Source organism: Lissotriton helveticus, chromosome 12 (genome assembly GCF_964261635.1).
Source record: "Lissotriton helveticus chromosome 12, aLisHel1.1, whole genome shotgun sequence".
NCBI lineage: Eukaryota > Metazoa > Chordata > Amphibia > Caudata > Salamandridae > Lissotriton > Lissotriton helveticus.
Window position 1 is genome coordinate 321806793 of NC_136073.1, and position 144179 is coordinate 321950971.

Here is a 144179-nt window from a genome sequence, read left to right on the forward strand (position 1 = left end):
TTATGTTTTTAGTAATTATCAATGGGGATTTGCAAATGATGTAGTTATTTAAAAATTACAAATTTAATTATTTTATTTACAACAATTATTTATCAGTATGTTATATTTAACTTCTACACTATCCAATGCTTTCCCTACTATTGGACTCTCTGGAGTGGGAATAGTAATTTTTACCCCTACGCTATCCAATGTTTTCCCTACTGTTGCACTCTCTGGAGTGGGAATAGTAATTTTGACCCCTACGCTATCCAACGCTTTCCCTACTGTTGCACTCTCTGGAGTGGGAATAGTAATTTTTACCCCTACGCTATCCAACGCTTTCCCTACTGTTGCACTCTCTGGAGTTGGAATAATAATTTTTACCCTTACGCTATCCAACGCTTTCCCTACTGTTGCACTCTCTGGAGTGGGAATATACATTTTTACCCCTACGCTATCCAACGTTTTCCTTACTGTTGCATTCTCTGGAGTGGGAATAGTAATTTTTACCCCTACGCTATCCAACGCTTTTCCTACTATTGCACTCTCTGAAGTGGGAATAGTCATTTTTACCCCTACACTATCCACCGTTTTCCCTACTGTTGCACTCTCTGGAGTCGGAATAGTAATGTTTACCCCTACGCTATCCAACGCTTTCCCTATTGTTGCACTCTCTGGAGTGGGAATAGTAATTTTTACCCCTACGCTATCCAACGCTTTCCCTACTGTTGCACTCTCTGGAGTGGGAATAGTAATTTTTACCCCTACGCTATCCAACGCTTTCCCTACTGTTGCACTCTCTGGAGTGGGAATAGTAATTTGTACCCCTACGCTATCCAACGTTTTCCCTACTGTTGCACTCTCTGGAGTGGGAATAGTAATTTTTACCCCTACGCTATCCAACGCTTTCCTTACTGTTGCATTCTCTGGAGTGGGAATAGTAATTTTTACCCCTACGCTATCCAACACTTTCCCTACTGTTGCACTCTCAGGAGTGGGAATAGTAATTTTTACCCCTACGCTATCCACCGTTTTCCCTACTGTTGCACTCTCTGGAGTGGGAATAGTAATTTTTACCCCTACGCTATCCAACGCTTTCCCTACTGTTGCACTCTCAGGAGTGGGAATAGTAATTTTTACCCCTACGCTATCCACCGTTTTCCCTACTGTTGCACTCTCTGGAGTGGGAATAGTAATTTTTACCCCTACGCTATCCAATGCTTTCCCTACTGTTGCACTCTCTGGAGTGGGAATAGTAATTTTTACCCCTACGCTACCCAACGCTTTCCTTACTGTTGCACTCTCTGGAGTGGGAATAGTAATTTTTACCCCTACGCTATCCAATGCTTTCCCTACTGTTGCACTCTCTGGAGTGGGAATAGTAATTTTTACCCCTACGCTATCCAACGCTTTCCTTACTGTTGCACTCTCTGGAGTGGGAATAGTAATTTTTACCCCTACGCTATCCAACGTTTTATATAATTAATTTAAAAAATATTAAAAGTATATTTGATTTTTTAAATTTATTAAACATAATTCTTTACTTTTTATTGATGTTTTTGTTTTATGTTTGTAAATGTATTTGTAATTTATAATATTTTTTTATTAATTTATAAATTATTAAAATAATTATTACAACTTTTAACATCTATATTTTATTTTCGGTATTTTTGTACTTCCCATGTTGTAGATAGGATGTCGATATTCTTACCTTCGATATTTTTGCTTCGACATTCCTGTAGGTCGATATTTTGTAGGTCGATATTTTGTCAGTGATTCGCAGCAGGCACTGCATCATGAGAGGTGAGAGTAGCCCGTTAGGCAGGGAAAATTCACTGTGCCAGTTCCCCTCCTGGGAGCACCCCAAAAAAGGCCAGGCCCGCTGACCATGCAGTTCACCGGGGGTCTCAGAGAAGGCCACTGAAAACTTGTGTGGGCGACTGGGGTGGTGAGGGCATGAAGTGCTGCAGAATGTGGGATGATGCCACCCAGAGGACACAGCAGGGTCTCCGGTATCCATGGCAGGCAAGAACCTTGGCTTTAGGTGGCCATCTTTGTCGGCATCCTAGCTCCGCCCCCATAGTTTACCCTTCCAACTGCTGAATGTAGAAAATTCTGATTGTGAGTAAGATTTATTTATTTTATTTATTTTTGGTTTTTGTATAGCGCGTAGTCACCCTTGAGTATCCCAGCGCTGAAACCTCGAACTCCTAACGGGGGGCACAGGAAAAGAAAAAAAGAAAGAAAATTCGGAGAGAATCAGGGAAAAAGGAGGGTTTTGAGGGACTTTCTGAATCGAAGGAGGTTTGGCTCAGCTCTGAGGTTTGGGGGGAGAGCGTTCCATTTTCTGGCTGTGTTCACCGAAAATCTGCGGCCGCTTATGCGGGTTTTCTTCACCCTGGGGACGACAATAAGGTTTCCTTGTTCGGACCGAAGCGCTCTCGAGGGTCTGTATGGAGTGATCCAGGCGCTCAGAATGGGGGGACCTGTATTGTTCAGGACCTTGTGTGCCAGACAAAGGGCCTTGAAAGCGACTCTTTCCCTTACGGGGAGCCAATGAAGTTTTTTCAAGGCGGGTTTGGCCGAAGTTCTTGCAGGGGTGTTTGTAAGCAGGCGGGCTGCGGCATTTTGAGTTTTTTGTAGTGTTTGCAAGGTGGCTTCCGGCGCCCCGAGGTAGATTGCGTTACTGTAATCCAGCCTTGCTAGCACTAAGCCTTGAATTAGTAGCAGGCGGGACTGGAATGGGAGTAGGGGGAGTACTTTCCTACATGATCTCAGGAGCCCGTAGCAGATGCCGGCTGTTTTCCTGGCCTGTGTCCGGAAAGTAAGATCTGTCTCTAGCCACACTCCCAGACTCTTGACCTCTGTCTTAGGGGAGGGGGGGTCACCCATACATGCGGGCCAGATGTTCGGAGGGAGACTCGGGGTTTTGTGTCCGAGAAGCAAGATCTCTGTCTTTGACCCGTTCAATTTTAGGTCGGAGTCGCCCATCCATTGATGAACCGTGGACAGGCAGTCTTGCAGGTTGGAAGGCTGTAGCTTGGGGTGGGAGAGGGTCACCACCAATTGAGTGTCGTCAGCGTAGCTGACGATCGTGACTCCAAAAGGGGCGACCAACTCCTCCAGAGGGGCCATATATACGTTAAAAAGTGTGGGGCTTAATGAGGAGCCCTGGGGCACTCCACATCGGAGGGGGATAGAGGGAGACCGGCTTTCTCCTTCCCAGACTTGGAAGGAGCGTCGGGAGAGAAAGGATGTGAGCCATCTCAGCGCACTGTCTTGTACGCCAGTGCTCTCTAGGCGCTGGGCTAGGACCTGATGGCTGACAGTGTCGAATGCTGCGCTGAGGTCCAGGAGGACCACTGCCACTGATCCTCCTGTATCCATGATTTCCCTCGCTTTTTCTACGGCCGCCAGGAGGGCGGTGTCTGTGCCCTGACCTGGTCTAAAACCCGTTTGAGAGTTCTTTAAGCAGTGGTTTGATTCCAGGAAGTGGGACAATTTTTTGTTTGCGAGCTTCTCCGCGACCTTACCTATCCAGGGGAGGAGCGAGATGGGTCGGTAATTAGATAGGTCTGTGGGGTCTAGTGACGGTTTCTTCAGCAGACCTTTGACAACGGCCTCCTTCCAGCTTTGTGGGACTATTCCTTGGGAAAAGGAGATGTTAATGAGGGCCGTGAGTCTGGCTGTGATGGTTCGTGCTATGTCTTTCGTGAACCGTACGGGAACTGAATCGCTGGGGGCTCCGCTTTTCGTGGCTGCTAGAGTGGTTGACACTTCTTCTTCTGAAACTGGTCCGAGTGCGGTTAAACAAGGGGATACCGGATTGTCCATGGGGTTTCCAGACGTAGGGGTGCAGTCCTTAGCGATTCCCGGAGTGGTCTGGTTAGTAGCAGGTAGAGAGGAAAGGATTTTCCTGATTTTACTATCAAAGAAATTGGCCAGGTTGACACATTTCTCCTCGGCTGCTTTGGGGTCCAGGGGTGTCTGCGGGGGGGCTGGGACATGGAGAAGCTCCTTAAGTATGGAGAAAGTCTCTTTTGCAGAGCACGAGGAATTTTGTATTCTTACCTCAAAGAAAGAGCTTTTAGCGCTGAGGAGGGCTTGTTTATACGCCTTCATGGCAGATTGATAGGCGTTTTTGTCCGTTGCTGTTTTATTTTTCCTCCATGTTCGTTCCGTCTTTTTACACTCTTTTCTAAGAATGTTCAGGGCTGGGGTGTACCAGGGAGCGTGATTGATCCTCTTTACATGTTTAAGTGAGCGTGTTAATGGGATAAGGCTGTCTAGGGGGTTGGTGAGCCAGCTGTTAAATTCCCTATCAGCGATGTTAGGGTCAGCTGCAAGGGGGCCATCGGAATCCCTGAGCTTCTCTTCCCATTTTTCTGGATTTAACTTGTGCCAGCGTCGGGTTAAAATCCTGGTTTTCTGTTTGGGGACACAAGCGGGTTGATAGGACCAGTGCATTGGGACCAGAAAGTGGTCTGTCCATGGAAGGGGGGAGGGGTCTTGGGTTTGGAAATTCTTGATATTGGTGAAGACTGGGTCTAGGAGATGACCTTTCTCGTGGGTGGGTTTCGCGTTCAGGAGCTGGAGGTCAGCTGACGCGAGATCTGCTAGAAGATTCGCGGCGGTGTGGTCTGCCGGGTCTAGGAAGTGAAGGTTCAAATCTCCTAGAAGAAGAAAGTTAGGCGTTGATATTGTTTTTAAAAGGATGTGGTCCATCAGAGTGTTTGAGAAATCCCCTATTGAGCCTGGTGGTCTGTATACCAGAAGGCCCGATAGTGAAGTGGTAGGCGAGATCTGAAGGGTGAAATTACAATTTTCACAGTCCTTGACCGTACCTTCGGTGATCCTGCAGCTAAAATGGTCTTTATGGAGAATGGCGAGCCCGCCACCTCTTCCGACTGGTCTGTTAAGACAGCAGATTTGGTAGCCTGGGGGGGTTGCATTGACCAAATCTGAGCCGTTAGGGTGAGGAGGTTTACCTCATGTGAGTGCTTTACTAGTGACCTGCAGTTCAATAGGCCCAGTTGAAGCGTGCTGCTAGGTTTCGTGGTTTCAGGGGTATTGCAGAGGGGACATCCTGTGAACGGGGTGTCAACCTTCAGGATGAAATCACACTGCGGGTTTTTCTTTGTATTCCAGAGACGGAGGGTGTCTGGGGGGTAGGATAGGAGGGGCAGTGAGTCGGGCATAGTGACTGGTCCTAGGGCCGTCTGGGCCCGGACGGGCCCAGACGGGCTTGCCTTTGGCGCGCCTTCGGCGCGCTGACGGCGCGCCCGCTGCGCCCGTCCGCTGCGCCCGTCCGCTGCGCCCGTCCGCTGCGCCCGTCCGCTGCGCGTCCGGTAGTTGCACATCTTTGAGGAGTGGGAAATGGGCGGGTGGGCGTGGCCTCAAAGTCGGCGTGGCCTCTCTCCCTCGCTGTGAATGGGGCAGAAATGTTTGTTGCTGGTTTTAAAGTTGCAGCGAAGGGGTCGCTGTTTCGGCGCTTCTGGGCCCGCTCCAGTGGTGGAAGACGGGTGAGTGCTGGTTTAAAATGCAGAGAAATAAGCGTGACACAGAAATGCAATGAAAATTTTAAAAAAGTGCTTGCTAGTCTCCCGGCTTTCCGCCTCAGGAGTTTTGAGATTCTAGTGAGGGGCGCTGAGGGCAGCGTTTATATACCGTGGGCGGCGGGTGGGCGTGGCCTCAAAGTCGGCGTGGCCTCTCTCCCTCGCCGTGAATGGCGGCAGAAATGTTTGTTGCTGGTTTTAAAGTTGCAGCGAAGGGGTCGCTGTTTCGGCGCTTCTGGGCCCGCTCCAGTGGTGGAAGACGGGTGAGTGCTGGTTTAAAATGCAGAGAAATAAGCGTGACACAGAAATGCAATGAAAATTTTAAAAAAGTGCTTGCTAGTCTCCCGGCTTTCCGCCTCAGGAGATTTGAGATTCTAGTGAGGGGCGCTGAAGGCAGCGTTTATATACCGTGGGCGGCGGGTGGGCGTGGCCTCAAAGTCGGCGTGGCCTCTCTCCCTCGCCGTGAATGGCGGCAGAAATGTTTGTTGCTGGTTTTAAAGTTGCAGCGAAGGGGTCGCTGTTTCGGCGCTTCTGGGCCCGCTCCAGTGGTGGAAGACGGGTGAGTGCTGGTTTAAAATGCAGAGAAATAAGCGTGACACAGAAATGCAATGAAAATTTTAAAAAAGTGCTTGCTAGTCTCCCGGCTTTCCGCCTCAGGAGTTTTGAGATTCTAGTGAGGGGCGCTGAAGGCAGCGTTTATATACCGTGGGCGGCGGGTGGGCGTGGCCTCAAAGTCGGCGTGGCCTCTCTCCCTCGCCGTGAATGGCGGCAGAAATGTTTGTTGCTGGTTTTAAAGTTGCAGCGAAGGGGTCGCTGTTTCGGCGCTTCTGGGCCCGCTCCAGTGGTGGAAGACGGGTGAGTGCTGGTTTAAAATGCAGAGAAATAAGCGTGACACAGAAATGCAATGAAAATTTTAAAAAAGTGCTTGCTAGTCTCCCGGCTTTCCGCCTCAGGAGTTTTGAGATTCTAGTGAGGGGCGCTGAAGGCAGCGTTTATATACCGTGGGCGGCGGGTGGGCGTGGCCTCAAAGTCGGCGTGGCCTCTCTCCCTCGCCGTGAATGGCGGCAGAAATGTTTGTTGCTGGTTTTAAAGTTGCAGCGAAGGGGTCGCTGTTTCGGCGCTTCTGGGCCCGCTCCAGTGGTGGAAGACGGGTGAGTGCTGGTTTAAAATGCAGAGAAATAAGCGTGACACAGAAATGCAATGAAAATTTTAAAAAAGTGCTTGCTAGTCTCCCGGCTTTCCGCCTCAGGAGTTTTGAGATTCTAGTGAGGGGCGCTGAAGGCAGCGTTTATATACCGTGGGCGGCGGGTGGGCGTGGCCTCAAAGTCGGCGTGGCCTCTCTCCCTCGCCGTGAATGGCGGCAGAAATGTTTGTTGCTGGTTTTAAAGTTGCAGCGAAGGGGTCGCTGTTTCGGCGCTTCTGGGCCCGCTCCAGTGGTGGAAGACGGGTGAGTGCTGGTTTAAAATGCAGAGAAATAAGCGTGACACAGAAATGCAATGAAAATTTTAAAAAAGTGCTTGCTAGTCTCCCGGCTTTCCGCCTCAGGAGTTTTGAGATTCTTGTTTAATCTTGTCTAATGTATTCAGTTCTGAGACTGCTGAATGTAGAAAATTCTGATTGTGAGTAAGAGCTTGTTTAATCTTTTCTAATGTATTCAATTTTCATAAATCATCACTGTTTTTGGGGTATATTTACCCCAAAATATCTAACCATATCCATTATTGGAATATCATAAGACATATGTTTTATATTCCAGGTCAATAGTTATAATTTTGAATAGCCAAGAAACCACTAATGTCTAATGGATATCCACTGTATTTTTTGACATTTCCTTTAGACTTGCAAGTAATTCCGAAAGTTCATGTGAATAGAGTATCCCATTATATGACTTGTTCCTTAATTGATACCCAGGAATTGATTCACAGGCCCATAATGAAGCTGTGAAAGGTTCAAAGAAAAGGGATAAAGTAAATTGGACAGAAGATATTCTTGTCTTGTACCTGAATTTATTAGTACCTCCTTGCTTAGTCACCCATTTACCCACCCAGAAGACTACGAACAACGTGGAACAGCTCCAATGCATTTTGCTCAATGCCCGATCACTATGCAAATACACCACAGAAATCTGAGACACCGTCACTACCCTCTCCCTCGATGTTGCCTTCATCACGAAATATGTCTCAGTCCCTCCTCCAACCCTGAAATCACACTGTAACACCTGCCGGCTACAAGATGATACACTGAGACAACAAACATGGTAGAGGCATCGCCATCATCTTCCAAGAAACCATCTGATGCATCACCACGAAAGATGACTATACACCTCTCATGGAACAACTCAACTTCCAACATTAGACCCATGCCAAAATTACCTCCTTCTTGGCAACCTAATTTTCCACATCAACAACCCAAACGATGTCAACTCCACCTCCCGCCTGCAGAACCTGAACAACATCGGCCTCACCCAACTGGTCACTGAACCTACACACAAAGTCAGCCACACGTTTGATCCAATTTTTACCTCCAGCAACAGAGTCAAATTCATTCACGACACAGAACTCACCTGGTCTGACCACGCCATTATCCTCAGAACACCAGCATGGAGAATTGCAGCTCCTCCCTCTGCAGCTGGGACAGGGTAACAGAGACACAGTGGACTCAGGCCCTAAGCACTACAGAACCAGATGTCTCTTCAGATCTAGAACAAGCCATCCAGAACTTCCCCACCAGGGTTACCAAGGGCGCCAACAGAGCCAATAAAACCACAAAACATGCTAGCTCATATACCCCAGTGCTCAGAACCACCAAGCTCAACTGCTACTGACTTGAGAAACGATGGAGCTCCAGAAGGGATCCCTCCGACAGAGCGCTCACAAAGCAGCCATCAGCAATTACCACAGGCACATCAAGGAAAACAAGAGAGCAGTCATCGCAGCGCGCATCAATTTAGCAAACAACCACACTAAAAAAATATTCACAATTGACAAGGAATTCTCCACCCCGGCAGCCAAAGTGGATATGTTTCACCCCTCCCAAGAACCCACTCTGCTACACCCCCTCAGACTGCTTTCACAGCAAGATTGCCACCATCTACAACAACTTCGGCCCCCAACCCACTGCTCTCAACATTAATAGCCTCAGTAAAACAGCGCAAATCGTCCAGAAGATCACCACATGGTGTCCAATCACCACACAGACCACTGCGGCCACCTTGGTATCTATCCACTCCGGAGCACCCACTGACCCCTGTCCCCACCAGCTTTTCAACCTCAGAACTAACCAAATCAACGCACAACTCACCAGCATCATCAACACCTCCATCACCACTGCAGCCTTACAGTAAAGATGGAAATACAGAGTGGTCAGACCCCTACTAAAGAAATCCTCCTTCTACCCCATTAAACTAAAAAATTATTGACTGATCTCATTGCTCCCTTACCCTGCTAAAGTACTTGAGAAAGCCGTCAGCCAATAGCTCACTGAATACCTGGAACAGAACCACTTGCATGATGCCTCCCAATCAGGATTCTTTGCCAAACATAGTATAGAGAGGGGAGACTCTCTACTAAAAGTTGGTGCTTACCTGTGATTTTAAACTTGGGAGGAACACTTGTGCCATCGACCTGTCATCGTGCTGAGACCGCGCCAACGCCTGCCTGTCCCCCCCGCCGTCGCTAACCACCATTCCAGTGGCCGCAGTGCGGGGGGACTACACTGCCCAGAATTCCTGGCGGGACTACACCACCCACCCGACACACTTCCGCGCCCGGAGGCGCTTATAACACCTGTGCCTCCCCCGCCTCGCGGGACACGCGCGAGCGGCGCCGGGCTAAGCCCGGGCAAAGGGCGGGCCGTATGTGGCTGGCCGGGCTGGGCTGGGCCACCCCCTTTCGGTTTGACTTCCATTCTGGTCCATGAAGCAAGACTCTAAGTAATATCAGTAAGGCTTTTTGCTTCTTATTCCCTCGTCCATCGTGTTAAAATCTTTGTACTTATCATGACTAATATCCTGAACTTAGGCCGAAGATCGTTAACAGGAGGCTCTGTCCAAGAGACCCTGGACGTGTTTATTACAAGGGCAACCTCAGTATTAGAAAAAGAAATAGTGTTAACTGAGCGGCGTATATCCTTAGAATGGCAGAGCAAACGCTCATCCCTAGGGCCTATTCAATCAGCTAAGACCCCCACGCATGCCAACCAAGTTTTAGAAAAACCTATTAGCATTAAAAAATTAAGGACGGCCATCCCCACGAAAAGAAAGAGGGGTGGGGTAAAGCAAAAAGGAAATCGAGCCAAAGCTTGCCGGCTGATAGGACTCCTAACAAATCTAAAGGATCAGAAATAAGTGAAGCTATCCAGGGCCATTTAACAACACGCCTCGAGCAAGTGCTAATGAATAACTTTGAGCAATTAATGAAATCGTTGCTCTTGCCCCTAATCGAGAGGGTTAAACGCTTGACTGAGTAATTAGGGTCTATCGCAGATATGGGGATTGCCAACTCAAATCTACTTAAAGAGATGGCAAATAAAAGATACACCCCGATCGCATTAGAGCCGAGGACAGCGTCCAAGGCACCTTAATAACGTAACCAATAGCAAGCTGCAGCCTAAAGCCCACGATAACACCACTATGGGTATACATACTACGAACACAGCTCCTGAGCTTACTAATCCTAGGGAAACATTAGACAAAAGGCGAGTAAACATGAAAGGTCAGGAGATACTGGGTAATATACAGAGGACTACCCACAAAAACAAACAGAGTAAAGGGCCTGCCAAGCATATAGATCTCCCACCGGAGGCAGAACCTTTTGTCATTGTTTTAACAGGGATACCAGAGTTGACAGCAGGAACATTTGAAAGCTATCAGACCCTTAAGAATAAGGTCATGCACTGGCTAAGAGTTAACAGGCCACTACCTCCCAACCTAGACGGTGAAATTTTACATATTAGAAGGTTAGATTGGGTGGGAAGAAGACCGTAAGATGTACCTGGGGACACAATCATTATAAACTTTAGGGATCGCAGGGCGACAAATCATATCCGAGACTGGTTCCCGGAGGGTTTTGAGGGAGGCATATTCACCAGAGATCTAAGTTACTTTTATCCAAAAGCTCTGATGGGCAACCCCTGGAGACCAGGAAATCAAAGCACCTGTATTGATGTGCCTCCCATGTTTAACATCGCCACCTCAAATCGCTTCTCTTCACTTATGGGGATGGAGGGGGTCGACTGACTGCCATCTGGTAGTAATAAGATCGTGAGGGATTGTGAACTTTTCCTCAGGTAATAAGAAATCTAGTAAGAAAAATAACCTCATTGACATAAATTGTAGCACGAGAATAGCAGATACCACTGATAACACTGATAACAGTACATATAAAGGTCAACTAGTTATTTCCTGGAACATTGCGGGTCTAAGAAATAAAATGGACTGAATGGCAAGAGACAATATTTAAATCTAACATTCTGTGTTTCCAAGAAACATGGCTGGTCCATGAGTTACATCTGAGGGGCTATAGAACCCTCAATACACCAGCCATCCCAAGTTCAAAATGGTAAAAATGGCAGAAATAAAGGAGGGCTATGTATTTACAGCTCAAACACATCTGACATAACAGTTCACAAATTTATCTCAGCAGAGTATTACCAAGTCTTATTAGTGAGCTGGCCGGGACTAAAAAAGCTATCCATCATCAACTTTTATAATAATGCCCATGCTCCTTTATGGGATGGCATTATTTTTAACCTGCGAAGGCACATAAAAACACTGTACTGGTAATAATAGGGGTATATGTCCTCTGGAGGAAAATAGGGAAGAAGCGCTGACCCACTTCACCCATTCAGGGATAGGGGATTTGTTAAATACCTTGATTTACGAGTTTGATTTGGGCTTTATTAATAAAAATTGTACCCCAATGGTGGACTTCAAACCGACCTTTAACGGAAGAGGGGTGAACTCCACAATCGATTTTACTCTCCTGTCCCGTAGGCATAGGCTGTTAGTCCGGTCTTGGGAGACATTAGATCTTGCTTTTAGTGACCATTATCCAATAGTGGTCTCTTTGATAACACAGGCTCAGGCACACCCCAATGAGATGATTTACCGTATGCCTATAAGCCTAGGCAGTACAAATGGTTACTCCATTAAATGGGAGAAAGTAGACCCAAAAATCTTCTTGAATAAACTGGCGACTAAAGTTCTTGATCATTTACTAATTGGTTTATCTGTAACTGAAAGCCATCGACAAGTCCTTGATTCCTTTGGGGAGATCACGGGTGAGATAAAGAAACTGTTGACTACCGCCCATAAAAATCACTCCGGTAAATGGAAAGGTTGGTTCAACAAAGACTGCTCAAAGGCACCAAAAAATTAATATCCGCCCTACATGAATCTCCAAGATCATTGGAACTGGTTAGACAGACACGAAAATCTTATCGAGACGCTGTAGCCAACAGGAAGTTAGAACTAAAACATGAAATTTGGCAGAGCCTCCATGAAGCCATTTAAAAAAATGATAATACTGCGTCATAGAGGGCAGTAAATGCCCCCTTCCTTTCAGAAAGAGACATAGATATCATTGATGTAGTAGTCCCAGGAGATGTTTGGGTCAAACATTTCTCTAACTTGTACCAAAACCCTAATATCAGGGTGAACAATAATTCCATCGATAATCAGGAGAGCTTAGAGTCGTTCCCATTGGGAATTGTCTTCGACCACAAGGAGGTAACGAGGGCCAACAAAGAAAGCGCCCCAGGGAAGGCACCGGGACCGGACGGTGTCCCGATTGACATATACAAATCCGAACCAGCGTTGTGGTCACCACTTTTAACAAATGTTTTAAATAGTGTTAACGCCTCAGGCTTTATTCCAACTTGGCCAGAGGCTATAGTGGTGCCGATTTTTAAAAGGGAGCATAGAAACGACCCTGCCTGCTATCGACCAATATCTCTTCTGGACGCTCTAATGAAGGTAGCAGGCAGGATCGTTCTTAACAGGCTACAGGAATGGGCGGATGAAAATCAGATTATCTCCACCCTACAATACGGTTTCCGCTCAGGTAAGGGGACGATAAAACAGGGCCTCAACTTAGCACTCCTGACCGCAAAATACACCCAGGCAAAAAATGAAACCCTTTTTATAACGTTCGTGGATCTAAGCACCGCGTTCGACTGTGTAGACCACTCCATGCTATGGGAGACACTAGCTGACATAGGCATGGATCGGCAGATTATAACATTCATTAAAGAACTATACAGGGACCCAGGAGCAAGGGTAAGGTACGGGAGGGAGGGGGCATGTTCTGATAAATTTGTCATCAAAAGAGGAGCAAGGCAAGGGTGCATTCTGGCACCCTTTCTTTTTATCCTATATTTTAACAGTGTGGGTCAGCACCTTAAGTCCTTCCAGTGCGATTATCCGGTGGTAAGGGGAAGTTCCATCCCCATCCTCCTATACGTGGATGACGCTGCAATTATCTCACGTTCTGTCATTGGTTTGCAAAGAGCGATGGTTAAATTCTCAGACTACATGAGTGCGCGGGCGTTAGAGATCAATGTCTCGAAAACTTACTCCATGAGATGCGGCACCTCCCTAAAAACTAACAAGCCAATCTTCTTAAATAAGAAAAAAATTGAAAACACTACCAGCTTTACCTATTTAGGAGTAAACTTCGATAGCAGGGGAAACTGGTCTAAGGCAGTACAGGCCAGAAACCTGGCAATCAGTAGAGCAAAAGGAGCCTTGATGAACTTCTCGAGGAAGTTTGGTGGCCGCCCAGTCAAAGAACTTTTGCAAATATACAAAGCCAAATGTATCCCTACTGGCATCTATGGTGCGGGTATCTGGGGTTTCGCTAAAACCGACCAGATACAACGTACGGAAAATGATTTTATTCGCTACCTATTGGCGAAACCGAAATCCATGTCCATGTTTTTTAGCCACAGAGAACTGGGGATCGCATATATAGAGGACACGATTAAATCTTCCCCACTTCTCTTGTGGCACAAGATCTGGGTTACCCCAGAGACATCGCTTAACAGAGATGTTATTTCGGACTGCTTACAGTTAGATGGAGTGGGAAACATTAAATGGCTGCAATATATAAAAACCATGGCAATAAACATCGGTCATATAGAATATTTTGAGAACCCAACGTGCTTAGAATCTGTCCCAAGGCGTATGCTTAAAAAGCTGATTATGGATTTTTTAGATAATAAAAGATGGCTCACTGTAAAAGATAAATTTACTGCCAAAATGGGCCAGGCTTTTACCTTTCATACAGGCATACAGCCATATTTACTGCTGGACCCTAGTCCCTTTTTGCGAATGTTACTGACGAGGTTTCGGGCGGACACTTTTTACCGCATGGTAACATTCCCCAATCGTAATGAGTGGTCAAAACATCTGGTGAAATGCCCTTGTGACGGCCTATCAGACCAGGTGAACATTCATTCGATTCTTTTCTGTAAATATTTTGAGGCACCCCGGAAATTGTTTTTGAAACCAATCTTTATTAAATGGGGAATCAGAGGATGCAGGGCAGCTTATTGTAAACTAAAGCGGCTGGAAACAGTTTTGGAGGTCAAAGCAGTGGCTTCTTACTTGAGAATTTTAATTGTTTTGAGGAAGACCATGTAATTTATGGGAACCGCTTGTAGTGCCTGTAAATTGATGCCTGTAAATTGATCTTTACAAATGTTATCCCTTCTTACACTAGAAAATTCACGGATGTTATGAAATGTAATGGATCTTTTTTTCAGTTTAAACTATGTGCTAACAGAATTATTTTATTTGTGCACCACCTGATCTGTCAATTTTTAAGCCTGATTTGTTACTAATAACATCATGCCTTTATTAATATTTCTTTTATGCTTGCATCACATTTTATGAACTTTGACGCTTAAATGATTTTATTAAATGTATCATATATCTGTGCTTTTATGATTTTGTATATAAATCGAATAAAGTATAGAGACCATGCTGATCATCACCACAGATGACATCAGAACCCTCCTCAACTGCGGGGAAACTGTGGTCTTGATCCTTCTTGATCTCTCTGCTGTGTTCAACACAGTTTCCCACCACAACTCCATCAACAGACTCTACAACATAGGCATATAGCAAGTGGATCAGCTTCTTCCTCACAGGACACACAAGCAGAGCATCCAGCTGCCTCCTTTCAACTGCAAACTCAAGAACACAATATGCAGTGTACCCTAAGGAGTATCCCTCAACCGCACTGTGTTCACATCTACATGTACCCCTTCGCAGACACCGTCATATCCCACGGCCTCAAAATGTTTTCCATTGCAAACAGCACTCAATTTATCCTCATGCTCACTCAAGGTCCCTCCAACACCAGAACAAACTCTGTGACACCAATGTAGCCAACTGGATGATGCGAGCCATTTGCCTTAAACTCACCTTCGACAAGACAGAAGTACTGATCTTCAGGAAACACACACCCATATGAGACCACAGCCGGTGGCCAGCAGAACTCTGACCTACACCCACATCAGCAGACCATGCATGCAACCTAGGCACCACCCCCAACAGCAAACGGACCATGAAGCAACAAGTCAATGCAGTCACCTCCTCTTCTTCCATACCCTCTGCAGAATGTTCAGATGGATCCCAGTCAACACCAGAAAGACCATCATCCAGGCCCTCGTAATCAGCCGACTTGACTATGGCAATGCACTCTATGCCGGCATCCCCATCCAGCTACTCAGAAGACTCCAGACTACACAGAACGCTGCAGCCAGACACATCCTGGCCCTCCCCAAATATGCCCACATAACCCCCCATCTCAGAAACCTCGAATTGCACCCCAATGCAGAAGAGATGCCAGTTAAGGAGCCTCGCTCATGCCTACAGAGCCATGCACGATCATAGACCGGCCAATATCCACCGTCGACTCAACTTCCATCTACCCGCAAGACACCTGCACTCCTGCGCACTAGCCCTTGGGCTTGTCCCCAGCATCCGCCTCAGCGGGGGCTGCTCCTTATGCTACATTGCAGCCAAGAATTGGAACGACCTGCCCCTCCACCTTCGAACAGCACCCTCCCTGGCGGGCTTCATTAAGAAACTCAAGACCTAGATCTTCGATGGAGATCTTGCTCCCCCACTGCCCAGGTGCCCCTAGAGGTGATGGTGAGTGCTGCACTCTACAGATGATTGAACAATTGATTGATTGATTGATTAATTGATTACTGTGGCTCTTGGTCTGGAATGTGGGGCTATTATATCAATTATGAATGACATCAGAAAACTAAATAATTTTACATTCCTGAGGTACTAGTCCTGAACTAGTTCAAATGCCTTTTCAGCATTCTCCGTAACACAAAAGAAAGATCGCCTTTCAGGATTTGCAGTTAATACTTGCTATAAGTTGCCCAGTATTCTTTTGATATACCACCAATTTATGAAACATTTATGATCACGAGGACCAATAATAGTATAATAACTTGAATGAGATTTTTTAAGAGTTTGACAAATATTTTACTATCAGCTTTTAATAAAACAATTGTCTGATATGATGGGCTGTAGGATGGCTCCTTACCTGCTTTACTAAACAGAAGGATTAGGGAGGATGTTTATAAAATAATTGGCCAGTGCAGCAAGCCACCTTGCTGTCCCGCACTGCGTGACAGTGAAAGGGAAGGAATGTACTGTATTTAACAGAATACAGCGCATTCCTGTCTTTTCCCAGCACTGACGCAAAATGTTCTGCCTAGCATCAATGCAGGCACCCTTGCACCATGGTGCAAGGGTGCCTGCGTTGTAAGTAGGATTGTTTTTGTGAAGGAAGGAGCCCCTTTCTGCACTAAAACTATCCCCTAAAGCAGTGTCCTCTTCCAATGTATGCTGCAGAATGCAGAAAAAGAAAGAGGAACAAAACGAGGAGAAAAGAACATATTTCTCCTCATTACAACTCACATGGGGAGGCATAGCAGTTTTGGCGTATTCCCACATCTACCATTTATGATAAATCTGGAAATTTGTCACAATCCATGCACCCATGCACCACCCATGGACTGGCTCCTTGGATTTGTTCTGCCTTGCATTGCTCCGGATATATCAAGTCACTCAGGGCCATGCTAGGTGGCCTTGCGAGACTTGATAAATCCCACTTAGTAGTTGCATCGCGCTTGCACCCCGTTGCGTCGTGCAAGTAAAACACAACTACTTGAGAAATATGGCCCTCAATCTCTGGGGTTATACATAACCTGTATATCGCTTGACAAAACAATAGGAAGGGGATCTTAATCTGCTCTCAAACATGCTTCCACATGTTTCTAGGTATATTTTTGCGACCTGTGCCATTCTCATTTTGCCAGTTTGCTACTAACCTAGCTATATCTTCAACCATTCTCTCTAACTGAATAATCTCCTGAAGTAATGTAGCTATCTCTAAATGCCTTAGTAGATTGATAAAGAACTAGGGGGCATATTATCAAGCAGGGCGATAGGCAATTATCGCCGCTTTAGCGGCTGTTTTCGGCCGCTAAGCGGCGATAATTCTATCGCCCTATTAGCAAGCTGTCGCTTACTGATGTTAGCGACAGCTTTTAGGAGATAGCGAGCGGTTTGGCCTCTGCTTTGCATGTCAGCGATGTTTATCGCTAATGACATGCAAAGTGGGCGTACCCAACCAGTTAGCAACTGAAAGCAGTCGCTAACGTTGCTATCGCCTATTAGGAAGGCAGGCGTTGCGATGGAAATATTCGCACTAAGCGCGAATATCTACAAATACTAACACCTGCCCAGACCAGTTCTTAGCCATGTTATCCAATGGGGGTGGATAACATGTCTAAGAGCATTTCGTCGCTAATGCGTGAATATCGCTGTATTCTCAGCGATATTCGCGCATTTCGCCGCTATCGCTGGATATAGCACAATGGAGAAAAATGTTGCTAATAGCATGTTTTCTCTGCTAACATATCCAGCAATAGGCAGCGGGGAAAAAAATGCGCTAAGCGCATTTTGCGATAAATATCGCTATTCCTTGGTAATATGCCCCTAGGAACTCATTACTGTGATACTGGCAGGCTTTGTATATACTGCTTAAAAAACGCATATGCATCTTGCATCTCCAAACTAATTGCATGTTTTAGACCAGTGTAAGAAAGTGGGTTATTAATTCGGATGGATGTGAGTCCATCACAAGTAATAACACCAAAAACTTACCAGAGTAAAACAGAGTCTCAGTAATATCAATCAATCAACCTTTCTTGCGTGATTACTAAAATCCATTGCAACTATAAAACAATATATAAAAATATATGATATGGTATGATAAGACCATATTTTAAAATACGCTTTGATAAAACAATGATTGCTGAGTTGTTCAAAATTCGAGCCCTCATTTACATGCAAACTTATACCGACCCGTAAGGCTCAGGTTTTACATGTGGACTGTTTTAAAGGAAAGGATAATTTAAAAGATTTTAAGGTTTTGCATTGTAACATTTAAGATAATGCCGGCATTCGGGTGCTGCATAGCTCCAGGCAGCTGAGACGAGAAGGTACTGATTCTGTAAGGCACTGGTGCCAAGGCGGCTAAACCATAAGTGCATCATAAAGTGGCCCTACCAACTGTCTGCGAGTTGGATGTTTACATTTTTTCTGCTTTATCTAGAAATTGGACAAGGCGGCAGGCTAGTTGAAGATCCTCGCCTTCAAAGCATGCCTTAACTGCCTGCCAGCACAACCTTATTCCTGTTTTTTTTAAAGCAGGTTTTAACATGCATGTTTGTTCCTCATCCAATTTCCTGCATATACATAGCAGGTGTATCATTGACTCTTTTGAGTCTCTGCATAGTCGGCAGCTGTTTCTCATTTGTAGGCGTTTCCACTGGGTCAGATGAAACATTAATGGGAGAATACCAGACCTTGGTTGGATGTATTTCTCCTTTGTTAACCGTGTGAAGCCCTCACCAAAGCAGGGCTGTGGCGAACCTCTGGTGTAACTCTGTACAACAAACCAACCATGTGCCACGTTCGTTAGCGCCGCTTTGTCCTCCGCTAATGAAATACTTTTTTCTGTTTTGTTGACCAACTCTTTAAAAGTATTATTGGATCCAGTGCTCTCCCAGACATTGCTGCTTTCTGTTTTTGGTTCAGAAAAGGGGGGGTGGTGATGAACAGAGTGTCTGAATTAAGCAGACCACTCTTACCCAGTCCAAAGATCAGGGCTTGATCCATCACCGTTTTTTAGCTCACTGCACCATCCCAGCTCAGAACCTGGCTACATGCAAATAAGTCTGTTCCTGTCCCAGTGCATGATGGGAACAGGGCAAACCAAACTACCAAGCCAATTCTTATACTGGGAAGGAAACAAGCTTCCGGGGACCGGTTTCTGGCATTTCAGCCGTCGTCGGCCCGGCTTGCTTGAATCCTGATGGTGCAATGAGCAAGGGACTCACATCTGAGTATACCCTTCCACGCTTATGGTGGACAAAATGATTCAGAAAAGGGGGGGTGGTGATGAACAGAGTGTCTGAATTAAGCAGACCACTCTTACCCAGTCCAAAGATCAGGGCTTGATCCATCACCGTTTTTTAGCTCACTGCACCATCCCAGCTCAGAACCTGGCTACATGCAAATTAGTCTGTTCCTGTCCCAGTGCATGATGGGAACAGGGCAAACCAAACTACCAAGCCAATTCTTATACTGGGAAGGAAACAAGCTTCCGGGAACCGGTTTCTGGCATTTCAGCCGTCGTCGGCCCGGCTTGCTTGAATCCTGATGGTGCAATGAGCAAGGGACTCACATCTTTGGCCACTATAGGTGTGGCAGGGTATACTCAGACATGAGTCCCTTGCTCACTGCTCCATCAGGATTCAAGCAAGCCGGGCCGATGACGGCTGAAATGCCAGAAACCGGTCCCCGGAAGCTTGTCTCCTTTCTGGTGAAGAATTGGCTTGGTAGTTTGGTCTGCCCTGTTCCCATGATGCACTGGGCCAGGGACGGACTAATTTGCATATAGCCAGGTTCTGAGCTGGGATGGGGCAGTGAGCTAAATAACGGTGATGGATCAAGCCCTGATCTTTGGACTGGGTAAGAGTGGTCTGCTTAATTCAGACACTCTGTTCATCACCACCCCCTTTTCTGAATCATTTTTGGCCACTATAGGTGTGGCAGGGTATACTCAGACATGAGTCCCTTGCTCACTGCTCCATCAGGATTCAAGCAAGCCGGGCCGATGACGGCTGAAATGCCAGAAACCGGTCCCCGGAAGCTTGTCTCCTTTCTGGTGAAGAATTGGCTTGGTAGTTTGGTCTGCCCTGTTCCCATGATGCACTGGGCCAGGGACGGACTAATTTGCATATAGCCAGGTTCTGAGCTGGGATGGGGCAGTGAGCTATATAACGGTGATGGATCAAGCCCTGATATTTGGACTGGGTAAGAGTGGTCTGCTTAATTCAGACACTCTGTTCATCACCACCCCCTTTTCTGAATCATTTTTGGCCACTATAGGTGTGGCAGGGTATACTCAGACATGAGTCCCTTGCTCACTGCTCCATCAGGATTCAAGCAAGCCGGGCCGATGACGGCTGAAATGCCAGAAACCGGTCCCCGGAAGCTTGTCTCCTTTCTGGTGAAGAATTGGCTTGGTAGTTTGGTCTGCCCTGTTCCCATGATGCACTGGGCCAGGGACGGACTAATTTGCATATAGCCAGGTTCTGAGCTGGGATGGGGCAGTTAGCTAAATAACGGTGATGGATCAAGCCCTGATCTTTGGACTGGGTAAGAGTGGTCTGCTTAATTCAGACACTCTGTTCATCACCACCCCCTTTTCTGAATCATTTTTGGCCACTATAGGTGTGGCAGGGTATACTCAGACATGAGTCCCTTGCTCACTGCTCCATCAGGATTCAAGCAAGCCGGGCCGATGACGGCTGAAATGCCAGAAACCGGTCCCCGGAAGCTTGTCTCCTTTCTGGTGAAGAATTGGCTTGGTAGTTTGGTCTGCCCTGTTCCCATGATGCACTGGGCCAGGGACGGACTAATTTGCATATAGCCAGGTTCTGAGCTGGGATGGGGCAGTGAGCTAAATAACGGTGATGGATCAAGCCCTGATCTTTGGACTGGGTAAGAGTGGTCTGCTTAATTCAGACACTCTGTTCATCACCACCCCCTTTTCTGAATCATTTTTGGCCACTAAAGGTGTGGCAGGGTATACTCAGACATGAGTCCCTTGCTCACTGCTCTATCAGGATTCAAGCAAGCCGGGCCGATGACGGCTGAAATGCCAGAAACCGGTCCCCGGAAGCTTGTCTCCTTTCTGGTGAAGAATTGGCTTGGTAGTTTGGTCTGCCCTGTTCCCATGATGCACTGGGCCAGGGACGGACTAATTTGCATATAGCCAGGTTCTGAGCTGGGATGGGGCAGTGAGCTAAATAACGGTGATGGATCAAGCCCTGATCTTTGGACTGAGTAAGAGTGGTCTGCTTAATTCAGACACTCTGTTCATCACCACCCCCTTTTCTGAATCATTTTTGGCCACTATAGGTGTGGCAGGGTATACTCAGACATGAGTCCCTTGCTCACTGCTCCATCAGGATTCAAGCAAGCCGGGCCGATGACGGCTGAAATGCCAGAAACCGGTCCCCGGAAGCTTGTCTCCTTTCTGGTGAAGAATTGGCTTGGTAGTTTGGTCTGCCCTGTTCCCATGATGCACTGGGCCAGGGACGGACTAATTTGCATATAGCCAGGTTCTGAGCTGGGATGGGGCAGTGAGCTAAATAACGGTGATGGATCAAGCCCTGATCTTTGGACTGGGTAAGAGTGGTCTGCTTAATTCAGACACTCTGTTCATCACCACCCCCTTTTCTGAATCATTTTTGGCCACTATAGGTGTGGCAGGGTATACTCAGACATGAGTCCCTTGCTCACTGCTCCATCAGGATTCAAGCAAGCCGGGCCGATGACGGCTGAAATGCCAGAAACCGGTCCCCGGAAGCTTGTCTCCTTTCTGGTGAAGAATTGGCTTGGTAGTTTGGTCTGCCCTGTTCCCATGATGCACTGGGCCAGGGACGGACTAATTTGCATATAGCCAGGTTCTGAGCTGGGATGGGGCAGTGAGCTTAATAACGGTGATGGATCAAGCCCTGATCTTTGGACTGGGTAAGAGTGGTCTGCTTAATTCAGACACTCTGTTCATCACCACCCCCTTTTCTGAATCATTTTTGGCCACTATAGGTGTGGCAGGGTATACTCAGACATGAGTCCCTTGCTCACTGCTCCATCAGGATTCAAGCAAGCCGGGCCGATGACGGTTGAAATGCCAGAAACCGGTCCCCGGAAGCTTGTCTCCTTTTTGGTGAAGAATTGGCTTGGTAGTTTGGTCTGCCCTGTTCCCATGATGCACTGGGCCAGGGACGGACTAATTTGCATATAGCCAGGTTCTGAGCTGGGATGGGGCAGTGAGCTAAATAACGGTGATGGATCAAGCCCTGATATTTGGACTGGGTAAGAGTGGTCTGCTTAATTCAGACACTCTGTTCATCACCACCCCCTTTTCTGAATCATTTTTGGCCACTATAGGTGTGGCAGGGTATACTCAGACATGAGTCCCTTGCTCACTGCTCCATCAGGATTCAAGCAAGCCGGGCCGATGACGGCTGAAATGCCAGAAACGGGTCCCCGGAAGCTTGTCTCCTTTCTGGTGAAGAATCGGCTTGGTAGTTTGGTCTGCCCTGTTCCCATGATGCACTGGGCCAGGGACGGACTAATTTGCATATAGCCAGGTTCTGAGCTGGGATGGGGCAGTGAGCTTAATAACGGTGATGGATCAAGCCCTGATCTTTGGACTGGGTAAGAGTGGTCTGCTTAATTCAGACACTCTGTTCATCACCACCCCCTTTTCTGAATCATTTTTGGCCACTATAGGTGTGGCAGGGTATACTCAGACATGAGTCCCTTGCTCACTGCTCCATCAGGATTCAAGCAAGCCGGGCCGATGACGGCTGAAATGCCAGAAACCGGTCCCCGGAAGCTTGTCTCCTTTTTGGTGAAGAATTGGCTTGGTAGTTTGGTCTGCCCTGTTCCCATGATGCACTGGGCCAGGGACGGACTAATTTGCATATAGCCAGGTTCTGAGCTGGGATGGGGCAGTGAGCTAAATAACGGTGATGGATCAAGCCCTGATCTTTGGACTGGGTAAGAGTGGTCTGCTTAATTCAGACACTCTGTTCATCACCACCCCCTTTTCTGAATCATTTTTGGCCACTATAGGTGTGGCAGGGTATACTCAGACATGAGTCCCTTGCTCACTGCTCCATCAGGATTCAAGCAAGCCGGGCCGATGACGGCTGAAATGCCAGAAACCGGTCCCCGGAAGCTTGTCTCCTTTCTGGTGAAGAATTGGCTTGGTAGTTTGGTCTGCCCTGTTCCCATGATGCACTGGGCCAGGGACGGACTAATTTGCATATAGCCAGGTTCTGAGCTGGGATGGGGCAGTGAGCTAAATAACGGTGATGGATCAAGCCCTGATCTTTGGACTGGGTAAGAGTGGTCTGCTTAATTCAGACACTCTGTTCATCACCACCCCCTTTTCTGAATCATTTTTGGCCACTATAGGTGTGGCAGGGTATACTCAGACATGAGTCCCTTGCTCACTGCTCCATCAGGATTCAAGCAAGCCGGGCCGATGACGGCTGAAATGCCAGAAACCGGTCCCCGGAAGCTTGTCTCCTTTCTGGTGAAGAATTGGCTTGGTAGTTTGGTCTGCCCTGTTCCCATGATGCACTGGGCCAGGGATGGACTAATTTGCATATAGCCAGGTTCTGAGCTGGGATGGGGCAGTGAGCTAAATAACGGTGATGGATCAAGCCCTGATCTTTGGACTGGGTAAGAGTGGTCTGCTTAATTCAGACACTCTGTTCATCACCACCCCCTTTTCTGAATCGCTTTCTGTTTTTGGAACATGCTTTTGCTGTCCACTATTACGCCCAGGTACTTGTATTCTTCAACAGTTTCCAATGGGGAACCTACTAGTAGCCAGTGGTATTCATGTGTGGGCCTCCTCGCGTTAATTCTCATAACTTTTGTTTTCTCTAAGTTTATACTTAATCCATTTGTAACCGAGAAGCTATACGTTGTTTTAACCAGATGTTGTAAGGCAATCTGCATCCGACTGACTAGGGCAATATCGTGGGCGTAAAGTAGGCTTGAAAGGTTAAAACCACCCAATTTAGGTGCATGGGAGTTACAGTTGTCTAACTCCGGGTGAGATCTGACATAAAGAGATTGAATAAAGTCAGGGCCAGGACGCAGCCTTGTTTAAGGCCCTTGGTCGTCATTAATTTTCTCGACAAACAGCCCCCTGTTCCCTGCTTAATTTGGACCCATGTGTCAGTATGGAGTAGAATCAGCTGAGACAGTAAAGCCGATGGAATTTTCCTTTTCAATAGCTTGACCCATAATGTTTTCCTATTGATGTTATTGAAGGCAGAAGAATTTCAATGAAGCAGACGAAGAGCAGATGGTTGGCAGTTTTGGCAGTGTCTATTAGAAGAGATAAGGCGAGGATATTTGTTGTTTTTTAAGTGTGTTTACAAAACCTGTTTGACTAAAAAGAATTACTGCCTTTTTGGTGGCCCAATCAGTGAGTTCATCCAATAAGAAGCCAGCATAATGTTTGACATTGTTGTCTATTAAAACAACAAGCCTGTAGTTTTTTGCTTAGGTTTTGCTGCCTTTCTTGTGGATTGGAGATATAATTGACACCTTCCGCGCAGTTTGATATTATTTCCACTTCTGAAATCTGTTTGTACAGTGGCAATAGTGCTTCTGCCCAATATTCTTGATCTTGCTTATAGAGAATAGGTGGGATGCCATTTGGACCCAGAGCACCCTCTGCCTTTCCTTTTGCTATCCTTTACACAATCTGTTTGTTTGTAAAAACCATGAGTTCTGGAATGTAGTCTTTCTAATACACGACTACTTGCTTCTTGTGGTTCCTTCATAGCGTCCAATGGTGCTGTATTAAAGTGATGCCAGAGGTAGTTAGCACATGCTTCTTCTGTTTAATGTGGTGCTCTTGAATTCTGGAGGCTATTCACTGTGCCCCAAAACCTTGCACTGTTGTTTGTTTTCGCATCATGCAGAAGTTTGGCCCATAGTTTGTCCTCCATCTCCATTTTTATGTGCCAGGCGAGTGTCTTTTTAGTGATTTTTAGGTTTCTTAATTCCTCTTGGATGGCCTCGTTGGGGCCTGTTTGATGTATCTGCAGCATTGATCTGTTTATATCTCCCTTGAGGAGCCTTAGGCTGGATTTTTGCTCGGTGGCAAATTGTAACCTTGTGCACTGTAAGATTTAGGGAATGACCTCCTTTGTGATTGTCCTTCAGTTGTTACAGGGGTATTTTCTCTTTTTGAGTGGGCTTCCCCGAGGTTGTTGATGAAGGTTTCCCACGTCTTAAGATATCAATGTTTGTCGTTTTGCCCGTCTCCCAAAGTTTTTTTGCCTCAGCCTCCAAGCCTTCCAGGTTGGGGGTATTCCATTTTATTCTTTTGTGTTTGACTGTGAGAGTCATGCTTGGGTACCCTACTGGCAGGGTTGGCATTACACCTTGTATATTTAGTATTGTCTCTTGAGGTAAGTGGTCACTAGCATACATTGTTCCTATTCGGAAATCAGTGATTTTAATAACCAGCGGAAACAATGAAAATGTATAGTCTATTTTAGTACTAACTGATGCATTATAAAAAGTTGTTGCCGACGGACAGTCCTTTGGAAACGGCCGTTGAGTGCCACCAGGTTAATGTTTTCGAAATCCTTTAAAACTTCCATTGTTTGCCTACATTGTTTATCCCATTTACTTCCTTCCTGGTGTGGATTCGAAATGCCAAAAACTGCTCTTTCAGTAAGGGGTCACTAATCAGGGGCACGAGAGGTGCATGTTGAAATCCCCTGTTATGATGAAATTCGGGGTTGCCTCCTCTATATTATACTTAATATTATCAATATGAGCTCAACCTCCTGATAGCTATGGCAGAGAGCATGTCATCTTAACTTAGGAAAAACAGTAAAGTATTTAACAATAACAACAGAAGTAAAAAATAAAAAAATGTTAAGGTGCATAACCAATTTCTGTGAAGAAAAATGAATAAAAACAAAATGACACCAAAATGACAAACATTTAATAAGCAAAACAAGAGATATGACATTCTAAAAATTTGAGGCAAAAAAATGGTAAGCACCAATCAGTAGTCACATTTCATGGTTGACCAGGACCTAGACATGTTTACAGGCTAACCTTGAAGGAGGTAGGGTTGGATAAGCCAAGTAGGTTGCCCCAGTCAAAGATTTTATCTTCTGACCTAGGGGCCGATTTAATTCCTGGCCGTAAGAATACTCTGTCGCAATGGAGACGGAGTATCCTCACTGTCAAAAGTGGTCCACTTGCCAAATTTAAATGCAGGCGGACCTCAGGGTTGATCAGGTTTGAGACTATGTTTCAGGAATAAAAAAAAACAAAAAAAAAAGAACCTGTTTGTTACAGGGCTCCATCCTTCTGATGGAGCCCTGTACCAAATCGAAAAAAGCATTGACAGGAACCGTCATGACTGTGGTTCGTGTGAATGCTTTATAACTGACTGCCAGGTTAACAAACATTTATAAATCTGGAGACGGTCCTTACACCAGGGCGATGGAGTAAATTACCCTGTCTGCCTGGCGGATCAACAGGCCATCTGACATAAATGAGAAACTTGGGGCCAGATGTAGGTGTCCAAATACCGGTCGGAAACGGCCGAAAATACCGATTTTACCGATTCGATAAAATACCGAATTGGTATAATTACCGATTTTGTAATTTCAGATGTAGGTAGCACTGTTTTCAGTGCTACAAGGGTAAGAATTCTTAATTTACCACCAACTAGTAGTTGGTGGTAAATTAAGAAAACCATTTAAAAATCATTTTTTTTGCTTTTTAAACAGTGCCATGTTGCAGACATACATGCCCTAAGGGCATGTATGTCAGCAACATGTGCACCCATGCACAATTGAGGGGTGCAACAGGGTGTCAAAGTGACACCCTGCCGCCCTTCAATATTTCCCCCAATTACCGAATCGGTATTTACCGATTCGGTAATTTACATTGTTTCCTATGGACCTCAAGGCCCATAGGAAACAGTGGCAGTTACAGACTCGGTAAATACCGATTCATTAATTACCGAATCATACCGATTCGGTAATTAATTCGGTAAATATACCTACATCCCGATTGCCAGTTCTTAAATACTGAATCAGTATGATTCGGTATTTAAGAATCGGTAATCGGGGATTACCTACATCTGGCCCTTAGTCCCTAAAATGAAAGTTGAAGTCCTCCAGTGGGGCAAGGTTTCAGGGTATTTAGACCCAACTCCTTTCAAAGCCTGTAAGGTGCTGGATGAGGTCCTACTGAAGCTGTTGGCTTTGGTGAGAATAGCTCTGAGCCGCCAAAGACTTCACACTTGGTGGTACTTTTGCAAATTCGCCCACGAAGATTCTTACCTCCAGACTTAGAAGTATATTTTATATTTGGAGGTCAGGCTGTCCTAAATCAGAGCAACTGAGTAAATTAATGTGCCACCCTGGTGGAGATCCTGAAGAGCAAATTTAGTAATGTCAATCTGGTCGACGGACATTTCTAGCATTCACAGGAACCACTGTCATGGCGGGTCCTGTGAATGCATTATAACTTTGACATATAGCTCCATTAAATTTGATGAAGGCTTGCTGCTAAGTTGCAAACTTTTTTTTTTTTCAAAAAGAAAATCCTGATTCAACCATGGCAAGGGGGGCATTAGTCAGTTTTTACTTCCCCTCTCCACCAGGTTTTCCTGGTGGAGATGGGCAATGAAAACTGACCTGTATGTCTGCCCATCTAAATTATGGCTTAGAAGCCAGAGGGGTGAAACCATGGTGGAGACAGAGTAGTCTGCGCTGAGGTTAGACCAAAGTTTTGCCCGCATTTAAATCCATTATTTTGGAGGTAAGGATACTCCATCACGCTGGAGTATCCTTTTGAGATGATCCACCAGAATCAAAAGTAAGCCCCCAAGCACAGGGACAAAATTGACACTCTAAGACTTCCTGAGAGAGGCATTAGTGACCCTAGGAGTAGATAGCGTTCTGTTTAAGTAACTCCCAGGAATAGCCTTGTGTGTTGCCTGAGGATTGTTGAAGACTTTGGGTCCTGTAAGAAATCTGGATCGGAGAGTCCAAGGGCAGGGAGGGGGACTTAGTCCTACCAACTCGTGTCTTTTGCCACCAGGGGTGTTGTTGTGCCCCCGTACTGTGGACCCCAAAACTGGGAACCAAAAATCACATAAGGAGTAGACGGTGGCAGAGTCTCCTCTGACCCGCTTTAGATGCCAGCAAGCGCTGCTGTGAGGAAGACTGTGTGGAATTAATTGACTGCTGTAGCAGGATTTGAAATTTATTGCAATTTTAAAACGGAAATATTTTTAAACTTACATGCTACCTTGATTCATTTAATTTAATTTACTTACTCGCACTGATCTTCATAGGGAGTCTGAGCTCAATTACCAGCCTGCATGCCTCGGTCCGACTCGGTGATTATCACCGTAGAGCGGAGGGCGCACAGGCAGAGCCAGACACTTCCGCCTCACGAGCGGTTAGCGCTCTAGCTTCCCCACCTGCGAGGGCTACAAAGGCAGGAAGGAGCAGCGGGCGCTTTGCGGTAAGGAGTAGACGGTGGCAGAGTCTCCCCTGACCCGCTTTAGATGCCAGCAAGCGCTGCTGTGAGGAAGACTGTGTGGAATTGATTGACTGCTGTAGCAGGATTTGAAACTTATTGCAATTTTAAAACGGATTTGGGCTCTAGCTTCCCCACCTGCGAGGGCTACAAAGCCCTCCGATCGCACTGAGCGCGCAGCGGTCGCGCGCAGGGGAACGCCTAAGGGATCTCCTAAGAGGAGCCAAAGAGTAGCCCATCTGCGCCTGTCCGCGGCAGGATGGGTTGAGGGGCCATGGGCTCTGCTCTTCTGGAATACTCTTCTGTAAGGGCGCACAGACTTAGGTATTCAAGTGACACCTTAAGAAAATTACAGACAGCTCCTTTGAAAGGCTGTAATAGAGATTCCTGGCCATGTCCAGAGGGTCCATTTTCATGTATAAGCTGTCAGTTTCAAGCGTCCCATGTTAAACCAATTGTTAGGGAAGGTGAACAGCCTTTACAACGAAACTTTTACAACGCAAACTATTACAACGCATTGCTCTGGGGGGCACTCTAGGATAGGGAATAGGTTAATTTACTATCCAATAACCTTCCCTAGTGTCCACGGGGACTGGAGTTGGAATAGTAAATTAAACTATTCACTATCCAGCACCCCAAAGCACTATGCGTTGTAATGGACTGCGTTGTAATACTTACGTTGTAAAGGCATGCGATGTAAATGCATGCGTTGTAATGTCATACATCCTTGAGGGAAGAGCAAGAGAAACTTCTGTCGGAGTGCGGCTTGAAGAGCTTTCTGCTGAATGTTCGCTCTCTGCCTAAACATCATTTGGAAGTATGGGACCTTGTATATACACTGCATCCTGACATATGTTTTTTAACAGAGTCCTGGATGAAACCCCATACAGTTCCTGTTATAATGTTAGGGGTCCCCTCAGGTTACAAGTTCCTGAATTTTGACCGCCCTGATAAAATCGGGGGTGGCTTAGCCATTTTATATAAGGAGGATTTGAAGGTCACTATATTAGAACAAACACATTGTCCATCAATGGAAATTATGATCTTCAAAATAAGTTTCACCGCTAAAACGTTCTGGAAAGGAGCTCTAGTTTATCGTCCTCCGGGACCCATCTCGGGCTTCACTTTATCCCTTCTGGAACTGCTGGCACCGCATTTTAAAGCAAAGGAAAATTTCATTCCCCTGGGTGATTTTAATATTCACATAGATATTCCCACGCACCCAGAAACCCTAACACTATTAGCTGATCTATCCACTCTGGGCTTAGAAGTGCAGAACAATGGCCCCACGCATATAGGAGGCCACACTCTGGATATACTTTTTTCCAATTGTCCTAGAGTACGATGCCACTCCACAACTCAAATAAATTGGTCCGATCACTTTGTAGTAGAATTCTTCTTATTTGGCATAAATAAACCTCCCGAAAAAACCCCTCTCCCGCCAATTTGGCGACGACAGTGGCATAAAGAAAGAAAGTGAAGTAGTGTGGCTCACTGGTTAGAGGCGGCAGACCCGAGAGCAGAGGACGGCCCGGGACCAGGGTTCGATTCCCGGCGTGGCAGGTTTCTGGACCAGGGTCAGCGGACTCGATAATTCTCTCGCCTCGGTGCCCACTCTGATCAGCGTTCACACTCGGCAACTCTGGGCATTAGCTTGCCTCATCTTCACTAACGGCCCCACCAGACCGCCGGGGATGCCTGGTCTCACCCTGGAGATACCCATTAAGGGACCATCTCTCAGGGAAGCCAGGAAGGGTTTCGCAGCGGTCGAAGCGCCTTGGGACCCTACGGGTAAGTAGTGCGCTATATAAATGCCTATACATTTACATTTACACATAAAATAACAGTGGAAGAGCTGCAGAGGGTATGGAAGAGACCTATCTTCACAGAGACAGATGGTGTAGACTCGGCTCTTTCTAAATTCAACAAATCCCTCATAGAGGCAGCCAATATATTGGCCCGCTGAAGCTACACAAACAACATCCCACCTCTAAGCAAGAAAAATGGTACACCGAAGCACTTAGAGCAGAGAAACAGGGATGTAGAAAGATTGAAAAGATATGAAGGAAAACCTGAAATGAGGAAAGTAAGAAAGTACATCAAGATGCCCAATCTAATTATTACAAAAATATTAGGCTGGCAAGGAAGAGCAGTCTCAACCAGCAACTTGAAGAGGCAGGTAATTCCTTTAAGGAACTTTATAAAATATTACAGGCCTTTGTAAAGCCGGTGGCCTGCGAAAGTCCGGGTGAGTTTTCCCAGACTCTTTGTGATGACATCTCTTTGTTTTTTGAGAATAAAATAAATACGATCTATGATAAGATCATGAAAGCCTCCAGTCAAAGGAACAGCATCCCTGCTCCCTCCAAATTATCCACATTCGGAAACCATTCATTTACTACCTTTCCACCAATCAATGACTCAGATTTTTCTATCCTTGTCAGTCTTATAAAATCAGGGTCTCCGGATGATTTTCTGCCCACCAAAATGATTGCTTCCCTGAGGACTCTGATTGGACCAGAGATCCAATCAGTATTAAATCTTTCTCTCAGTGAAGGGCGGGTACCTACGGAGTGGAAGAAAGCGGTGGTGAACCCTATTCGTAAGAACACGGTACACTCATGGACAGACCTTTCTAACCTCCGACCCATCTCCCTCCTGCCATACTTTAGCAAGATGACGAGAAACATGTGAACACCCATCTGTCAAAATACATCGAGGCAACGGGGGGTCTAGACTATTCTCAATCAGGGTTTAGGCCCAATCTCAGCACCAAATCTGCCCTCCTCTTAGTGACCGACACCATCCGGATGGCACTGGATGGAGGGGGCTCAATGATTCTGGTGCTGTTAGATTTATCCGCTGCCTTTGACACGGTGTCACATGAGATTCTTCTCGGCCGTCTGAGGGAGGTGGGTATAGGAGGTGTGGCTCTGTCCTGGTTGGAGAGTTTTCTCTCAGACCGCTCACAAGGAGTCAGATTGGGCTCCCTTCATCCCACCTTAAGGGAGCTCACCAAGGGAGTGCCACAAGGCTCATGTCTAAGCCCTACACTTTTTAATGTGTATGTGGCCCCTTTGGCTGACATTGTCAGGGAATATGGGTTCACTCCAGTGTCGTACGCTGACGACACCCAGCTCTTGTTCCCTTTTCAGTCCCTCACGCCCGCAATAAAAAAATCCTTTGCGGATGGTATGAGAGCGGTCTCAGACTGGATGGCTATAAATTGCCTCCAATGCAACGTAGGCAAAACAGAGGTGATGTTATTTGGGGAGGCCCTTCTTTTGTGGTCCCCAGAATGGTGGCCCCTAGACCTTGGGCCAGTACCAAGTCCAAAACAGACAGTAAAAAACCTTGGTGTGCGTCTAGATCAGGCACTATCACTTAAAGAACATGCTAATCAAGTTGCTGGATCATGTTTCCATATCATCGGACTTTTGCGACGTGTCTTTCCATTCTTGCCTGACTGTCACAGAAAAACCTTGGTCCAGACCCTGGTAGTCAGTAGGCTGGACTACTGTAATGGCCTGCTTATCTCAGCCAAAGAGGAACAACTTAACAGATTGCAAGTGGTCCAGAATACCGCGACGAGACTGGTTCTTAATGCCATGCCCAGGACTTCCTCACGCCCCCTTCTGGACAAACTCCACTGGTTGCCTGTCCGGCAGCGTGTCAAATATAAAATCTGCTGTATCATACACAAATGTCTTTTTGGGTCCGGTCCTAAATATTTAATTGACAAATTCATTCCCTACAGCCCTGGACGCTCCCTGCGTTCAAGTAATCAGCAGCTGCTTCAGGTCCCTAGGACGAGGAGGGTTAGACAGGGAGGCCAAGCCCTCTCTTATAAAGGCCCCATTCTCTGGAATTCACTGCCACTCACCCTAAAACAATACTCTAATTTTCAAACCTTTAGGAAGCTTCTTAAAGCCTACCTATATTCGACTTCCTAACTAATTGGCAGCCTCTTAAATTCATACCCAGTCTAACATCTGTAGTAAAGCGCTAGCGCGGAGATACCCCTTCGGGGGTCGAATCCTGCACTATATAAGAATATAAATAAATAAATAAATAAGACTTGACTCCCAAGGTAGCATTGCAGAACAAAATGAGGATGCCTCAGGACAGCCAGAGTCTCAGAACTCAGTATTAGAACACAGTAATCCGATGTCTAGACAGTGCTGTGAAAAGGAAAAATATTTTATTACGCACACTTGTAAATACTACATACAAATTAACACATATTTATAGGTAACAGGTGGAAATGCATAAGTCATACCCTCTAAACAAACATCAACTTACATATCACAACCAACATGGGTCACACACCAAAGAAAGGTTCCACAGGTCAGGGTGCTGCCAAAACATACCCTGGAATGGAAGCATTTGTAACAATATGTGCACCAGCAAGACCCACCCCGTAAAAAACAATACCTCCCATATAAGTCAAACACAACAGAAGGGGTTTGAAATTAAAACGTCAGACCTAGTGATTTGGTTGGAGTGACACCATACACAGGCACAATATACATGCACAATTCAAACTAATATTCAGAGCCTTACAAGATGGTACTACCTCTCAATGTCAATAGACAATATAAGCAATGATTTACTGTCAACAATGCTTATTCGAATAAAATGCTACATGTTGAAAGAAATACCATTTGAGAATTGTTCTTCAACCCATACAAGGAGTGAAAATCAACTGGAGAACATAGTAACCAAAATCCATTACCCTAGACCTACTAAAGGAAAGACCAAGCTATAGACATGTCTGTATTCAGTAAAAACCCTTCCCCAGATTCATAGTTTTGTCCACCTGGAAAACTTGGTGACAGTAATTTGAAAGAGAGGTGGACTTCTGTAGGGGGTTTTGCTGCTCCTGACATAACCCACTTACACTATTGATGGTCTTTGGTGGTTCCTCTACTCCTCCTGGGCACCACCAGAGAAAAAAAAAGACTTTTTGGGACTAAGATACAGCCCTCCACAAGTCTATTGATGAGCCACGGATACTTCTCTTTTATTAATTTTCTTCCACAAAAGCAACGTAGTTGTGTTTTTGTTTTAAAGTTTTATGCCCCTGTCTCAACTGTAGGGCACCCTTTTATAGCGTCAAATGGGCCACGAACAAGAACAAGTCTACATCACCACAACCCATTTCCCTCCCACCTGGCCCTTCTCTTTCCCGCTTTAATGCCCACATGTTAATGTTAATGTTAAGCAGAATTTATAGAGTGCACGGCTACTCAGCAGAGTGTTCCGGTGCTAAGACAGAGGAGACAGGAGACTTGAAAGCTCAGAGACCGAGAGAGGCTGGTACATTCCGGCAATTGTTGGAACATCCAAGTTTTTAGCTGTTTTCTAAAAGCCAACAGGGTCACGGCCTACCTGAGTGGTACTGACATGATGTTCCATGCCCGGGCAACTTGCACTTGAAAGGAGCAACCGCCACAACGGACTCTACAAAAAGTAGGTGTCTTAATTAGATGGTGATGTGCTGATCTAAGCGATATGTGAGGTGTATAGAGGAGAACTCTTTTTCGGATGTAATAGCCCCCAACCCGTGAAGTGCCTTAAAAGCAAGAACTAGGGCTTTAAAGAGAATTCTGGACCAACCAGGCAGCCATTTAGTTTCTTCAGATGATGCGAGATCGTTTCTCTAGTCCCTAGCTTGAGGACTACTTTGGCGGCAGAATTCTGGACAATTGGAAGTCTGTTTCGTAAACACTCCCGCACGCTCAGATAAAGAACATTAACATAATCCAATCTGGAGACGAAAAGGGCCTGTGCTACCATCTTTCTCTGCAGGATCGGTAATAGGTAGAGGAATTTTCTGAGCATTTTCAACAGTCCAAAACATGTGCCAGCCACTGTCTGCACTTGAGATTTCATGGATAGCATATCATCCATCTTTACTCCCAGGTTTTTGACCGTGTTTACTGCCGTTTGGGGAGGGGACATGTCATCTGGCCACCATTGCTTCCAGACATCAAGAGGAGGGGTAGCGAAGAAGATAATTTCTATCAGACAGTTTCTGATCTTTTGTCCATTGAAATCCTCCCCCTTCCTACACGTAAACAATAACTGTGTATCGTCCACGTAGGGTATAATTTTCACCTCACCAGGTTCCGTTAAAGTGGCCAGGGGAGGCCATGTAAAGGTTAAATAATACTGGGCTCAAAATAGAACCTTGGAGGACCCCCACATTCAAAGGAGGAATACTGGCTGCGAAGGGAGGGGACCAGTCCTCTTGCTTTCTATCCTTTAAAAAGGAGGAAAACCATTTCAACACTGTGCCACCTAGGCCACACTCCTGTAGCCTCTGCAGAAGGTGATTATGGGGCACAGTGTCAAAGGCTGCAGAGAGGCTTAAGAGAATCAGTTCCGCTTTTCCTCCCTTATCGAGGGTCTCTTTGATGGTTTCAGGGCAAATTCGTTGCCTAATGATCACATTACAATCTCCCCTACGACCTTGTACCACCCCCCATTACGGCATTATCCTTGACTTTTCCCGGATGATACCTCCCGGCCCTTCTGGGCTTCCCACCCGGGAGCTGAGACTACTTATTCTCTTGTATAATGACTCTCCCTCTTTTTATCCCAAATGAATACGGAACTTTAGACTGCTTGTTTTCCCTGCACAATGTACATAACCCTTTGTATCCCATCGATATTCTCCCCTCCTATGCCCTTTGTATACCACCCTTCAATCCTGTGAAGCGCTTTGATACCCTCACAGGTCTGGTTCGCACTCTATAATACGTTAAAATAAATAAATAAATAATAAATAAATGGAGACCTCAAGTAGGGCCTTCTCAGTACTAAAGTTCGATCAAACGCTGAATGGAGGAGATTGTTGACTTAAGCAAAGTTGGTAATCACAGAGTGTACATATTTCTCAAATGTTTTTGCAAAAAATGGAAGAAGAGAAATAGATCTATAGTTAGATAATATTGTTTGGTCTGCTGAAGGTTTTTTCAACAAAGGAATCAATTTCGCACTTTTCCAATTAGCAGGAACCTGGACGTTGCATAGGGACAGATTTAGAATACTGTTGACTGTAGGATTCAGTATCTCTGCCATTGAGGCCAGAAATTTTGCATGGCAAGGGTCCGAGGGGGAGCCCGACTTCAGGCCCTTCATTATTATTAATGATGTTTCTAAGGGAATATGGGGAAAGCAAGAAAGGAAAGTCTTTCCTTTCTTAGTTTCACATTCATGCGGAGGGGAATCCTTAATCACAGGTCCGTCATACGCTCTAAAAGAAGTTTGAAATGCTGTTATTTTCGTATGGAAAAGGTTGGCTAGCTGTTTAATCCTATCCATGGAGAATAAAGGATGATTGGACACAGCATTCGGTGAGGAGAAACTTTTCACAATGCTGAAAATTTCTCTACTTTTATTCCCAGAGCATTCAATTTTATGTGAAAAAAATGATTTCTTTTCCTAATGTATCCTCTTATGATAAGCTCCTATGGACTTTTTATAGTTTTCTTTGTTTTCTATACTGCAGTCTTTCCTCCATGCTCTCTCCAGACGCTTACAGTCTTACCTATTCTGGTTCAGAGTAGCGTTAAACCACGGAGCAGAGTGTCTGACAGATTTAGCCGGTCGCGAAACCAAAGGGGCAAGAGCCCATGTGCCTTGTTCAACCCAATTTTCTAGGGATTCTGCATCCTGCTCCATGTTGCCAGTCAGCACTATTTGATGCCTGGCTAGTTCATCTTTAAAAGCTTCTGGTGTGATTCTATGCAAAGGCCTATGTGTAGCAGATGCCTGCCTCATTGCATTGGTTTGAATAGGAATATTAGCAAAGATTTGATCAAGGGTATGGCCCTTGCTGTGTGTCTGTGATAGGACATATGGGGAAATATGGGGAAATATTTTAGGCTTCCATAGAGTCCAGTAAGGAGGACGTGTGGGCCATCTCCTGATTGTCCATGTGAATGTTGGGGTCCCCAGGACAAAAACATGTTTGAATCTGGGGGCCAGTGACGCAATGGCATAGCTGAAAGTTTACAAAAAAGTCCCTGCATATCCCGGGGGTCTATAAATTAGAACTCCTGCTAAGCATTGGTGGGGGGAAAGTGTGCACTGAAATCTAAGGAATTCTGTCCCTTCAATATCTTCCATAGGAATGGGGAAAATAAGGAAGTCTGTCTTGCTGATAACAGGAATTCAACCCCCTTTGTTGCCCACGTTGTCTTTCCTCATAATAGAGTAGCCTGAGGTAATGGTCACAGCTATTGTCGAATTAGAATTTTCGGTGAGCCACGTTTCGGTTAGAAACAATAAATCTGGCTCTTTTTCACAAATTAAATAATGAATATATAGGTCATGTTTATTCAGGGAACAACAGTTTAGCAAGAGGGCACTAATATTTTCTAAATTGTTTGTAATCTCAACCGATTTTTTTGTGGGAGAATAGTAACTAAATCACTCTCAGAGAAACCATTTGAAACATCCTGATTACAGTCTTGACAACTCTGAATAAAAACATCATTGGGTAAAACAGTAGCTACCAGCATTTTATTGTGTTCCTAATTACCATTAGGGCCGCTCTGCTGTAGCATAGTCTTCAATATGGAGCGTGTAAAACTGGCAGAGTGGCCTCCGTCTGGCGCCTCTGAGAATGCTGATGGGCGCAGACGGGCTTGCCTTTGGCGTGCCTTTGGTGCACTCGCGCTGCGGACGCCACATACGGAGTTATGTAGGGGCAGGGCCAAAAAACAACTAGAATGCTGGCCAGAGAAGGCGGGTCCACTCTAACAGGCTGGTACCACGGCCATGTGTTCAGAGTTTAAAAATATGTTATGTTAAAAAGTTTAAACACATAATAGAATTAATTCCCCACTGAAACCCCCTAATGAAAATAAAAAGCACAGCTCTTTACTAAAGCTCAAAGTGCAAGTGCTAAAATAATTACGATTGCCAGCACACACGCTCTCGGCAAAAACGCCAAGTACTCGGGAAGAGGAGATCGAAGGTTGTGCTCTGAGTTTATTTCATTGACTGAAGTCGTCAAGACCAATAGCTGCTAAGGAGGAACATGGAAGTTTAACAAATAAAAATGAGGGAAATATTTTTGAAAATTGTAGCAAAGGACACAAGAAACTGCACTTTTTCTGTTTTCAGGGAATTAACAACAGAGGAAAACTGTACACAAAATGTATTGATTACATTCTTGAAATAACATTCTGAAAATATGTGGTTTATTATGATTATGATTGCAACTCTTTTACTTCTGCTTGTCAAATGATCTTAGTAAGAGCAAGGAATTTTCTATTATTTAGAACCCCGGGAAAGAGTGCAAATGCAGAGGTGCACAAGTTGATGACAGCATCAGGGCAACACAACAAAGTGGAATAGCATCATGCTTAGTTACACCAACACAAAAATAATTTCATTGGGCAAGAGGCTAAGGGAGCTCTACTCTCTGATGGCTGCAGTCATTTTCTGTGTCTCTCCTCATACTGTTATCTGGAACTGAGGATCTCTAATGATTTGTCATTGAAAGAGTGCATGCCAAAAGAATGGAACACTGGTGGCGAGTGGTTCCCTGGTAATGAATCAATTACAGTAATTGCACAATTGCACTCTGTAATTGCTGCTGATTACTTATCTCACAAAATGTATTTGAATGGCTACTTTAGGAGCAACATTGCATGGCCATGTTTCGGGCAAGGCCTGAGTAGTTCGAGGGTGAATTTCTGCATGGAGAATATTCTCCTAGTTACACTCTATTTGTCGGATTGCCTCAAAATTTTCTTTTTAGTCCATTGGTCTGTGACTGATTTGTGAGTGAATACAATGCACCAAAACCTATTTTTTTCAATTGTTTAATTTGTGATGTGTCTTTACGTTAACTATTCAGCAGCTCTACACTGTCTGGGAGAGCAGACAGTGGTAGCTCCTCCACTTAGGTGGAGGAGTGTTGCACCACTGAACAAAAGGAAAAACAAAATGATAGCATAACGTATTTTCATTTTAGTTTTCCTATTGTAGTCAGTGGTTCTCTGGAGGGACTCTCAGAGCAGGGGGAGGAGTGGTTTGCGCTCCCTAAGTGTGCAAGATTGCTTGGTCTGACCTCTTGAGCAGGCCAAACAGTCCTGAACACTACACAGCCTGGTGAGGAATATTCCCAGCCTCCCATTCCCTGTCTGTGCGCCAAACCACAGCGCTCAGACCAATCACAACACTGCATTGCAGAGTTGTGATTGGCTTAGGGGAGCATCGGAGCCTGGGTGCTTCCTGCTGCCGGCTGGGACTGCAGGAAGAAGGAAGATGACAAGGACGGAGGAGAGGCGGCGGACGGACGTTAAAAGTAAGTTTTCTTTTTCTTTTTTCATCCACCTCACCACTCGGTCAGGAAGCAGCCGCTACTGAGAGCAAAGGTGCCATTTCTTTGTGTAGCATGCAACCGGTGCCTTACATGGTCTGACTTGCTTTAAATGTATAAATCTTCTTAAGAGTACTCCCGTCACTGTTCCCAATACATCAGACTTCGATAATAGCACTGACGTATACCCTGTCCTCAAAAGAAAAAAGAAGCGAAGAGTAAACCTTTTACTGCTCATTCTACACACTACTTTCTTTCAAGTCCGTTGCCAGATGTCATGGTATAATGTGGGCACTTAATCGCCTAGCAAGGATCCAACACAGTGAAAATAAGAGAGAGGGAAAGGAACATTGCTACTTTATCCAGAATACATCCCATGTTGCTGAGTCTTGATAAATGGAACTCCACCAACTCCACAAACCACCATTCTCCACCAGCAACAATGTCTTCCTAAAGCTCAACTCTACATGTAAAAAGAGATAAAGAGGCAGGCTAGTTCCATCATCGGAGGGTCTAAACAAATTAATTAAGACAATTAAACAAAAAAAAATGTATTGGGCATGCACCGCAGTCCTCTATTGACTCATTGGTTGGTTTATCACTTTGCCTTAGAATCTTCACTCTAATGAACCTCTTCGTGTTGGTTTAGGTATGGATCTGTGAGATATTGGTGCTTGTTAGATTTGGGGGTCTCTAGTTGGCACAGGTAGGTACTTGTGACAAATAGGGACCCTTGCCTCTAGTCAGGGTAAGGGGGTACACTCCTAAAATAATCCCCTCTCACCCCCTTGGTAGCTTGGCACAAGCAGACAGACTTATCTCAGAGGCAGTGTGTAAAGCATTTGTGAACAAATACAGTGATCAACACTGCAGATGGACACCACACCAGATTTATATAAAAAATAAGTATTCTTTATATAGATTTAACACAAGATCACAAACGACAAAAGTCCACAATACTGTACTTAAAATGGTAAGTTTAGCTTAGTTCTCTTTAGTTCTTAAAATGCAACACTTTGAGTCAATATACCTTACGATGCATCACATTTCTACAACAAAAGTGTTGCAGAGATGGAGATGCGGCAAAGATCCGGTGCAAAGAAATAAAGACGTCAAGTTCTTTCTGATGCGGCACGCTTCTCTGATGTTGCGAGAAGTCTCTGCTCGATGAGTCAGCTGCAGCGGCGACACCCTTGTTCCATGATGCGACGACAGTGGCTTTCGCTTTGGCGGCGACACTCTGCTCCAACGTTGCGAGATGCTTCCGCTCGATGCGACAACTGCAGTGGCAACACCCTTGTTCCTTGATGCGACGACAGAAGCACTGATGGCAGCACGCTTCTCTGTGCATGCGAGGCGCTTTTCCTGATGCGGTGCAATGCGACAGCTACAGTTGCGACATCCACGATGCGACGGCAGCGGCTGCGACGGCGACACGCTTCTTTCTCGATGCGAGACAATTCTTTTGATGCGGTGCAATGCGACAGCTACAGCAGCGACATCCATGATGTGACGGCAGCGACTGCGACGCGCTTCTTTGGGGTTTGCGAGATGTTTCTTGAGATGTGGAGCAATGCAACAGCTACAGCGGCGTCATCCATGATGCGATGGCAGTGGCTGCAACGGCGACATGCTTCTCCCTCTTGAGTTTCGCTTCCAGCTCCTTGCGACACGCAGTCCCTCAAAAAGGCCCAAAATAGCAGCAGGCACTTCCAAAGAACTCTTGGGGAGCTGGTGGTTGAAGTGTGTTGTACTGAGACTTCATCAGGAGGCAAGCTCTTCTCTCAAGCCCTTGGAGATCCTTACAAGTTGAATAAAGCACAAAAGGTAATTTCTCCTTTCTTTGGCAGTCAGGCAACCACTGCAGGCAAAACCCCCAAGCAGCACTTCAGCTTAGGGATAGTCTCTCCTCAGTTTCTTCAGGTTCCTCTCCTCAGCAAAGGTTTCTTCTTGTTGTCCAAAAGTGATATAATTTCTTGGTATCAGGGTCCCAATGCTTACACCCCAAAATCATTTGCCCTCTATGGGCAGAGGGGCCTTTGCCTAGTCCAAACCAGTTCTGGTCAGTCCTGGAGCACTCTGTTTACATGACTCCTTCTTTCCTGTCACAGAGCAGGGCAGAGACATCAGACACACCATAGGAGGTGGAGCCAGCATTGTGGAGGGAAGGCACAGTCCTATTCAGGTCCCAGGTGCAACTCCTCCCTCCCATCTAGATGCAGATCTCTCTATTCACCACTGGGCTGACTCTCCCTGTCTCTTGGAATCCCCCAGCCCCGTCACTCAAACTCCAGACAAGGAATACACAACCTAGCAGAGACAGGCTTGGATAGTTAGACAAGAAAATACTTAATTTCTGAAAGTGGTATTTTCAAACACAGAATGTTAAAACCAACTTCACTAAAAGATGCATTTCATCATTCTGAGTTTAGGCATACTAAACTAGAATTTCTACTGTGTTCCCTGAATCAGTTAGGATTATAAAATGTAATAATCAAACTGCCCATTCTGGCCTATGGAGAAGAGGTTGCCTTCCAACAGTACAAAACAAAAATGGCTGTAATTCACTATTAGGACATGGCACACACACCAGGGCATGTCCTACCATATACTTACAATGCACCCTGCCCTTGGGCCTACCTAAGGTGGGTCTGATATGAACAAAAGGGAAGGTTTAGGGACTGGAAAGTGGGTGCACGTGCCCAATCAACATGGCAGTACCAGACTGCACACAGGCTCTGCAATGGTAGACCTGAGACACACTTTAGAAGGCCGCTTTTGTGGGTGGCACAAGCAGTGCTGCATACTCACTTTGCTCACTTTGCCACTGGATTCAAGCATGCCGGGCTGAAGATGGCTGTAATGCCAGAAACCAGTCCTCGGAGGCTTGTTTCCGGTCCAGGGAAGGCATGGCTTGGCAGTTCGGGCTGGACTGTTCCCATGTGGCACAGGGTCAGTCTGATTTGCATATAGCCATGTCTGAACTGGGGTGGCAGAGTGGGCTAAAGAACGGTGATGGATTAAACCCAGATCTTTTGACTGTGTGTGAGTGTTTGATTGGCTCAGATGCTCCATCCATCACCACCCCCTTTTGTACCGCTTTTGGCCGCCATAAGTGTAGCAGGGTATGCTCAGACGTGAGTCCCTTGCTCACTTTGCCACTGGATTCAAGCAAGCCGGGCTGAAGACGGCTGTAATGCCAGAAACCAGTCCTCGGAGGCTTGTTTCCGGTCCAGGGAAGGCATGGCTTGGCAGTTCGGGCTGGACTGTTCCCATGAGGCACAGGGTCAGACTGATTTGCATATAGCCATGTCTGAACTGGGGTGGCAGAGTGGGCTAAAGAACAGTGATGGATTAAACCCAGATCTTTTGACTGGGTGTGAGTGTTTGATTGGCTCAGATGCTCCGTCCATCACCACCCCCTTTTGTACCGCATTTGGCCGCCATAAGTGTGGCAGGGTATGCTCAGACATGAGTCCCTTGCTCACTCTGCCACTGGATTCAAGCAAGCCGGGTTGAAGACGGCTGTAATGCCAGAAACCAGTCCTCGGAGGCTTGTTTCCGGTCCAGGGAAGGCATGGCTTGGCAGTTCGGGCTGGACTGTTCCCATTAGGCACAGTGTCAGACTGATTTGCATATAGCCATGTCTGAACTGGGGTGGCAGAGTGGGCTAAAGAACGGTGATGGATTAAACCCAGATCTTTTGACTGGGTGTGAGTGTTTGATTGGCTCAGATGCTCCGTCCATCACCACCCCCTTTTGTACCGCATACTCACCAGCAGCATTTGGTTTCCCAGCCCTGGGCACACCCGGTGCACTGTACTAGGGTCGGACAGATAAACCAAACCAGCCAATCATGGAATCACTAATTCATACATTAATTTACATTAGGGAGTACTTGCACTGTGGAACTGGACAGCAGTGGAACAGTGCCCAAAGCATCTAAAACCAGCAAAAACACATGAGACAACAGCAAAATAGAATGGGGACCCACGCCAAGGTACCAGGTCCAACAGGTGTCCCCTCCAGCTGAAATGTATGGTAAACTACCCTACCACCTGGGAGTTCTCATCACTAAGGTGGAAAAATCTGGACAGACCATCAGCGTTGGCGTGTTCTGTACCAGGGCAGTAATCCACTGTAAAATCCATCCCCTGTAGGTAAATGGACCACCTCAACAGCTTTTGATTCTCACCCCTCATCTGCATTAACCATCTGAGGGGCCTGTGGTCTGTCTGAACCGGGAAGTGAGTCCCAAACACGTATTGTCTCAGCTTCTTCAGTGCCCAGACCACAGCAAATGCCTCACGTTCAATAGCCCTCCACCTCTGTTCCCGTGGAAGTAACCTCCTACTGATGAAGGCTACAGGTTGATCTAGGCTCTCCTCATTCCTCTGTGACAGAACAGCCCCCACACCATGCTCGGAAGCGTGTGTTTGAACGATAAACTCTCTGGAGAAGTAGGGTGCCAGGAGCATGGGCGCAGTGCACATGGCAGCTTTCAGGGCCTCAAAAGCTTTCTGACAGGTGTCAGTCCAAATCAGTTTCTTGGGCTGCTTCTTGGAAATCAGCTCTGTCAAGGGTGCACCAATAGTGTCAGACCCCTTGACAGACCTCCAGTAATACCCAGTGAGTCCTAAAAAGGCTCTCAACTCTGTCTGGTTCTTGGGGGGCTTCCAAGCCAGGATGGTTTCAATCTTGGGCTGTAGGGTCACCACCTGGCAGCTCCCAACCTGGCGTCCCAAGTACTCCACGGAACCCTGCTCGATCTGGCACTTACTCGCCTTGATCGTGAGGCCTGTCTTCCGCAGCGCCAATAACACTTCCCAGAGGTGGTACAGATTTTCTTCCCAACTGGTGCTGAACACTGCGATGTTATCCAGGTAGGCGGCACTGAACTCTTCCAGTCCAGCCAACACCTGGTTGACTAACCTCTGAAAGGTGGCAGGGACATTCTCATCCCAAAGGGCATAACCCAAAACTGGAAGTGCCCATCTGGTGTGGAGAATGCTGACCTCTCCTTTGCCCCATCAGTCAAGGCGATCTGCCAGTACCCAGACTTTAGGTCAAACGTGCTGAGGTACCATGCAGCCCCTAGCCGATCAATGAGCTCATCAGCTCTGGGGATGGTGTGGGTGTCCGCCCTTGTGACTGAATTGAGCCCTCGGTAGTCCACACAGAACCGGAGTTCTGTGTGGCACCCAGCGCTGCAGCCTTTGGGACCAAGACCACTGGGCTGGCTCAAGGACTGCTAGAGGACTCAATCACCCCTTGCGCAAGCATCTTTGAGACCTTCTCTTTGATGCAAGCCCTCACCTTGTCGGTCACCCTGTAAGATTTGTGCCTCACAGGAAGACTATCCTCAGTGTCTACATCATGGATGCACCAATCAGTAACACTGGGAACCAGGGAGAACAGATCAGAAAATGGTCCCGACAACTGGCGGCAGACATTCAGATGCTCAGGGGTCAAGGTGGAAGAGAGGTTGACACCATCCACTGACCCTTCTTGCTCTGTCGCTGACAGGAGGTCAGGAAGAGGCTCGGTCTCCTCCTCCATCCCAGCATCTGTCGCTAAGAGTATGCCCACTTCGGACCTCTCCAAGTGGGGCTTCAGGCGGTTGACATGCAAGACCCGTAAGGGGTTCCGGGAAGACCCCAAGTCCACCAAGTAGATAACCGGACTTTTGCGCTCCACAACCTCAAATGGTTCGGTCCACTTATCCTGGAGAATGCAGGGCTTCACTTGGGCCATGACCCACACATTCTGACCAGGCTGAAGTTCTACCAGAGTGGCATTCTGGTCGTACCACCTCTTCATCTCCTCCTGGCTGGCTTCCAGATTCGCCTCAGCGAGTTGCCTGAAATGCCTAGTCTGGTTCATGAAGGCCAGAATGTAGCTATATACGTCCTGGGGAGGTTTCCTGGGAGATTGCTCCCAGCCTTCTTTGACCAGACTCAGAAGTCCTCTCACTGGGTGACTATAGAGAAGCTCAAAGGGACTGAACCCTAGAGATTTCTGTGGCACCTCACGGTATGCAAAGTGTAGGCATGTAAGAGGACGTCCCACTTATGGCTCATGGGTTCCTCAAGACTCATAATCATGCCTTTAAGGCGTTTGGTTAAACCTTTCAACCAACCCATTTCCTTGGGGTGGTAAGGAGTGGTTAACTTGTAAGTTACCCCACACTCCTGCCAGAGGGACTTCATATACTTGGGAATGAAGTTGGTTTCCTGGTCAGACACTACCTTGCGAGAGAATCCCACTCGGAAAATAATTCCCATCAGTGCCCATCCCACCACGGACCAGAGGACACGAATTGGCTCCTCATGCACCTGCTTGTCTGCATGGATGCAGTCATCCTTAATTACTGGCACTTCTGAGGTAGTGCAAAATGAGCACACAGACTGAGTTGGCATTTGATAATGGGAATTCTAGGGATACTACTGTTGACATTGTTTCTGATACTGTGTCCAACAGTATCAATGAGCTGTTAGATATGATACTTAGTTCACTCCTGGAATGCTTAGACAACTTGGACAGGGCCATGAAAAAGTTTGGCCAACCGCTGGAACCAGTACAAACTATGGCCGCTCTGGGGAACGGCCTTATTACTAGCACTGCTTCTTATGACAATCAACTCCCTACCTCCACTGCTACTGTTACCATCACACCTTCCCCCACTAGCCTCTTAGTTAGTAGCACATGCACCACTTGCAGGTAAGTCAGGGAATGTCTCCAACCTAAGGTGAGCGCAGCATTGGATTGCATTCCAAACAGCAACGGCTTAACAACTACTGGTGATTTAGCGACAGCCTTACCCCCCAATTCCACCACAGGCTGCACCTACAGATAAGATGGTGCACAACCTGGGATACCACCTGGCATACTAAGCAGTAATTCAATAGGTACCTCGAGCAGAAATCCCACCAGTCCCAACCCAGATGTTTTAGTCTTACCAACGGCCGCCTGCCCTTTTGTACTGGTGTTGGCAGGTTTCCCAGCTCTTCGGAGGATCAGAGGGAGTCCTGGGTCCACCTGCGTAATAAATGTGTGGATTGGCTGTCAAAGATTAGGAGGTTCCACCCGTCTGACATAAATGAGATCATTATGGTACGTAGAGTTGGGTGGGTTGGTGCGTCTCCTAAAAAATATGCATGTGAGATCCTTATTAAGCGCCCAGGAGTTGACAACACCTAACAGCACCAACGTATCCCCACTACTGTTGGATTACTTTTATAAACCAATCCCTGGCCCCCCGCAAATGAACCTCTCTTTCCCATTATACATAATAGGTTTGTGGCCTTGTCTAAATTGGACTTTCAGGATTGACTACTGTCATCACTGAAAGCTCCTTATTTTGCTCATGGGCTCGTATCTCCACCACCAGTAACCGAGACCACTGATTCATATGCCCCATCTAGGGTTCTGGCCATTTCGGTTCTGAGCACCCTGAGCTGGAATGTGGCCAGCCTTCAACCTAGATTACAAGATCAGGACTGGCTAAAATTGATAAGACAGCAGGACATAGTCATGTTTTAAGAGACATGGGCAACCCAAGAACTATATATTGATGGGTTTGAATGCTACAACATTGTATCCCCTACCCCTGAGTTTGGCTGACCCCCGGAGTGGGGGCTTATCGATCTGTGTAAATATAGCTGCAGTTGGTAGTGTCAAGGCTATATGCTCCAAAAGTAACAAATTTCAAGTCCTATTGTACAAAAGGGGCATTTCTCTCTATCTAATCAATTTCTATAATAATGATTTTTACACGACACCAAATAACACTTTTATGAATGTATTTGAATGTATTGCCACCCTTAAACATCATAATGGATTCACTAATACAGCAGGTATTTCCCTGGGAGGTGATTTTAATGCTAGATTACCTATACTTGGACCAGCACATGGAAAGATAGCAGTGGTCAAGCCTGCCTCAGGGGCCAGGAACCAGACTAACATTTGAACACTCATAACCTAACCAATGTAATGGAAATTGCTGCTGTAACAAAAGACAACAATCCCACTGAGCCGACATTCAGAGGAAGGGGTTGTGCTTCTACTAATAATTATGTTTTTATTTCTCCAGTTTTAGAGGATTATTTGTGAGAGCTGAAGTCATCGCCACAATTCATGGGGATCACAACCCAATCCAATCTGTGTTGAATCTATCCCCCAGGCCAATATTCAATATAGAATGTGGTGTAAGGAACTTATTACCCTCCACTGACAATTTAAGATTGGTTTGGCAGGGTGTCAACAATTCTGAATTGTTTTATATGTTGGCAAAGGACAACTCGACCCGGACTAACTCTTGTTTGCTAGCATAGGATCCCTACCCCAAGGCTGTCAGCGCTTGCACTAAACTTTGTGCGGCTATTAAACCCTACTATTGAAGCCCATATCGCCTGGGCAACGCTGGCCCAGATGGTTTAACGGCAAGTGCTCGGAGGCCAATAGATTGCTACGTAAGGCCCTGTTGACCCGCCCGAGGTGTAATTTACTTGTTAAATTGTCAGGGCAGAATTATAAGCTAGTAACAACCAAAAGAAAGGCAGAAATACTAAAAGACCGCTGGGAAGCACTTGCCAAAGCCGCCAGTTTAAAAATTGGGAACACATTCTGGGTTACTGTTAAAGACTTGAGGGAAACGGGACAGCTATTAACCCTGATAAGCTGTAACATAACAAGTCAAACATGGGAAAACCACTTTTCTATGATTTATACTGCCCCTGCACAAGAAGTAGACCCCTTTAAGCAGACGGCCCCATCCAGGATCTCAATATCATTGTCTGAGTTTGAGGAAGCCATTGATCAGAGCGTAGGCAACAAAGTCCCAGGCCCGTATAGGCTACCTATCGACCTCATCAAACATAAACCCATTTTTTGGGCGCTGCTCCTGTTGAATGTTTTTAATAATTTAACCAATGCCCCGTTACCTAGCTCATGGTCAACTAGCTTCATCGTCCCAATCTTTAGAAAGGGAGATCGCTCCCAGCCCAGTTGTTACAAACCAATTACCTTGATAGATAACACCCTGAAAAGTTTAGGTAGAGTTTTATATGACAAGATTTTAGATTGGACTAAGGAAAATCGCATGTTAGGGTCATGTCAACTCGGATTCAGGAGCAAAAAAGGCACTAATGAACAATGCCTTAATCTTAATTTAATTATTGGGAAATACACTATAGCTCAGCGATCACCAATATATTTGGATTTTATGGACCTTACCACTGCTTTTAATTTTTTAACAGGTCAGGTTTATGATTCATTCTTTTAGCTTATGGTTTGGACGAAGCTTTGCTGCATTTTTTGGCATATTTACATAAAGACCTGAAGGCACAGGTTAGGATCAGTTGCGGGGGTGAGGTCTCAAATGACATCAAAGTTAGCAGAGGGGTCAGACAAGGGTGCGTTTTATCTCCCTTCTTTTTATTATGTATAGTAATAATTTGCACAAATCACTGATCATGCTGACCAATGATGTCCTAAGAGTTAAAGGCAAAATAGTTCCCATGTTATTATATGCTGATGATGCGGTTTTAATGGTACATACGCCAAATCACTATGCACTTTAGTTAAGGGATTTGCTGATTTTATGGCCAGTTTAGATTTATGGACCAACTTTAAGAAATCCTTTATAATGTCCTGTGGGCCAAGAAAATACTTATTAATTTCCATATCTGTGAGTAATCAAAAATGAAAATGCCTATCTTGTGTTGGTCTTTGCTGCAAACGGTTCTTGGTCTGAAAACATGGTGTTCTGCAAGAACAAGTTCTCAAATGCCACCAATTCTATTCTTAGTCTCCCCGGCCAAAGAGAACAGGGGCTATTTTAGCGATTCTAATTGTTTTGCAATCCCAGTGCATTCCCATTGCCACCTATGGTGAAGGGGTGTGGGGCACTGCTAAAGGTCATGGAACTCAGCGAAAAGAAAATAGATTTTGTCGTAAATGTTGGGTGCTCCAATCTCCACATCGCAGTATGTCGGCCACAATGAACTGAAACAAATTTATAATGAGGACTATATAATGGCCCGCCACGCTTTATTTTGGCTCACCATATGGCAAAACCCAGAGCATCTCTCACAAGAGAGATTAAAGGTGACTGTATTAGCTGCGAGAAAGGGATGGGCATCCCGTGGCTTGCCAGGGTGAACCAGAGCCTAAGCAGCGCAAATTATAGTAGGCTCTTCTCAAGCCCAAGCACAACTGAGATTGTACACAAAAAACCCTTAGGACAGCACTATACACACTTTATAGTGTGGAAAGATTGGCGAGGGAATCTAAGAAACGAACTGTTGCTAATTTTATGACCATTGAGCTCACTGCATACCCCTTGCCTAGCTATCTTACCTTGCCAATATGTCACTGGGAGAGGGGTCACATCTTCCGCTTAAGGACTGGTACTGTAACATTTGTGCTTTGTTTTCCCCTTGGCTACAATGTAAATCTCGACTCCCTGCCTTATCCGTGTGATGTACAGAGTGGCCAAACAACCCAACATTTTCTATTCTTTTGCCAATTTCATATAAAATATGGTAAATGGCTTTTAATACTGTTTTTTTTAAAATCCTTACCTATCCATTTAGCAGATGCATACAGGAGCATACTCAAATTGGAAGACAACAAGCTAATTTTTCGCATTGGCTTCTTCCTGAGAACCACTGTAAGGGCCCGCAAAACGATGAGCAATCCTTGAAGAGCATTTTGAAATGTATGGGTTCTTTTAAAAATTATTCATATGTATTTTAAATAATGTGTATTTCGACCATTGCTATTGAAATTGTTTTATTGTGACTTGAATTTGAGTTGTGAATTGTGTTTTTTAATTAATTACATTTAATGTGCTTTTATGGATATGGTCCTATCCGAATAAAGTATTTTGACTTGACTTGACTTGATAGCCCGGTGTTCAGTATGTTACGGTTCTGCAGTTTGCGCCAATTCCTCTTAGCACTGATCTAAATGGTAGCCAACGTACTAATAGTGCATGCTATCGCCCTTCCAAACTGTACAAATAGCTCATCTGTGCTATTTGCATCATCAATATTCCCCAGGTTTGAAGTGGCAAGAGCCAGTAAGAAAAACCCTGAGGGATGCCTGAATTGCACATATGTTATGCAGTATTACCTCTGCATTCATGATTGGAGCCCAAGCATTTTCACAGGTTTGAAGAGTTAAAGCAACAAACATTGGCAAAGCCAAGAGGTCTCACCGATGCCAGATCTATTGGCTTTGTCATTGTTTTTAGCCATACTGCACAGCAGCGCAGCCTTTGTGCAACATAGCTTGAAGTAAACAAAATAAAAGAGCTATGATGTGGTCAATGCTGGTAGCATCATAGCTTTTTAAAATAAACATTCAGGCATGTTGTACAGGAGCTGCACTGGCTGTAGAACATGGCAAAAAACATTATGCCCAACCTGAATGGTGGAGTTGGTGGGAGGTGGAAGAAGGATGTGGTAATACGTCCAGAGATACTGACTTTGGAACTGGGGACCCAGGTTCATGTTTTGTTGTGGCATTCATATCCTGTGATTCTGGGCAAATCACTTAAACTCCCCTGCCAGAAAATTTAAAAAAATGAAAGTGAACTTGTGTCATGTAACTGGTGCTCTTGTAAAGTGCCCCAATGCCTTCCGGTCGGGTCGAGTTTGATCTTTTTAACAATGCACAAAAAATAAAATTAAATAGTACCTCAATCAAAGCAGGAGTAGCGGGTGGACACTAAAAAGTTAAATCAAAACTGTGCTTGGTCTATACTTCACACAAAGACAAGCAAGTGACGCCTCGTATACGATGCCGAATTAGAAGGCAGCAAAGAAGTATGATAAAGATTCCAACAAATGGTAAGCAATGGGTGGGCTAAAAGCCCCTTTTTAGACTATTTTTGAAACAACAGACCTTTGCTAAGTGACAGCAACAGCGCATGTACGCTGCCTGCAGGCGAGACCTAAACATGGAGCAAATGCAGACTTCAGTGTTCATCCATCGCTCCAAATCGATGGACCAGTTCTGTTCGCTGATACCTGTCAGTGGCAGCCGACATGACTCGCGGGTGGTGGGGGCGCATGGGGCGCAGGGTTGCGCAATACAAAACATAATTAACCTGTTAACTGCGGCCGTTTTTTGCGGCAGTGCGGCCGTTTTAAAGAACGGCGTGGCTGCGTCGGCCATTGAACGTGCGCAGCACTAGCCAGGTAGTGCTCCGAACGTTCAACGGCCGACGGCAGCACTTTACGGGTTAAACAAAAAATATATACACTTACCTTGCCGCTGGATCCCACGTCTCTGCTCCTGCTCTCCTCATGGGACTCAAGGAACAGGAAGCCAGGAAGAACAGCCAAGCTCCCCTGACCAATCACAACGCTGCAATGCAGCATTGTGATTGGTTTAGAGCATCCTGGTTCGACGCTCAACCAGGGAATGGGGCTTGGGCATGTTCTCCACGCAGCTTGTAATGCAGCCTGCATGGAGAACAGGGAAAGTTTACATGACTGTTTTGGGCAGCCCAAGAGGGCCGAACAAACAGTCATTAGGCACTTAGGAGATGCCAAACCACTCCTCCCCTGCCCCCCTGCCTGCCCACAAAGTAAACATAAAAGGATAATAACTCAAAGTTATTATCATTTTATAATTCCTTTACTTTGCACTGCTCAAAAGCAATAGCGGAGGATCAGCCACTGATATGTGTATTATACACAATTACATTGTCTGTTTATCTGTTTAACGTCCACATCTTGCTTTTTTGCTGTTCTAGTGCTGTGACTTCTTCCCCCCTTTAATGTATACCCTTTGCCTTCCAGCTTGTGACTTTGGGCTTCCTGTCGCAAAACCCCAGTCATTGACTGTACAATTTACTTCTGGTGCAGGTCAGAAATTTTCAGAACTACTACCCGTCGGCATATGTATGTGCAAACATTATGTTGAAGATTTCTGTTCACTACTCTAAAAGAAATTCTCGATCACTATTACAATTAGAAAAAACATTTACAGAAACGTTTCCTGCATAATGTTACTGTCCCCATAGAGTCTTTAGCTCATATGCCCTACCACATGTTTTTATGAGATGTTTTTTTTTGCTTTCTGCACACACTGGAGTGTGGTTGCAACTCACTGTTAAAACTTCATCAGAGAAGAATGCATGGAATGTTCTAAACACCACAAATATTCCTTCCAAAAGGTGACATGTCAGGACGTGAACCTTCTTTTTATTTTTCCTTGTTGAATTTTAATCTAATAATTTCGTTTGGATGGCTGTTTACAATTTAGTGGCTAAATTCGGGAACATTGTCTTCGTGTTTACGGCCTATTTATTAAACATCTTGAAATATTCATACTGAACATCCTAATTTTGAGAACATGGGCCGAGTGGTTGCCAAGTTCTATCTTGCTGCATTATTTGGATACATCGGAAATTTTTCTTCAGGTCTTTATTGTTGTGTTCCTGTATTTTTTTGTAAATGTTCTCAAATCTTTCCTTTCCGTGGTAATCCGCCAATGCAGCTGCTGCTCTTCTCGTTCTTGTTCCTTAATTTAATTAGTTCAGTTTATTTACACTGTAAAGAAAACACAAAAAGAGAGAGCAAGAAATGTGATGCACACAGCACAGGCAAAAGAAAAATAAAGTGGATCAGCCTGTAAAACAATCTCACTTTTCTGAGAGCACTAGCTCTTAAAGTATGAGATACATATTACATTGTATTAATGTAATATTATTTGTATTAGTGTGTGGATATTCAAACATTTAAATTACCGGTGAGGACAATTAATGCTTAATTTGAGCATGTGTTTACAGGTGGGGCACACAGGCACTCTTTTTTGTGAGGACTTGGCTTATTTTCAATCACCAGACACTCTGACACTCAGGCCCGCCAGTTGCTGGCTGCTGAGCAAAACATTAGGCCAGGCACATATTCTTTTAGAAATGAAGCACTGACTACAGTGTAGATATACTGTTAGAGGGCGGGGCCATTCACTGAATGTATTTTCAGTCACAAACCTCACTTAGTTGTAATTTTCAATATATGCATTATATATTTTTCACATTACAATGTTTACAGTGACTGTGACCTAGACGTTTGCGTAAATTACACAGTGGTACATGTGGTACAGGCAAGACTCTTTCAGATTTGTGTGTCTGCCTATGACACAAGTTCAACACAGACAAGAGCATTTATATTTCATGGCATTCACATACTATAGAAATTATGGGGCAGATTTATGTCGGACTTGCGCCACGTTTACGTTGCTGTTGCATCACGCAACGGCGCGGAAACGTGGCGCATCCCTGTGATCTATTTACAACGTGACGCATCTAGGCAGATGCGTCACGTTGTAAAGCCCTGCGCCACATGAAACCTGCGTCAGGTTTCATGTGGGCGTTCTGTCGCAGGGTGGGCGGTCCCTCGTAGGAAAGCCCCGTAAAACTGACGCAATGAAATCTACAATATTTCACTGAGTCAGTTTTACGACGCTGCTGGGTCAAATCCTTACGCCTGCTTGAAGCAGGCGTAAGGAGTGACGCACCACGTTATGTATAGGAGGCTTCTGTACATTGCAGGAGTTGCGTCGCACTTGCAACGCTACTCCAGCAATGCGCCGCCCGTACACCACAAGATGCGTCACGCATCTGCCCTTCCTTGCACCATGGTGCGCCGCATTGTAAATGCGGCGCATCTGTGGTGCCGCAAGGAGGGAATTGCGTGACGCATCAGTTCTGGCGCATCCCTGCTGATTTGCAGAGATGCGCCAGAACTCATAAATCTGCCCCTAAACATGCAAAGTCAAAGTCAAAGTCAAAGTTTCTTTATTCGGTTAAAATTTAAAACCATCAAAGCATAAATCACATCACAACTATTTATAATTTATACAATCTAAATGCTACAAACATTTCCAAAAATCAGATTTAAAAGACCATTTGCCAACCATCTGTAGGCCCCCAGCCAAAAAACCCCTTGGCTTTCACATAAATACATTAAAAAGTTTGTAACATACAAAAGTACAAAAAAAGTACAAAGAAATCTCATTTTCATAAATATTTAAAAGGAAGAAGAGAACATAATGCTATAATTGAAGTCTATTTCTTCGCCTAATTGCCCCAGTGATATAACTGGCAACTCCATAACAAACAAGCGGGGAGCCAAGCATTTGCAAATAGTCTAATGCTGGTCTAACTTGCACAAAGTTAGCCCCTATTAGCAATGGCAAAATAGAAATCACAGAAAAAAACCATGTGGAGGGTATTCTGCTCTGAAAAGTTATCACAGGGGCATTGACCCAGAGACCCCTCTTTCGAAAAGCCTTTTGAGAATGACAGCAACCAGGGGAGCATATTGTGCTTGAACCTGGTTAACACAAACAGGTGATAAGGGTTGTTTATGTAAGTTAGGTATGGCTGTATTTTCCTATTCAAACTTAACATTATAAAACACCTCACCAAGGGTTTTACTAGTTCAACCTCCTCTCTTGCTGATATTACCTTGTTTAAAAACTGAGTCTTCAGATCACTGATAGCTGATTTGCTAAGAGCTCTAGGTTTAGAAAATAGCTCAGAGCAGCCCATTAATTCCAGTTGTGTCTTGATATAGCGAATCCAAGGAATGTCAGATCCTCTATCTAAGGACACACAATCCTGGATGATCAGCTGATTCAGATTAGGTGGTTGGTGTGCCCAAATTCTTAACCAGCATAGTAATGGGGCAACCGCAATCTGGTCTGAAATATATCCGGCACCCAGGTCCTCATGAAGGTTATGAATAGGAGTGGAGGCTGGGAGCGATAGCAGCCTACGGAAAAATTCATTTTCTGCTTTCTGTATTTCACCTGTCTCCATATAACCCCATATATCACTCCCATATGTGACCATTGTGAGGCACTTAGCATTATAAATCTTCATAAGCGCTGGAAGCGGTTTAGAGCCTATCCTTTTTGCAAATCCTATTAGTGACCCAGACGCTCTAGCTAAAGTATTCTTTTTAAGAGCTCGCTGCATGACCCATGATTGCTTATTATCGAAGAATACTCCCAGATATGGGAAAGTAGGGACTTTTGTAAGTTCAATGCCCTTACAATAGAACTTTGTTTTTTGAGCCCGTCCCTTTCCGATAGTTATAGAGTGTGACTTCTTGAGATTAGTAATTAGATCTAGGGAATCCATAAAATCAATAAAACAATCTAAAATGGATTGCAACCCCTGCGACGTCCTAGCCACCAAGACAGCATCATCTGCATACAATAATACCGGAATCATTTTGGATCCTGCCCTAGGGATGTCCTTACAGGAGGAGATCAGTGCATCACCTAGTTTATTAATGTAGAGTGTAAACAGCAGGGGTGCAAGTATGCACCCCTGCCTTACTCCTCGTTTTACTGGCCATTCCTCAGTTAGACTTCCATTTTCATCATAACGGACGGCCACCGATGTGTTTTCGTGGATGGCTGCAAGAAAAGAAATCAACTCTGGATCAAGTCCAATACATTGAAGGGAAGCCCATAGTTTTTGCCTATTTGCCAGGTCAAAAGCGGTGGATAAATCCATAAAGGCTAACTGGATGTCCCCCAGCTTAGCGACCGAGTACTTCCCCATGAATAAATGTAAATTTAGGCATTGTCCCATCGTGCCCTTTCCCTGCCTAAACCCATACTGTATGTACATGCATGGGCAGGCATAGATTAATACATACAAGAGTATGTGATAGGGCCCACCGTTTTGCTCAGAAGCTCCCTACTGCCACTATTGAATTTTCAGCATAACTCACACCAGGGCTGTGTAGTCTTGATTACACCACATACCTCTTTAATACACAACTAGCCACTCCCTGCCCCTTTATCTCACTCTCATAGGTTCTTGGTTGCTCCCTTTCTCACTTATTTCCCTTACTCCTCTTCTCCCTTCTCCCCCCCCCGCCCCCACCCTGTGTTTTCTCCCTCTTCCTCTGGGCCAAAGTCAGATGAGGAAAAAAGCGATCTCCCTAAGAATGAGCAGCGATGATACCCATGCAACCACCAGCTCAAATTAAGCACTGTGCATGGGCATTGGGCAATGCTTTCTGCAACGTATTATCGAACTGAAATGCTAAGAACCATCGAAGCAGTGGCAGAAATATTTGGGGCAATTTATTTTAAAGCAACAGGATAACTAGCTGACATCATTAAGTCTTTTTTCTCTACTTTTAGGACGTTTTATACTAATAGTCTTACTATCTTTGAGAATCAAAGCATGGATGGCAGACAGACGTAAAGAGGAAACAGGGCATTTTGGTGGAAAGTTAAACAACATCATGTCTGTGGGAAAACAGAAATTCTTTAAAACAGACTAAGTACATGCATTAGCAAAGCCAGCAAGCCTGGGTTTCATGTGACAACGCATGTTGGCAAAGGTATGCAGAAATGTTGGGGCAGATTTACAATAACTGGCACATCTCTGCATATCAACAGGGATGCGCCAGTTATATTGCGTCACGGCCCTGCCACCATGGATGCACCGCATTTACAATGCGGCGAACCATGGGGCAAAAATGGACAGATGCGTGACGCATCTGCTGCCGTAAAGGCGGCGCATTGCTGGATTTGCATCGCAACACAGCTCCAGCAAGGCTTGGAGGTGCCCTATCCTGTAAATGCTACATCAATTACGCCTGCTTCAAGCAGGCGCAGGGTTTTGACGCAGCATGGGCTTAAAAGTGACTGAATGAAATCTTGTAGATTTCACTTAGCCACTTTTAGGAGGCGTTCCTGCGCTGGAACGCCCCCCCACCCCCTGCACAGGAACACCTTCAATTGGCGTAAGGCTTTACAACGTGACGCATCTCCCAGATGCATCACGTTGTAAGTACCCCGCACAATGGCGCTGGATTTGCGCTGCCGCTGCTGCGTCACAAAAGTGACGCAACAGCGGCGTAATAGAGGCGCAAGGGGTTTGTAAATTTTCCCTGTTATGTCCATCAGATGGGTATGTTAAAGCCAGACGCTTGGTAGTGTGTTAGTCGTGTTAATGGAGTTGAATTTGTGGAGGTACTAGTGGTGATGCTATCCATGTCACTGTTGGTGTTATTGAAGGCGATGCTAGTATTCGGAATGGTGTTAATAATAGTGATAATACTTGTGGTGGTATTGATGTTGGAAGTATTTCTATTTCCTTAGGCTGTATAGTAGGTATGGCATCGATTGTGTGAGGTGTTGGTGCCTGTGTAGTACTGGTGGTGCTATTAATAGTGGTGCTGTTATAGGGTTTAGTGTTGTTGGTGGAGGTATTGAGGACTTGGTGGTGGTGATATTGTTATTATTGTTGCTGGTGGTATTGGTTTTTTGTTGGTGGTATTAGTGGCAGTATCAGTTAAAAAAAATATGGGTACATTTGTGTTATTGTTGGCGATGGAATTGTGTTATTGTTGGTGGTACTAATGGCAGCGTTAGTTAAAAACAATAAGGGTAAGGCCTTATTTCAGGTCTTAGGACTCTTAGTTCTTCATTATATATCATGTACAATCACATATTCAAATTGTGTCCCACTAATTATTTCTCCCGTTGAGTGTCGGTAATAAGTGTGTTCATATTTTGCACCCTATTCCAAGTTGCAACACACCCAGAAAGGGGAATTAATGTCACTTTCTGCACACTTTTACCAGTTGTATCTGCAATTCATGATCACATTGTAATCCCGTTGAAGGTACACACTGGAGCTTCTTCTTTAAACGGGATAAGCAGTCCAATCCAAATCAAGTTGTTATGGTTACTAAGCAGTATTATTGCTTAGTACTGTGGTTAACCTGGTGTCCAAAGGCCATGGATACTTTGGCCCTTGAAATAGATTTCAAAGTTCCTTTTTTGTAGCACAGACCCTTCAATGGTTGCCCAAGAGTGCAGTCAAGGCTTCTTTAATGAAGATATTGTAGGTTTGGACCTAGGATACACAGGCATAGTAATCACACGCAGTAAAATCAATGTGCAGATTAAGCAAATTTTTCTTTTAAAAAAAAACATTACAGACTTTTCTTTAGAAGTAGGAAAAGTAAATCAGTTAAAGTAAAGGACATCGTTGTCTGGTGTCATCATACAAGTAAAGATGCTATTCTTGCTCTTAGAAGTTTGTTTAAAAAAGCAGCACTATATTTAACATCAATAGCCTGAAAACGCTGTGTCAGGGACTGCAGGCTTTCATAGATTGGAACAACGTTTTGTAGCCCTTTGTTCTAGCTTCCTCTAAATTTCTTAGGTCAAAGAAGAAAGGGGAGCAGGCTTGAGCAAGACCTGTTGAGATGATGCCACAAACAAAGAGTAACCCTTGCCCCCAAAAGGCTCTCAATACCAACCTTCTGCAAGGGGGTGCTATAGGCTGAAAAATGTAAACTGGACAACGTCTCAAATCACTGAGGTGGCAGGTTTAATTAAACTTTCAGGCTTCATTGCGTGGTGATACTGGGCACAGTTGAGGAGACACTACTTACTCCAAACTCATCCTATGCTAGGCCGGTCCGCTATGGAGCGTTATCTAGCATTTGTTTAGCACACAACTGCCACTGCAGTGTTCATGTAGCACTTAACATGTTCAGAGTGATTACAGTAGGACCTGTATATTTGTTTGGGATACTGTGGGTTGTGGTGTTCCCTATGCAATATGAGGTTTTTTTTAAACCCTGTTTGTTGATTTTTGTTCTTTAGTCATTACAGTGTCTCAGTATTCAACATTATTTTAAACATAGTCTGCAAATGTTAAATTATGTATTTTATAAATATCAGACATGAACCACAGTATGTTGTTTTAAAATTCTAAGAGAATAAACCCTTAAACATTTGTGAAAACTTTGCTACCATTTGAGCCTGTCATTCTGTTTTATATCAGTGATCATCAGCTAATACTCTCGAAAACAATATGAGGTCTGGTGTTAGCCAAGACCTTTTGATTTTAATAAAAGTATATATATATATTCCATTTGTCAATTCTTTAAATGAGAAAGAATATCCAAAACACCGAAGGTTTACTTCATTCAATTTATTGGCAAGGTTATTCTCGTATACCAACGCGTTTCGTCTGGCGGCTTGTTCACGGTATGGTGGTTCCTGCCACCATGCCGGGTTTACATCTACAATTTCATCAAAGTAGAAGAAGGACAATATTGCAATGCCATTTAATAATAAAGCTCCCATGAGCGTCATCTTTAACAGGGTAAAATGTTATACAATATGTACTTGGGGAAGCGCAACCGCTGTTGCTTATTCTAAACAGACTATTATTCCTACTTCATGATAATAATCCATCCAATATAGTTCAGCTCGTTACTGGGTTTTAGGTTCAAATGTCTACTACATTTTATTATTAGGATATATTTAGCCTTTGCTGCAAGAATGTAACTATTAATACGATATATGTATTTATTCACAGTACTCGGACATGGTCAGAGTCTTTATCTTGCCACAGAACATTTAGCTCCAGCTTTGCAAGCCTGATTTGTGCAACATTTTTTAAACTGGTAACCGGATATATCTGAACTCAGGTACAGGATAAGTAAGTTTCGTACAGCCGTTCTTGCTTGTGCCGTGAAACATTAGGGAAACCATCAGCGTAATAATATATACCTTTGCCCTTCCAGCTACTGAGGATGTTTTTACCATAACTGGCCTATTGCTGCAAACGCCAATACCACATTTCGGCACAAGGAGTTATATTACCGCTTAATAAGCGGTACCGCAGGTATTTTTCATTAAAAATTGGTTTACATTCAACAGGCACTCTACAGTGCCTATAATGTGAAAGTCCCTCAGTACAGCTATATGCCAAAACCAGACTACCCATGCACAAGCCATCCCCCATATAGAAGCCCATACAACTCTAAGTAAACCTCTCTAAATCTACGTATGCGGCAACTTTTTTTACCAACTGCACGTATTAATAGCGACCTGAGAGGTTCTAATTAACGGACTTCCAGACGTTACCGTCATGCAAACGTCTAGTTGTCGCCATCTGTAGTCTTATTTTATCTACTTAGTTCTATTCCTGGTCTTATTTTTTTTCTCCCTATGGCCGTACACAGATAAAGAGGTCCTACTTATAAATTCTGACCGGACCCACTGTCAAGTTATTTTCTTCATTATCCGAAGACATGGTTTAAGGTAAGCGTCAGCACCCTATATCAATTTCTGGGTAATATTATGCAGTTAGTTGGTATGGCCACCCCCGGCATTAGTCAACTCTCACCTCCCCTGCCTTATAGCACGCTTAGGGTAGTTATTTAAAGTACATCTAAACAGGTAAGAATATACACCCTAACCATTTAAATAGATGCACGCATGTTTAGACCATCGACTGGAGCAGCACCAGTTTCCATTTTCAAGTACCTACGCACTAATTCTACCCTTCCTCTGGCTTTTATGAACTTTCCATCTTCTTTATTACTCAGTTAAAATGTATGTTTCAATTGTATTATACCTTCTTTAGAGTTGCATGTTAGATATGAACAGACAATGAACTGTTGGAATGCGGTATATCATGTTACGTTACCAGTCTTCTGGCCCTAATGTTCAAGAAAAATGTACTGATCACTGTGCACTGTTTAGCATAAAGGCAATATTTTAAAACACTGTTTATGTATTTTTAGCAACAAGATGGTATTGTCCTGATGAAGACACACTCAACGTGTTGAAACGTGTAGACGGAAACCATCTCCCCTTGTATCATTGGGAACACTATATATACAAATAACCTGTATATGTTGCATATCCATTGAAAAGAAAGGGGAACAAAAAGGAAACAAATGTTTTATTGTGATTTTTAATTAATCATTATATCAATGAATACTTTCATGACACTTTTATCAAAATTATTAAATTGTACCTTTTGTGTTATTTCAGTGCCTTAGTTTTTATTATTACTCTGTTACTTGAACTTTGCCAGCAATTGTGTTTTGCCTGGGTGTGTTTATTTGCCATAAATTGTTAGCCCTGACCCAGGAATTCTATCCTTACCAGGGGGTCCTTGTTTTCTACGTATGGACAATATTGCAATGCCATTCAATAAAAAAAGCTCCCATGAGCATCATCTTTAACAGGGTAAAATGTTATACAATATGTACTTGGGCGAAGCGCAACCGCTGTTGCTTATTCTAAACAGACTATTATTCCTACTTCATGATAATAATCCATCCAATATAGTTCAGCTCATTACTGGGTTTTAGGTTCAACTGTCTACTACATTTTATTTTGTTTTATATTATTTTATTTTCCATAGTGTGTTACCTTGTTTTGCACCTATCATTGGAAGCATTATACATTAGTGAGTATTCCGATATTACCCCTACCTGGGGCTGCTCTCAAAATGCTATTAATCCAAGGATTAAACAATGTAATTCATCAATATTTCCACTGTTTTCAATAATCATTAAGGAGAATATACACATATATATATTTAACTTGTGAATAGCGGGAGGAATTAGTTATTGTTCGTTCCATAATACCTTTGGGTCCTAACTGTATAAATATCAATTTACTTGGACCGCCTTGCAGAAACCCACAAACTAGAAAGCTACAAACTTTGTTTCGCCCAAGTGGGCATAGCTTCCATTTTCGTTCTTCTATGGCTGAATTACTTCCAAATAATACTGGTACTCGCCCTTTTCCAAAGATAGTTCTTACCTGTAATAATTCAAAGAAGAAAAACATTGCTATAATTGCTTTCTATGTTACTGACAACTCTCTCATAGAAACAAACTCATCTTAAAAGTTGATGTTGAAGCAACCTTTGCATTGTTCTCTCACAGTTACAAAATGTACAACATTTATAAAACTACACATTGAACAAATGCACCGCCATTTCTTCATTGGAGTTCAATCCTATTTGAGCTAAGTTTCAAAATCTATCATATATCTAGATTCTTTTATCCTCGGTTGGTGCTCCCTATCGCCCCACGATCCTGTTGTGCGATTGAGTCTATGACTGCAAAGGACAGCAATTTGTCATTACCATTATGTTTCTCATTAAAGTGCCTAGCAACTGGATAATGTATGTTGTTATTCCGAATTGCTCGCTGGTGCTCCAAAATCCGTATGCGAACCCTAAGGATAGAACTTCCAATATACAGTTTGTGAAAAGGCTAAATCAAGCAATAAATACAATAATCAGTCTCACAACCATAATTCCCCTTGATTGCAAATACCTGTAACCCGCGACTGAAATAGATCAACTCCAGCCAGTATCTCTGCATGAAGCAAAATTGCATAGGCATGGCTGATTTCAGGAGTCAAGTCAAGGCATTAACCCCCAAATGGGGATCTGGGAATTACTCCTCGCACATCTTTGACAAATGTTACAAGAGAGCCAGAAGACAACATAGAGATATCCTCCAACAGGAAAGGATCAGACACCCAGAACAGGAACTGGTAATCTGTGTGATAACTTTCAGTATAGCATCTAACGTCTAAAAAATCTAGTATGCAAGAATTGGAGGATTGTTAACTCAGAAACATTCAATTGACCTGAACCACGCCTCTCCCATAGGAGAGAAAGAAATTTACATGACCACCTAATCCTGACCTGACCTTAGAGGAATGTTGGAAAGAAGGAAACTGTTTCAACCAAAAGGGATTTTCCCCCTTGTAGTTGGACATTATCGTATCCTACTCCGCTTGTCACCTCACAACAACTACAAAGACATTCGACCTGAAGTCAGACATGACATGGACTTTGCAGAAGCACACAATTTGCAACACCTCCCATGTCAGATATATGATATCATGCCCATGTTGTCTATGGTATATTGGTATGACGTGCAGGAAAGTAAAGTCTTGCATTTGTGAACACAAGAGCAATATGAGGTGCAGTAAATTTACATAAAAAATTAGCAATCATTTTATCAAGATGAAACATTCCATCAATGATCTGACGTCGGTAGTGATTGAAGCCCTAGATCACATAGATGTTCATGCCGAGAGGAACCTATTGAGCAAAGAGCAGAACTGGAGTTATAGTTTTGGTTCATTTCATGAAGTCCTAAATGAAAACATTCCATGGGCACTAGTAACCTGAATTCATGACCATAAGAAATTGGGATCCTATAGACAAAATTAATACAGCAGGGAATCTGTGACAATCCCCGATTTGTCTAATGTCCAAGAATTTCATAAGCATGACATTGGCTGTTTTTTAAAGAATGACACTACATATGTAAAAATATTGTTCATCACTGTAAAACCTAGTCAGTTTCATAAGCAATGATAACGATTCAAAAAGAATTTTGTCATGCCCCTAAACCATCCTCTGATTTCATGCCCTATGATTAACCCTTGTACAAAAATACCAAGTCTTTTTTCTACCGCCCTTCTCAGCGATATTGGTAACTCCCCCGGTGCGGAAACATAATTGTTCTTTTGTGTCTCAAACCATCATTTGGGTTCTTTAATTTGTATGCTCTGTGATTGAGCCATTCACAGGAGTACTGAGTAACCTTTCTATCATTATTATTAGCTATGCTGGTAGCCATCCCGGGGCACAAGCATAACCGGTCTTGTGACGTTAAGTCACTGATTCAGGCCACCTGGCAAGCAGCGTCTTGCTTTTAAAACCAACATCGAGGGAAGTACCCTCTAATATGCAGGAGAGGAAGGACAGCTATCCTTATGGAGGATTCACTCCAAAATAAGTTTGCATGTGTTCGCTAGCACACATAGAATGCAACCTGTTTGTTATCCCATGTAGAGTACAACCCATTTACCTCTTGGAGGACCCTGGTTCTGCCTGGCAGTGTTGATCTATTCGAAAGAATGTGGTGATTCCCTTTAACCCCTTCTACGCTCATGACGAGCTCAGCTCGTCATGGGCTTAACCTGCGCTACGCGGATGACGTGCTGAGCTCGTCATGTAACGCGGGTTTTTTTAAATCGCAGCACGCAGCGGGAAAACCGCTAGCGCGCATGCGGTTAAGTGAGCTTAAGTAAGCAGGCGCCCCCATCTTTTCCCAAGGAGCATTCTCCTAGTAGGACTAAAGCGTCCCATCATCCATCAGCTGGGGGGAAGGGTCACTGTCCGTGGGGGTTGGGGCAATGACAGGGTACCCAAGCAATCAGGTTGGGCTGAAGGGAAGGACAGTAGGCATACCTCCCGTTCAGACTGGGTGGGGGTTGAGGGGGCGGTGAGTCACAAGCATCACAAGTAAGCAGCACCATCACCAAGGCTGGTTTCTTTCTTAAAGCTCTGCTGAGCTACTTTTGCTCAGGTGTCAAAATTAGGTATAAAAATGTAGGGGGCAGCTACCAGGCAGCACTTTCAGACTTAACATTAGGTCATTCCATGGTACAGAAAGTTAAGATCATTTCATGCAACACCAGTAGGATTTTAAAGAGGTGCAAAATACTGCACCAGGGTGAGCTGGCTATCAACATTTAGGCCATAAGTGGTGTTCCCTTAAGAGACCCACATCAAGGACAATTCTCCTAAGCTTTTAATTAACAAGAGCTACTCTCACTCATTTTAAGCATCAGGATCGGCGGCAGTTAGAGGATAGCAATCTTCCTATCTAATTCAATTGACTGGCCAATATGTAACGGCATTAGGGAATATAAAGGGCGATGGATGTAGATAAAGGTGTCCGTTATGGGAAATCTGTTAAACTTTATATATTATTAGTGCCCTATTAGTGACAATATAGAACTTCTTCTGCAACTTTATAATATAAAAATGGATGTGGATGGCCCAATGATCTGTGTGGTCGATTTTACCTTTATTCAGGATGTTGATTTCAATACTTCTAACACGGAGAAACAACATTTAAAGTCTTGTACACTTAAAATCCTTACTGCTCTAATGCTTGACCTCTCTTTGATTGGCCCATGAGGAGTGGATCATCCATAGCTTAAACATTACACCTGTTTTTCACTACCATTCAACTTGGCCTCTCAAATAGAGTTTTTTCTTATAACTTGGTGGGATTAATATCAAGTAACTATCATTTGAGCTAATGCATTTTCTGGTTACTCCATAGCTTTGAGTCAATTACAGTTAAATGCCCAGTAAAAAGAGCGACCTAGATGGCAATTTAACCGTGTTCTGCTTTTAGACTCCATTTGGCTAGAAAATACTAGGTCTTTTATTAATGAGTACTTTAAGAATAACTAAGGTATAGCCAATGACGTCATGGTATGGGAGGCCTTTAAGGCCATTTTACGTTACTTGTCATTGCCTACCAGACTCATAGAAACAAAGAATATAACATTCAAGCCCACTCACTACAAGCAGCAGTGGATAGTGCTGTAAATACAGGCATGTCCATGGGTAATACCAATACAAGCAAAGAGGCACTTCCCAGAGCTAAAATGATGTGTGACATTTTTTCTTAATTGAAGCCGTCAGTAGTCATCAGGCATTCCAACAGAAAATCTACAAGGAAAGCCAGCATATCAGTAACTTTCATGCATGGTCCACCAGGCTGAGAAAAAATAAACAGACAACAGAAACAAAAAATCCAGATACCCATCTTTTAGAAATGAAAGCAACAAGACTGCTGAGGTCTTTGTACAACATTACTGTAACATTGATGAAAAAATGAAGGATATTTCACAATCTAAATTAGAGCAGTTCCTTCCAGACTCTTCCATTGCCAAAATTGTCAAACAAACAAAGGAAGTTACCTTTAGAAAAAATACAGTTTTCTGAGTTAACCCCTTTGCTGCTAGGCCTTTTCCCCTCCTGTGCTAAGCCTTTTTTTGGCGATTTGGGTAGTGCGCGCTTAGGCCCCTGTAACTTTTTGACCACATAAGGTATCCACGCCAAATTTGCGTCCTTTGTGGATTCCCTTGGAGGGGTCCCCGAAATTAACCAAAATATAGTGAAATTTTTGTTTTTTTCAGAAAAATTGGAAAAACGGGCTGCAAATGAAAGCCTCTGGGTTTTTCCCTGCAACAGTTATCAAAAAAGGGTTTGTGGGGCTGAAATTTCCATTTTCTCAGCTTTTAGGGAATGACAGTCTTTTGTCAGAGAAGCAAAATTTTTCACACAGTTTTGGCATTTTTCTGGGAAATAGCCTATTTTTGCTATTTTCAGAGCTTTCCACCTCCTTCCAGTTAATGGTAGAAATTAGTTTGAAAGCAATAATGGATCCTGGAAAGCTATATATTTTCGAAATGTAGACAAAATTCTGAATTCGGAAAGGGGTCATTTGTCTAAATCCATGAAGGTTTCTTTTTAGAAACTAACAGTTAAATATTGGAATCATTGAAAATTTGTTGAAAAAAACAGCCTTTTGTCTCAACGTTTTCACCTATAACTTCTTGTAATTTTGACATCTCTTGGAAAGCAATATACCGTTACATCCGTTAGACCTTCCTGGTTGTGGGGATATATAGGACTTGTAGTTTCACCAAGAAACCGACGAACCCAGAAACAAAAACTGAGCAGCAACTTGCAATGGTATTTTTTATTTACTGGGTATAGAGCACTTTTTCTTGGAAAATGTATACATGGAAAAATCTGTATGAAAGACACCTATGTATTTCTGAATTGGGTACAAATTAGAGAGTTTAGAAACAGTATATAATTGCACATTTTCAAAATTGGGAGTACTCATACTAGCATGAGAATTATTGGTCATTTTTGAAAGATTTTTTTTTTACACAATATCTTTCATTGGGAAGGGAGAAATGCATGAAAACTCAATTGGTAATAACAGTTGATTTACAAATCTGAATTACCCTAAGTCTCCCGATAAAAATGGTACCTTACTTGTGTGGGTCGGCCTTGTGCCTGGAAACGGCGCAAAATGCAACGTGGTCACACCTCAATTTTGCAGTTAAAAATGGACCCTTTTATGGCAAAGTGCCTAGCTGTAGTTTTTGCACCCTAGCTCTGCCGGCACCTAGGGAAACCTAGCAAACCTATACATTTTTGAAAACTAGACTCCCAGGCTAGTGGGTGCCCCAAAGCGGAACAGGCTAAAAATGAATTTTAAAAAAATTTTGTATTTAGGTTTGACAAATTAAGCACCCCACCTTAGTCACAGGCCTTTGGCCCACCCACACAAGTGAGGTATCATTTTACTCGGGAGATCAAGGGGAATGCTGGGTGGTAGGACATTTGTGCCGGGAGGGAGATCCCACCCAAAAATGTATGGAAAAGTGTTTTTTTAACCTAAATTTAAGGTTTGCAGGGATTTCTGGGTAGGAAAACATTGGGGGACCCACGCATTCCATACCTCCCTGGACTACCCCGGGTGTCTAGTTTTCAGAACTGTTTGGATTTGCCAGTTTCCAAAGATGCCCGCCAAGCCCCAGGCCAAAAGCTCAGGTGACCCCCTCAAAAAATAAGACAATAATACAATAATACAATTGAACAAAAAAGAGGTCTCTTACCAAACACATGCAACTACAGAAACAGCAGAACAACAGAACCACCAGTAACGGAACCGCACACTGCAACAATCTAAAGAGAAAAAAAAACAATACACATTAGAAGAAACAAAAACAACACACATTACAACAGGCTATGTCACAGGGTATGTCATAAATGGGGTGTCTGTCCACAAAGGGGGCAGAATATAAATCATTATAAACGTGGGCCCCCTGGAAGCAACCCTACGGAGGGCAGAGAGGCCAAATAAAGACACGGCAGAACACACTTTTGAAAACAAATGGGCCCAAGGAAGCAACCCTTGGCTAAGGGGTCGCTCCCTGTAAAAAAAAAAACCTGGAGTCTAGTGGGCTTTTCTATCTCCCCCTGGGTCCAGAAACGGTAAAAAAAACAGCCGATCTGCCCCCAGGGGGGGCAGAACAGTCTACAATATTTATAATGCCCCCTAGAAGCGACCCTTCCCCAAGGGGTCGCTTCCTTTATAATTATAATCAAATCCCTGGTGTCTAGTGGGCTTTTCTGCCCCGCCTGGGTGCAGATCGGCCAAAAAAATGGCTGATCTGCCCCAGGGGGGGCAGAAAAGTCTGAAAAATAATTTGTCCCCCTAAGGAAGCGACCCTTGCCCAAGGGGTCGCTTCCTTTATAAATATAATTTAATCCCTGGTGTCTAGTGGGCTTTTCTGCCCCCCCTGGGTCCAGATGCGGCCCAAAAAACGGCCGATCTTCCCCCAGGGGGGGGCAGAAAAGTCTAAAAAAAAATAAGGGCCAAGAGGAAGCGACCCTTCCCCAAGGGGTCGCTTCCTTTATAAATTAAATGCATTCCCTGGTGTCTAGTGGGCTTTCTGCCCCCCCTGGGTGCAGATCGGCCAAAAAAACGGCCGATCTTCCCCCAAAAGTCTGAAAAATAATTTGGCCCAAAAAGGAAGCGACCCTTGCCCCTACACACAATAAAGGCAAAAAAACCAATCCCTGGTGTCTAGTGGGGCATTCCTGATTCACGATCGCGACGCTGTGCGTGATCATGCACCAGGAATGCCCTGCATTGGGACATCAGTGGAGAGGAAACACAGTTTCCTCCCCCCCAATGCCTTAGGCACCGAAAAACGGCCCCCCCACCCCACCGGAGCAGCAAACACAAACCTGTCTCCTGGACGCGCTGGAATGGAATGGATTCCCGCGCTTCCTGATGACGTCGGCGCGTGCTGTGCGCGCTGACGTCACCAGGAAGCATGGGGGGGCCAGGGGGTAGCTGCGGAAAGTCTTCCGCTGCCACCCCTGCTAAAAAGACTAGGATCGATGCCCCAGGGGGGGAGCACCAGCGCTCCCCCCCAGGGCTGTACTGAAGACGGAACGGTTCCGTCATCAGCACAGCACAACCGATGCTGATGATGGAATCGCTCCATCATCAGCATCGAAGGGGTTAATATGCGGCCTTAAAAGAATGCCAAATTATAAGGCCTGTGGCAGCAATGGTATTCTTACTGAGGACCTCAAACTTTTTTCCATGGATTTGCTACCTTTCTTAGTTAGACTGTTTAACTAGTTTAGGGTGAGAAAGGCTATTCCCAATCCTACGAGCAGTAAATAATGGTCAGCTTCCTCAAAAAAGACAAAAATGCCACCAATGTTAATTCCTATAGACCAATCAGCCTCTTGAATGGGTATTATAAATTATTCATGAACATTTGGACTATATATTTCTATTAGTCACCAGCTTAATACATAGGAACAAGAGTGGCTGTTTGCCAAGCATAGCATGTGTATTTCTAAACTGCACATTCACCCATGGGCATCCTGGTGTTGAATAACAGATGTTTATTGTTCCCCAACTCAATGGTACTCAAAGGCATGCAGATAACGGCCAACACCAGTTATATAATTCAATCCATCAATTATTTTTACGTAATAAGGACAAGGCTGTCATTTAAATGATGGATGCCAAAAAGGCATTAGACCTGGTCAACTGGGGGGCATTGTGTTTCTCCCTTAGAAAATGTGGTTTTCCTGAACAATTTCTAACATTGCTATGGAACCTCTATCAAGGTGCAGTCTCCTCAGTGATTGTTACCTCAAAAGCTGTAGGCACAGTCAAAATCAACCTGGGCAACTGTCTCATGTACTGTACACTTTTTATTGAGCCATTAGCAATTAGAATTCGTAATGACACAGCAAATACACCACCATTAACCAGGATGTCTAAAATTGAGCATTTCACGGACGACGTTACAAGAGACATGGGCGACTGATAAAGTGTCTCTTGATGGATTTACTAGCTATAGTGTGGAGGCCAAACCTGCAGCCCATTTTGAGAGAGCCATAGGTGGGCTTTTGATTTTAATTAAGAATGGCTGTGTTAGCAGCTCTACTCTGATGGTTATTGATGACTTAGATCTGATGGGGATTAGTATAACCTTTTCTTCGGGTCTCCGTTTGACTATTTTTAATATTTATCTTAGGTTTTCTAGGGGATTGGATAAATCACATACACTATCTCTTTTGGAGGAACGTATAGACAATCTGGATTCTAGTGTAAAAGTTATAGTAGCAGGTGATTTTAATACCCGTTTTGAACCTTCATTGTATTCAAATGATATAACTAGAGAGGAAGATGAAGTATGGGGTATGCCACCTTTGACTGGTTCCCCTTTGAGATTGTTTTCCAGCACTGCCTTAGAATTGGCCTCATTTACAATAGGCAAGGGCCTTAGAGCGTGTAATGGGCATACTCGGTCTAATCCTACAAGGGCAGCTACATTTAAGAGAGGGGTATGTACCAGCATTATTGATTATGTCTTGGTGTGTTCTCAAGGAAGCTCTGCTCTATGTCGGAGGACTTTGCTGCACTGCATAAGCGTAGGAGGTGAGCTGGGGCCCCATGCGCCCCCGACCTAGGAGACTCAAATGAGTTGGGTGCGAGGATCTCCTGGGGCTAAATAATTACCGGCTTGTGTCCCTGAGCTTGTCTCCCTCATGAGCTCCGGGTGAGTTCACACTGCAAACTTTTGGACTAAGACTCATATGCATCCCGCCATTTTCGGACCGTCTCCTAAAGACACTCTTGTCCTTTCTGCCATCTTAGAGACCTTGGTCCCTACCGCTGGTCCCACCGGTCTCTAGCTAGGTGAACTTTCGATCGATCATCTATCTTCTCCACGGATCTACTCATCCTTTGCAAATAATGCTGATGCCCCTGATCCCATCAATCATCACCCCCCTACCTCTTCCCTCCCTCTCTTTCTATCTCCCCTATTCCTTTCCTCTCTCCCCCGAAATTGTTCTCCCCTTGCCTGCTTTTTTCCATATGTCTGAGTCATGCTGATCTGCCTTTTCTTCTTACCCCTGTATCCCTCCCACCCTCCCTACTCCCACCCAAATCTACTATTTGTATATGTATGTATATAGAGATAACTCTAATCACTAGTATATGCTGTAGACCATTGCACTCTCTACCATTCCTATGTGACGCTTAGAGTTTATCCATTTGTATAGCTTCCTTGAGTGACTCTCTTCCTTGTGTGACTTTACAACCTGTACATTTGCAATTTTTTTTCTGCTTGTATATTTTATGTAAAGCACGTAATCCTAAATCCTTATGTATTGAAACTGGTTCTTATGTAAAGCGCTCTGACACCTTCGGGTAAAGTTTGCGCTATATAAAATCGCATTAAATAAAATAAATAAAATAAAAAATACTGTATGATATGGAAGTGGTGGAACACTATGACAGTGATCATAATTCCCTTGAAGTAACTTTGACAGGTGACTCTTTAAACCAAGATAAAAATAACCACAAAACTTTGGTACCTGCCCCTGTGGTAACTAATAATCGCCGGTATGTTTCATGGCCAAATGTATTGTCTAATCAGGAACTGTTCTCACAGATTTACAAACTTTATGTTAAATACTTTTAAGCATATGGAGGACTGAATATGAATGTAGTTCCTATTCTAGACATTCATGTTGGCTTGACTAATGCCTTACTGGAGGTTTTTAACCAAAATTGTACTATAAGGACTTCTAATTCATTGAAGGTGGAGCATTGGTTTAAGCAGCCTTGCAAGTTAGCCAAGTCAGCTCAGAGGAATGCTATAATAGAGGGAAATAGTACCAATGTTAAAGCAGCAAGATCCCACTACAAATCTATCTTGATTAAAGCCAAGAGGAATTGGAATGATAACTTAATGCAAGATATGTTGCATGCGGGGAAAAAGAATGAAATTAGACTATTTTGGTGCCTTGTTACCCAAAGTAAATCAGAAAAACCTAATTTACATCAATATAATATTTCCCCGGATAAATGGGTATCTCATTTTACAATGCTTTTTGCTTCCGGTGACTCCCAGGTCGCTGATAGCACTACCTTTCTAAATGTATAGCTTATACTGGATCCCACTCCTCCTATCGTCTTTAGCATAGGCGATACAATTAGAGCATTTGATTCGCAGAAATCTGCTAAATCCCCTTGACCAGATAAAATACCCAGGGACTTATATAAATCTGACCCTTTGATATGGTCCTTCTACCTTAATATGTTATTTAATGCTATTGCAGCTGGGGGGAATTTACCCGATTAATGGCTTGGAGCTGAAATTATAGCTATACATAAAAAAGGTGATCTGGGGGAGCCATCTAATTATAGGCCTATAAGCCTCATTGATAATGCCCAAAATATTTTTTTGAAACAAATCCTGATGAGACTTTTGGATTGGGTTGATACACAAGAGATTTTACCTCCCCTCCAGGCAGGGTGTAGACCAAGATTTAGTACAACACATCAAATTTTTAGATTTATTGTTTTATATTGGAATTATGTTTTACTTTAGAAACAACAACTTCATGTGGCATTTATTGATCTTAGAGCAGCGTTTGATCTTATACCACAATCGGCACTTTGGCAAGCCCTGATAAACATGGATGCTCCGGCCAACCTAGTGCATTTAATAAGTAAATTACATGTGAATAATTTTTCACAGGTCCGCTGGGGTCCTAATGGAAAATTGACGGATCATATTCCCATAGAGCGAGGAGTTCTCAAGGGCTGTGTGCTAGCGTCCACCCCTATTTTCCTTATATATCAATGATGTTGTGGACACACTAGAAGTTTGTAAAATTACTCTCCAATTTTAAATAACAAAAAGATACCTATTTTAATTTTTGCTGACGATTCCCTCCTCATATCTAAAACTCCGATGGGCCTCCCTATTTTAATTGATACGTTTTTAAAATGTTATAATTTGAGAGGCTTAAAACTGAATATAAACAAAACTAAGTTTATGGTTTTTGGAAAGAAGAAAAAAGGAAGTTGTAGTATTCATGCTAGGGGCGAGGACCTGGGCAGAGTACATAGTTTTGATTATTTGGGGGTCAGACTTAAAGACAATTTAGGGTGGGCGAACTAATTGGAGAAATCAAAACTAAGGGGCCGATTAGGATGGCGGATGGACCTGCGTCCGTCCGCCACCCCAGAGGTGGGGGGACCGTCCGCAGGGGCAGCGGCGGTCCCTCTGTGGAAATTAGGATGTGACCGCCACCCTGGCGGTCACATCCTGTATGTTTAACATTGCGGCGGGTGCTGCTTGAAGCAGCACCCGCCGCAATGTTAAAACTGCATATTTTACATTTACATGCACAAAGCGGCAGGCACCGCGCGGTGCCTGCCGCTTTGTGCATGTAAATGTTGGGGCGTACCATAAGTACCCCCCATGTGCACCCCACACCTGCGACACCCTAGGGGCCCGCAACAGGCCCCCAAACACCAATGTCCACATGCTTTTCCACGGCGGAAAAGCCGCCGCGGAAAAGCATGTGTCCGTGCACATCCTAATTTGGCTGACGGTGTCTTGCAGACACCGTCACCAAATCGCCCTCCCACCCCGCGGATCAGCGGCGGACGGACCAGCCGTCCGCCGCTGGTCTCACCGCAATCCCACCGCCATCCTAATCTGGCGGTGGGTGTTGTCTGTGGCCGCGGCGGTTAATACGCATCCTCCAGGCCGGCGGTGGCTTCCGCCGGCCTAGGGGATGTGGATTTTCCGCCATCCTAATCGGCCCCTAATTACTGAACACAAATCCAATGCCATTTTAAGGTTTTATAATCAAACAAACTCGAGAGCTATTTCCCCTGCTGTGGAAGTTTACCGAGCAACGGCCCAGGGTACCGCTCTTTATGGGGCAGAGATATGGGGTTATGGTAATTTACAGTTGTTAACCATTGCCGAGAACAGCATTCTTTAGAAGGCTATTAGGCTTACCATCTAGTACCCCTTTAATCCCCATGTATCTTGATGTTGGAATAAAATGAGTTGCTCACCGGGCCATTTTGAAAACTATATTAATATAAAATATTGAATCCGACTATGTTCTAAACCAGAACTTATAGTCTTCAAAGACTCTCTGGTAGAGGTAATGAACCTTCAAGGAGCCAGGGAAATTCCATGGATTAAATCTGCTTCTAGATGGTTTTCCAAACTCGGTATGCAGAACTTGTGGGATGAGCCCAACTCTATTTTAAAATCGGAAATTACACTACTTAAATATAGGTATTGGGCTTTTATAAATGACCAATCTGTTATGAATACCCACAATGGCCCTGCAACTATTATGTTCTTGGCTCATAAGCACTCTCCACTATTTGAAGAATTTTTAGATGTAATTTTCCCATCTCCAACCAGAAACTTGTATATAAGATTTCTTTATGGAATTTTACCACTGAGAATCCTTACATGCAAATGGTCGGAAAACCCGGAAACTGAAACCTGCCCCATTTGCGACCTGGCACCTGAAGACGAAAAGCATGTACTGTGTTTTTGCAAGGAATACTTTTACATACGCCATAAATAGGTAGTTCTCATTTGTCATAGCATGGCCACAGGCAGTTATCTAGAATCCTTTAGGATCATGAAAAGTGATACAGCACAAAAAACAGTATTTGCTGTAAGTAAATGTTTAGAAGCAATGTGGTATAGGAGAGCAAAAATCCTAAATGCTGGAATAATGAGTTTCGTTGGTTGATCATTTCCATTATGTATTGCAGTTAATTACATACATTTTACACACTATGCACAGTCACTTTTTTGTATATTTGCACAGCCCTTATATGGTTTGTGAAGATAGATTTGCTTATGCACAGGAGGGAAATTGTTGCTGGTTCAAACAAATGACTATAAAGTGAACCTGATGGTCAGAGTGGTCGATACTTGAAGTAATATATATATATTTTAGTTTGTTGTACTTTTTATGGGATGTTTTATTGTGTTTTTATAATGTATTTAAACTGCCTGGAGGGAAACGTTAACATTATGTACATTATTGCTATTATGAATATTTTAATGAACTGATTGAAATGTTTTCGATAATTGCAGTGAGGCTGGATTGGTGTATATAGGACCCAGTATTTTTTTCCCATGAATTGATTGTCTGTTTGAACTTGTTTTTATTTGTTGTGTGTACTTTGATGGTTATTTAACCGAATAAAGTTATTCACTCACTCACTGACAAAGTTATACATCTTAAACCTGACATGGCGAATATTCTGAACATGTTGAATATCATTTAGGAATTCACAGTGGTAGGGGGAACACGGCTAATCCAACCAAAATTGAGATTTGACTGTTTAATTCATCCCCTATTGCTCTTCCTCAAGATATTCAATATCAATACTCACCTCAGCATTCCATTAGGGATCTAGGTATTTATGTAACTAATAATTGTTCACGATTATTTGATTTAAATTTCAAAGCAACTTATCTAGGGATTAAAACACTCTCACATTTGCACCATGGCCAAACAGAAAATGCCCACATTAACAGACACTGTGTTGAAAGTGATGGTAGGCGAGATAATACGGGTAGAACTACATTTGTATGGAAACCTGGTACAACACACCCCACTTGTGCGCAAACCCCAGATGTGGACAAGGATCTACAACAAAGTCAATGCTGTAGGGACCACACTAGGCACACTGCTTGACATCAAAAGGCAGTGGGTCTACCTCAAGGCCTGGTTCAAGCACAGTCCCAAAGAAACCACGAGGAGGTCCAAAGAACTGGTGGCGGCCCTCCCATACCGCCACTAACCTTCACTGAATTGGAGCAGAAGGTGCTTGCCATACTGCATCCTGAGAGCCTCACAGGAATCGAGGGGGGACTGGAGGCTGGTAAGTACAAACAAAATGATCACATCCCACTGAAATATACAGTGTGCACAACAATTGAGCCAGGCAACATCAAACTCATGTACAATGCACGCTGTCAACATGAATGTCTCATAAGGCTAGCATTTCCTTCCTCTGCTTCACTTAACAGGTATGTAGCCATCGTACTCGGGAGGAGGTTGTTGGGACCTGACAGCAAGGCCGCAACTCCTGCAAGGCCCTCTGTCTTCCCTCTCAAACAGCAGGGAGCTATCTGACCACCACATCCAGCACTTGTGACTCAACTCTGGCAAGCTGCATAAGTTGCAGCAAGTGCACACACAGAAAATACTATTGATAGCTCACATGAATCACAGTGTCATTGATGAAGTCGCATGTAACTGCAAACCAAAACCCAAGAATGCAGTGGCCAAACCCCAATGTGCAAATACCATTATCCCAAAGCATACAGGATCACATCACCACAACACATGCATGTAGACTCAGTCAAACATCACAAACCACACGGGGACAGTATAAAAAGCACAACAGAAATCAGGAAGCTGCGGCATAGTAGGCAAATAGTCATAGCAAATTCACAAATATCCTAGCATGAACAGAAGTGGATGATCAACAAGTTCGTACCAGAGGACATGTACTTGGAAATACCACATCTGCACATATGAAATTGTTGCTACAGCATGTCACATCACTGACAAGCAATTTATTTACCTCCACATCATGTCCCACTACTGACAAACTATCACCAATGACAAATAATGCCAAGATGAAAAGTCATGTTGTCTCAATCGAAATGTGCCAAATATGAACATCAAAGTTGTGCCGTGTACTGAACATGCTGACATTCCAACCTCTTTTCAACAGGTGAATCGCCAGCAAGAGCAGTTGCCTATGCCCTGATCGAGCCCAGCCAGTCTATCATCCAAGAAGTTGAATCCTTGGATGCAGACTCCCTGATTTTATGGATGAGGAGGAGCGACCTGGCCCCTCCAGTGTGCCCAGGCAAGCGCAGTCTCTGGCCCTCACTGTCCCCACCACCACCACCACCACTCCCACAACAGCTGCAAAAATAACAGTGACCCCTGCAGCACCGACCTCTGTGGCAGCCACCGCCACCATCACCAGCGCTGCCTCCAACACTGTCCCTGTGCCAGTGGGGGTCAATACCACCATTAAGCCTCGGGTTGCTGGGGACAGTGTGAGGCAGCAGCGCCAGGCACCCGCATAGGTCCGTAGCAGCAGGGCGTGTGGGAGTACAACTGGGGGACAATCACAGGAGGCAAATGAGACAGAGACCCACACCACCGTGCACTGTCCGTGGGGCATACCAGCAGAACCAGGGACACATGGGCCAGATCCTTGACAAACTGCGTGAACTCTGCCTGCCGCTGACGTCCATATACACGCGTTTGGGACAATTGATGAGTACATGGGCCATCTTGTGGGTGTCCTGAGGGACATGCATGCAGCATAAATATCTGGCCAGCGCCCGTGGCCAGTCGAATGATAGTCACAACGCCTCAGCAGCGCCCACAGGGAGAGGTGAATCACATCACTTCGAATGCTCAGACACCCCCAGGCATGCAGCAGGTCCCCCCCAGGCCAAATGGCATGGGGGGTCTGAAAATGTCAAAGGGAGGATCACGTGGTAAAGCGCCGTGCCCTACCTGTTCTCTGCACCAACGTTGATGTCACCAGTGTCACACCCAGCATTGACTTTGTTGTAAATGCGATCCCACATTGCCACAAGGATGGGAGTGTACTGTTGGACTGTGGAATCCCACCATTGTGTGTTCTACCTGAGCTATCCATGTACCATCACTTTCAACTTCAACCCTCACCTGTCACTCATTGACAACTAACACAATTCACACCTGTATGCCTTTGTGTCAAGATGAGTTTGTTTTCATAGTAAGTAGCATGTTAACTCACATTGCAACGTATCATGAGACGTGAATGCGACAATCCGTTTACAGAATAGAGGAACTTGGAACGACATAAGGAAAAGACAGTGATTTGACATGTGATGGCAATACAGAAAAAGCACTGCACTAGGCAACACTGCACAAGATGCATACCAGTTAACACAGGCCAACACCATTAACATGGACAGAAGGGGGATGGGAGCACACAACTTCACCTCCCAGCCCAGTTTACCCTTCTGCATCCTGGTAAATGCACTGCAGTTGAAATGCTTGCTTGCCTTTCCGTGGAAGTGAGTCACCACGGCTGGATGCAGGCCAGTGCTGTCAATCACTAGACACATGCGTTGCATGACATTATACCACATCATTAGCGGTAAGATAAATTGAGATCGTGTCTGCTGAGAAAGCTGCCACAATACACTCATTTCTCGGTACCTCTCACTGCCCAACTCAGTGAAACACTAAAAGCTACATTGCACAGTAAGCTTTTTGACAGAACTTCATTTACCAGAATGCTGAGGGGTGAACTGTGCTGAGAGGTGAAGTAGGGTGCTCCCATCCCCCTAATAACATCAATATGGATATGATGTAAGTTGTCACAACACACACAGCTCTGATCAAGAATCCCACAAGAGCCAGCATCAAAACACATCCTGTCATGTGGCCAAATGTGATATGGTCGCATACACAAACTTAAGTACAGTTAAACAGGGGTTTTCATGGGTCATGTCCAGTGTTTTGTCATTTGTACACATGAACAACAGTCCCTGACGACATACCCACACCAAATCTACTTCTCAATGTATATTGCTGCTAACCAGCTGTAATTCACATGCCTGAAATTAGGAGACATCTCACTACCCTGTCTTCTCTACGCAGATGACATAGTCCTGATCAGCAAAACAAAAGAAGGGCTACAACATCTCTTAAACACAACGCAGGATTACTCCTAAGCTAATGATCTAACGATTAACTTGGACAAGACGAGAACAATGACAGTCGGGAAAAAAAGGCGTCAAACCGCTCCCTGGTTATAGAGAGAGACCAGAATAGAGGACACAACTGAATACAAATATCTAGGCATGAAGCTGGATACAGGCGGCTGCTTTGTTACATAGCATAAGGCACAAAGGTCTAGCACTAGAAATTTCCCTAAAAACATGAAACTTTAAATTAACTGGCCCATCAATCCTGCTGCTGAATGAGGTGGTAGGGCCAAACTTCTGCCAAGAATCACCTATGGTAGCGAGGCACAGAAAGGCAGGGACGCAAAAACGCTTGTTGCCACAGTAACAACAGCATATATAGTTATTTTTGGGCTACCGAAATACACTTCACCTGCACAAACCAGGCTTGAATTGGTGTTCTGAAACAATCATTTGCTCGACAAGGGGCCTTTATCATTGCATGGGACAAAGTGCGAAAAGCCGAATGGGGTACGCTAAACGAACAGTTGTGGAAGGCCTTACAATCGCACCCCAGATTACCAGCTTCTGAATATCTACATTGCAGTCTACACAAATTGGGGCTAAACTAACTTTGGGAAACACAGACAACCACCCCAACCTTTAAAAAATTTGTATGGATGACAGTGAAACTCCTCTCATGACTGGAGGACAAGGACGCACTTTCAAAGAGAGCCATGGTTGGATGACCCTGAATACATATACGAAGCCGGGTGCCCAAGCCTACTTCAACTTGGGAAATGACAAAAACATAAAAATTTGTTTTTATGAAATATAGATTTGTACTGCTCCCCTGCACCCATCATTTCCCTCCCTGGCTTCGCAACAAAGCTGGCTCTGTGTGCGGTATATGTGGATCGGCCCGGGAAGACATGCTGCATCTCCTATGCTCCTGTAAAGAACTCAAATTAGCATGAAAGAAATTTCTGAAATAGCTTTTCAATTAACAAGGGATTCACACCAGCAGGCAAGCTCTGCTGGCATGTTTTGCACCTAGTGATCCACAATTGCACTGCACAACAGTAAAATATCTGAGACTGTGCAGCAGCAAAATTACAGAAATACAGACAATAGGAACCTAGCCATAAAAAATATATGCAAACGTGCAAGGGGTCTGAGGACACTTCGAACATATAATTCAAGTTGATAACACTGACAAGTTATTTATGCTACAACATCTGCACAAAATTAGCAAGCTTTTTAGCACGTTTTTTAGATACAAGAGTTTTATATATGTACGTGATAGTTTTTAATTGAATATATTTTTTGTATTGCAGCGGTTTTAATTAACTATGCAAATAAACTACTTGGCTTGACTTGACTACTTCTCAATGAAAGTTATCTTATCCTGAGTGACCACAACTGCTGCGGTTTACAGGCAGACGTCTCGTAAATAGGAACACTTCACTACCTGTTCCTTGCTGTAGCAATGTTCTCTTTACTCCCCCATATGTGCTTGTAGATAGTGAGTTGTGGCCTCACATCCCCACAAGGAAAGCAGACTTCAACTAGTGATGCAGGCTCAATGGGCTTTTGTTTCAACAAGTAGTCGCTCTCACATCGGACCGTGAGACCTTTGAATCCCAGGTGTCTTGACTGTCCCGCATGATTCAGTGTCTGCTAGACACAACATTCCTACTTGTTTTTTGGCTAATGACAGACCAAATATCAGTAGTGTCTTATACTGAAGACCTTGCATATTTTTTCTACATGTAGGCTCTGGCCTTGTCACTTTGTTGCACAGTATTATTTGGAACCCTGCCGGGTGTCACTCCTCAAATTTACCGACTGCATTTGGCAGTTTCACATCAACCCTTTGCCAGTACTGCAGATTGCTGGTCTCCCAACTGCTCTCACGCAATGGCAACCCGCTTTGTGGTCCAGGCCAACTCCGGTATGTTGCAACTGTACCTTGAATGGATGCAGCTCGTCTTTGGATGTATACCATTGGCTGTGCTCTGCATTAGTTATAGGCTGACCTTCCGCTATGACTATTTCACTTGTGTGCAGCCTGTGTTTTACTGTCGCCGATGCCCCTTTCAATGGGACATGGATGTCTGCCTTTCAAACACATCCTGTGCTGATCTTGATTATGACATGTGGGTGAGTCCTTTTTTGGCCCTCGAACAGCCCTGTTTTGGGTATAGCGGTTTATAGGATGCCTTTCAATGTGTCAGACAGGATGCCAGCTGCAGGTGTGCGTTGGCGTAACAGCTCCTGTGCCATGCCTACATCGAGGCACTTCCAGCTTGCCAAGATATGCTCCTTTTGTCCTCATGGTGTGAGGAGCACATCTGTTCCTTCATGCTACTGGTTTGGATTGTGGTCCTTTTTGCTGAAGCTGATTTGGAACAACATTTGGAATTGCTTGCCTTCGAAGCTGCATGTGCTTTCTTGGATCTGTAACTACTTACCAGCATCCAGAACTGGGGGCAACTAATTCATTATTGTCTCAACATTTCTCTCCTCCTTCTGACAAAGATTGTCAGACATCTCTGACTTTGGCCCTGTCTGCATTAGCTTTGACTTTGCTGGCCTCTGCGTCTGTTTCGCTTCGTACCACAGAACTGAGGAAGGAGAGGCTGTCATATGTCATTCGGGGTAATTGCGACATAGTATGAGCCTGGACCCATCATGCAGCAGACGCACACATAAATCCCTGACTTTAAAGTCTTGCAAGTAGCTTTGTTTATGTCTGTCACATGAGAACTGTCCCCAGAGCTTGATCTCTCCGCGCTCCTGGGGTACTATCACCACATTCTGTCCGTGGTTGGAGAACAATGTCCCTTGTCATTCTGTTCAGGTCAGGCCCTATCACCACGACTCAACAGAGTATTGCAGCTGCGAGTGACCACGGGTGCCTCTTAGATGTTATGGTGCAGCGGGATAGGTGCGACACACTTGGGGAGGGGTCTATCCAGAGAGAAGAGTGACACAGCACATGTGATGTACATTTCACCATCTGCGTCAGGGCGACAGATTGTGTCTTGTTAATGCTATTCCTGAGAGATCTGAGAATGTTGTGTCCTGGGGTGTCTGTGCACTTGTATCACTGACAGTGAGTGTGTGAGCTAGTGAGGCACTATGGCTATTAGGTCCAGTACTTCAGGGTGCTCATGTGGTAGGATGACTCGGTCCCTCCCTGCCCAAGTCCTCTAATCCTGCGCATAGTTCTGTGTGTGGACAGAATCCCTGCAACAATCATAAAGGTTAGGTAGACAACAGCACAGCACACAGACACAGCCATAGTTACTCATTGTTCACTTACACTCAACGGAAGTAGTTGGCAATGAGATGTTGGTGCATGTCAAGGCCTTCTTCCTCACCACTGTCATCGTCACTAGGCATGTGTAGGTTTGGAGCAGGGGACTGCTGCTGCTCATCATCATCCAGAATCAGTGGGATCTTCTTGTGCACGGCCAGGTTGTGTAGCATGCAGCAGGCGACCAATATCTGGCACACCTTATGTGGGGAGTAGAGTAGTGCACCACCACTCTTGTCTAGGCACCTAAATCTAGACTTGAGCAGTCCAAAAGTGTGTTCCACCACACGACATATCCTCCCATAGGCATCATTGTAGTGGACTTCCCCGTGCGTGGTTGGATTCCTCAGTGGGGCCATCAACCACGGAAGATTCGGATACCCTGAGTTACCTAGTTGTGAGCAACAGACAAACACTACAAACAGAATATGTGAGGAGAGCAGCATGTCACACATATATCACAGTCATTTACACAACACTCTCACCAACAAGCCAGGCCCGCAGGGGTGCAGAGTAGCCATTAATTATTGTATGCTGCTGTTCCGCAAGATGTAGTAGTCATGTGCAGAACCAGGGAACTTTGCACAGAGGTGTGAGATTATCTGGTTAGCCGGGCTGGGTTGCCATCTAGTAAACCTGTCTTAGCCAATGAGGCTCCTAACCTTTCCACAGCAAAACAAAAGTTTAGAAGTGTTGCTACTAAAACATATAAAAAATCATATGTCTTACTTAGGTATATGCCAAAGGACTCCATACACCATTCTTAGGGGAGAGTTACATATATCCTAAGGAAAGTGGTGGCTTTGCCATTAGGTGTAATGCTAAAGTTGAACTAGCAGCGTAAAACACTGCCCTGTCAGTCTGCAGTGACAGGCTGAGGTCCATTTCATCTCTGTCACATGCAGGGTGGCACAAAAAGTGCTGCAACCCTGGGTGTACACTCTGCCCTGCATGCCCTTGGTATCCTAGGCACCATGTACTAGGGACTTATGAGTAAGTCAGTCCTTGCCAATTTTGTGTGTCCAAATAAACATATCTTTTTTAATGGGTCAGAACACTGGCACTGAGGTCTGGAGAGCAGTCCTTTTGAACCTTCAAAGTCGAAAATCTAGCAGGTAATAGTCCAAATGGGCAAAAAGTGGGGGGGAACCCACACAAAGGTCTGTTTCCTTACACACCCGCACCTTGAACACCAAAATCTGATGTCCCACTCCTTGCCCTACCGCCTATCAAATGGCAGTGTCCTTGAAGAACTAATCAGCAGTCCTTAGCTATCAAAGAGCTCATTTAATGGAATTGAATTTCATTGAGTCCTGGCTTCATTCCTCTTCACTTCAGCGACTAGGTCTCCATTCTCTAGCCACAAGAATGCAGTCAATAAACTTTTACTATCTGGGGAAGTTGTATCCTGCCTCCATCTTGTGCCATGCTAATCGGGCTTCATCCAAAATGGATCACACTGGTCCCAGTACTCAGATTGTAACTACACGGAGAGTTTTTCCTCCGTCCATGTGCACACACTCTCTGCACATTCACTTGTTACACACAAGAATTGTCAGAGCAAGGATCTGTACTTCACATAACAACCAAACTTTACATGAGACCATCTATAGGCAAAGTTCTCCCTGGAAGAGAAAAAGGTTGGGTCACACCACTGAGTCATAAAAACTTGGTATGCTGCAACCAACACTTAACGTCACTAACATGACTTAACCAAGTTCTATGAGATGTAAGATCACTATGAGGGCATGCCTTGTGTGCCCCTTCAAGCCACAGTAATGGTTCTAGAGCTCACATTACCAGGGATAGGCCTAGGCCTCTGTGTTTTGTGTTCAAATAGTATGATGCCAGGGTCAAACAAAAATGTTAGGAAACTAGTTTCACCAGTGTCGGAGTGTATGCCTGTTGCCATGCAGAGGTACAAAAGGGGGTGGTGATGGACGGAGCATCTGAACCAATCAAACACTCACACCCAGTCAAAAGATCTGGGTTTGATCCATCACCGTTCTTTAGCCCACTCTGCCACCCCAGTTCAGACATGGCTATATGCAAATCAGTCTGAACCTGTGCCTCATGGGAACAGTCCAGCCCGAACTGCCAAGCCATGCCTTCCCTGAACCGGAAACAAGCTTCCGAGAACCGGTTTCTGGCATTCCAGTCGTCTTCAGCCCGGCTTGCTTGAATCCAGTGGCAAAGTGAGCAAGGGACTCACGTCTGAGCATACCCTGCCACAATTATGGCGGCCAAACCGGTACAAAAGGGGGTGGTGATGGATGGACCATCTGAACCAATCAAACACTCACACCCAGTCAAAAGATTCGGGTTTGATCCATCACCGTTCTTTAGCCCACTCTGCCACCCCAGTTCAGACATGCAGAGGGCATTCCTATCCCAACAATGATCCTTTATGTAAAATTCTAGTTCACTCATGACATAAATAGTTGGAAGTAATATTACCTTTACAAATCTTTCAGGACTTCATTGAACATAAATATAGAAATATGCACAGGAAATGTATCATAGTGTTTGAAGGCAAATCTATACTGCTTTGGTGTTTTATTTATCATCCAAGCATCCTACAAATAGTGTATACAGTGGTTGAGGACCAAAATACATATTCATCTGTGATTAGCGACAATTTGTATAGTGATTATTTCGAGGCGTCACAAGATTTACAGTAGGCATTTGAATTGATGCTGCTGTGGTGTGCCCCGGAAGGTTTATCAGTAGCCGATTATTACTAGTTATACAATATTCTCCTTCTTTTCATTGTAGAACTAGCCAACACTATTTTTGCGGTCCGAAGCTTATAACTATTGTAGGCATTTGATTTTTTCTGTTGTATTATTACTTATCATTTTAATGTTGTATGTTGGCTTCCCAGGCCCTGTTTTCTATTGCAACTGCAAAATACACAAACTTACTAGTAAAGTGGTGAAGCAGGCCAAGAAGGCTCACAACACGCTTCAGCACTTTAAAAACACAGGGCTGCACACTATTCGCAAGAATCCTGCAGCCCTGCATTTCCCCCTGCGCTGGCGCTATATTTAGTTCCCTAGCGCCAACGCAGGCACCCTTGCACAAAGTGCAGGGGTGTCTGCGTTGCTGGGGAAGATTGTATATGTGCAGGAAGGTGTCCCTTCCTGTACATAAACAATCTTTAAATGGCATTTTGTAACTTGTATGTGCACATAGTAGTTGCAAAACGTAATTTTTTTACATGATTGTTTATGTGCAGGAAGGTAGACCTTCCTGCACATAAACAATCATTGGCGTTTTGCTGTTTCCATGTGTGCTGCACAACGCAGTACACATGGAAACAGAAAAAAACGAGGAGGAATTAAGCATTTCTCCTCATTTTAAAATTAATTGTGGGTTTCTAAAGTGCTAGAATCGACTCCCGAATGAGTATCTCCGCGCTGTAGACCGCTGGGGAACCTGACCTGGCTTTCCCTGTGAGATGGTCCCTACTGGGTATCTCCAAGGTGAAACCAGGCATCCCCGGCGTATGCGGGGGCCGTTGTGGAGATGAGCAATCTAATGCCCAGAGTTGCCGAGTGTGATCCCTGGTTAGAGTAGGCACCGAGGCGAGAATTATCAAGTCCGCTGACCCTGGTCCTCGACCCTGCCGCGTCGGGAATAGAACCCTGGTCCCAGGCCGTCCTCTGCTTCCGGGTCTGCCGCCTCTAACCAGTGAGCCACACCACTCCTCCATTTTGCCAGGGTAAGACCAGGTTCTCCCTCGTCTTAATATTGGCACTGCCCCATATTTACGCCGCCCTTGTAAATATGGGGCAGCGTCAAAATCGATGGATGTTGCAGTGGAACACCCACCGCAAGACCCATTGCCCTCACCTTTCACGATAAGTATAGCATGAAAGGGAGTCTTATTTACAAGGCACTGTTAATCCACGTTAAGTGCCTTAACACACTGCCTTAAAAATAAGGCGAAGCCCCAATCGCCACCACAACGTCCTGAAAAGTTACACTGTGGTGATGATAGGGGCTTGTAAATATGCCCCCTTGTTTTAAAAAAAAAATCAATCTTCTTTCCACAAAAAGTCATTGCTGCTGGAGCAAAATATGCTCACAAGGACCATTGGAACGGACCTTGTAACTGAAGGAGAACTGTACAGAAATTTCAAAACATGAAATATTTTGAGGCTGGTTTATTGATGATGCCCCTTTTTGTGACAAGGAAACAAAACTCTACAGCTAAAGTTTATCCAGAAAATGAATATGAATTTCTGCATCAGTAACCTTACTTATATCATATTAAAATACAAAGTAAATTTCTTTGACTTTACAATCTGCATAAGCAATAACTCTTTCAAAATAAAACTTCAGAGACAAGAGACAGGATTTAGTGCGATACCCTACGGATCAAGCAGCCACCAACACATATCAAAAAAAAGGACAACTTCTGAGACTCAAGTAGAACCCAGCAGAAAAGATTCCCTGAGAGTACATCCTGACAGAACCATCTCTAAGGCAAATGATGGAAACTAACCGAGCAGAAAAAACATTACTCCTTAACCAAGCCAAAAAGGCGACAACAGCAAACTCAACAATAAGATTCTCCACAGTGTAGTAAAAAGCCCACTCTCCGTTGAGGAAAAGCTTTAAAAAAATTGCTACCTACTCACCAACCCAACATTACAGGGTGTCATTTCAAGTCACCTTTAAATTAGGCTGACCAGATTTTTAAAACTGAGACAGGCTAAAGACATGTAATATGAATACGGGATTACAGTAATAACAGTATGGCTACAAGAATAATGCTGATTAACATGGGATTTTGGTGATCGGCAGTTTTAGTCCATTACTAGACACACATCACTTTTAACACTAACTACAATACCCCCAGTAGGGATATATCAAATACCAGTGTTTTCATGTTAAATATGCAGAAAAAAATAAAGGTACATTTTGATACCCCCAGTAGGGATATATCAAATACCAGTGTTTTCATGTTAAATATGCAGAAAAAAATAAAGGTACATTTTGAGGTTCACTTTATATGTGTATATGTTGGCAAAAAAAATGCTGAGTTAAAAAGCTTTCGGCTTGCATTTCAGAGCAATTAGGTGATGCTGAGCGGGTGATGCTCTCTGCCGCATGAACAGGATTTGTTATTTTGTTTACATACATATGATACTTGCTTTGCATACAGCAAAACAAACATATGTAGAGGTATCTTAAAGAGGCACAGGTCACAATAGTTTGATAAGCTAGTTTAAGCTAAATATGCAGTGCCATGGCTCATGCCAAGCTGGCTCCTATCATTTCTCCCAGACAGAACATGAGAAAAGGCACCAGTGATGGATTCTAATGAAATCCTTCCTTGAATTCAAACTAAATGCGAGCGGGTATGATGGAAATGAAAGCATGTGCAGCATGTTACTTGTAGTACTAATGCTCACCTGAACTTTCTAAAATAGTGACAAGTGTTTCATTTGAATAAAACCGGGATGGATTTGGGACATCTGGGACATCTGGTCAACCCTACCTGAAATGTCCTTCAGAAGAGGGAACATCTAAACAACCTAAAAGCAGAATTTAAAGACACTAGAACAAAACCAATCCAATATCCAAACCTAAGGTTTTTTTTTTAAATGCCCATATTGCTCCATTTCCAAACTGGAAGTACATAAAAAACGTATTCCAAATGCCTGAATCAAAGAAAAAATACAAACTTCAACATTGGATCACTTGTAATATAACTTAAGTTGTTTATATTATATTTTACCCTTGTGACAAGGTGTATGTAGGCTGCACTACAAAAATATTTACAAGAACAACATCAAATTCACACTGGTAAAATACTTCAACCAGAAACATGAAAATAGCAGAAACTTAATCTGTTTTGGGGTTGATCCTATTAAAAAAACATCAAGCTGTGGCAACCCTGAACAAAACCTTAGAAAACGAGAATGTTTATGGATGTTCAGACTTGACCCAGTCAAGTAAGGACTTGTTAAAGAAACAGAACTATATCACTGGCTTTGAAAAGAACCACAACATTTCAAATAAACAATATGGAAATATGTTGAAATGAGCGAGGTAGAATTCAACAACGTTTGCAAGACTACCATTTAATATATACATTTCAAGTATGCAATTGAGAATGCAGTGTGATCATAAATATCACAATATCAATGATACTGAAACTGGGCTATACATGTGTATTCAATGCTTTGGTTATATTTTTATGTTCATATATATGATTTTGTATTATGTGTCTGTTATCTGTGTACCACACATCTAGACTTTTTATTACAATATGTGAAGAAAAAACTATTGTTGACACTCATGTGGAAATACCTATAGGCAACATTGAAACCTGTGTATGAATTGTCTAGAATACAAATGTTAGTTTAATGATTAAACTGTAACCCTCACCTCACATATTACTCCAGTCAGATTCCTACTGCATTACAGACCTTTCATTTCCTATAACATTATGCATATGCTACTTTGTTAAGGATTTTATGGGGATCTTAAACTGAAGATTAACCACCAGAAATCTTTTATCTGAACATGCGTCCCAAAGAAAATGAGATCAAAGAGCTTTTTGATCGGGACAACCCCTACTGCCAAGGTGATTAGCTTCAATTACTTAGGTATGCTATTTTCCCGAATCCTGAGTTGGAACAGGATTGCCTTTTAAGAACACAGAATATGGTGGCTTCATGTAAATCCATTTGTAGACTTGCAACAAATCTAGATCATAAGACCCTCAGAGAAATTGCTACACTCTAGAAGAATAAATGTCTTACATCAGGTATATACGGTGCGGGTGTATGGGAGTATGCTGGTTTGGGTAAACTACAGACAGCTGAAAACAAATTTTTGTGTAGACCCCTGGCCATCCCGAAGACAACATCTAGTTTCATTTCACCCCAGGAACTTGGCCTCAGCTTTTTGGGGGACCAAGTAAGAGTCGCCCCACTTTTATTGTGGTTCAAACTGTGGTTTGCCCCTGAGACTATCTTCTCACTTAAGATAATAGAGGACTGAACGAATTTGAGTCACATGTCTGCAAATCCCTGGTTAGCATATGTAAAAAAACACTTTTTCTTAACTGGGGTTAAAGATGTCTTTGACCGTCCAGGATGTATTAATCCTTGGTTGATGATGTTAGCGAAAGAAAGGTTTCATAAGGACAGAGAAAGGCAAGAGTAGCTAAGGATCTCAACATGGTTTTGATCGTTAGGTATGTGCCAATTTCTACCTCCACAGGGATGGAGATATACTTAACCTGGGTTGTAAACACTGAGCACAGATTTTATCTCATGTGGCTCTGCCTCAAAATGGTCCATCTTTTGGTTGCGTTTCCCAGGGCACGTTCTTGTTTCATCTGACTGCTAAATTCACCATGCACTTCATGCTTTTTTTGCACACTTTACCCCACTTTAAGGGCAAGTTTTTTATACCGCATCCTGAGAGAGAAGATTTGTGTGACACATAAAGAGAATTTGTCCTTTTTACAAAGTTTGCCCTCTCCGACAATCTGTTTCTCTGTCTTAAATTGTATTCATGCTGCTTTAAAGCTGAGGAAGAACTATGCTGTATATAGATATCTCAACTATAACACCTTCTGAATTTTGGATTGATTGCTCTGTGGACACAAATGTTTTAGTCTCCTGAATTATGTGAACTTATGTATTTTTTAATACGGACCCAAATTAATTCAGGAGGTTTTCCGGGCCTATATTCTTCAGGACTTACTTTTATCATGCCATTTTAAATGTATTTGGGCTGTTTTTTATCATTTGCGATTTGAATTGCCATTTTGAGTATGTAATTTTCTACCCATTGAACCTTGTAATGCATTTATTTTATCTGATGACTGATGTATTGTGTATTTTATTATGTGCTTTCATGTTCAAACTCTACTGACCCATCCTTTACGCAAATGAAATCGACCCTTGACATTATGTTATGAACAATCCATCACTCCAATGAGATAACAATTGGAACATCTGGAACATTATACCCCAGTTTGACTACACCACCATTGCATACACACCAGGATTACAAATATGATCATTTCAAATATGACCACTCATAATGATAGTCAATACCTTTACGCATTTTAGTTATAAAATAAAGTTCTTGTTTGGTGACAAATCCTTCTAGGATATACTAAAAGTTCCTCAATTTGTAGTCAGATCCTAAAGAAAGATTTGGAAAGTTTGTGCTTATCCCATGACTCATTCTTAGTCCAATATAGGTGCAAGTTGAAGTTAAGTGCCTAATTGCAGTGCTACAAGCTGTGAATGCGCTGCTTTCTTTGCCCACAACTATCCCTTTCCACTGACAAAGTGATTACTAGTCCAAAACCCTAGCTCTAGGCCAGAAGGTCTCATGGCAGCATGTATCACAACCTGATTATGTGGACAAGTGCAGTACCTTTGTATTGCAGGGCGGATCTAGGGAAGTAACAGGACAGCTGTCGAAACACAGTCTTTCCTCATATATAACTCAATGGCTTTTGAAAATAGACCTTCTTCTAATGTCCCCTTTGTTAGTCATGAAGTATTCAACATAATGACATTTGTAGGGAATATATGGGCAGTTTTGCAACCTTTCTCCCTTTAACAAGTCTTTGCTCTTTTCTCAAGCTGCTCAGACTCTCGAAGAGGCATTCACCCTACACACAGTGTTCCACCTGATTTCTCAGCTCCTGATTTGTTGAACTCTGATAGATTGCTTCTTTTTATCACCAGGAAAGTAGTAGAGGTGGTTTCCTGCCCCTACCATAGCAACGGTCTGCAATCTGCAATTGTCATTAATATTGCCAGTGACATCAAGTGTATAATTCAAGCACCATGGCTGAACAATGGAGCTGTCCCTTTACAATAACCCAGATTGAGTACTGTGCTTCAGGTACCCTGTTGCACTCATGGTTCTCGTTAGCTCATGCATGGCATGTAGTTTGACGTGTGCCCTTCAATGGTTCCTGTAGGACAAGCTTGTTCATATCAAGAATCATCATCAGCTGGTGGTGCTGTATTGAAGTGATTTGCCTGTCCGTCTGTAACACCCATGCTGTAACAGGGGAGAAAAGCTAAAGTTTCTGTGTGCAGTACCCACCGTGTTGTCGCTTTTGTCACATGACGTACCCAGCATGTTGACTTTGGTATAATCCTGGGTGTGCATCTGTTAGGACACATACAGACATTGTTGGGCATGCTTATGGGAGGGAAGTACATAAGAAATCTGCAGAAGGCATTTCTTTCTCAGTACAAGCCACCAAGCACTAGAAGCCAAAAGTAGAAGCTCCCATGAGCACATACACTTTCAGAGACAGTTGAAAACATAGATGTTTTCTAGATAACTGCACTGCCCACATCCCAGCAACAAAGCCCAGAACAATCCCACTCTCAAGAGCAATCCTCATCTTACAAAGCATGAATTGTAACCAACTCAACCAGCAAACTGCTTTCGATCTGCAGGTAAGCTAAGAAGGGCTCACCTATTGTTTGCCATAGCATTATTTAGTTATGTACTTAAATAATAGATATATCCCACAATAATACCGAGCCATTACACGCAGTAGACAACAACAAATTGTAATTTATACCTTTTAAATTCACACAAAAAATATCTGCTCTGAGTGTTGTCCATCATCAGCCAAAAAACAACCATCACAATATGAACAGGCATGGCAGAGATCTGTCACACATTGCTGGGCAATTTGAGGGCTTTAATATAGTCAACCACTGCAGGACACAAATATCTTTACAATCTGACCACTTCTTTACATCTCACAAAAATACTCAGATGTAAGATGATGATAATAAAATGCTCTTCCCAACAGATCTATCCACTTCGTTCTCCCGTGCTAATTATTTAACTTGGGAAGGCAGGCCCCCTACTAACATAATAAATACACCCTGGTTAGGTAACTCCCAACAGAAGTCTCAGCGAAACACAGATCAACCATTATTATCTATGGCTTAAGACACAGGTAATCCCCAGAGAATTGTGTGTTAAGCTCAAGTTGATGCACAATTTTATTATAAAGAGTTCAATATAATACATTTGGCAAACCAGTTTAGGAAAATTTAGATCAATATAATGAGCAAAAAATAACCCCAAATCAATAAAATCAGAAAAGCGGGATTGGAAATAATACTCTACTAAAGTTTGGATTGTTTACATTTTAAGGTAAAATGTGGCTTGAAAAACTAAAGCATCACTAAAAAAAGGAAAGTGGTGGTTGACTGAGACCTGTGTGCAATAGAGAAGAGATCAGAAATACTAAGCGGGTCATCTCAGCAAAAATATTTACCTTACGATTTAATGCCTAATGTAATGTACTACTTTCACAAACTAGGAATATGCAAATTGTCCATTTACTAGTTTACAAATAGGAATTCAATATGTAATGAGGCTTATGTACTAATAGGTTGCATCTTAAAATGTACATACACAGGGTGTCGCAAAACAACCAACCTAATAAGTATGAATTAAGCAGGTCGCAGTTGGTGGCGCAATGATTGGGTGTAAAAGCAAGGATGGAATCCTGAAAGTTACAACAGACTTCCATTCCTTTTTTTCCATTCCGAATAGGATTTATTTTTTTAAAGCAACCTTGGTCCCCAATTGAGACAAGTGCCAAACAAAAAAATCTTTTCCTGTATGGGACAACATTGGGTAGAGCAGGTACTGATATTCTGGACCACTACCTGTTCTTGCCAAGACGGCAGTCACAATTGCGAAAAGTGAAGTTGTCCTAGTGGGACATCTTCCTATCTGCCAATTTGATATCAGCCCCTTTAAGGTGTAGGTCTCTGACCAACGGTTTGCAACCACCATTATGATTTTAAAGTATTGTTACATTCACCTCAGAATTGTAGATAGAAGGTGAACACCCTTTTCCCCCCTAGTATTCTTTTACAATTTGGATAGGATTGCAAACCCCATTTTAAGAGTCAAAAAAACTTCTCTGCCTTGTACATGGGCTTTTGTAAATAATAAGAAGGTATTTTGCAACCATGCACACTGTAATTACAGACTTTTTGATCACAATATACCTTGTTAAATCATGTGCTAGGTTTCTGTATTGGAAGTCAAAAGCCTTCAGCCCCGGCAAAGTCCAAGGCAGAGCCCAGCAAGGGATGCTCAGAGCCTACTACATTATCTTCAAGCTCCTGCTGAAGCTTTTGGTCTTGCCACAGTTAGCTCAAAGTAGGACGGAGCTGGATTTTGCATCTGCCAAATTTGCTTTGTTGCTGGGATGGATTTGCTGCCTTGCCCTGGTCCAAAGTTTTACCCTAGAAAGTATGCAAATTTTTTGTTCTCAGCTTCCTCCAGCAGGACAAAGATGGAAACTGTAGCATGGTAGGGCTCCATGAGGTTAGATACCTGCTCCTCAAGGTCTCTCCAAACCTCTTTTCAGTGTGTCATAATGTACAGAGTGAGTGAACCTGAGTTTTCCTGCCTTGCTTGGGGGTGACATATCTGGGCACATCACAGTTTCCTGTCCTTGTTTTCCAGAGGTTAAAAACATTTCCTTGTCCCACTTTTCACCAACTATTGAGGAAAATCCTTCTGGTCACCTCCATAGTACCCATGTCCTAGGGGCTGGCTTCTAGGCACGAAGCCTACCTCCAGGCAGTGTCCCTCCAGGATCCAGTCTTCTGTGGTCTTTTGGACCTTCTTGGAGTCAGGAGTCCTGCTTTTTCTTATCCCTGAAGCAGGCAAACTGGAGGTCTGGTACTTGGCCCTTGAAGAGCTGTCCCAGGGCCTAGGTTCCAACCAGATGTCAGGAGTCAGAAGTCTTCCAGCAGGGCTTTCTTCTTCAGTTATAGTGTTCCCAGGCCATGGAGTGTTCTGAGGATGTGGGGGTGAGATGTCAGTCTTATTCAAAAATTTCTATACCCAATCCTGGCTACTTTTTTACCATTTGCATACTTCCTTGTGCAGCTCTTCCTCTTCTCTTTACTGTAAGCATTCCCAGATGTCCGAAATTTAAGCTGACTAAGCCTTTCGTGCCTCTGGAAGACCTCCAGACAGGCTCCCAGCCACTACCTTATTTAGATGACACAGCCTACGCACTGTTTGGTCTAAACTGTTTTGTAAACAATTCTCAGAAGTCCTAAATTCAAGATGGCTGAACCTTTCTAGCCTCTAAAAGAGCGCCAATCAGGCCTCAAGCGAGTCCCCTATTTAGATGATGGGTCCAAACTGGTTCTCCCTCCTGCTGGGGCTGGAGCCAAAGGGTCTAGGAAGTGTCTGTGAATGATGAGACCAGATCTAGCCAGCCCTATCTGTTCTGTACCCTCTCAAATGACTAAACCCTGCTAAGAGATCAGCTATTAACAATACCTCAGCCATTTCCCCTTAGGAAGGGAGAGTTATTAAATCTAGACAGGAATGTGTATTGCCCTTGGGAGCAGTGATTAGTGGCGGAATTTGTTTAAGCCAATTCTGGCTCAGGACGCCCAAAGAAAAGTTTCACAAAGTTACTTTTCCATAATTAAATCAGATTTTGAAAACTATGTGGAAAATAAGTAACCAGTAATAGTAATAAGTAACCCAAAGCAGAAATGTGGAACATGCATTTCAGTCACACCTAGGCCTATATGCGTAACATAGAGTCTAACTTGCACATTGAAAAAAGCTTTTAGGCTTTTTGTCACTGTGAGGGCACTTATCTCAAATATGCAGTGTAGTACAGTTGTATGTGTTAGGCACTTTGCCTTGCATTTTGCCTTGCAGGCTTAGAGGCGTACTTCAAGGATTACATTAATATATCCACACATGGCGAAGGCACTTTTTCTTACCATATACTACTGCAGTACTTTTAATTTACAGATATGCCAGAAATCATTGTGCCATCTACCTTAACTTTACAGGAAAGCTACAATTACCAGATGGATGAAAACAAATCTATCAATACCAATTTAGGGCCAGAACACACATACTGTGGCACTGACTATCAGTGTCACAGGGAACAGAGACCAAAAGAGCCGGCCTAACAGTCATTGCACACTTAGGAGGGTGCCACTACTCCAGCCTCTGCTCTGAGAGCAGAGCAGACCCACCCCACCCGTCAAGCAGCAGCAGGAACAAATGAAATGATAATAACAACCAGTTATTATCATTTTATTTTTCCTTTATTCCCATTGCCGAAAGTAGTGAGACGATGCTCCTCCGCCATAGTGGAGGAGCCGCCATTGTGCAAATGTCCAACCCCCTCGGGCACGCTATGGCCAAGCTCTTCTTCTGCACGCAGCCTTGGGTTGTGGTGGTAGGATGTTTCCTGCAGGGCATGACTTCCCAACCCCTTGCGAGTATCCATCCCCCATTGCCATAGCCTTTAGCCATATGGAGAAGGTGGCTGGCTACATGGCTGGAGGCCAATCTGTGAATCCTACCCCCTTAGGGGTGATCAACTTCCCACAGTGCATTGCCTTCAGTCATGTTAAACTTTAGGTTTGACCCAGCAGCCAACCCTCTACAGGCAACTTTGGCACCGGTACCAGCACTGGTACCACAGTTTTGGCACCAGTACTAAATAGTCATACCTCAATGGGTACTGTGTACAAGGCACTGGTGCTGAGGTACCCGTGAGCTAAAATATCCCTTTGGGATATTGCCTATATGACCCAAGGGGGCTTAGGCAGTGCACGCTGTGCTTCCTTATATACCCTTAGATTTTTGTGGGGGGGACTCATCGCCCAAATACCCGGGTCTTGTAATGACTGCCACAACATATTGTTTATGTTGTGGCAAGCTAGTCAGAATTCACCCATCCACTTTGAACGGGACAATCAGAACATATCTCTTAACCTTTTTACCTTTTGTCAACCTTTTCATGCCCACTCACTCACCTTTTAAAAACTAATTTCTCTAAAACTACTGAAAGAAGATACAGAAAAGTACTAACTTTCTGCTAAATTTGGTGTAATTCTGTTCAGTTGTTTTTTCTGTGTTAGAAAGCAAAGCTTCCTATGGGAATTAACATCGGAAATCATTGATTTAGGGCTCACATTTTATCTTGATCACAGCTTGATGGATCAGTGGGAAACTTTACATGAAAGAGCTGAAGTTAATAATCTATTTTTAAAGTTGTTTTGGTGATCCAAAGTTTTTAAAGAAACAAAGAATGCTTTTTCTTATGGAAATTCCGACCTAACTATAACGTCACTAGTCTAGCACCGGCAGTGTGATATATATATTATCAATAGCACTGGCGTAGTTCAATTCAATTCAATTCAAGAACTTTATTCGGCGAGTAAACCTGCCATAAACATACATATAATTAAAAAGCAATTTAAGCAATACAATAAAAGAATTATAAAATCCTTTAAGATGTCATCACATAACAATCACAGACCCTGGACAGAATCTAACACAATACCTTTCCGTAGATGACTAGCTTTTAAAACAAAATGGGCAACAGTAAAACACAAAAATGGATAGTTTAGTGCTAGCACAAATGTCAGTGCATCATTATAGTTTCTTGTATTCTGCATAATAAAAAGGGGTTGCAAATATTGACATTGCAGCTCCTTATAAAACATACAGAATAATATCAAGTGCTGTGTGCTTTGCTTACTCATTCCTTCACAGGGACCAACGGTGACATGCATCAACAAACCGTATAGCGATTCCTTATTAGCGATTTTTAAGGAATCGCAAATAAGGAATCGCAAAACGGGATGCATCAAGAAAAAAGCTAAATTATAAGGAATTGGTAAAAATCGCAGAAATAATAACGAAATCTAAAATAGCGATTTCGCTATTAGCGAAATCGCAAATTGCGATTTCGCAATTAGCGAGGTCGCGCGTTGATGCATTTTGATGATGTCAGAACCAGGAACTGTGCCCTCCAAGCCTCATTCTGAAACAGGAAGTGTGCTCTGAGAGCCTCATTTTCACTCCAGGAGCATTGAGAGAGGAGTGAGCTGGTACTGGGAGCAGGAGAGGAGTGTGTCTCATACATAAAACCTATAAGGTACACTAAATGGAGCCTGCAGAATCTGTTGAGGACTCTCAAAGTGGCAGAAAAAGAAAACTTAAGTTTTCAGAAACAGAAATTGAAGCCCTGATTGAGGGAGTTGTACACAGCAATGAGAAGCTGTTTGGGAAGGCTTCTCTCAAGGTGCCTGAGCAGGAGAAAAGGAGAATATGGCTCATGATACAAAGCAGAGTGAACGCTATTGGGGTCACTCATCGTACCACCAACGAACTTAAAAAAAGGTGGTACGATTTGCGCAGTAGGGCCAAGGCGTGCATCGCAGATCGCTTGAAGGAAGCACTACTAACTGGAGGAGGGACACCACCACACACCGGAAACACTCCCATGGAGGATTTGATTGAGAGCACAATCCCGAAAGAAGCTGTTGTCGGTGTGACGCATCTGGATATCTCCGGAGCAGCACACACGTCCCAAGGTAAGAGGAATGCATGTGTACATTGTCCCTATCACTGCAGTGTGAATGGTAGCTCTGCATAGTGCACACGCAAGTAGTGAAACATTAACATCACTTTCAATAGTATAGCAAGTGCATCATGGGAGATGTAGTTTGGTCAAGCAGTTCCAGTTACAGACACACATATTAATTTAACCAATTCCAAAAGAGTAGTAACTCTGCCAAAGTATAAATGTTTATTCATGTTACAACAGTCACATAACTAAAAAGCATACATTAATGCTGTTGTGCACTGTTTAACCTCACAGATGCAGAACATGGTGAGGCCGGGGACAATGATGTCCAGGAAATCCAGCTCAGCAGCGCCTCTGAACCTGATAACACACCAGCTCCGAAAAGCATCCAATCACGTGTCCCACAATCACGTAGGACACCTGTCCAAAGTTTGGTACCATATCCCACAGATGATGAGGCTGATGGGGCACCTCATGTCAGCAACCCACGAAGTACTCCCGCCACATGTAGATCATCCTTCAACCGGAGAGCCAATTCAAGGTTGACAAGGAGACGACGCAGAGCACGAAGGCCACAGCAGGTGGAACAGTTGACTGATGTCTGGGGTGGCTTGGAGGGACAGATGCTGCGGTCACATCGCCTGCAGGCAAAAAACACTAGATTGATCAAGGCCGAAATAGCCAAAATGTCAGTTAACCTAGCCGTGTTTGCCACTAGTCTCCAGGAAATGACAAGAGTCATGCATGAGGGTCAAATAGCACACAATGCACAGCATCAAGAGCTCATGCAGCAACTGAAAATGCAAGTGGCGTCCAATAACACACTGGCCACAGCAACAGCTATGTTGTCACGTAGAATTTCAACAATGCATACCGAAATGTCCAAAGATAATAGTGATGTTGCCACAGGATTACAGCACGTCACTAACGTAGTAGAGATGGAGACTGCATCTACAAGTGGTGAAAACATCCCTGCACCAAATGCAATCAGTGAGGGTGCCTCAGGCATGATCAATACACCAATGCCAATTGTCAATGAGGCTAGATGGTCCAAACGCTGTGCCATCCCATCCAGACCCAGCCTAGGGCAAGAAGATGCTGCTGCCGAGAGGCGTCTCGGTGTTAGGGGCAAGAAACGCTAGGCTGCCATGCCCAAATCCTGTTGAGCTGGTGACTCAACCATTCTCACATTGTGACCTCATCACTGACTGACAAGTATTTTAATTTATTTTGAAATAGTAAATGTTGTTGGCAACAAAAGTGTGCCCAAAGTCACTTGTAAAGTGCGCCTCTGTTTACAGGTCACATATTCTTATTATTAAAAATAACCTTGCAAATCATACTGTCTGCGTGTCATCATTACTCACCTTAAAAGTAATTTTGTGTGATCTCCATTCTGCGTCTGCGTCCTTCTGCTGCGTCAGATCCTTGTTGGGCACGTTGGTGAAGGATTGGCTGGTTTTCATCCTCAGAGTCACTGTCAGAAAGCTCAATTTCCAGGCCTCCCTTTGTCGCTATGTTGTGCAGCATGCAACATGCTGCCACAATTTTGCAGCATTGCTCTGGGTTGTATTTCATAGCACCTCCTGTCTTATGTAGGCGTCTGAATCTGCTCTTTAGTAGACCAAATGTTCTCTCTATCACATTCCTCGTTGAGATATGCGCTGCATTGTTTCTTCTTTGGGCGGCTGTTGCAGGATTGAGATATGGTGTCATGAGGTAATTGCGCAAGGCGTATGCGCTGTCGCCTACATGTGAGAAAAGAAAATATGTGATCTATGAGTTTCAGATATGCATTTGTGACAAGTTTGCAATGTTGTGTGGCACATATTTACCTAGCAAATGTCCCTCTCCAAAGTCTCCCCTTGCAAGTCGGGTCTGCATGCCACTTTGCCTGAAGATGAATGCATCATGTGCACTGCCAGGAAATTGAGCTACAATGTCTGTTATAATGGTTTTGGCATTACATACAACCTGAATGTTAAGGGAATGGTAGCATTTCCTATTTCTATACAAATATTCCTGTGTGGCTGGGGGACATATTGCAACATGGGTGCAATCTATACATCCAATTACGTGTGGGAAGCCAGCTATCTGATAAAATTCCTGCTTAGTCTTAGCTAGGTCATGGGCTGAGGTTGGAAAACTTATATGTGCATGGATCCGGGACATCATGGCATCAAGGAACGCTTTCAATATTCTTGATAATGCCCTTTGTGAGACACCTCCGGCTACTGCAATTACTCCCTGAAAACTGCCTGATGCCAGTAGGTGTAGGCAACATAATATTTGTACGTGCGTTGGGATAGCTTGGGTCCTATGTGTCTGTCGATGAAGAATGGGGTCCAATTCATTAATTAGATCAATTATCATTTGTCCATTCAGCCTATACTTATCGTATATTTCGTCATCCTGCTGGCCAAGCAAAGTTATGCGCACTCTAAATATGCGTTCATTGATTCGCCTCCTTCTCTGTCGAGCACCTAGCAGCCGCATCCTCCTCGCCATCAGGTACAGACCAGCCATTTTGAGCTCTGGGGCCTTGTGTGGGTGTGTCTTATACATTTTCAGTTGGTTAGCAGGTGTTTCAGGTTGTTTTTTTTTTTACCACCTGGTTGTGTCCCTTCTTAATTTGCATGTGCAAAACTGTGATTTTTAGAGAAAATCGCTATTAGCGATTTTTCATGCATATCAATAGCGATTCCTTATTTGCGAATCGGTAAATGCGAATCGCAGTTAAGGAATCGCACTAGTATTCTCAGATTAATTTTAACTTTTTCTCTATTTTAGCGAAAAATTAGCCAATTTCGCTAATATATGGATGATGCATTTCTACATGCCAATTGCGAGCGCTATTGCTCTGAAATAGCGATTCGCATCATTTGCGAATTCGCTAACGCTTGATGCATGTGCCTGAAAGAGTTTTGTCAGGGGTATAGGCATTTGTCTTCGGAAATGCAACCAATTGGTGCATCATACCACTTCTAAATCTAGTTAGGACTAGGCTGTTTTTAACACACATCAAATACTCCTGACACCCCTCCCTTTCCTCCAAGGACATCTACATAGCAACTATCATTTTCTTTGACTCTGCACGAACCCTAGCTTCAGACCTACACAGACAAAAAGTAACTTTAATGTGAGTAAAGGTTAATGTTAATACCTGTGCTGGCTGCTCCCCCACTGCCAAATGAAGCATAGACTTAAACGTGGAAAATATATAGGCCATTCATGGAATGTGAAAAGCATAATTCAATTTTAAACAATCAAGTATATTCACTTTGTTAGAGCAAGTTTCTTCAATCGTCCCGATGGATAGCCCAAGCAATAATGGTTTCTTTAAAAGGAAATCCTCCAGATTAAAAAAAAACTCACCTCTTTGTGCACAATCAGGAATGGGGCTGAGGCAGGCAAAGACGTGTCTGACCTCGGCTCCCGGTCTGCGCCGCAAATCCCGGCATTATACACCGCCATCCACCGCCTTTGATCTGGTTCCTAGGACTGCTCCATGATGGGGGACCACAGCGGAGCTCACTGAAGGTGAAACAGAGTTCTCCTGAGGTGCGGTGTCGTTGCATGTTGGCTGGAAGCGGCAGACGGGTGTCCTGTGAAATGGCGGCTGCATCGCGGACACAGCAGACATGAGTCGGCGGGGTGGCATAATCCCCAAGAAGTTGCCAAACCGTCTCTCTGGGCTCCCTGAAGGCTATTTCACTGGCGGACTTTGCAGCGCGGCGACGCAGTGGGGGGGAGCTCTGCGGCCATGCGACTATCGCAAAATGGCGGGCAGCGCTTTGCTCGAATAACCGTCCGCCCGCTGAAGGATCCCCACAATCTCCCCATGGCCCCCCATTGGTTCACTGATTCCGAGTGAGGAGCGGGCTTAAGGTGTGATGGCAGCCCAGAAACCTTACCCATTCTAAGACTGGCACAGAGAAGCTGCACAGCACGGAGTTCACGGCCCCCACCTCTCCACCGACTACAGGTGAGCAATTCCAGGGGGCGGATGGGGGGCAGCTTCAGGCGTGAATAAGTCAAATGGAGCTGGGGAGCCACAGTGATACCCGCGCATCCTTGCCCACCAGAAAACCATTTGGGAATGCCTGACTTTAACTTGGTCGCCGAAGTCTATGCCTGATCTTTTGCATGTGAACCTACTCCTGGGGCTGCTGTCCCTTTACAGCTCCGAGAAGTGAGACGCAGTGAAAGCGGAGGTGGGGACATCGGCCCTTGGTCCCGTATGGCGGTTCTACACTCTGAGGCGTCTGGGCTGAGGCTTACATGAGGTTCCCAGAGAACAGCTCCGCTTTCCAATGGTGACAGCCAGTGAATGTAAGCAGCAAGAAACAGTGGGAGAAAGACCAGCGACTCACCTATGTGCTGATGCCCGGTGGAACTACCAGATAGCTAAAGAGGAGATGGGTTATGGATTCCCGCCGTCACCTACCCAGCCGGACCTTGGGCAGATTTTCCCCTCGTCTCTATGTCTTATCTTCCTCCTACCCCTTTACCCTATCCCCTTACCCATTCTTGCTCCATTCACCTTGTCCCCTATGTTCTTTAAATGCTTTTCTTGATACTTATGTAACTTTCAACTGATGTCAATTGCAACATTATTGTTCCTCATGTTAAGCACTCTGATTTCTTCGGGTTTAGCCAGTGCAATATAATAACTCATTAAATAAATATGTTCCCATTTAATACTCTTTCTCTCTTTGTCTCCTTCCCTAGCTCGTATCCCCTCTCCCCTGAATCCCTTCCCTTGCCTGATACTCTGCCTAACCCCCTGTCCTTTGTGCCCTTTAACTAAGCACTCCTTCTACCCTTGTTGGGGAAAGATCCAATATTTATACTCTGGAGTCCCAGCGTACCCGCTGAGAGAGTTCACTGCACCAAGGGAGCCACTCTCATCTGAGGTATGGTATTGCACCCCGTGCCAAAGCACTCCGTCTCCCCTTTTTGGGGAAGGATCCAGTATGTAGGCCTTGGAGTCTCAGAGACCCCTCTGAGAGAGTCCGCTGTGTAAAGGGAACTTCTCGCAACAGAGACAGGGAAGTGATACCACTTCCCCTGGGATCACAGCTTACTGGACCTTGGACGTTGCTTTGACTCGTCTACCGGTATGTGTCCCAGTCGCTCTTCCCCTCCTCTTTCCATGCGATGTCTCTCACCCTCCTTTCTTCTTTCCCGCCTTCATTATCTGTCTACTTCCCCTGCTCCTACCCCTTCCCTTGAATCTCTCCCCTAGCCTGCTTTTCCCTTTAAGTATTCATGCTTATTGTTTATCTCAACCTTACAAGTAACTATGTTGCCATGCTCTAATAACTGTGTAACCTTTGTAACGATGTAACCTGTAACTATGATCTGATACTCATGTAAAGCGCTCTGATACCTCCGGGTCTAGCCAGCACTATATAAAACCTTTAAAATAAAAAATAAAAAAATAAATACATTTTAAAATGGTGTTTTCTTCAACGTGGATAGATTTTCTAGTAGTGTACCCCTGCAGCCCAGCCTCAAATGTAGCTACAAGCAATATTTTAGCCTTGTAAATCTCAATCATTTCTTTAATGGATCGCTAACCCAGTCAAGATGAAAAATTAAAAATCCCCTCGCAATTCCTGCCCATTTTAAGGTTAGCGTTGGTAATTTGTTGCACCCATATACCATTACTTGTAAATTGAACCTCCAGATTGCAAAATGTATTCGCTCTGTTGATTAGTGGGCCTTCGATATTGAAAGGCCTACATTTATTTGATTGTTTCCCGCATATCATTGTGAAAGTCTTATTTGTTGAATATAATTTTTTTAGATGCCATATATTCCCTGAAGGCTACCATCAATTTCTGCAATTTGGGGTCCTAGATATTAACACAGCCTCATCTGTGTCTAACAACACCAGAATGGGGACCCAGTAATGAGGGGTACATCTGCCTGAAGAGCCTGCTAGGCTTTATCCAGTCTATTGATAAAAAAGGAGAACAATAAAGGGGCTAGTACGCATCCCTATCGAATACCTTTTCCTACACTAAAATCAGGTGTACATTCGCCCGTGGACTATAATGGACTTTGCTCGATAGATTCTGATAAAGGCGAGTCAAGAAACAAATAATTGCCATGGGAGCACCTAGGCTAGTCAGGGTTGACCATAGGATAGAATGATTGACTAGGTCAAACACACTGCCAAGATCTACAAAGCAGAGGTACAGTGATCCAGGCTTAGCCCTGCTATATTTCCCTATCAACAGGCCTAAATTGATGCATTGTTCTGTTGTTCTCAGGCCCCTTCTGAACCAATATTGAGTTGGGGGAAAGAATAAAATGTTCCTGTACCCATTCTTCCAACCTTTGTAACAAAACCCTGCTCATCAACATTACCAAAGAGTCCAGGAGGGATATCTGGCGATATCATTTAGGATCTGATTTGTCACCTTTTTTGAAAATAGTCAATGATTATTGACACAGACCAGGACTGGGGAATTGCACGTTCGGCAGCTGCTTTGAATACCCTAGTTAAAATAGGTCCCCATAGTTCTTTGGATGCCTTAAAAACATCTACCAGGACCCCATCCGGTCCTGGGGCCCTTCCACTAGCACTAGAATTTATAATGGAAATAACTTAGTCAATAAAGATGTTAAGTGGGATTAGATGTCAACTGCAAGTTCGAACAGTCCCCGTTTCTCTGCCCAAGTTTATAATATCATAAAAAACTTTTAGAAAAATGTTCCTCCCTTGCATCGCAGGTTACAGAGGAGTTTAGCTCTGGGATCTCATCAGATTTTAGAAAAGGGGCATTGATCGTATTCCAACACAGCTCACTGTTCCTTGTCTTGGCAGCTCGTCTCAACTTGGACCATGTCTTTTCTTGTAAATACCTTTTCCTCTCAGACAATTGCCTGCATATAATTATTGCGAAGAGTCTTGATTAACACAGTAACTCTAGGTAAGTGATGTAAGGCCTCTCTTAGCTGTTGAGCAGCCCGGGTACATGGTGGATTGAACCATCTCCCGGGTTTAGCTGGAGCGTGTCTGGGTCTTCTTGTCAGGAGGATATTAACACGAATGAGGATGCTTTGAAAACTATTTAGCATATTTTCCTGGGTTACCATCCCCCCAGGCAATAGATAATCTCAGTTAATTCCTCTTAATAATTTGCACTAGAAAGCCTTTAGGTTCCACTCCTACCCATTTAATATGGACCACATTTAGCCAAACTGCAGTGAAGTTGGTAGCTGTTATTGAATCCAGAGGGGTTATTAATGCTGATCTCTAACATAGTTGCATTTAAAGTTCTGACCTTCATAAACCAAACTTTCATAGTCTAGTCATCAAAGTGCCTGACACGTGGGATCTATTGTTGGTAAATTACTATAATAACAACTTCACCGACCCAGCGGTGGCACCCCAGTCTCTGGATAACATGTTAGATGACCTAGTTGAGTCACATTCTAAACCCCTATATATAATATGGATGGGAGATTTTAATTTAAAAACAATGTTCACGAAACTCCGTGGAGTTATGTGGAATCCTGGACCAAAGGAATGCCTGCAGCCCTCATTTTCACCATAATGCCCAGGGGAACACCCTCAATACCATAGTAATGAAATGGCAATTTGTGATTCATAACATTAGAGATCCACATTGGGGTCATTTTCTCCCACTTTTCAAAGAGGTGAATACTTATCTACTTTAGATTAGATTATCTCCTCTGAGTCCCTCAGCTCAAAACTTGTAAAGTTCAATACCAACTTTACCGAATTTAGCGACCATGCCACACTGTCCAGTGTGCTATTATAGCAGGTGGCGAAACCTGATAATGGCCCTAAAATACCTAAACCAATACTAGGTAGAACTAATGGTTACACCCAGAAATGGGATATGGTTGATGTCGACACCCTATATACGAGTTTTGTTTTGGCTAACCAGGAGTGTATAAAAACCTGCCTGGACCCATCCTTAAATCAGAACAGTATAGCGGAGGCTTTTAATACACTAATAATGCATCTCAGATCACAGCTAATACCACCACTGTCTGCAAAAGTTCATATCCCATACTGGTGGTTTGATAAGAACTGCTCTGTTGCTTCTTCAAATTTGCGCTTGGCGCTTAAATCCCTACCTAGTAATTCTGAGCAGGTCCGTACGCTGAGGAAATCTTATAAGCTAGCCAGGGCAGAAGAACCAGCTGAAATCAGACGCATGGGACAACCTAAAGAAGGCCTCATTCCTTCGTGGTAGCACAGCTTTTTGGAACGTTAGCAACACTCCATTTCTGAAAGATAATAGCGGCCCATCTTTAGAGTCTCATATTGACGAAGATTCCTGGGTAAAACACTTTCAGGATATCTTCCATGAAGTAGGGGAACCCATAGGCACAAAAGTTACACGTCTTTCATTTGATCTTGGCGAAATTCAACTCGCCTTGATTCAGTCTCCATCTGGAAAAGCTCCAGGGCCTGACGGCGTACCCATGGATGTCTTCTTAGCCAACATCTCCCTTTGGTCCCCCCGTTTAGTCTTGGCTTTTAATGCCTTAGCCGAGACTGGTCCCCCTCCCTTGTGGAATTAATCTGTAATTATTCCAATATATAAGAAAGGGGATGCTTCCATCACTGCCAATTATCATCCCATCTCTCTGCTTGACTGATCGGCCAAATTAATGGGTCGATATCTGTTAAACAAACTGGAAATATGGGCTGAGGAAAGGGACATTCTTACGGAAGTTCAGTAAGGGTTAAGACAGGGCAGGGGAACCTTAAACCAATGTCTCAATTTCACCCTTACAATTGAGAAATTCACCAGAGCAAAAAAGGCCCAAATCCATCTGGCCTTCATGGATGTATCCAAGGCCTTTGACTACGTGGTCCATAGTAAACTATGGTTCATGCTGAAGGAGATGGGAATGGACAATGCAATCATTAACTATATCAGAGAGCGGAGTCAGGCAAGGTTGCGTCCTGGCACCCTTTCTGTTTGCCCTCTACACTAATGAATTAAAAAAGGTTTTGACTGAGGTTGAGAAAGACACTCCATTAGTCTCATCGACTGCCCTCCCCTTTCTCCTCTATGCAGACGATGCTGTATTATTGGCCAGGATACCCATGCCACTACAAAATCTTATTACCCAATTTTCAGATTTTATTCACAACTTGGACCTGCACGTACATAAAGCCAAATCCTACGTCATGGCAATAGGTAGTGATAAAAGGAAGAGAATGAGATAGACACTAGATGGGGAAATATAAGAGGAGGTACCCTATTGTAACTATTTAGGGGTGGTTTTTGATAATAAACAATCATGGAGGGAGATGTTGCAAAGCCAAACCAACCTAATAATCCAAAGTATTGCTGCACTTTTTAGATTTTCCCAAAAACTAGGCCATAAGCCGATACCTGAAATGCTCACAATTTACCTGGCAAAAACGCTCCCATTTGCCACTTATGGGGCAGCAATTTGGGCTATCAGTGATGTAACCTCTCTAGAAGTGCAAGAAGACAAATTCTTAAAAAGACTTTTGTCGATCCCACATTCGAGTAACAACTTTATGGCTCACAAAGAAGTTAAGAAGCCCTTTATTACGGACGCCATAAGATTAGCGCCACTCTCTCGCTGGCTATCTATATGGAAAAGGGGTACTGTGGGCCTAAAGAAAAAAAATCTATAAAGACACTTTAATTTTGAATAATCTCCACGAATTCCCTGGTTATTATATGTCAGATAAACTCTTACCTCTTTGGGTCTTGTCTTTCTGTATGTTATTCCAATATTCTGCGAACAATTCCCTAAGTTGAGATAAAAGACCATTTTTATAAATAAAGTAACTCATGATAGGTGGAATAGTCACAAAGGGAAACAAACCGTAAAGTTTTATGAATCAATACCACAGATTTTAAATCACCTACCTTCATACTTACGGTTTGTGGAGATATTCAGCATTGCTTCATTCTGACTAGATTCAGATTGAATGGTATCCTGTTCATGCTTGGCTACCCTAATAATCTCTTTTCCCTAAACAAATTACCGCCTTGTCCTTGTAACAACAAGACAGCCCAATCGACTTCACACTTCCTCCTTTTTTGTTTATTATACACAACTGAGAGGAGGGCTTTCATTGTTCCACTCTTGACGAAATTCTCAACGAGGTCTGTAGCATCTGCTCTCTTTTTATTTTACTCACTAGAAACCAACATTGGTCTGCTTTGCGCTAGCCTCGTTCTTACTGGCCACTATGAGATACAGTACATTTTTATGCACTACATCTTTTGCACTTTGAGATCAGTGTTAACTGGTTTTTCTGTCTTTTTTCCAGTACATGTATGTATTTATGGATTTATCTCTTATGCACAGTCTTTAACCGAGGGCTTGGAACTGCTTTTAAATGTTGTATCTATTGTATGCCTTATTTTAATGCATCTTTTATGCTATTTTTATGTGTGTACTTGTATGCATTTTTATGAAGTGCAAAATAAAGCTGGTTGATGATGATGATAAATCCACTCCTTTATCCCCAAAATAAAAAAGGTATTAACCTCGGGTTATGGTCGCAAAGTATAGATGGAATAATACAAGGGGTACCACATTTTTATACTGGTGGCCATAGACACCAGCACATGATCAATTACAGTGCAGGCAGCTGTACCAGTAAAAGAGGGGATCTGTACCTCATTCCAACCACTTTTGCTCTCAAACATAAGGAGATCATATTTGAAAATCAGTGAATCTAACATATTGCCATACTCATTGTGACATAAATGCAACAAATCTTCTCCATCCCAGTTTGAATATCCACAAAACTGCAATGCAGGTAAAGGGCAACCCTGAATGTTAAAATACCCAGCCCAGACCACAATAAAGTTGGAATGAATTGGATGTATAAAAGCTTCCAGTGCAGCATCCAAAGTACGAACCACTGAGCTACAGGTAGAATTAAAAACATTGTTATAAAAATTGGCCAATACCACGTCAGGTACCCTTTTATTGGATAACCATAGCATCTGGGTATGCAGTCCAGCTGATGAGGCTTATTTAACCATAACTGGGAGGTTATAAAAATTAAGACTTATACTTTTCTTAGTCTATTATTCTTACTGCCTATGTGCAATTTTAAAAGGCTAGCTCAATATCACTTTCTTTGCATGCTATCAATTTCTACTTTCTCTTACAACACTTTAATCATTGTTGATCTATTATTCGCTGAACCATTTCTCCTTTGGGGCGTCATCAAGTAAATTTTCTCTGTTAACATTTACTTCAGGGTCTGCACTAAATCAACTATTCTCTCAATCTACCCAATATTGGTGTCACAGTATTGTTGAAATGTTAATGTTAATGTTAATGTTAAAAAAGCTTATAGAGCGCATGGCTACTCCAGTGACGGGGCGTCCCAGCGCTTGCAGACAGTTAGAGAGAAAGGCGCACTAATCCAGGGGGAAACGAGTAGAGTCATTTAGGAACCCTAGGTAGAAGGAAACAACCAGGTTTTGATGAGTTTTCTAAATGACAAGTAATTATTTGTAGCACGCACTTCCAAAGGAATCAAATTCCACAGTTTGGGAGCCAAATACCTGAAGGAGCGGCCACCAGCTCTGCTCCTTTGAATTTTAATGGTGCAAGCAAGATGGCAATCTGCCGAGCGGAGGGCGCGTAAAGGAACATAGGGAGAACACAGACCTCGCAACACTTGGGGACCAGAGCAGTGAAGGATTTTATGAGTTAGGCAAAGGGGCTTAAATTGAATACGTTGTGTTACCGGAAGCCAGTGTAGGCGCCGCAGAATATGGGACGTGTGGCAGTGCTTGGGTAGGGCGAACAGAACACGAGCGGCTGCATTTTGGGCCCTTTGGAGTCGGTTGATGGCTGTTCGATTAGAGCCCAGCATTAAGACACTGCAGTAGTCTATATGCGATAACACCAGGGCTTGGACAATTGTCTGGCATACCGATGGATCAAAAAAGCCCAAAATTGGTTTGAGCGAACGTAGACGACCATAGCACATACCAGCCACTCTTTTTGCATGGGACTCTAGGGAGAGCGAGTCGTCCATGAGCACACCCAAGTTTTTTACTTCCGCCTTAGGAATGGGAGGGGGACCTAATGTGGAGGGCCACCAATGATCGTTCCACCTGTTTGTTTCCTTGCCAATTAAGAGTACCTCAGTTTTTGATGAATTTAACTGCAGGCAATTCGTGGACATCCATCTAGAGATGGCCAGAATATCATCTTGAAATTTGGCTAGATCCGAATCCCTATCCTTCGAGAAGGAGAAAATAAGCTGCGTGTCGTCCGCGTATGAAATTAATTTGATCTTACGTTCTCTGGCCAACACTGCCAGAGGGCGGACGTACACGTTAAACAACGTAGGGCTGAGCGCCGACCCTTGCGGAACACCGCAACTCAGCGGGAGCCTGCTGGATGAGTTCGGAGGGGCATGGACCTGGAAGGAACGGTCAGATAGAAAAGACGCAAACCAATCCAGGGCACCACCTCGGACTCCGATCTCCCATAGTCTTCTGAGTAGAATCCCATGGGAGACCGTGTCGAACGCCGCACTCAAATCCAGCCGAAGTACCACCCAGATCTTGTGTTGCCCTTAGTTGTTCAATAACGGCCAACAGGGCGGACTCCGTGCTGTGGTTAGGCCGGAACCCATTTTGTGAGTCGTCTAGAATCCCATTGCTCTCCAGGTAGTTGGTCAGGGTGTCATTAACATGTGTTTCTGCCACCTTGGCCGAATAAGGCAACAGGGAAATAGGTCTAAAATGTTCAGGCCTAAAAAGAGTCCAAGGTGGGCTTTTTTAATAAAGGAACCACCTTTGTGTGTTTCCATGATTTAGGGATGGTGGAGGACTGAAAAGATTTATTGATCAGCTCCCGACCCTCCGCTAAAATGGAATCCTGAAATAGTGTAAACATTTCAGGTTTAACGGGGTCTTCCGGTGACCCGGACTTGACTTTCTCATCCAGAAGTACCATAGTAGCCTGTGAGATAGGAGGAAGGGAATGCAGAGAAAAGGGGGGTTCCATAGAGTCTAGGGATAGGTGGGAGGTCTGAGCAGACCCATCAGATTGAAGAGAGTTATAGATCCCTTGGACTTTATTAACGAAAAAGCTACCAATCTCTTCGCATTGCAAGTCAGATGTTATCCGGCAGTAAGGATCCTCTGGTGACTTAGTCATGTCCCTTACCAGAGAAAAGATGGTTTTTGATCTATTTGCGCTCGCACTAATCAGGTCCGTATAGTAGGTGGCTTTGACTTTCTTTTTAAGTTTATGGTACGCTTTGGTAGTGGATCTGAAGTTGGCTTTCGCCTGGGGATCATACGCTCGTCTCCAGATGCGCTCCAATAACTTGCATTGCTTTTTCTGTTCAGCCAGTGCCACAGAGTACCAAGGGTGGGAATGCTCGCGCTTGGGCCTAGACAGTTTCTTAGGAATGAGGTAGTCAAGTGACATATTGATCCACTCTCTATATGCTGTATCCGCATCCTCCAAATCCTCTGGCCAATGTGGCCGGGAGTCATTCAGACTGGTCTTGAACAAAGCACTATCTAGTTTGTGCCATGGGCGCCTCCAGCGAGGTGGGGGGAGCTGTTTCCTGGGACCAACTGAGATCTTAATGAAAATTTGAACCAGGAAATGGTCCGACCAGCTGAGGGGGCTGGGAATAGAGACCGAAATTTCGGAAATATTCGAAAAAACCAGGCCAAGCAAATGGCCTGCCAAGTGGGATGGGCCTTTAACTAGCTGGATAAGTTGGCAAGCTTCTAGGTCGCCCAAAAGATCACGTATAGAGGGGGAATCACAACACTCCAGATGGATATTCATATCCCCCAATATACTAAAATTTGCAGACTGTAACGCTAGCGTGGAAATAGTAGAGACCAATGATTCCTGAAAGGCGCTTACAGGGCCGGGGGGGCGATAGATCAAGAGCCCTGTAAAGGTAAAGGTATCTGAGACCTTTATCTTAAAAAGGGCGCATTCACAGCCAGCTATGTTGGTAGGGGAGAGAGAGCAGGAATAGATGGATTTATAAATCACTGCTAATCCGCCCCCTCTTTTCTTGGGTCTGTTCAGGGTAAGTGCCAGGTAACCAGAAGGTAGGGTCAGGGTCAAAATGGCAGACGAGTCATCCGTAAGCCAAGTTTCTGTTAAAAAGAGTAGATCGGGGGATTGTTCTGCCAGAAGGTCATGAACATCCTCATGGTGCCTAACTAAGGATCTACAGTTTAGGCTCAATATGTTTAGTTTCATGGGCTTTGCAGGTGGTATAGTCAATGGGGCTTCGGTGGCCGTAAAGCCACAATGATGGCATCGTTGACATTGCGAGCCTGGGTGTAGCAAATGGCCCGCACACACCACCTCGAATCGGAGAGCAAATAACTCTTCCCTGGCATATGTGGCCATATGGCGTAAATCTCAACCAGGGGTTCTGGCAGCGGGCAGTGGACCAGCGCGGACGGGCGCAGACGGGCTTGTCTTTGGCGAGTCTTCGGCGTGCTGAAGACGTGCCCGCTGCGCTCCCGCCCCGCCTTCACTTAAAACTACTGAGGGCCCATCTAATTGGTTGAGGATGGACGCAGGAAGTCGCTGTCACTTCCGGTGTGCCCCTCTTCTAATCTTCCCTCCACAACAAGCTGACCGAGTCAGTGGAGGACCGGGGAAGCAAGGGAAACACTAAGTACTAATGCGGCGAGTGAACACTTTTAAAAGTCAGCACAGAAATATTACATGAAAACAAGTGATTTTAAAAGCAATATACAGCGCAGCACGCCTCTCTTACTAGTTATCAGCTAGAGAGTACGATCGTGGCTGCAGTCTTTTGTAGTGCCGGGCCCCTAATTGGTGGAGGATGGACGCAGGAAGTCGCTGTCACTTACAGTGTGCTCCTCTTCTAATGTTCCCTCCACAACAAGCTGACCGAGTCAGTGGTGGACCGGGGAAGCAAGGGAAACACTAAGTACAAATGCGGCGAGTGAACACTTTTAAAAGTCAGCACAGAAATAATACATGAAAACGAGTGATTTTAAAAGCAATATACAGCGCAGCACGCCTCTCTTACTAGTTATCAGCTAGAGAGTGCGATCGTGGCTGCAGTCTTTTGTAGTGCCGGGCCCCTAATTGGTGGAGGATGGACGCAGGAAGTCGCTGTCACTTCCGGTGTGCCCCTCTTCTAATCTTCCCTCCACAACAAGCTGACCGAGTCAGTGGTGGACCGGGGAAGCAAGGGAAACACTAAGTACAAATGCGGCGAGTGAACACTTTTAAAAGTCAGCACAGAAATAATACATGAAAACAAGTGATTTTAAAAGCAATATACATAGCAGCACGCCTCTCTTACTAGTTATCAGCTAGAGAGTACGATCGTGGCTGCAGTCTTTTGTAGTGCCGGGCCCCTAATTGGTGGAGGATGGACGCAGAAAGTCGCTGTCACTTCCGGTGTGCCCCTCTTCTAATCTTCCCTCCACAACAAGCTGACCGAGTCAGTGGTGGACCGGGGAAGCAAGGGAAACACTAAGTACAAATGCAGCGAGTGAACACTTTTAAAAGTCAGCACAGAAATAAGACATGAAAACGAGTGATTTTAAAAGCAATATACAGCGCAGCATGCCTCTCTTACTAGTTATCAGCTAGAGAGTGCGATCGTGGCTGCAGTCTTTTGTAGTGCCGGGCCCCTAGTTGGTGGAGGATGGACGCAGGAAGTCGCTGTCACTTCCGGTGTGCCCCTCTTCTAATCTTCCCTCCACAACAAGCTGACCGAGTCAGTGGTGGACTGGGGAAGCAAGGGAAACACTAAGTACAAATGCGGCGAGTGAACACTTTTAAAAGTCAGCACAGAAATAATACATGAAAACAAGTGATTTTAAAAGCAATATACAGCGCAGCACGCCTCTCTTACTAGTTATCAGCTAGAAATATATATTATTATATTGTTGTACAGCCTTGAAAAAGTCATATCAGTGACAAAATGCATGTTGGCTGTTCTTTTTCATCATACAACACTGCTGCCTTAATTTGGACTGGAAAATCTGACTGCTTGTAACAAAAATGAAACAAATGTATCGTGCGTAACTTGACCTGAAAAAAAATGTTAAGAACATGATTAACAAGAAATAGCTCTTTCTTTCTGTTGTTCTGTACCGGTGAAAATAATAAAATAGATCTTTAATGAGGACCAATTTATGTAAATAGATATCATATGTAAATGTTGAGTGCCGGGGTATATTTTTTTATAGAAATTAAGTCTTGCAAACCTCCTTTTGTCCTTACCATAGAGAAGGGAATAGCACCCACAAAATGAGTAGAATGCGCCTTGTGATGAAAAGGAGTCACACACCAAGTTTTTTGGAGGCATGTAATATTCATCCCAGTGTTAACAGTAGACCATTCTAACTCGCCCACCTTGATTTGCAGCCAACATATGTTCCATGTAGCAAATAAATAACAATCCTCTGATCCATTATTAGAGCTAACCATTGGACATTTGACACAAGATGGAGCACTGGAACTACAAGGCTCGGCATCCTTGACTGACTAGGCCATAGGTTCTTTACCCCAGTAATATCCTCCAAGTCATTTAAACAATATGTATTAAGTTCTAGCAGCCCAGCCACTGGCTCAGTTTTGCTTGCTTCATTAGATTCTGCTCCCACTCTTGTCATACCTATTCATTATCATGGTGGAGTCAAAGTTTCCATAGGAAAGGCATTTTTTAAGTTCATGATAATTTTGGGACCTTTCAAAGAGTGTGCACCAATTTGGGTCTTTCAAGGTAGGTTTTGTTCATAATCCATCATCCATTAGAACTGGAAATGATATCATGGCACCCTAAGATCCACCCCCCTCCCAGGACCTACTTATTGACAGCTGCATCACAGACATGCAGCGGGCATTCAGAAGGCACACCAAAGGCAAGTTCAACTGTGCCTGTGTGCATCTGGACAGCGCCCAGCGGTTGCTAATTCTCATACACCGATGTGGAATGACCTCCCTCAGCACGTCAGAGCCTCCTTCTCACTTATTGAGTTCCGCAAGAAGCTCCCTAGGAAACCACACCTACACACCTTGCCCAAGCCCCTGGATGCCCTCCCGGGTAATGAATGCACTATACAAATCAACATAACCTAATATTTAATCTGTCAAGCAGGGGCCAAGAGCAAGGGTGTTTCACATTTTTATTCCTATATGATAGTTGACACCGTGATTCAGACAAAATGGCTAAATAGAATCACATCAAACTTGATACAATGTTAGAACGTTACTTAAGGATTGTGTTTGTTTAGTTTTGTGTACATTCTTTGAGTAGTTTTTGAGAAATTGATGTTTAAAGAGATGCTTGTGTTTGGTATGAAGGGGTTGAATTTTAGGTTTATCTGGACAATTCATTTGTGGATATCTGCAGATCTGGATCTATAGATAATCATAAATCCAAAAATTTGAAAAGTACACCAATATGGTTGGCCAAGGGAACTTTTCGTCTGTAGGCCATTTTGGATCATCCGTGGATCTGGATTAAGTCCTGTGGATCCAATATGGTCTGACAACACTAATCAAAGATGCTGTGGACACCATGACATGACTAGGGGACTCGGTCCCCAAGTCCTAAATAAATTTAGAAAACTACACAACTGGAGCAAGTTCAGCATACCTTAAAATAAAATAAACTCCTAATTTAGTCAAAAGATTTTCAAATCTCTCTGTGCATTTGAGGTTGTCTGCATGAGGCATGTGGCCAGAGGTAAAGCCTTGCAGCCAACTCCTGTTGTGCAAGACCAAAGAATGTGCACAATGGTGGTTGGTAACCTGCAGAGGGTTGAGTGCAAGGCACATCCGTAGGCAGGAGTGTGCAGGGCTTGCCACCAACCCCCTTTACACATGTCCTGTGTGGATAGGCTGCCAGCTGAGGATTATGCAAAGGACCTGAACTTGGACTAGGCATTATAGCCAACTGACCATGTACAGCAGAGGTTGACTGTTTGTGGAAGGTTGAGTACTTGAATCTTTTGGATGCAGTAGGTGATCAAAGCACCCCTAAAATGTACAAACAAAAACAAAAGTTAAAGTGGAACAATTGACTTTATTATGTTTTGAAAAAGTCAATAATTCACCTAAAAGGTCACAGTTAAAGTACAGTTATCATTTCGAACTAAAACCAAAAAAGCACTAAAACGTGCACATATGGTTAGAATAACAATCCATATCTCACTCAACCAAAGCTCACACATCAAATGCAATGCTCATGACCTCACAATATTTCAACTAATAGCAGCATCTAATATAAATATGTAACAAAATAACAGCACATACTTAAACCAAAAATATTTCTACATTCATAGACATCCCCATCAAACTGGTAAACATAAAGTAATATGTGAATGTAATTTAATACAAAAACCTAATCTGATATGTTATTCAATATGAAGTTATTTATAAAGTTTGTAATTTAATCCTTCACATTAAGAACTTTGACAAGGGCATGAACATTGCAGTCAGGGTGTGGGTTATGGACTGAATTACTGCACTAATAACCACTATTTGTTAACTAAGCCTGTAGGCACATTTAAAAATTGCACAGTTTTCCTTTATACCCACTGTTGATTCATTAGATATTTCCACATGAAATACTGGATGGTCAGTGCACAACGAAACATTATCCTAGGCTGCTGGTTCTTGGTATAGCATGTTTTTGCTCAAGGAACAAACACTGTATGTCCCAGCATACCAGAAGGATCTGACAGGCTGCATGATTCTTTATGAGACACACCTGCAGGCACCTTCAAATCAGCATGCCCTATAGCATATTCATCGCATTAGAGTGGCCAGGTGGGGGGAAGGGTGTGGGATGGGAACAGCGAGGGAGATCTGAAAAAAAAGGTAGTGTGCAACACAAAATATTATCAATGCAAATGGTCATGGGACATAGTATTTATTTCCTTATTTGCAATGTTACATTAAAAAGGTGGTTTGTGTTTTAATCAGAAGTGATGGATTGCTCAGATCTTGGATAATCGTGCACACACACTCTGACCCACTGCTAAAGAGCTTGCGAAGCAATATATTCATTAATCTATGTAGCCACTGCTAAATGTTGTCAATGGTCTACATGTTCCTTATGTTATTTAGTAAACACAGAACGCGCAGCAAGCATGGGGCATAACACAGGAAACTTGTAACAGTTTTTTGCCATAGCGCAGGCTGAGGATTCAATGCCAGGGTTTTTGGTAGGCAAGCTCATTTGTTGAAAAAGGCTTGCCACTCAGGGAAAGCCCTGACCTCTAATTAGCTCATGAACATCCGGCTTTCCGACAACTCTACCTGCCAAACAATAATGCAGGAACTGACAGAGCAAGAGACCTTGGGAACATTGTCGCGCTTCCAACAAGATGTTCACAGCAGGAGGGAGAGGCTGCTTCCAGGAATGGTAAGCCCAGCAGAGGAACAAGGAGCTCCTGCATCGGTAAGAGCAGGAGAATACTAAGCATCCCCTGTAAGGTGGGCTGCCTTTTCTGCAGCTCAGCCACACCCAAGATGGCTGCCCTCTGGGGTAGGTGGGATATGTTGTCCCATTAGCACCTGAACGGTAAAAGAGGAAAACAGTTTAGTTTAAAACATATGGCACAATGCACAACGGCTCTACCCTAATGTACAAGGCAAATACTTGTGACAATGACCAGGGCTTACTGCAGTTGGGCAGGACATTGCAGCCTCCAGTGTGTACACCCTGGGACAAGTCTTTCCCCACAGTGGGAAAGCCCAGTACGATGGAACTCATGGTAAAAGGGAGCAACCCATAGTGGCTTGTGAAAAATGACCTTAGAATGCTCACTACCATGGCACTGACAGTACTCCTCCCTCCCAAACGCATTCTAGTTCCGGACTTGTGTGGATGGAGGAGATGAAAGCTCAAAAGTTATTGAGGCACATTTACATGCTGCACAGGGACCCACGGATCGTTCTCAGGCCTGTTCCCCTTCCAGAACATCAAGTACCACAGGGTGTACTGGCAGATCTTTGCATACAGTATCGCTCGAACCCCATACTTCCATTTACTGTGGATCAACACTGGGGATGGATGTTGGCAACAGTGTTGTGGGGTTAGTTTCAATAATGATGTGTGGAAAACTAGGTGGGTGTGCAGCGTGAAAGGCAAGCTCAATTGTATGCAACTGGGTTCACTTGTAATACCACCAGGTAAGGTCCTATGTACTTATGATGGAACATATGTGTGTGTTTGAAAGTTATGCATCGTATGGGGAACCACACCTTGTCCCCTGGGTGGTAAATTGGACTGGGACAGCAGCGCTTATCATGCTGTCATTTGTATGTCTTCTTAGCCTTCTCCAACTGATTATGGATTTGGATTGTACCTCATGGATGTGCTGTGGAGTGTCTTTGACAGCAGGCAGTTATTCCACTGAGCAGGGTAGTGTGATAGGTAGGTTGTGAGGAAGTAAATCATACAAACCAAAAAAGGGGGTGGTGCCAGTGGAGGAATGGTATGAGTTGTTAAAAGCTATTTCTGTAAGTCAGAGAAGAGTCACCCAGAATTCTGTAGCCTCCTCAGCATAACACTGGAGATACTGTTTGAAGGAATGGTTCAATTGTTCTTTTTGCCCATCTGTTTTTGAATGGTGAATGGTGGACAGTGCAGAGGAAATCTAGAGTGTTTTTTATCAAGTCTGCCAGAAGTGGGAGGAGAACTGTGAATCACGATGTGAGAGGATCACATTAGGCAAACCATGGAGGTTTACTATGTGGCATAGTTGGCTGGATGTGGGTAATGTTGTGCAAGCAACGAAATGAGCATGCTTTGTGAGACTGTCTACTACAACAAGAATCTCTGAAAAATGTTGGACCATTGAGAATCCTATGATAAAGTCCATGGTTATGTGTTCATATGGTCTATTTGGGTTATGAACGGGTTGAAGTTGACCTCTGGGCTTGGAATGATCGGTTTTACTTCTATCAGAGCTTTCGCAATCATCTATTATGAGTTTGATGTCTATTCTCAATATTATATCCTTCCTAGTCTGGAAATATATAGTGATGGTGGTGGGAAACGGTGTTGTACCTATGATTTTTCATGGGAAACACTATATGTTTTAAAATACCCCTCACACACCAAAAATTTAATTTGGTGCCATGCTTCATCATAAGGGGTCTTCCCGTCTCTCTACTTGGCGGGCAGATGTGGGAGCACTTAATTAATCAGGGGAGATAGTGGTGCAAAATTAAAAGTTGCCTTCCCTGGCTGGCAACGTAAAAATGGGGAGACGAAGGGGATATACTATTATGAGTTACCTCCTACTTGGTCAAAATGTTTTAAAAGCTATCCCCTTGGCTTTCTCCTCAGGACCTTATGTGATCCCTAATCCACTCACACATTAATTATGTGCAATTTGTGTGCCTAATAATATTTATCCACAGTTCATGCTAGTTAAATAGACATGCATAAAACATACCTAATATATATTGCAGCCTAATCAGTATCTATTGTATTTTAGGTGCACTGATCTGAGGCATCAGTGAGGCGCACAGAGACAGGAATTTTATCATTTACATTAGTCCCAACAACACCCAAATGGTGGCACAAATCTTTTTGTTGTATTAGAGTATTTACAGGAGGACAATTCTACCATTTCCCCTCTTCACTCCCCCTTTTTGGATTTTTGTTTTTTCTCAATATTAGTCACCTTAGTATCATATCCAGTGTTTTAGGGAATCCTGGATGTGCTACTGTTGGGTTTTCATATACCAATTGAAATACTGTTTGTTATAATTCTGTGGTTGGGACAAAGAGGCGAGAATAATGTAAAGGTAGAGATTCGGAAATTACCCTCTTTAGATGTTTACAGAGCCACTTTTGCCAGTCCATGATCTTAAAATGGTCTTGAAGGAGATTGAATTCTGCAAAACATAACATGCGCCATAATTGTTGTGGTGTTAGTAGCCTGGCTGCACTCATGAATTGAAAATTTCAGTAAAAACTGGGATGGTATGTTTGGCCCCTTTAAGATAGAATCTCCACTCTTAAAATGCATATCGGATCAACAAAAGCTCTTTTTCATCAATCATGTAATTTTGTTTGACCTGACTGCGTTTCTGGGGCATGTATGCAACCAGGTGAAGCTGGCCTGTGTCATTTTTTTTTTAGATAAAAGTGCACTGATAGTGACAACAGAAGAGTCTGCTTTGACTATGAAAGGCTGTTCCACATTAGGATGAGCTATCACAAGACCTCTGCAACTCCCTCGCCTCCTACTTCCACAACAAGATCGCGGACATTCACAACAGCTTCAGCATCCAACCGACGCACGCCACAGCCGCAGCTACGCCACCCACCGCCACCCTCCGCGCCTGGACTCCAATCAGCACTGAAGACACCGTCCGCACAATGAACTCCGTCCACTCCGGATCGCCGACCGACCCCTGCCCTCACCACGTCTTCAACAAGGCCGACGTTGTCATCGCACCCCACCTGCGGGACATTATCAACACCTCCTTCGACACCGCCACCTTCCCTGAGAGCTGGAAGCACGCCGAACTCAGCGCTCTACTCAAGAAACCTACAGCGGACCCCACTGAACTCAAGAATTACCGTCCCATCTCACTCCTCCCGTTCCCGGCCAAAATCATCGAAAAGACCGTCAACAAACAGCTGGCCGCCTTCCTCGAGACGAATGGATCCCTCGACCCCTCACAGTCTGGCTTCCAAGCCAACCACAGCACCGAGATCGCCCTCATCGCCGCCACCGATGACATCCGAACCCTGATGGACAACGGAGAAACAGCGGCCCTCATCCTCCTCGACCTCTCTGCGGCATTCGACACTGTCTGCCACCGCACCCTAGTGCAACGCCTCGGCAACATCGGAATCCAGGAGAAGGCACTGGAATGGATCACCTCCTTCCTCAACGGAAGAACACAGAGAGTCCGCCTACCACCGTACAAGTCAGAGGCCACCGAAGTCATCTGCGGCGTCCCTCAAGGATCCTCGTTGAGTCCCACCCGCTTCAACGTCTACATGAGCCCCCTCGCGGCCATCGCACGCCAACACAACCTCAACATAATCTCCTACGCCGACGACACCCAGCTGATCCTCTCCCTGACCAACGACCCCGAGCCAACCTGCACGAAGGGATGAGAGATGTAGCCGAGTGGATGACGACCAGCCGCCTGAAACTGAACTCAGACAAGACGGAGGTCCTCGTCCTGGGCTCCTCGCCCTCCGCCTGGGACGACTCCTGGTGGCCCCCCGCCCTGGGCACCGCACCCAAACCGACGGACCACGCACGCAACCTGGGCTTCATCCTGGACTCCTCCCTCTCCATGACCAGACAAGTCAACGCCGTCTCCTCGTCGTGCTTCAACATCCTGCGCATGCTACAGAAGATCTTCTGGTGGATCTACACCGAGACCAGGAAGACTGTCACCCAGGCCCTCGTCACCAGCCGACTGGACTACGGCAACGCCCTCTACGCCGGAACCACCGCCAAGCTCCAGAAGAGACTCCAGCGGATCCAGAACGCCTCAGCCAGACTCATCCTCGACATCCCACGAAACAGCCACATCTCCGGACATCTGAGAGACCTGCACTGGCTCCCCGTCAACAAAAGAATCACCTTCCGTCTCCTCACCCACACACACAAAGCCCTACACGACCAAGGCCCGATCTACCTCAACAACCGAATCAACTTCTACGCTCCCAAGCGCAACCTCAGATCAACCAGCCACGCCCTCGCCGCCGTCCCCCGCATCCGAAGAGCGACAACAGGAGGAAGGTCCTTCTCCTACCTGGCCGCCAAGACCTGGAACTCCCTCCCGACCGACCTGCGCCTGACCCAAGACCACCTCTCCTTCAGGAAGAAGCTCAAGACCTGGCTGTTCGAGCAGTAACGGCACCCCCCCCCCTCCTAGCGCCTTGAGACCCTACGGGTGAGTAGTGCGCTATATAAATGTCTTGATTGATTGATTGATTGATTGATTGGTGGCATGGTAAAAGCTGCTTTGATAGTGTTAAATGCTGCTTCAGCTTCAGAAGACTACACAATTTTTTCGTAACAATTTGGTGAACAGTACCACAGTGTGTGAGAATGGTCAATGAAGCAACAATAAAAACTTGGCAAAGCTATGGAAGCATTGGACATCTCTGACTGGTGTGGGTGTGGGTCATTCTGCTAGGACCTTTACATTTCGTTCCACCTTCGGCTTTACTGAAGGAGATATGACACCTAAAAACTTCACAGTGGTAACATGAAATTTGCACTTGTGAAGGTTATAATGTGGATGGTTTCTTTGAAGGACCAACAAGATCTTTTTCACATGTTGCTCATGATCAGTTTTATTGTCCAAGTAAATGAGGATATCGTCAATATATACTATTGCAAACAAGTCCAAATAGACTCGTATGACTTCATTTAGAAAGGAATGGAGCGCAGCAAGTGCATTGCATAGCCCAATGGTCATCATGGTGCACTCATATAGGCCATAACAGGTTTTGAAAGCTGTGTTCCACTCATCCCCAGGTGATAGGTCCCTCTTAAGACAAACTTAGTATAAATCACAGCTGTCTTAACCTAGCTTGAAAGGACTGGAATAAGAGGTAATGGATACCGATTTTTGACTGTGATCTTGTGTAGTGCTCAATAATCTATGCATGGTCTCAGTTCTCCATTAGCCTAGGGGTCAAAGAAGTGCGTGAAGTGGCTGGAGATCTCAGTGGGCAAATTAACCTGTTGGCTAGGTACTGAATAAGATGCTCACTTAAATGCTAGTTTTCCTGGTTGGATAAGGCATATATGGGGAAGCTGGGTACACTAGCAACTGGCTCCAAGTCAATTTGCTAATCATAGGGCCTATGCACTGGTACCATCTCTGCTTCCTTCTCATCAAACACATCCACAAAGGCGTTTTACTGGGGTGGCAGTTCAATTTCCTTCTCAGCGGCTGTGACTATTTGTAATCTAGGAAGGGAATCATGTTCTTTGGCCTTGTAGTGTACACATTCATGTTCACAGAATGACAAAGTGAAATGTAGAAATTGTTTTTCCTGTCTATGTGGGGGTTGTGACGAACCAATTAAGGCATCCCTAAAATGAGGCGGTATTGCAGGCTTTGATGACATCAAACTTGATTAGTTCTGAGTGACTCTAACTTGTACTCTGATCGCGATACATCAACTGCACTCTTAGGGGTTGTAGTAGGGTTACTAGACCCCCAAGAAGAACACTGGCATCTATGGCTTGCACCACTTCCTCAACTGTATTTTAAACAGAAGAGGTGTTCAAGTGTTGTGGAGTGTTTGCATCTATGAAATTCCCTGTTGCTCCAGAGTCAATGAGAATGCTCACGTTGTGTATCCGTTTAAGGAGGTGAAGCTCCAGCACTATTCGTAAGTGTGCTGTCTTACCTTCTGAGCAAGGGGCTAGAGAAGGGATGGATACCACACCCAAGTGTAACCCTTCTTTACATCTTGGGCTTTCTAGTTTTCTGTTCCCACATTAAGACTTGTGGGTGACACAGGTAACATTGATATGTTTTTAGGTTTTACTAGACATTCCTTTGCAAAATGTCCTTTTTGGTCACAATAAAGACATTGACCGTTCTGTTGACACATTTATTTTTCATCTTTGGATAGAGGTTGGTGAATTGTGCCTATTTCCTTGTGTTCAGTGTCATTATCAGAGGTTACACCATTATCAGAGGTTACATTCTGAACTTTTACTTTGTCATAACACCAACTAGATTTCTCAGGGTTTTTCCTCCCTCCTTTCCTCTCTGATAGGCAATGGGATAAACATAGCATAAAACATAGTATAAAATTAATGAGATTCTACAAGCGGTTGGTTGTGGCTCAATCTGGGCTAGAACATCTTTCAGATCATCTTTCGAGCCCTCATAGAAAAGAGCAGACCTTTTCGCCTCAGGACACAAAGTTTCTGCTACAAGTTTGTTTTAATGTGCTAGGAATGTGAATTTGTTGCCTTTTCACAGCTCATTTAGTTCTTGGTCTGCGGACAGTGCGAGTCCCCGACAAGCAAACACATTTTTGAATTAATGTACAAATTGTCACCAGTTATACAGCTAAGGACTGTCTTGGTGAACTAATGGCACTAGCCATGTAGTGGCAACCCTGACAAGTAGGAGATTAAGAATATAATTCTAAACTGCGGATCAGGGAACGCACTGGGTCTGCATGTGAAATGAAGTACCACCTGAGTGAGAAATATTTTGACCTTTCCCTGAGTCCCCAGAAAACCACTCAGGCATGGTCAATGGTATCGGACAAGGAACTTTGATAGAGATGTTGGTGGCTGGTAAAGAACTTAAATGGGGAGGTGGAGTTTTGTGCCAGTGTGTACCAAAAGGGTTCTGCTCATCCTCCTACTTTAGGCTGTAACTGTGCAACTTTGTCTGCCAAAACAACGGTAGCATTCTTGGATTCAACTAAATCCCACTGCATTTGGGTGACCGCATTCGTGAGGTCATCTAAGGTGACCATGAAAAAACTCAAGTGCAAACCAGGAGGAATACAATTTGGGGGCTCACTGAATGTCACATGGCAGTCTTCCTTGGAATCTGCACAATTCTCTATGAGACCCACCTCCAGCCACCTCCAACTCAGTTTTCCTTAATGCACTGAGTATTAGAGTGGCCAGGTAGAGGGAAGGGTGTGGGATGGGAACAGCGGGGAAGGAGATCAGTAAAAGAAAAGGTTAATGTACAACACAAAATACTATCAATACCAATTATCATTAGACATAGCATGTACCATGCTTTTCTCAGTGTCACCTTAGAAAGCGAGTCGAATTTTAAACGGAATTGATGGCTTGCTCACATCTAGGATAGTTTAACACGCACCACCAATCATGCACATGAAACAATACACACACAAACTGCCTCTTTAACCACTGCTAAAGAATTTGTGAAACAATGTACTTATTATTTTATTTTGACAATGCTAAATGATGTCAATGGTTCAAGTCTTCCTTATGTTATATAGTAAACATTGAACGAGCCCAGAGTATAATACAGGAAACTGGTAACTGGTTTCTGCCTTAGCACGGGCCGAGGATTCAATGCGAGCCAGGGTTTTGATATGCGAGTGTGTTCCACTCATTTATTTGCCAAAAGAAAAAGGCTTACCACTCAGGTCAAGGCCTGCCCTGTAATTACCAAGACTTGCGTTATCCGGTGTAGTGGATGCACTCAAATAGACAAATTCAATAAAGTTCAAACCTGTATTTCCTGAATTTTCTTCAGTGTTATTTATTCAAATCTTTTTATCTTCAATAATTATTGTGTCCATCATATATTTCATATGGTATGCCCACTGCATTCCGGACCAAGCCCTTCTTCAGGGGTCTTATTTACTGCAATGATTACACATAAAGCAACAGCTTTTTAATTATGTTGCAGGTACCATCATTATACACAAAGTATCTAGAACAGTCATCATTCAATGACTAGTAAGATACCTTATAGCCCCAAAGTACAAGCTCCTCCACAATAGTTGTGTGATTTGAATTGCCAAGTGTCGGTGACTTAATAAAGTTTTCTTAAAAGAATTCAAAAACAAATGTGGATAAAATTGTGAGTAAAGATTTTGGTGGTGCTCAGACCTGGTGAATCATGCATGGAAGCGAGCTGATAAAGAGTGTGGTACGACTCACGAACGAGTTAGTAATATACGGTGCTCATAAATATCAAAAAGGTGAAACACTTGTGACGAGCGGTCAAAACACTGCATAAATACGATGGCAAACCTTAAAAGAAAGAATAGTTACTTACAATTCCTTTCAATTATTACATGAATGTCACAAAAATGTGGTTTCCAAACTTATCAGTATGAAATCTGTGAAAGCAATATAAGTGCTTGTTAGATTTGGGCGTCTCTAGCTGGCATAGGTAGGTACCTGTGACAAATAGGGATCTTTGCGTCTAGTCAGGGTAAGGGGCTACACTCCTAAAATAACCCCTGCTCCCCCTTGGTAGTTTGGCACGAGCGGGCAGGCTTATCTCAGAGGCAGTGTGTTAAGCATTTGTGAACACATACAGTAATACAGTGATAAAACTACAGATGGACACCACACAGGTTGTATTATAAAAATAAGTATTTTTATATAGACTTAACACAAGACCAAACGACAAAAATCCACAATACTGTACTCAAAAATAGTCTCTCAAATGTAATAAAACAGCTCAGTTCTCTCAAGTTGTAAATGCAACACTTTACTCTCAATGTACCTTAAATGCGTAACGCAAAGAAAACAAAAGGGTTCCTTACACGCAGGGGAGTGGATGCGTCAGTTCCTTACTGCTGCGTAGGGGAGTTGATGCTCGCTTCCTTACTGTGTTGGGACTTGATGCTTCGGTTTCTTACTGCTCTCCGGTGCGATGCGACAAGGTGGAACCTCGATGCGATACTCTTCTCCGGTGCGATGGGACAAATTGGCGTCTTGGTTGCAATGCGACAATGATGGTGAGATGCGTGAACGCCCGATGGCTGTGCAGCAACTCGATGATTTTTGGAGCTGCGACAGGCCCTGCGACACGCTTCGGCGGTGATGCGACGATGACCACTGTGGCAGCGTCCCGCTTCTCCGGCAATGCGCTGCACTTCGGCGATGCGATGATGACAACGGCAGCGGTGGCTCACTTCTTCGGCGATGCGATGACAGCGGCTGCGGCGGTGACAAGCTTCTTGTTGTTGCATCATGCATCCAGCTCCCAGCGACACGCAGTCTCTCAGAAGGCCAGGCACAACCGCAGGCACTTCAATTCCCAGCAAGGGAATTCAGGGGGAGCTGGTTAGTGAAGTCTTGTATCCCTGAGACTTTAGGCAGGAGGCAAGCTCTAGTTCAAGCCCTTGGAGATTCTTCTTCAAGTTGATAGAAAGCACACTCAGTCCTTTTCTCCTGTCTTCGGCAATGAAGCAACCACTGCAGGCCAACACCCAAACACACAGCACAGGGGTAGTCTCCTCCTTCAGCTTCCTGGTTCTTCTCTTCAGCAAAGGTTTGTCTTAATTCCCAGAAGTGATCTAAAGTTCTTGGGTCTGGGTCCCAATATTTATACTCTTTTTCCCTTTGCTCTCTGAAGACCGAGAGGCCTTTGCCTAGTCCAAACTAGTTCTTGTCAGTTCCGGAGCACTTTGTTGACAAGACTCCTTCTTTCCTTTCATATTGTAGGCCAGGGACATCAGACGCACCTTAAGAGGTGGAGCCAGCATTGTGGAGGGATGGCACAGCCCTATTTAGGTCCCAGGTGCAAATCCTCCCTCCCATCTGCATGCAGATCTCTCTATTCAGCCCTGTGCTGACTCACCCTGTCTCCTGGAATCCTCCAGCCCCTGTCGCTCAAACTCCGGAGAAGGAATACACAACCTAGCAGAGGCAGGCTTGGATAGTTAGGCAAGAAAATACCCACTTTCTAAAAGTGGTATTTTCAAACACAGAATGTTAAAACCAACTTCACTAAAAGGTGTATTTTTTCATTCTGAGTTCAGGCATACTAAACTCAAATTTCTACCTGATTCCATGAGTCAGTTAGGATTATAAGATGTTCTAATCTAACTGCCCCTTCTGGCCTATGGGGAACAGGTAGCCTTGCAATAGTGAAAAACGAAAATGGCTGACATTCACTATTAGGGCATGCCACACACAGAAGGGCATGTGCTACATTTTACCTACAATGCACCCTGCCCTTGGGCCTACTATAGGGGTGACTGATATATATAAAAGGGAAGGTTTAGGGACTGGCAAGTGAGTGAACTTGCCCATTCAACATGGCAGTACTAGACTGCACATAGGCCCTGCAATGGCAGACCTGAGACACACTTTACAAGCTAGTCCGGTGGGTGGCACAATCAGTGCTGCAATCCCACCAGCAGCATTGGATTTACAAGCACTGGGCACACGCAGTGCACTGTACTAGCGACTGACAAGTAAACCAATCAAGCCAATCATGGAGTCACTAATCCATACATCAATTTACCATAGGGAGCACTTGCACTATGGCACTGAACAGCAGTAGCACAGTGCTCAAAAGAATCTAAAACCAGCAAAAACATAAGAGGCACCATCAAAAAGTGGAAAGGAGACCCACGCCAATGGTGCCAGGTCTAACAGTGCTGTGTAAGATGTGAAAATAACAGCCATTAAACAAAAATGCATGTGAAGTTAAACAATTAAAGTCACAATGCAATGTTGCATTTTTCTTGTCACGTTGTTTACATGTTCGACACTGAGTCAGCTGTAGAGCGAAAAAATATAATAAGAAATGGTAAACGTTCTGTTTTTCCCCAAAAAAGTGTACCGAGAGACGAGAAGTGTCAGAAAGTAAGTGCACTTACCCAGAGTTCGAAAAGATAAATCCCCTCGATTTCCGAAAAAAGGAATAGTCTACTGCTACCACACGTTTGATTAAAACCTCTATGGGCCCGCTCTGAGAAGTCACGTGACTGTATGATAGAAGTAAACAGACTCGTATTAAGATACATGGTGAAGTATCGGTTGAAAAAGAAAGAAGAAAGACTCCTGACTCCATGTGAATGGATTCCATAATCTGAAGAGTATTAAAAAGTAAAACCGCTAGACCATTAAACAATGAATAGTGTGAAAAATAGAAAGAGCGCTCGGGTACGCACGCAGTATAATATTAATCACTAGTAAACTCTGGTGAATTCGAGTGTGTGTGTATTTGCGTGTGTATACATCTGGATACCACCATTGTTTTCAATGAAATGTGACCTGCCCTGTAATTTCTCATGAACAGCAGGCTCGCTGATACGTCTACATGCCAAACAATACCTTAGGAGTGGGCAGAACAGCTTGAGACTACTGTTGTGCTTCTAGCACGATGCTTGCAGCAGGAAGGAGGATCAATCAGAGACCATCAAGCTGAGTGGAGGGACAAGTTACTCCTGCATTGGCAAAAGCAGGAGAATAGTGATCATCCCCCGTAGGGCAGGGCCACCTTTTATGCAGCTCAGTCACACCCATGGTGGCTGCCCTCCAGGGAAGCTGGAATATGTAGTTCCATGAGCACACACATTGCAAAGAGGAAAAAAGTGCAGATCAAAATGCGTGGCACAATGCAACATGGCTCTACCATAATGTACAAGGCAAATACTTTGGGCAATGAACAGGGTTTACTGTAGTTGGGCAGGACATCACAGCCACCATCGCTCAGACCCGGGAACATGTACGTTTCCCACAAGGGGAATGCTCAGCGTGACAGACCCCAAGGTAACATGGAGTAGCCCATAGCGACCCATGCATGCGCAATAGCTTGATTGGGGCGGGCCCTAGAACGTGCACTGCTGCGGTGCTGAAACAATATTAATGATTTATTCTTTTTTAAATTGCTGCAAAAAATTACAGATAAAAACGCTGTCATCAATTGTTATTTTTTCTTAATTATGCTCATTATTTTTTTTATCTAAGCAATTGGTTTCCTTGTGAAACCCGTGAGCAGTTTATATGAATGGCCCCTTGCTGGATTTGGAATTTCATCTACTTATCAGAAAAGTATAGCTTTCTAGGTTCGCCAATGTGCTTTATTTCTCCTTCCAAAACAAACTGCAAGTAGCTAGAAACCACAAAAAATAGGAAGTAATGGACTGCTGCTTAGAAATTGTTTTAAAACTATGGTATACAAATATATATTTGTTCTTTTTACAACTCTGCTTGTTTCTAAAAAATGTGAAGATGATGAGCTTAGCATAGCAAGCCTTCTGTTAGTGACATGTTTTACAAAAAAGTATACACTTCCATTGACAACACTTTTCCCATATAAACACAAAAACAAGATTTACTATATTTTGAATCTTTTCTCAGATTCCTCAGAGGAAATCCATAAACTCTGGGTACTTTTATAATTCCCAACATGGGAGAGGAAAGGACCCAAATTTGGCCCAAATAAGATTTGTGGAAAAAAAAGATAGGAACGTTTAAGCACAAAGTGCTCAAAACTTCAAAAGAGGGGTTCAGCACCAGGAGGTGAAAGCAGCTTAGAGTTAAGTGACAGGCCTGGCGAATTGATGAGTGGCTGAGCGGACTGCTCAGCCACTCATGAATTTTTCTGTTGTTTTACATTTTTTGCAATATATTTAAATTAAGTTTATTCTTTGAAAAAATATCAATACAAATATAAAAATTTGTAAAAAAATTACATTGTAACCGAAACCTATGGCTTTGCCAATGCTTGCTTTTTTGTGTGGACCGGTGGTGTTATGTCATTATAACTAATTGACTTTTGACTACGTTCATTAGAGACTTGTTAAACACATAAGCTATCTCTCACTGCATCACTTTAAATAAAATGGGAGGAATGTCTAAAGAAGGAGGTTCATGTGACCAACATTAATTAGGAAGAGGTGAAAGGTCACAAAAAATCTATCCGGTTGATATTAAATTGCAACATTTGAGGCACACGGTTGGTCGTGAATTAGTTAAAAGCAGCAACATTTCTTTAGTCTGATTTGCCATCTCTTCCCATTGCTCCAGTTACGTTTAGTAAACACAGAGGATACTCGTAGGCTCTTGCTGGGAAGTGGTGTACATCATGTGTAAGTCAATCCCCCGAGCTGAGTGAGGCATTACTGTTGGCATCACTACTCTATCACAATGCCAACAGGACACCGTCGCCAAGGACAGATACTGTAATTTATTCGTATCAAGGAGATATCCCATCAGCCGGTGCACTCAATACCACTGAAGGGAAGAAAATGCAAACTGATCAAATATTTAGACCCCTGTGATGCAGCGTGCATAATAAGAGGCTCTGTGTGTGCAATGACTCGATCACTATAGGTGTTAAGTCTTGAAGAAGCCACGGATGTACCAATCATTATCTTTGACAAGAAAGATAAAAACTCACTCTTTACACACAAACGAATTCAGGAAACATTTGTTCTTATGTTTATTTAAGGCTAAAGCTAAACGCATTTTTAGGCATCAACATTTCTTATTCATTTGACATACTGATTTTTTTTATCGGATGAATTATATCAGAGTATGAGTATCAGCTATGGTGCTTTTTAAAATTGTCTTCATTTATTTTCATGTGTACATGCACGTGGCAGTCTGAACATATGGCATAAGTCATGTTCAAAAGGTATACATTAAATACAAAAATACAAATTTCATAGAAGGGAAGTGCCATATTTCGATCCTTCATATATACGAGTCTGTTCCCTACCTTCGCTGCACAGATTGTGCATTAAAATTGGTGTTGCACCTTATGTAGCACTCTGATGCTCTTAGGCCTTGTATGTGTTGTACAATTCTTCCAAAGTAAATTAAATTAAAAATACTTTTGTTACAACATCATACAACACATCCATATTATAAAGGGGACATAATCATTTCAAAATATCTCTTATTAATAATATCATTTAAATAATTGAAACCAAGACCCTCGTTAAGTGTCGCTCATTGTAATCCCTGCACCTCATTTTGAGATCCGATATGGTGGTCATGACATGGGGGAATGAAGTTATGGATTAATATCTTCATCATGATAAGCAACAATTTTTCTTTATTGGTTTAACAGGAACACTTGGCTTGTCGAGATCTGTCTTACAGCCAAATTGGACACATAAAAACAGTAGAGTTCCTTCCTACTTCCTTAAACACCACTATCCATGTAAGATGTAATTGAATATCTGTACCAGGCCCTTACTAGCGTCCCTCTCAAGAGAGTTAAACATTTAGGGGCAGATTTACAAACCTGATGCACCACATTTTCACCGCTGTTGCATCACTTCTGTGACGCACCAGCGGCGTAAACTATGCGCCATGCTGCGCCTTATTTACAACGAGATGCATCTAGGGAGATGCGTCACGTTGTAAAGCCCTGTGCCACGTGAAACCTGCGTTATGTTTCATGTGGGCGATCCGGCACAGGGTAGGCGTTTCGTGGCAGGAACACCTCGTAAAAGAGACGCAATGAAATCTACAAGGTTTCACTAAGTCACTTTTACTTCCATGCTGCGCGAAAACCCAAGCAGGCGGCGTAAGGAGTGATGCAGCATCTTAGGCATAGGGTGCCCCTGAGCATTGCTGGGGCCGTGTCGCGCTTGCGACATGACTCCAGCAATGCGCCGGAAATTTGAGAGAGATATCATTTGGTATTAAAAGCCAGCGTGGAGACTAGGGGAACCAATCCCCCATCCCCACTGAGACCATAAACATGTTTTTGCCTCTTAGCTCACAGCAGTCCGTGGCATTCTTCAGGGTGGAACACAGGATTATATTGTGGCATGCAATCCTGTTAATGCAACTTTTAACTCAAGCTGACCTTAGTCGCCCCTTAGTCGTCCCACACTGTCCTTGGTCCCTAGGAACCCCTATAGTCACACTCTGTGTAGGAGAGAAATATAACAACCTCCTTCATTTGAGCCACCTTGTTGCCAACAGAATTGAGCCAGTAATGCCTTAGACCTACCCCCCACCACCCACTAACAACTCCAAGGTGCATCCCTCATGGATCACCTAATGCTGCTAACTCCTTCCTCCCAAAGTTAAGGGCAGGACACGTGCACCGGAATATTTATGTGGCAGTAAACACTCTTCCGATTGGTGGAGCATTTTCATTGTGATTCCTCTCAGCTGTGTGCCAGAGGAACTATTCCTGTATTTAGTGATCACCATTAAGCTCAGTGGCATAACAGCAAGAGTACACAACAAGATTAGAGACAGAAACAGTCTTCTGCTATACAATAGCTTCCACGAGAGCTCTTCATGAGAACCTTCCAGTGGGCCAATTTCTGTGAGTGAGACACAACTGCTCCTCTCTGGAAAACTTCGAGACCCAGGCAACTACCTTGGAGAAAAAGTTACTGGCACACCACTATCCAAGTAGAACAGTAAAAAAAGCATGCAAAAGGACAAAAAACAATAGAAGAGAGGCACTTCTAGAAATGCACCAACAATCAGAGATGGATAGGATAGCCTGTGTGACTACCTATACCCCTATGTCTAACAGAGTACAGGGTTTCATTAAAAAAACTGGAAGATATTAAACAGTGTAACCAAACAGTGGTCCCCTGCACTTTTTGTATTCAAATGCAACACAAACATACAGGATATGCTAGTACACAGCAAGACACAAGCACCTAGTGGTTCATCATAGACAACCCTCTGGAACAACAAACCTCCAGTGGGTCACTACCCCTGCGGGAACTGTGTGGCATGCCACCTTACTGCACCAACAAAGAACGTAGCTATCAAGACAGGGATGCTATGGGTCCTGAAGAACCTAACAATCTGTAACAGTAAGAATGTGGTATACCTGATCACCTGTCCGTGCAGCCTACTCTATGGTGGTATCACTACTCCGAAGATAAGGTTACGAATAAATGAACATTGTAATACTATAAGGGGCAAAAAGAATAACACCAAATTGATACAACACATTTGGAAGCTGATCACAATGATGGTATCCTATCCTGGGTTGAACTGGAAGAAGTGGCAGCATATGCCCCAGAAATAACCCTAAAACAGTGGTGGTTGTACTACCTGAAATCTTGGGAAAATGGGATGAACGATGAATTACCATGGTTACAGTAGTGTAGCACTGTTCCTATCAGTTGAACACCAAGTATATGTTCTATATCTGAGCACATTGACCTAGGATAAGGTAGTCCCCCTGGCACAGCGATTGACCTTTTGGTATTATGACCGTTTGACATTACCACATAAAACACTAGTCATTGACATACACAGTAGGGCATACGTTTTGGCCTTAGAGGCAACAGAAAAGACCCAAGGCACGATTCCCACATTATGTCACATAATATCCGTGTTTGTAAAAGCACTACAACCACTGGTCTCAGTATTTTACCTATCAGGGTTTTTTGCTGATAAAGAAATGAGGGTTTCATAAGAATACAACTTCCAGCATTGATTGCTATGGGATGGAGGTCTTCAGACACGGATATTTCTGGTGAGGAATGGACCTCAGAACAAATGCCTTCCCAGCATTGGCCCATTGGTCCCACGTGTTTTATTGACACTTGCAGAGAAAATGCCCACATGGGCCGATTGGGCAGAAAGCTTACCGCATCCCTGCTAACCGGGGGCGCTCATGAAGAGCAATGCCTGCTGGACCGCTGTGTCATTACATATACTATTGGCACGTGTATAGGGACACACCCACAAGGGCTGATCAGGCGAAAGGCTGACCGTGTCTCTGCTAACGTGTGGCGCTCATGCAGAACATTGCCTGCTGGGCTGCTGTGTCATTACTTACAGCGGCCACAGGTCTGTAATCAGAGGTGGAATAACATGCCTTGAGGGGTACGTGCACACGGCTGCACATGGAGGATTGAGTAAGTGCAAATTTCTGTTAGAGAAGTACTATTTTGACTGTTGGATCTCAGACAAGCAGTCTATCAATGTCACCTTACACTACTCTTTCCCAACTCATTACAGTGTGGGGTGGGATCAGAAAATCTCACAGACCTCGCTTCCCTTAGTGATGAGTTAGGGAAGGTTCTCCTCTTATTTGCTGACTCATGACTAGTTTACCAATGCAGGAGATGGCAGGATATTCTGTTTTTAACTCTTCTGTGTGAAACCTTCACCTCTTTTCTGAGCCATCATACTTCTCACTCCCATCACATGCTAAACCTGCCTTCACTGCTGTCACCCGGTAAGTGCTTAATGGAATGTTTAGATGCCTGCGCGTAGGTCTGAATGTATGTGTTGACTGTGTGCAAGTGTGTGCAAGTATGTGCATGTATGTGCTTGTCATGGGTGAGTGTGGGTATGTGCATGCATGTGTGCTTGTCAATGGATGGGTGTGAGTATGTGCATGTAATTGTGAATGATAGACTGGATGTGAGTATGTGTGCATAGGTGTGCTCGTGAATGGATGAGTGTGAGTGTCTGAATGTAAATGAATGGAAGTGAGTGTGTGTGTGTGTATGTGTATGTGCTGACTCCACTAGTCATCTACTTCACCAGCTGTCACTACAGACAAGGGGAATTGTATGCTATTTCACCATGAAGACATATCATTTTTATCATATGACAAGAAGCATAATTCTATAGCAGATGGAGTGAACCCTTTGGCCATCATGCAGGTCCTAACTTTACACATTGAGAAAGTGCACAAACCACACAGGCTATGAGTAACTCATAATGGGGTTTAAAGTTTGAGCTAAAACTGAGGCCAATTTTCTTGGCATAGATATCTAAATGAATCTAAATGACTTTACTTGTGATCTCTAACATAGATGCTTATTGCTGTGGTCGCCTAGGATAAGGTAACTAATTCAGTTGGCTTGACTTAATGGAAGAGATAAGGGGAAGAGGGGATTGGAACACTGACTTGTGTGGAAAGGCAGAGTTATTAAGATCCAGAAACTCAATAAAATGATCTGAAAGAGCTAATGACCTTTTATGTATTGTTACTGAGTATGCTGTAATATTGATATAGAACTGGAGCCAACATTATCCTATTGAGCGAGTCAGTGAACAAGTTAGTGAATGAATGAATATGCCCGTAAAATAAGGCAAAAGAAAAAGGACAGCTCACACAATTGAAAAGCTAGGCATCCAACTTTGGGAGGATTAATTAATGTGGGTACTCACCAATCATTTAACACAATTAGCTCTTCCCTGTTAACTGTAGAACAGAGGTATCCAAACCTTTCTGTAATAAGAACTACTTATGTTAAATGGGAATCATACTGAACTACTAATATTATTAGTATGGGAACAGTGACCATGCCAAAAAAGTGGCCATCCCATGCAAGATTACCAGCAGTGATTACCTCGGTGCACAAGGCAAGGTTGCAAAAAGTAGTGTGAAAATGGCATTATCAATTTTCAACGCATCTACAGGGTTAATACATGACAGTCGTAGTTGCAGTGCCCTTGAAGCAAAGGTAATGATTGTAGTAATGTCTCCCAATTGGCCAATTGTCGTATGAATTCTGAAAATACACACATTTTTGTTTTGAATGCACGCTTTTCAATGTTGGAATACATTCATACAAGCATACAAAAGCTTCAGCTTTAGTAGGAGGGCTGCACACAGGAGAGCTTCTAACAAGTGGCTGGAGAATTTATTTATTTATTTAAAGAGTTCAATATAGCGCTGGCTAGACCTGAAGGTATCAGAGCGCTTTACATAAGGTTCCACATAGTTGCAAACTTACATCAGTTACATATTATCAATTATACCAATAAAAACATTTAAGGAGCATACAAAACAAGCATTTACAATGCAATGGTTTTGCCTTTGTTAAAGTTTGAGCTATTGGCAATGCTCTTGACATTTATTTATTTTTTTAACATAAATAAATGGCATTGTTATTTGCAATGCCACTAGCTTCATCTTTCGCAAATGACACCCACAAACACCTACAGAGAGCCCCCCCAACACACACCCACACAGAGCCCCCCCACACACTGCGAGCCCCCCCACACAGAAAGAAAAAGAAATTTAGTCAAAAATTCTTAGCATTGAAAGTGACAGTATTTTTTGTTTTACAAAAGACAAAATCGTCACAATCGCTTACTTGAAAGTCCTTGCACCACAGAGACAGCGAGCCAAAGATCACAAGAGACACGGGCAAACTCACCAAGCAGCTGAGGCGACACGAAAACACCTAAGGTTTCTACAGTACTCCAACCCTAAATTGCTTTACAAATTACGAGTCCTTCCAGACGACTCGCAGAATATGCTTCGCTATGGGATTGGCTGTCACGCGACCCAGAAGTTTAGAATAGTGCAAAACTGCGATAATTCAAAAATGCATGTAGAGCGGAATTTATGGACTGTCCTGTCCGTGTAAGTAGAGGCATGGCTGTCATCTTTGAGTTTAATAAAAATGTTAAGTACATAAATCAACTAATATATTAATGTAGTTGAGCTTGGAAAGATTAATATGTGCTTGTTTGAAGATACAAAAAGACAAAGGTTGCATGCCTATTCATTATATCCGTATATTTGGTTTAGGCTTTCTAACTCTGCTGAATCACGAGTTTGGAAATGAACGGAGTAGTGATCCCAAACACGCCGATTGCGGCGATTGTTGGAAATCAAGAGGCAGTGAGCTCTAAAGGGTTCAAGCAGAGCAAATCAAGCACTCCTTAGTAATGAAACGAGAAAACGCCAACACAACATACAACAAGCAATTACAATGCAACGGAGGGGGGGCGGAAAGGCACGGAGAGCGGGAGGGGGCGGGAACGGCCACACACTGACAGAGGGGGCGGGAAAGGCGACCACGCCCACGCGAGCAGGAAGGCGGGTGCCGGCAATGCCGGACCAGATTCGGGGGCGTGAGTAACAAGAAAGAAACAAAGTCAGGTCCCGGGCCGGCCAGCCAATCACAGCGCGGCCCGGGACAAAGGGGCGGGGCTTAAAAGAAGCCCGAGAAACGCCCCCGAATCGCGTTTTCCCCGAGAAAGCGCGATTGACAGCCTCTGTCTCCCAATGGCTAGCCTCCATTTATGGAGCTAGCCAATGAGAGACAGAGGCGGGTCATCGATCCGATATAGAACTCAAGAGGTTTTTTAGCGCATGCGCACTACGTGCGCACTTGCAGGCAAAACCTAAAAAGGAAAATGGAGTGAAAACGGTAAGGGGGTATGGGAGAATGGGGTAGGGTATAGTTACAACGGAGAGACGAAGGGAAAGTCTGCCGAAGGTCCGGCTGGAGTGAGAAGGGTAAGGGGTAGGTTATAGATACAACTGAGAGACGAAGGAAAAGTCTGCCCAAGGTCCGGCTGGGTAGGTGATGGCTGAGGGGGAATCCGCAGGCCATCTCCTCTTGAGCTATCAGGTAGCTCGACCGGGCATCGGTCAAATAGCTAGGTCTCAACAGAAAAACATTAAAGGGATAGAAGGCAAGAAGAAGGGAACGTAAAGGGGGAAGGGGGTAGGGTGAAGGGGTAGGAGGGAAATATGACAGAGAGAGGAAGGAACATCTACCCAATGTCTGGCTGGGTAGGTGATTGCTGAGGGGGATCCACAGCCTGTCTCCTATTCAGCTAGCAAGTAGCTCCACCGGGCATCGGTCAAATGGCAGGGTCTCCACAGTCGAGGGAAAGTTCGAAGAGTACATGTCCCAATGTGATCACCATCTCACTGAACTACATGTCATCCTCATCTATGGGACACACAGTGCTTTTTATTTTTCCACTAGAAGATGGGGGCTCCCCCAGCTGCAGTGACCGCCTCACTGGCACAAACTCTTCTCTGTTAAACATCACGGTCTTCTTTGGTGAATTTAAAGTAGAAGACGAGGGATCTTTCACGGAGTCTGTGCTTACACAAACAGGATTGATTATTTTGGTTTTTTCCCTTGCCAACACCTTCTTTCTAGGTCTTCCGGCATGTACTTTTGATCTGCTGCTAGTCATTCACACTCCTGCACCTCATTGCTCATTCCTCCCTATCATTCTCAAAGAGACCCGTATTCTCAGCCAGATTTGCTCAGGGGCTGCGCTGTTCTCACTTCCCATGGCCTGCATGCAGATGTTGCTGAAATGACAACTGCCAAGGATATTTGGCAGTTGTTGGGCTCACGGGCTACTTATTGGAGAAGCCTGCTGCAAACTGATGTGTTTGTTTTTAGATTTAACAGTGTTTGAATATGAAGTACACACAATGTCAAATGACTGAAAGCCACAATGTCTTGGAAATCTTAATTTCTATTGCATGGTGACATCGTATTTCTTAGTGAATTTTTATGAAATGTGCAAATTGATAGCAATCAAAGTGAAGCTTTCCAGAGCATTAGAGAATAATAAGTAATGCTTTCTTAAACTGATCATCATAGTCAAAGTCAGTTAGCATCAATATGAAGCGTGATCTTTAAGATAGTGACCTCATTCCCACTGATAAATGGACTAAAATTAATTTCTCATTCAACACAAGAGACCAGGTAAGAATCTAGATGGCAATGCACTTTGATATCAATATTTGTATTCTTCATTTCCCATAAAGTAGAGAAATGAAGAAAAACATAAAACCTGCAAAACCCAGCAGAGCATGCAAAGTATTTTGAAAACACATGCAGACAAAAGAGACAGTGATGTGACAAATAACGATGGTGTAGTAAAACCCACAAGGCAGATTCAAAATCACATCTGGGCCGAAGCATCAGGTGTAAACATCTGATCATATATTTGAGACTTTTGCCCTCCAAGACATCAGGAAATCTACAGAACTGATTGTACGTGTTGGAAAATGGCCCTCTCTGAAGGGTCACCCCAAACGTTTGCCTTCCTCCTCCTCTTTTTCAGATCTAGTTTGTTGCTTTTAGGACAGGTTTGAGAGGCTACTTCTTTGGGTGGCATAATCAATGCTGCAGGCCCACTAGTAGTATTTAATTTACAGGCCCTGGGTAATTAGTATACCACTTTACAAGGGACTTACAAGTAAATCAAATATGCCATACAGGTGTAAACCAATTGTACCATGTTTAGAGGAGAGAGCACATGCATTTTAGCACTGGTCAGCAGTGGTACATTTCCCAAAGTCCTGATGCAAACTAAAAGGTCAGAAAAAGAAGAGGAGGAAATCAAAAAGTTTGGGGTGACCCTTCAGAGAGGGCCACTTTCCAATAGAACCCCCTCCAGCCTAAAGCCAGGGTAGGCTAATCAATACCTTGATGGACTTCCCTACTTAGGACAAAAGAACATGGAGAGCACCTAACTTTAACTTGCTCACAGATGCATCCTAGTTGGCAGATAGTACCATCATGGCCAACAATGTGATCTGGCCCATTTCACCCCTTAGGTCCGACTTCTATCCCCAACCCAAGGAAAACTCTGCCCACAAGGACAGCAAACAACAGAGGCCACTGACAGCTGTAAGTTTCAAGATCCAGGCCCAGGCCATTCAGGGCTGTCTGTCCTCTGTGGTTTCTCAGAGTGAAGGGCAGTAGCCCCAGGTGCCTTGCATCCTTTCTCCACTCTCTCTTCCACCAGTTCAGGGGTAGTAGCCTTAGACTGATCTTTCAAACCAGGGTCAATACATATTAGGTTGAACAGGATTTAAGGGTGAGTTCTTCCTCCCCCTGTCCCTCCATCTAGGGTATCGTACCCTCCTCCTGGGAGTGGTAGCCCTAGAAAACAAAACTTGCAACGCATCAATTTGCAATGTGTTTCTTTACTTGAGATTTATGAAGCCATTCAGGGCAACTTGCGTGGCCCTGCTCCGCTTTATAAATCTAATTTTTGAGTTGTGTCACTCTTGCATCACTTTGCGTGCTGTAAGAGGGATGCAGGAGGGCTCGTAAATATGCTCACGAAATCACCAGGACCACAGTTATCAATAATTTGGGGTGAGAATAAAATTGGATTTTAAAAGGACACTTGTAACGAGGGACCATGCAGAATCAACCTTTATAGCAATCTAATAGGTGAGAAGTTTGTAAAACATTATGGTTTCTATTGTGGAAGTTACCCCACCCCCGCTCTAGTTTTTCTTCACTCTATGGCATGCCATGGATGTTTCCGAAATCTCCACTGACATTTCAATAATCCGTCATCTTGAAAATGGTGTACATACGCTTAAGGTTCTGTGTGTTTGCCTAAAACTTTTCTTCTTGTCTGCCTGACAAATTCATAACCAGGGTTCCATGTTTATGTGTTGATTTAAGAAGACCCTACATGCAAATAGTAACTGCTCTTTGTGCAATGCGTTCAGTTTTCGTCTTGATTATTTGAGTGGAGCAATAACGAGGACATACATTTAGTAGGCGATGGCTTTGCAATGGCTACTGTGACATGACATGACCTTTTTATTTTCTGGCAAAATAATCCTTACTGTAGTCTCATTTCCAATCTCCGTCTCATCTTATCCGTGAACATATATTTATCAGGAATATTAAAGAAGACATATGACGTTTAATTTAAATATTCAAAGCTATATCAATAGGTTCGGTTTCGTGCACTACACTTAAGACGACTTTCAGTAAGATGTTCCTGATACTAATAGAAATAATTAATTTAAAGAAAGCTCTAATGCAGTAGCTATGATCTTCATTTGTCGAAAATGTAGGTGCTGGTAATTGTAAGTTCCAGAAATGTATATTATTACATGAAATGTGTGTTAAAATGTAGCAATGACCCACAGCACTCCTTGAACACGATCATAGATGCATCTTTACATACGGAAAGTATGAGTGTGATTTACAATGAAAAAAGTATGCAAAGAAGCTGAAACGCTCACCCATCCTGGTTTCACAGGCTTGATTTTCCCCAATATGCACTGTCTACAACAAAAAACTGTTTTAAAAATGCATTCCATTTTAATGATTACTTCTGTATTTTGTCTCTACACCTTGGCATATGTGATTTTTGACCTTCTCTTTCTGAGCTGAGGTCACCTTTGATTTCTTCACCATCTAGGGTCTCCTGCTGAGTGACTTATTTACAGCTTTCGTTTTGCAGCGGCAGATTCAGGGTTTAAAGGTGGGCCACCCAACTCTTTACTCATCTTCTGGGGGTGGGGGAGGCTTGTCAGAGGGAGCCGGAGAGGCAGAATAACCTCCGCGATTGTAACAAGTTATGTTAAATGATGCAATTTAAAAGCAAGCCTTGTCCATTACAGACTGTGCAATGTCACTTCTTACATAACCGTGCGCAATGAGAAGGCCTGTCTGCTATTGGGTTCCCCCACTGGAACGATGATCTATTGGTGCTGCGACATGCCAGCAACTTCAAGTGTGACGTCCTGCATTCTATTTTCAAGGAGCAGGTCAGGCATAGAGGGCTGGTCTTGTCACTCATGACAAACTCAGCAGGACTGTGTGCTCTAGGGTGTCGAATGCTTAACAGCTGTCACTGTATCTGTGTCCTGATTAATGAGATGCTTCTGCTGAGAGAAAACTTGAGATACCTAATTCAGAGAAGCAGAGAAGCCCCCCGCCTTGTTGGTGTAGTATGGTGATACATACATTTCATGAAACGGGCAACATAATATTGATCTGTGGTTTGCAAGATGTAAATGAGATACACACGAACATATATATAACGCATATATTTTTTTTTCACAGAGAAAAGCAAAAGTTAAAGTAACATTATAGTCAGGTGTGATAAAAAGATCTGCTTTTTTTTTTTAACCTAAGAAATTTACTGAAATTACCAAAGGTTAAAGTAATGCTAAAGTTAGGTAAATATGTCAGTGACAGCTTTATCGTTTTGAACAAAATAAATCTACAGAAATTCACCAGAGCTAATAATATCTTGCACCCGCCCCGACATGCACTGCTTATTACTGCACATATTACATCACTGATTAAATCATTGATGACATCTCAAATTATATCATTAATGACATCATTGATGACTTCACTGATGGCATCATCCAATGAGGTGTCAATTTGCGGTATAGTTTATGTAGTGGCAGGTAACATATTACTTTTCTACCTTATTTTGTACAGCCTGTGTCCAGCTAACGGGTGTACATTCTTACAAAGCACATGTGCTTCTAATGCATCACAGGTGTGTAAAGGTATTGAAGACGTTATAAATCTTTGAATTGAACAGCAACTCTGTGTGCTAATGACAGTTGATGACTTGTGTCTAGTATGTTACACACAAGTTTTTTTGCTCAGCAGAAAAAGTTTACAACAGGGCAAAGAATCTACATAGTAGATACTATGTACTATAAGCAGCATTGAGTTATTAGACATAATCGTCTCAGCATGACATTTCTACATAACATAGAAGACTGTTTGCACCTGGTACTAACCTATGCACAAGTGCTTCTTTTTGCTTCAGAAGATGGCTTTGCTGTGAAGATATCACCACAGTATGAAGGCTACAGGTATTATGCAGCAACCAATTTAAAGTACAGAAAACTGTGCAGATTATGTGCAAAGAAGAAGCATATATGAAGTGCAAAAAACTGTCTGATTCAAGAAGCGTATCAATATTTATAACAATAGTCCATATCAGAGCCCTGAAATGAATTTGTTAAAATCATATAAATAACCTTCTAAAATTCATCAAAACAGTAGTAATAGTGCTAAAATTGGATAATAATATAAATAGGGACAATAAATATATACAAAAGGTTTTATATATAAAAAATCATTTCATACTATATAGAAGTTGTTATGAAAAATACATCATATTTACAAAGGCAAAGTATATGAATATATTCAAAATTGATAAGCTATAAAGTCGGACTGATAATCTTTGATAAACTCTCCTACTACTCACGTCTCATTTATACATAATATTAAGCCTCAATATTAGGGAACCTATATATTGGGAATTTATTTTGTTAGGAGATAATTATGCACATAGATTTTGTGAATAGTAGGCTAGATCTAGATAAAGATTATAAAGGTTATACAAGTGTATTGATGCAGACTAAACATTACACAGATCAAAACATTACAAAAAAGCTATGCATTTCTTCCGTATTATTTAATCCATTTGGCCATTTGCTATCGAATTCTAAAATCATTTTGGTTTTAAGTTGTCTTAATAGGCGCTCACGATTGCCTCCTCTTTTTAGTTTAGAAATGGCTCAAACTACATAGTATTTTAAACAGGCCACATCGTTATTATGAAAATTTTTAAAATGCCGGGCCACCAGATAAGCCGGATCACTATGTAGTATAGCTCTTAAATGTTGTAATATTCTTACATGCACCTGTAGCTTGGTGCTTCCAACATAATTCAAGCCACAGGTGCATGTGAGAACGCACACTGCAAATTCTGTTTTGCAATTGAAGTTGCCTCTGATGGGCACCTCACGTGTACTGAATGGTGTAGAGTAATGAGTCGCATTGAGACCAAATTTACATGCTCGGCAGCTCGTACATCTTCGGAATCCATTAATAGACTGCAACCAAGATAATTTTTGTTTCATTTCTGGTGCTGCCTTATCCAAGACAGACACCATATTTTTCGGCTCGTCTAAAAGTAATAGCCGGATTCTCCGGAAGTCTGCCATTGAGTACTGTATCAGAAAGAACAATTGGCCAATTTTTCTTGACTATAGCTTTTAGTTTTCTTTCCTCACTGCTAAAGTTTGTTATTAGTCGTGGGCATTCGTTAGCAATGTTGGAATTAACTACAACATCAGGAGTTTCTATTTCAACATTTACCACATTGGTCTTTTTAAACAAGCTATCCCTAGATCTAAGTTTAGCTTTATTGATAGCTTGTTGTAGAATTTTATCTGTATAGCTTCGTGCCTTAAATCGTAAAATCATAGCATTAAGACAGAGATCAAAATCTTGAGACGAACTGCAGATCCTTTTTAATCTCAAAATCTCACTGTATGGAATGCTCGATATAAGGTGCTTAGGATGCATACTAGTAGCATGAAGAGTAGCATTTCCAGCTGTGGATTTTCTGTGTAAGGTCGACTTGATAATTTCATTTTCAATATATATTTCTACATCCAAAAACTCTATTCTGTTTTTGTTTATGTGAGATGCGAAGTGTAAATTGAGGGAATTTTGGTTGATGTCTTTCACGAAATTCGAAGCTTGCTGTTCATCTCCTCTCCACAGAATGAAAATATCATCTATGTATCGGAGGTAACAACCGATATTGCTATCTACCCAATGTTTGTGTTCAGTAGCTGGGACCTGTTCCTCCCACCAGCCAATGTGTAAACACGCATAGCTGAGGGAGAAACAGGATCCCATTGCTACTCCCCTCAATTGTTTAAACAAGTCTCTACCAAATACAAAGAAATTGTTATTCAGGCACCAATCAATCAAATGGACAATCATTTTGTTATGCTCATAGTATTCAATACTCGGACTAGATAAAAAGTGCTTAACAGCTTCAAGCCCTTGGGAGTGATTGATACTTGTATAGAGTGACTCTACATCTAATGTTATTAAAAGCATGTTGGAATTCCATTTTAAATCTTGAATTTTACTTAAAAAGTCACTTGTATCACGTACATAGCTAGGTAATGTCTTAACAAAGTCTTGTAGAAAATAACCCACATATTCTCCCACATGTTCTCCCATACTGTTGATGGCAGATATGATTGGTCTGCCGGGAGTTAGATTTATTAGCTTATGTACTTTTGGAATTAAGTATAGAGAAGGCAAGACAGGGAATCCTATATTCATAAACTTATATTCTTCAAGAGAGATCAAGCCTTCCCTGCCATTGCCCCAACATCTTTCGTAGAGTTTCTTTAGCTTTTGCATATTCCTTTTGATTTGTCTTTTCAGAACAACTGTTATCATTTAATTGTCTATTGGCCTCCTGTATGTAATCTTTTTTAGGCCAAATAACTAGTTTGCCGCCTTTGTCAGAATTCTTGACTACAATTTCGTTATTTTCTGCAAGTTTTTTCATCAATTTAGCATATTCTCTTGTCATATGTAGATTTTTCTTTCTCTTTTTGTTGTTAATAGATTGATACAACTTCTTGATATCATTAGGAGAGGAGGAGGAGCCGAGACGGGACGGACGTGGACCGTCTCGGCTCCCGGCCCGCGCGCTGCTCCGGCCTGGAGCCCAGCGTCCTTGGGAGGCCCCCCGCGACGCACACACTCCCTGATTGTAGCGGAGGGT